Here is a 125065-nt window from a genome sequence, read left to right as displayed (position 1 = left end):
CAACATATCGCATTTAACAACCCCCCCCCTTTTTTCTACAATTTCCCGTTCCGTCGTTTCCATGTTCCGATGTAGGCCTGACTTTGGTCTCAATAAGGAACAGGCATACTCATGATACTGGTTTCACTAAGAAGACACAGAAGTTACAGATATTTTTCAAATTTTACACATTCGTATAAAATGGAAACATTATCATTTGCCTATCTCCTACCAACGTTGCAACATAAAAGATAGTGCACGGGACGGTTGATAAATATAGGGACAACTAAAGAACTTCACCATAAAAAAACAAGGTCTGCTTAATACTCGAAAGTTGTTTTAAATTCCAACATAAGAGATGATTTCAATCAAATGCAGATTTGCAAGTGGCCAAGGGACAATGTTCCCATTAATGAGTTACATGTGTTGTAAATGCTTAGAATTTTAATATGCCCCCCTAATAAAGTTGTTTACACAAAATGTGTTTACACAATATGTCAATTTCTAAATCGTCTCGTATTTATTTAAAAGTTGTGAATAAATTTTATAGAAACAATTAAAGATCAAAATTTAAACGCATTTCTGAAAATTAGCTTATAATTTAAGATAAGCCTGAAATATAAAAAAAAAATGACTAGTAATATTTCAAAAGCTACAAAACATTTATAACGTAAAGGCGTGTTCCCCCTCTCTTTACTGAACAAGAAAATCATTAACTGTGGGTATATCATATAATCTGCATGTAAGGATAGCAAAAAACAAAGAAAAAAAGATCGACAAAAACTGTTTGTAACATGATGACAATGATGTGTCTAAAGTCTTCAAGACTAGAAAAATGTTAAAATGTATATATACATGTGCAAAATAGTCCAATTTTTGGATTTTCAGATGTTGACCTCGTGTCACAAATACAGAGATATTTTTTTTAGTTCTTATGATTGTTGTCTTATTGACGTATAACCGACATCTCTACACTCTTATCGCTGTGCATTTTCATCTTAATTTGTTCATTTAATGAATGGCTATCATTTATTTTGAATTTATTGAACCATAAAACTAATTTTTGACTCTTCACATTGAATAATTCGCGAAGCGGATTATGTAAAATGTGAAGAGTCAAAAATTAGTTTTATGGTTCAATAAAATCAAAATAAATTATTGCCATTCATTATAAATAAATTTCTATAAAAAATACGGCTCAAAGAACTTTTTATATTATTTACCTTGACAATATCAACGTACACACATGTTGGCGTATGAATACACAACGTCAGAGTGGGCGTGTCACCATAAAAATTGACAACATTGAAAATAAAACTAATAATTTTAACCAATCAGAAGACAGTAAATACATAAAATGTATTTATATACCAATGTTTAAATTTGATTATCTGGATCTTACTCAGACACTACTAAACATTCGTTATATATGCAGAACAATGCATGTATTTAAAAAATAAACACTTTCAACAAATATTCAATCATGATTATTAGAGCAGGCTACACATTTCAGCTAGCGAACTCTTTTTTAAAGGTTATGTTGACGAATACGGACCACGTCTATATATATATACATGTTTATAAAAAGTGTATTTTCACCTTTATTCTCCATGTACATACTAACATAAGAGAGTCAACACATGAATTCAGTTAAATTGTAAAGAAAATAAAAGTCTTTCGTAGATGCAGATATGATAGTTCTATCAGGATAGACATTTATCATTTAGTTTCATAGATCAAAAATATGTATTGTAATACATGACTGTAGACTGTTTTGTTTCTTATTTTAAAAGTCTTTCAAGGAAGATAATTGGGCCAGAATGCCAGGAGCTTACATTATTTAAAATTAAAGGATTTAACACCCACGAAGGACTGGAATTGCATGACCTCTTAATGTGAGACTGACAGTTGAACACTTTACGACTTCCATTGTGGCAATCCTCTGTAAGGTAATCAATTTATTCAATTTACTGTAAAATTTTACAGCTCAAAAACCTGTAGTATAATGGTTCCTTTATCTATTGACTTCTTTTAGATGTTCGCATCAAGCTTAACATGCATCCGATGTTATTTGACATGCCACGTATTTCCCCGTTATTGGTAAACTTTCCGATTTACGACTGCAAAGACCCAGCCGGGAATTTGCGACCAATATTTCTTATTTCGTAAATCGTAAATCGTCAATATTTGTGAAACGGTCGCATATCGTAAACATAGTCGGACGACATTTTTCAATATTTACGACCTTTTGTAAAACGGTGGCCTGGACTAGTAAAACACAGCAAGAAAATCGTCATCCTTTTACAGCTGTACCTTTCAAACTGAACTTTAACATTTTAAAGAATAAATACAGAAGTTGCGTTTTATGATTTGTATTATCCGTAAACGACATATCAATAATATGTTAAACATTGAGAAGTTCAAGTGAACAATTCGACACTAGGGAAAAAGACGGTAGGTTGACCTTTACATGCTTTACGAAAGGAATGACCTCTTAGTTTAACCACTATACCCCTTTCTATAACAGACTATACTAAACAACAACTGAAATAGACTCATAAGATAAGATAAGATAAGATAATTTTATTAACCAATTATGGTGACCAAAATTTGAGCTATACAATCAAATGAATTACAAAATAAAACTCGGTAAATGATTAAAATAATTAAAGTACAATTAAACTAAAAAACATGAATACACATATAGACTGATTATAAACCATGTTATTGACAAAACATAAAGCTATTTTGGGTGCCACTGTAAACTGGAGAAATTACATAATTTGTATAGTCCTAGGTCTAAAATTACATAATTTGTATAGTCCTAGGTCTATGGGAAACAACTCCTGATCGTTTTTATTACATATATATATATATATGTTTCTTATATTTTTATATGAAACGTTATCAATGTTGCTATACAAAATGCAAATATAAAAATTCAATCATAATACGAATTTAAGCCGGTTTATATCATTTTTTTTTAAACCAGCATATACAAATATTTTGTAATGTTCCATTAATTTACAAATTGATCAATTAAAATGATTCAAAACTTGACTCATGAATAATCTCTGAATAATACTGTTAACTACTACATGTACGAACTATTTGGAAGTATTTTAGAACCATTGAAATAAATCAATTACATGATAAAATAGCATTCAGTGTAAAAACTCATCAAAATACATAACTTATAAATTAAGTAAAATCAATTGAAGTATTGCAAACCTAATTAAATCAAAATGCTGAGCCATTTCTGGCTAAGGTCACCAATGCACGGGAAAACCAACATCTTCATTTATTTTGAACGAACAACGCATGCAAGTTGGTGATTTTGTTTGTACGGTAGAGAAAGAAAAACTCCACATTTAGCTAAAACTTCATAAATATTTTGCAATGACGATCCACCACTGACATATTCAGGTTAAATATCAATGCAGACACAAGATCCAGCAGCCTCGTTATCATGGTCATTTGAAGCCAGATATCCAGTGTACTCAATGTTCCATCCTGTATAACACCTGTTCTTCCCAGCAATCATTATAACACTAGACGCCTGTTTCACTCTGCATACAGCACATGTAAGATCCTGTCCGTCGCTGTTTGAACCAAATAAATCCGTATTGAATTCCGCCTTATACATACGACCATAGTCACTTCCACTTGTCTTTACAAAATCAGGATCTAAAGTTAGACATACTGGTTCTGCAGCTGATCCCGGCTCGCTGTATCGCCCACAACATTCATACCATAAACATAGATTAAAAAAATCTCAGGTTCATACTTTTGAATAATTATTACATGCATAAGTTGCAGGGATTAACGCGATTAATGAGAATGTTCCAATGTTAAGGTTTATTTAAGTGACTAATTACTCGTGGTAAAGACGTTTTAAGCACTATATGATACCTGATGACTCCTAATACAATGGATACAGGAAGCCCGTGAATAACCCACGTTTCAGTGAAAACGTTCAGGAGACAAATGAGAATCCTAATCATTCGGAGTCGGACGCACTTGAAAAGATATGTTTTATCGAACGAATTTAGTCTCGACAAGCTTTTTATCACTATGAATGAACTACTGAGTTCTTTAAATATAGGAGCACCAGTACAGTACAGTTAATATTACTATATCATACAACAACAACCGACATGTAAAATGATCAAAAATGCATATGATTTTCACGTCAATTTTGCATGAATCCACGTGAGACTCACAAAATTGCTCGTTTAAGGTGAAATTTTCAAATTTGATGCGACTGCGAGTGTGAGGTTTAGCAAGCTATAACACCAGCTTTAACATTTTCTCAGAGTTCAGTATTTTACTTCAAATGAAAGGTTCAAATGAATTGATTGATTAAGAATGGACATTAAGGAGGCACGCGGGTATACAAAATTCTGCAAAAAATTAAACATTTGTTTTTTTATTACAATTTTTGTTATTACACTATTAAATAAATTCTAACTATAACTTTCATTTGACTTTTGGACCAGTTAAAATCTCGGTCTATTTCTGTAATTTATTCTTACATACTTTTGTTTTTTTAACCCTGTATGCTTACATTGCCTATGTAAATTTAAAAATTGTTTGTATGCACATTGAACGACAAATTAATGTGACGTATAAAAAAAAATCTGACGTCAGACACTCAAATCAATCAATGTGTTCGTAAATAGTACATGTTTTTGTGTTCTGTTAAATTGTTTCTTTTAAAATTGTTATACGATGATGGCTGATGTACCCATGTTTTGACTATTTTATTAATTGTGACTGTTTATTTAACGCATCATGTAAATATAATGGAATTTGATGAGACTGTTATTAAAGTGAGAAGGTTAGCGCTATAGAACCAGGTTTAATCCATCATTTTCTACATTTGAAAATGCCTGTACCAAGTCAGGAATATGACAGTCTTTGTCCATTCGTTTTTGATGCGCTTTGATATTTGATTTTGCCATGTGATTATGGACTTTCCAAATTGATTTTCCTCTGAGTTCAGTATTTTTGTGATTTAACTTTTTAGTAATTATTCTATAATATGGTACACAAATACCAAAAAACAAATCAATTTGGTTTGACCACAGATGACTTTGGAAACGTTTATATCGTTGAAAAGGCTTCAAATGATCTCCCTGTGGTGTAAAAATGTAATTTTTTACGTTTAAATTGGAATTTCTTTTTTAACTCATCGGTGACCTATATTTATTATTATTGTTTTCTAAGAAGCTGAACATAAACTAAATAATTGTATAATTAAGCGATTTCTGTAATTAAGTTCTGTTTTTTTGTTTTATTATTTCGACGACAACTAAATACAATAAAACAGCATACAACCCCTTTATTATAATGTAAAATATCTGCCAAGATATAAAAAAAATTTCAATCACTGGTTGATTCGATACATTTATCATGATTACTAAGAAGTGATAACATATTTTTCATTTTATATAATGGTCATTCATCAATAGTTGATGAAATTTAAACTAAATAAAATGCACAACAAAATAACTACCTAAATAGACTAACTCCGTTTGGTTACCCGTACACTGCTTACACGACCATCGTACATATGTGGTACCATGTGCTACAATACACAAATATATCATATACCATGCTCGCCATCACGAGTTATTTGACCGTTATGGAATAACTGTTTCACAGATGATATCGAATATGCTGCCTATTCATGAATGTCTCCTACCGAAGCAGACTTGATTTGTAAAAACATGAGCAACACAATGGGTGCCACATATGGAGGAGGATCTGTTTACCTTTCCGGAGCACCTTGGTCATCCTTAGTGTTTAGCGGGTTCGTGTTGCTCATCAGTCTTTAGTTTACTATGTTGGTTCTTGTGTACATTTAAATGTTTGTTTGTCTCTTTCATTTTCAGCCTTGACGTTGTCAGTTTTTTTTTCAGTTTATGGATTTGACTGATCCTCTGGTATCTGTCGCGACTCTCTCATGGGGAAACGCTATCAGATTAAGACGATGTTATGTGAACATACAACGTATTAAGACGCTGTGTTTATACGTTTACTGATAAAACGTCTTACTCTAAAAACAGATAAAAGACGGACGAAAGAACCCAAAGAGACAGTCAAACACATAAATCGAAAATAAGCTAACAACGCCTGGCTAAAAATAAAAGAAGACAAACAGACAAACAATAGTACACACGACACAATATAGAAAACTAAAGAATAAGCAACACACGAATCCCACCAAAATTAGGGTTAGTCTCAGGTGCTCAGACTCATCAGAGCATTGAGGATCAAAATTCCTAAAAGCTTTGCTAAATACAGCTAAGGTAATCCATTCCTGATGTAGAAAAGCCTTAGTATTTGAAATATTCAAAAGTTTTGTAAACAGTTAATTTATAAATATGACCATAGCAATTAAACTTTTTGTCAGCACGGAAAATTGCTGACTCCTGGGCTGGTGATACATTATGACACATTTGCATATATAACATACACTTTGGATACATTTCAGGCTACAAACTGTAAAGGTTTTTTATCTGATATTTTTTTCTTTTCAACATCTTCTTTGATTGCGCAAAAACTAAACACTCACAACTCATCAAATGTTATAATATGTATATTTTGATAATACGAACCAAGATTTTTTGTTGTAAGCCATTGACCGTGATCATCATATCTTTCTTTACTTGGTATGTAGTATAGTTAACTAAAAGTACACCAAATTGATTTATGTCGTTAAACTGAAACTACAGAGCAGTCGACACTAAACACCTTTGTAAGTAATGAGGTGTCAATTGCGTTAGTAATATACTACAATGATTGGTCGGATTATATCTGCCTTCAGGATATTACCAATCATTAGGCTAATGGGTAACAAATGCACAGGATGCATACACATTTGCTTAGTCTCTTTTGGTGTTACCTATTCTGACATCGAACTCGGACTTTTTAACTGGGGTTTATTGTACATATTGCTATGTGTTATTTTCTACATTAGTTAGAGGTATAGGGGGAGGTTTGAGATCTCACAAAACATGTTTAACCCAGCCGGATGTTTACGCCTGTTCCAAGTCAGGACCATCTAGTAAGTTTTGTATGATGTTTTGGAGTTTAGTGTGGCCTCCATTATCACCAAACTAGTACACATTTTTTGTTTAAGGAACAGCTTAAGCAAGCCTTCAGGTGCGGGATTTTCTCGCTGTCTTGAAGACCCATTTATGACTTTTGCTTGTATTTTCTCTTTGGTCAGACATTCCAGACCAAAGACTTGAAAATAATAAAAACAGTTGAATTTGATAAAAAATACGCAAATCCAAATATTTAAAATATAATTAAGTATAAGTATCTTCACATTTGAAGTGCTGTATTTTAATATTTGAAAAGCTGTATTACACACAGGGACAAAAAAAAAGAATAGAAAAAGCCATATTGTATCAGCTATGTATGAGGGTATTTAAATATAAGTCTCTTGACTATTTCTAAATTCTTCGACGTAGAGTTATTGGTACTATTCAGATTCTAGCTGAAAATACATTGGTTCATTGATTAAGCATCTAATTAATTAAAAAAAATGACGCGGAAGATAGCAAAGACAAATTAATTTTATTGTTAAAGAAAGTCAGAACCATACAAAGTAATGACAACTACGAAAAGACAAATAACATTCGCCAATATACTCTATAATGTAGTACACTGAGCAACACAAAATTGATTGAGGGTTGACATCAGGTTCTCCAGAGAGATAATTAGATAACATTTCACATATGTGTCAACCACCATGTTACTTATTGCTAATTTCTACGTTACTTCTGCAAATTATTTGAAGCTATTTAAGAAAATGTGCGTTTTGAGAACCTTTAAGATGACATATCATATCTCCTAAATTTTATAAAGGCTTCATGTTGCCTTCTATATGTCATTTGTTTATTGTGTTTATTGGGTCGATGTCAAATCGAGGTAGAGCCAATTTATTGTTATGTTTATATCCACATTCAGTCAAGTTATGACTATTGGGAAAAAGGTCTCGAACGGTAAAACAACAGATCACACTACTATACTGATATCTAAAGATACAATCTATAAAATCTAGAATACAGTATCTAGGATGTTTATCGGTCAACCGATCTATGATGGTGATCATAAAACTTATGTATCGTTTATTGCAGTTGTTCATGTTTTATAACAATACAACGACGTCGATGATATTTGAATAATTAACCAAATAATGTATGAGATAAAAAAAGAAAACAGACTAAATAATTCACTTGAGATGATAACAAAATAGGTACATATGAAATATGGTAGAACTCAAAAAACGAAATCAATTAGTTCTGATGCATTTATTTAACTTACTTCTCTGAATCTACCTGTTGTACTTGTTTGGCTTTACAATCCTACATCAACTGAGAATGTTTTCCTAGAAAGATCGAATATTTCTAAGCGAACACAGAGTTTTCAAATTTTAACAGTTGAACGTTTTGTTCTAGCATATTAGTTTTGTTTTAAAATCCTTGCATTTCCTGTTTAATGCCATTATCAGCTTTATTTGATCCTGTTGTTCAGAGTTATTACATGTTTTTGATTAAAGTATTCTGTGCAGCTGCGCAACAACTGTTTCCAATTCATGTCTCGCCTTAGTTTCTTCTGCAACTAATTTTATAACTGATATGTAATGATCGTCGGTTATTTTTGTATTCGGTGTCGGTGTTTTGTAGTCGAGAAGAAATCCGTTGAAAAAAGGAACACAGAAAAAAACAATCCAGTAAAGATTTAAGACAGCCATGATTGCATGCGTATTCACCAAATGGGTTTGACAAAGTATTAAGAGCAATTTCTTTTGTCGTTTAAAATGGGTCTTAAAATTGTCTTATCATCACATTGTTATGTACAGTAACGACCTGATAATTCTAACCAAATCATTACATTATAGGGTTGATAGTATTTAAACAGGAAACCAATTATCTCTTAGACCTTCTTTGTGCAATTTGAGTTGACATGCATTTGGAAATATTGCATTTAACTGACAAGTTTAAATCTGTTAACCTTGCTAGATATTAAATATTTCACCCAAAAGGCTGAAAGGCTAAAAGGTAATAAGTAATGACTGTAACATGTATGCTTCATGCTTTTATTCTCAATTATATCCGTGTAATGCTAACGTACTAGATATCAATGGCATGCACACTTACAAAAATAAAAATGCAATAGAACATAAAGCTATCAAATAATGCTTCGAAAGACGCCATTACCCAGGAATGTAGATCACATATGCAGTGTATAGTAAGTCTACGTTTGCCATCGAGGGACATACACTGAACCGACAGTTGATTCGTACTTTAAGTATGACTTAAACATATCTGTCTTCTTTCAAGCATTCAATTTGTATATAGAGATAATCTCCATATTATACTAAATATATATTGTGAATAATGAATAATGAATCAATTAAAAAGTACAATACAACAATCATTTACTGAACATTTAAAATTATTTTTCTTGGAACTAACATAAAAAGAATCAAATCAATTCACAAAAAAAAAATACTATACAATACAACAGACTTCATCAACCGTTTACATCTATCAATAAATACGAACAACATTTGAGCCGAAATGCTTGATTTAAAACATACACTAAATGTTTTTGAGTTTGAACAAAACTCACTAAAGAAAACATTGTACACATACCTCCTTATTCTAATTGGGACCATATATCGTATAACAGAAACACATAATTCAATATTTCGTTTTATATGCATGGTTTGATTTTATTTGTTTTTATTTGTTTTTTTTTAATAAAAAACATCGCTAGGTATCAGACAATTTGTTTCTCAAAAACTTCAAGATGCTTGATTTCTAGATTTACATCATATTTATTACGTTTTTGAAGACGCGTTTTTCAACAAACATCTGCATATAAATGCGACTTACCGAATTATACTTATTTACTTGGTTTTTACTTAAACGATGGATGCCACAAGATTGAGACCATGCTTAGTTTAAGTGAGATTCGTGTAGGTCAGTCTGTAGTTTCGTGTACTGATGTTTGTGTTTTCGTCGTTTTTTCGTCTTATGTCATGCATGGCATTATCAGGTTGTGTTCGACTTATGAGATGGAGTATCGCTTTGTATCTTTCGCCTTTTTCGAGATAATGGAACGCTTTACAGTAAATCGTAAAGAAACAATTGAAAGATTAAATACATCTTCCCTTTAAATAGCGTATCTTTCTTTTAAATGATATTCCGGTTTTGCTAAAAAAAACTCTGGATCATCGTTTGGCTTGTATATGTTTCACTGAAAATGTTTCACTACGGAATAACCACCCTAGATGTCAAACATTTGAATACATTTTGTCATTTCTATGTTCGTTTTGGTCATAAATCGTTTCAACAGTTCTTACTTTCTTGAATTTCAAATATTTGGCTCTCAGCAGCCCAGATGACACTTAATCAAAAACATTGTTTCGGTCACATGAAATTTGCAACCAGTTGTTTTCATATTAGCAGGATCTATTATTTTACATGAATCGTATGTAAATTATCAGTCTCGGGAAACAACATAAGGATGTGCTTTCCGTTTAAAATAAGTTTTCTACAGGTACAGTCAAATCAAGAAACCAAATATTTGTATCTACTGAAGAATTAAGTAAAGGTTTCCAGTGGTTTGTAGTCTCTGAAATCTCTGACTTAATAATTTACCAATAATAAAAAATTATGATCAATGATACAAAAAAGTCACTACAGACACAGATATATTGAGCGAAAGAGACGGTGTCAAAGTAACATCAATAACTAAAAAAGAAAAATTAACTACAGATATAGGGAAATAAACGTCGACTCTTTTCACGTAATAATTTCTGTAAAGTTTCTCTGGTGAAACTGAAATACCTAAATCCAGGGCTAGACAGTTATTGCTTTTAACATTTGATTTTTTGAAAGAAAGTTAGTTTGGGCATATGTCGGCCGTCTTTTTAGAAAACTCCTGAATATTCAACGAAATAATATCATCAAGATAATGGTAAGTGTTGTTGATTTTATCAAGTAGTTGGCATTTAGAGTGGTCTTAGTAGCTATACATTCTTTGCAATTAACTGTGATTCATTAAAGTTGAGGAAGAAGTTTGCTCTTTAAAGCTCAAAATTATCTCCTTTCCTTATGCAAAAGGACACAACTATTTGACCTCTATTATGTCTATTCTTCCATATGAAATAGTATTCTGCGTTTTAAAGTTAAAGATATCTTGCACATATCTTGTTTAAAGAAAAGACACACAATTTCGTTTGTACAGAAATAAACAATCTGATTCAAACAAAGAGTTTACTGAAACTGATGATCATCATTATGTTAAAGGTATTTGTTTTTTTTTCATCCTGACTGCCGACATTTCTTTTTGGAATCATTTGTGCTTCTTCGTGTTCTAATTCGGTGGAATTAGTACTTGAGCTTCAATAGAAAAATTTCAGATCATAGTGCATTATTCTTTATCTTAACGTTCCGATACACAATTGATGATTTAAAGTATGGGACTAAGTTAACTTAATCTATCCCAAATGAACTTTTGGCGATATCAGTTTAGTACACACATGACACATGGGACTTTATATCAGAAAAAATTATAGCTAAATCTGTCGTTTTAAATTTTAAACCTGGTGCCTTTTGTTAGCTATTATTCGTGTGTTTCTTTGTCAATATGTTCTCCTATTTATTTGTATTGTAGTCCTGTTTTGTTATGTTATATTGTCATCTTAATGTTATATGTAATATTGTCATTAAAGCGGGAGGTTTTGCCAGCCACAAAACCAGGTTCAACCCACCATTTTTGTCCTGTACCAAGTCAGGAATATGACCTTTGTTATATTATAGTTCGTTCTGTGTGTGTTACATGTTAACGTTGTGTTTCTGTTGTGTCGTTTGTTTCCTCTTATATTTGAGTGTGAATTCAAATTACTATAAGACTTGTCTCGGTAATTTTCTATCCCAAACTCATGTATTTAATTTTGAAGTTATATTTGTTATTCTCATCGGATTTTGTCTAACACTTCATTTCTGTGTGTGTTACATTTTAATGTTGTGTCGTTGTTCTCCTCTTGAATTGTTTCCCTTAGGTTTAGTTTGTAACCCGGATTTGTTTTTTTCTATCGATTTATGAGTTTCGAACAGCGGTATACTACTGTTGCCTTTATTTAATTCCGAATTATTAAAAGGAAATCATTCAATTTGTAAAAGATATGTATGCTGCACAAGTAAAGAAACTATTAAAACAAAATAAAGCATGTCTATTAATTCTAATGCACTTTTTATTTCTTAAAAAAGATATTCATAAGATATTCAATAACAGTTATTACAATCAATTATGATATCCAAAAATATTTTTTTCTTGAATTTATAATTCATTTTGAACAAACAACACATGTAAGGGGATGATCCTGTTTGTATGGTGGACATTTAAGTGATCCACATTTAGCTACAACGTCATAAAAAAGTTTACTGTTGCTGTTCCATGATGAACCACCACTGACATATTCGGGTTGTATATCAATACAGACATAGGATCCAGCGGCATCATGATCATATTCATTTGAAGCCAGATATCCATAGTATTCAATGTTCCATCCTGTATAGCACCTGTTCTTCCCTGGTATCATTATAACACTGGAGGCCTGCTTCACTCTACAGACAGCACAGGGTACGTCCTGATATTCACTATTGGCAGCAAAGGTATCACTATTAAATTCTGCTCCATACATATGACCATAGCCACGACCACTAGTTTTGACAAAGTCAGGATCTTTTGGTAGACAGACTGGTTCTGCTGCTGATCCTGACTCCCCCCACTTTCCACCTCCTGCATAACCTAATCAAAAATATACATTTACCTGGTACAATATGTCATTAGTAATGTCTATAATATGTACATTTTCAAACAGATAAATTAATTTCGCACCGATCAATGTAAGATAACTTTATTTAGTTTCAATGTTGACATGGGCTGGCTTAATCATACCAAATTGGGATACTCAATCCTTTTTCACACGAAAAACATATAAAAAAGTAAAATAACAAAACTTGCGAACTTTAAGTAATATTCAAATCGGAAATTTTTATTAGTTAAACTAAATACGGCAATTACGAAGAGGAACAGTTATTACATTGAATAGAACTTCACAATTGTATGAAGTACTTATATGGAAACAACTTGTGTATGTTTGTGCGTGTGTGTTTCTCGGTTTTATTTAAAATATTAATGTATTCTCAAAATTTTAATGAATAGTAAAATAAAACATGTGTCATACGCATGAACATTATTTTGTTACTTTAGTTCAATAGCACCATTAGCGCATTAAAAATCAACTATCAACAAATGCTTTAATCAAACAATTCCGCTTTTTGATATACTAGTACTCAAATTGTTTTTTTTTTTAATTTGATACGCGAAATGACAATGTAAGTGCATATGTAATGCGTGTAACATGAACTACCTGAGTAAACTAGCTCCGTTCTGTTATTAGGACACTGCTTCCTGGACCATCGCACATATGTCCTACCACGGGCTATAATTCATAATATGTTTCTGAATGAGTACGTTAATGATTATAAAACATTTACATTTGAATCTGTTCAACAATAACTGAAATTGAGTAATTATTTCTTTTATTATTTTAACGCCACTTTCAGCCATTTGGCTATATCATAGCGGCCAATATTTACTGCTGGAGAAATCCGATATCTTCCTCTTGTATCCAATACAGGTAAGTAATCCCATCTTGTAGTGATTTTCTGTAATCATGTTTTTGTACTAGCATATATTGCACAAACATGAGTTTTTGATTTGTTAGTTTAGATTAGGCATGCACGTTTGGTGAATTAAGAAAGCAATGGGACAACTGTGATTTTATTATAATTCAGGCATTGTACTTCCGAAATTTACCCAAAAAGAACTTACTTTAACTTAATCTAACATAAACAGCTGCAGCAGTTGTCCTTTTCTAGATTTAGACATTTCAATTTCAAACGATAAACTTCATACTAAAATTTACGACAACAGAGACGATTTTTCATTCCTATTGTTTAATTTGTTTTTTTAGACGGCGATGTACCTTTGGCTCCATCAAACGGTGTTTATATATCCGAACTCGTTCTGTTTTCCCGTGGGTGTTCTGATGGCATAGATATTCACGAGCGTAACCAATGCATCACTGGGAAATTGTTGTGTCAGGGATTTTGATACCATAAATTACTTTAACCTTTACTTAATTCGTTCATAGATACAAAGATTTGATTATTAAATTTGGCTGTACTTGTAGAAAACTTATTAAAATGGTATTTTACATACTTAATGTTATGGTAATACATGTATTGTCTTTAAAGCGATGATCTGTGAAAACTTATCGAACCTTTAAACAAACTTATAAGTAGGAGTTATCGTACCAATATTGTAAATAGATCTCTGAATATAGTTTACATTGACACTAAAATGGATTTTGTCATAAGCAAATTAAAAAATAATTGAATTGTATCTTCTTTTTAGGCGGAATGTATAGAGACTGAGACACGTTAATTTTCATCTCTATAAGAATCGCTCCACACTATCCTACTACCTGTCGATACATTTATTTTTGGCATTGCACAAGTCATGTCTTCTCTGACTTTTCACGACATTAAAATACTAAATCCCTGGGATGTGTTTTAGTTGATTTTAGTCTCCGATGCATGATTTGTTTTATCATTAATTGATTTTGGCTTTTAACTAGCTGTCAGTAACTGCGGTTACTCTCAAATCGTATTTTCTTGTTACTTCGACCTGTTGATACTGTTTATAATGCTTTTTTGTTAGTTTATATTAATATGGATCTTGTCTATATACCAGTTTGGATTATTTGGAATATCTTCTAATTTTCACTTACTACATTTGTATAAACTTCAAGTGATAATTTTCGAAGGGTTAAATATGGCGCAGTGGTGTCTTGCAATGGCTTTGTTATTGGACTTGTTTGTTTGCTCTTTGGGCTTGAATTTTTGTCCCTAATATTTTATTAACTGGGCATTTGCATTCATATATCGCAGATCAAATTTATTCGTTCATAGTGTATTCATTTACGTTTTTTGATTGAGCAAAGCCTGCCAATTGATATTTATCGTGTGTTTTTCTATGTTGTGATGTTATGCTATTGTTTCAGAAAAAGGGAGAATGTTGGTACCATGAAAACGTTTAATCCCGCTGCAAATGTTTGCACCAGTCCTAAGTCAGGAATCTGATGTACAGTAGTTGTCGTTTGATTATGTAATTTATACGTGTTTCTCGTTTTTCGTTTTTTATATATAGATTAGACCGTTTATTTTCCCTTTTGAATGGTTTTACACTAGTAATTTTGAGGCCCTTTATAACTTGTTGTTCTGTGTGAGCCAAGGCACCATGTTGAAGGCCGTACATTGACCTATAATGGGTCACTTTGATACATTGTTATTTGGATGGAGAGTTGTCTCATTAGCACTCACACCACATGCTCCTGTATCTATTGTTCATTGTTTCATTATATCATAAGGATTAATGTATAATAAAAACTAAGGAAAGAAATATACAAAACTAAATTTTCGTCTGCTTTTTTTTTTAAAATATGAATAGAAAACAAAAAGATACAAACCTATATAGTCGTCTGCTATTTTTTGAATATGAACAGAAAACAAAAAGATACAAACCTAAATTGTCGTCTGCCAATTTTTGTTGCAAACGATTTATTTTACTATCCATTTGTTTCTTTACTTGGTTGCTTGTTTGGTTAGCTGAAATGAACAATTGATATTATGTATTCTTTATTTCATTAATAGAACAATTCAAATACAGGCAACCATAGTATACCGGTGTTCAAAAATCATAAATCATATGAGAGAAAACAAATCCGGTAAAAAGTGTCCGTTTTGGAAGTGATATGGTGTTGTTTGGCTATCGCATGATTAAATTCATGCATTTGAAAAAAACGCATAAAGTTACTTATATCAGAAACAACTGAGGAGGATTGCGATAAGTCAGTTGTAAGGAGGTCTCAATTTATTGATCAATCTTATATGGCAGTAGAAGTAAATTCAACGCTTTAACTTTCAAGTCCTCAATCTAAAGATATTAAGCGCAAAAGATAAAATCTGGAAAAAAAAATTGCATCTGTATTTAATCGAACGTACCAGAAGACAACATTACATTATTAGGTTGTAAGAGGACATTCTCGGATATGTTTAACATGCACATCACAGAACAAGGTGTACTTTAACTACTTTATGCCACACATCCACATAGAAGACTAATGCATAAAGTACATTACCATTGAATACTGGGTATTGTTTATAGCTGTAAGTTGAGATTTTCTTAACGAAAGAAAAAAGTGAAATTACAACTCCGAGGAAAATCAAAAAGGAAAGTCCCTAATAAAATGGCATCATCAAAAACTCAAACACATCAAATTTAAACGATAGGATAATAACTGTCATATTCCTGACTTATATTAGTACAGGCATTTTCTTATGAAGAAAACAGTGGATGAAAGCTGGTCCTTAACGCTAGCTTAAACTATTACTTCTGTGACAGTTGCATCAACTTCCATTATATTAACAAAACAAATAGACATGATAGGGAAAACTGTCAAAAGTAGTTGTACAGCAGTTTTCAATGTATGTTATAATCTTAATAGCAATAAAAACAAACAAGTATCTCATATTTTGTTTATAACAATGTAAAACATTTATCTAAACTATCAAAAATGTGACATAAACAGTTTACAGAACAAAGAGTTAATAATGTGTAGATTCGTTTCGTGTGTACTAAAGTCTAGTCTCCAACCTATTAAATATCGAGTTGACCTCATATGGCCATATACATGATATAAGCGATGTAAACATAAATATACTAATTATTATATATAAATAGATTAAACTAACACGTGCAGTTGGATTTTTATCTTAGCTACACATACATTCACTTGTTGATATTAAAAAAAGTTGCTTATAAAAGTTAATACGTCCACCTTATAACTTTTTTTATTTCTTGTGACCTATTTCAATTTAAAAACAATGATGAAGTTTAAATCATCACTTTTTAAATTTTAATACGAAAGCCATCATGAGTTGGTTGACCAACTATTTACGGGCTTTGTAATATAATGAGCAACACGATGGGCGCCACACGTGGAGCAGGATTAAAATTTGCTCAACCTGCCGAATCATCTAAAATCATTTTCAGATTTTAGTGGGTTGGGTGGTTTTTTTTTACATGTTTGCCTATTGTATCTTTTTTGTTCACGTATCGTAATCAATATCATGGAATTTAACAATACTGTCATACAAGTGAGAGGTTCAGCTCTTTAAACCAGGTTCAGTCAATTATTTTTTAACACTTTGAAAATGACTGTAACAAGTCAGGAATATGACAAGTGTCGTCCATTCGTTTGATGTGTTTATTCATTTGATTTTGCCATTTGGTTAAGGAATTAATTCCCGTTTTGAATTTTCCTCAGAGTTTAGTATTTTTGTGATTTAATTTTTTGAAAGAAGGCTTTTAGAATGTGAGAAAAAAATATAAGAAGATGTGGAATGAGTGTCAATGAGACAACTCTCCATTCAAATTACAAATTATAAAAGTAAACCATTCTAGTAGTGATTTAACCGAAATGAACTGTAGGATAGAAAAATAAATCTACGTCATTTGAGACTCGTCATTTTTACTCGATTCAAATCCTACCATTGGCCTTGTGAATAATAGGGCCTTCAAAAGGATTGTCCTGAGACAAGCACATTTTTATTTAAATTATAATGTTCTATAAGCAGTTAAAATAATTTCATGTTTAAAGCGGTGTCAAATTTTTAATTCAATTTTACTTTTATAAAAAAGGGCTAAAAAAACAATGGTGGTCTGTGGCCAAAATTGATTTCCTCAGGTTAAATAAGTAGTTGATTGTTATGCGCATTTAAGGTGGTACCCAACACTTTCACTAAAATTAATTTTGCTCGTTTAAGTTTAATTTTGTCAAAGTATTTACTTTGACCCTTTAACAAAAATATAAAAATTTCAAAAATTTTGAACCAACCGTTTTGTCAGAAAAATTACTCTGGTTATATACATGTAGCAGTTTGACAAACACCAATTTTGATCATTGAGAAGCTTAATATTCCCTTTACAACACAACGTAATTAAAACGTTAAGCTGACTTTACAGAGTTATCTCCCTGTAGTGTTAGGTACCACCTTAATCGTTCATTAAATCGTTTCTATGATTTATTTGAGAAGAACCAAAAACGGAAATACCAGAAAATTATTAAGAACTCGTAACTTGAAAACTATTACGATGCAACTTAACGGAGAAATAAGAGCGATCTACGAACAACCCGAGGGAGCTTTGATTAACACTCTTTGAACGATCTTAGGATTATCTTATCTTCCCCTTTATTAAATACTTACGACCTCTCTTAATACAATTTCTTGTTACCGGCCCCTTAATTTTTATTCGAAATTTGAACTATCCTGTGTTGAAATATTTACAAATTACAGTGAGTGTCATTCGGATACAATTAGTCGTATGAGAAAGAGCATCACTATCTTCGAGTGCTTGAACTACTAATACCTCTTTGGTGTTTGATTACTAAGTATGTTGAAAAACAAGTTTCCGTGCCCACGACAATGGAGTTGACTTACCTATTTTTAGATTTTGTATGACCTCTTTGAACGAGTCATTATTCTGTTTGGACAGTTTTGTAACATCAAGAGTAAGATCCGATCGAAATGCTAAGGTTTGATTGTAGAGAGCTAGAAAGTCCTGTCCTCTTGCAGCTTGATTCGAAGTCAAAGAATGAACTTGTCGCTTCAAAGTTTCTGTATCTGTTTGTAAAGCACGCATATCTTGTAGCTGATCTATAGATTTCAATTGTTTTAAAGCCGATAGTTCATTAAGTATTCCGACGGTTTTGTTTTCATGCACTAATAATTTTTGAAGCAATTGATATTGGTTTGCCTGTATCTCAGAATTATTTCTTTCTAGCAACAAGTATTTCTGACGAATGTCTAAATAACCTTTGCTATTAACAGCGTTTTCAGATTTTACTTGTTGATACTTTTGCTCAAGCAAGTCGGTCTTATTTTCCATATTTTGTAATTTACTTTTTAAATCCTTAATAAGATTGGCTTGATCTTGAAAAGCAGCAATATTAGACGTTTTTGCGACAAGGTCTCTGTGTAACTGTGTCACAGCAACTTCTAGATTTTGCCTGGCTTTTGTTTCCTCACCAAGTAATTCTATGACTGCTAAATAATGTCTATCAGACATTACGGTATTTGGAGATGGTGTTTTGTCATCCAATAGAAAAGCACATAAATATTGAATAGAAAATGTAAAAATTAAAAGACGACATAAGCTCGCCATGACTTTACCTGTATTGTTTCAAATATGAAATGACCTTTTATTTCTTTCTAAATGTTATTTGTGTCACCAATTGATAGTGTTGTGTAGCAACATCACATTTAATTACATTTTAAAATGTAAGTTAAACTTATCTGAATAAATTCATATATAGAAAATTAAGTACTACAGATAACCTCTGTATTATCTATTTTGTACAATTTTGATACAGGAAATTATGTCTCGAAGACGAGTAGTTTAACCTTTCATGAACTATCGATTATTTATATAAGTCGTACAATGTGTGCATAACGATAAAAAACACGTCAAAAGTACAGTGGTCCATATAAGTTGTTCAAGTAGGACCCAACACAAACTTTGTAATTCTTTTTCTCACACGTGTACTTACCTTTGATTAACCAAAGATATAATGAGAAAGGGGAAGTATGAAATGGAAACGCTTGATTAAATTCTTGTATATCAATAACCACAATGATCACGTTGAAATACCATAAATTGCGATATCTCTGCTTATTGCATCATTTTTACAATATATTTAGACATGAATCAATGAAGCCGAAAACTTAAATATTTCGTTAGATAATAACGTTTACATATTTTTGTCTATAGCCTGTGTTCCGTGTGAAGAATGTTTAAAATTTGTCATTCATGCACCTCTTAGAAGCTATTTAACTTATAGTTCTAAAAAGTCTTTATTGAAAGAAAGCGTTTAGAAGGTTTTTAACGACCGGTATGATATGTTGTTGTCTATTGTCATGGTTTTCAATGTAAGTAGTAATATATCTCTATGTAAATTTGTCTGAAATCTATTATTTGGAGTGTATCTAACATCTATCAAAATTTGATTTCTTTTATAACTAAAATGTTCCTGATCCTCAAACTTAAAGTTAACTATCACGATGATTATTTGCACCAGACAATGTTTCACGTATCTGGTTACATAGCTTCGATGATTGCTTCCTTCATACCTCGCATGTTAAACACGGTGTTTATCATATAGCAGAAAAAAACACGTTTAAATATAATGAAAAATGTCAAAATCAATTGCAAACAAAAGTTTAACAATGTGTCGACACAGAAATTAATAACTATAAGCCACCGTACAGCCTTCACAATGAGTAAGAATCATACCGCGTTTTCAACTATAAAAGGCCAAGGAATGACAAATGTTAAACAATTCAAACGTCCTGACTTGTGTACAAAATGATTAACACAAAACATACGATATACAACAACAAACGACAAACACCAATTACAGATTATTGATTTGGAAAAGCACACATAGAATGTTTGAAATTAGCAAATAAGTATATGTTAGTGGTGTAAACATCGATCAGAATTTTTATCTTTTTTAACTTAAGTATTCTTTATCTTAACACCTTAAGAACACGTTTATTTGAACATGTCAATGTAATTTAGTTACATAACTATTTTGTATGACTCCATCATATCAAAATGACCAGTAAGACACGATTTAGAAAGAAATGATTGCACTTCGAGTATATACTTATATTTCTACAATTAAGCATATCTAACTACAAAGAAAGTACGTTGCTATATTACAACCTTATATATTACGGATTACAAATGTGTCGAGGTTTGTGATTGGATAACAACACAGAGATGTCAGTATATATTCAGGAAACTGCCGGGGTATATACGACGTTTTAATCCCCAATTGGAACCTCAAAAACGTCATCACAACACCGGTTACTATGTGACGTAGTCAAAAGCTATCAGACTGTCAGAGGCTCACAGAGGGAAAATAATAACGTGCTTCAGTCAATAATACATTTTTGATACAAAATCACGCAATTAACACTTTTAATACTTAAATTTCATGTTAAAAGTGTTATTATAAATTATTACATACACGATACAATTATGTTCACAGCAAATTAGAAAATCCTACACGTATGCCGAACATATCAGGGTGGGTTTTTCAACTTATATATGTGTTGTCAACAAATACCTGCACTGTAAAATAATATACAGTCAAGGGTAATCCGTAATATATGTGTAATTCAGGTCTCAGAAAGGGTATATACTGTGACATTCCCGGCTTATGGCTTTTATCCACTTCGCCTCCGGCTCAGGGGATATAAACTCTAAGCCGGGAATGTCACAGTATATACCCTGTCTGAGACCTGAATAACATATAATGACATGAATATTCAATGCATTTTAAATGTAAATGTTCATATAAAAATCTAAAACGTCAATTGTAAACATTTGATATAGATATTAAGGAAAGACATTATATTATTTGTTAAATTATTATGCGTGAAGCATGTTAAGCTCAGTGAAATCTTTATCCTTGTAAATGATGTATATCAAGCAAATGGTATCACGACACAGCTATTCATACATTTCATATGTAATTTATAACTTTCACGTAATGTCCACAAGTCATAATTCTGGTTCTTACTATAATATATGTTATACCTTAAGTTTAGAATGTTGACTTGGAATATCTCAAGCAAACACAATATGGAATGGGGGAATGCCCATGCGTCTTCTGTTAATTACCGAAAAAGAGTAATTTTGAAACGTATATTCGAATCTGTATTTAGGCACATTTCACATAATTACATGTATGTGTATCAGACAGTATATTGGAGTCCTGCTACAGGTTTTTTGTTTTATTTTGTTTGTTTTCAAGTCTATTTTCTATTTGGTCTTTCATGATCTTGCCTTGCATTACAGTTATCGTATTCCTATTTTCTATTTGTATGCTTAAGATAAAAAAAATCAGCTACTTTATATATTTATTAAAGCAACTAAATGTACGATATCTTTTTGATTATACACAGTTTTGATTTATAAGAAAAAAATATATGGTCAGACAGAAAATAATAACATTATTTCAAACAAAATTTCATTTTAATTGTCTATTGATGTTATATTTGTTATTCTCGTGGGATTTTGTCTGATGTTTGGTCCGTTTCTGTGTGTGTTACATTTCAGTGTTGTGTTGTTGTTCTCCTCTTATATTTAATATATTTAATGCATTTCCCTCGGTTTTAGTTTGTTACCCCGATTTTGTTTTTTGTCTATGGATTTATGAGTTTTGAACAGCAGTATACTACTGTTGCCTTTATTTTTCTAATCATGGTTAGATAAAAAAATCTATTCTTTGTTTAGAAATTTATCTGTGATAGTATAAACGTCACAATTATACGTTACAGATTGACGTTGATTCATTCATGTAACGAGCAGTAGGTATTTTGTTTGTGATGTTCCGTTGTGCTGTCGTGAATTCATGTCAGGTGTTCATGAACATTATACGGTTTTCATGTTGTTATGTACTTTTATCTCATTTTCTATGCTGAGCGTTCTTTCTTTCTTTCATTTGTTTGTTATGTATCACTGAAACGTAGTGTTGTCAATAAAGCTTTATGTGTCACATTGCTTGTTAGCGAGAGATTAAGTTAGCCATACAACAAGATTCCTTAATTTCAACTTTAATTGTACTTCTCTTCGGGGCGTCTTGATTGACAAATAAAAGTTGTTGTTGTTTAAAATGTATAGACGTCCGGAAGGAATGTGATTATTCTCATTGATGAAGGCAATGCGGCTGCATTGAATTGCTTACACGAAATTCTTTTGAATTTTGGGAAATATTGGTCTCATTGTTTTATCATACCATATACAATATTTTCATTCCGTGACGCATTTCAATTCAAATTAACAAACAAGCCATCGAAAAATTAAGACCTAGATGTGTAAAAATACATCTCAACTGTATGTGAATGATCGTTTATTAGCAAAAATAACTTTTATTTTGAACAAACAACACATGTTAATGGATAGTCCTGTTTGTAGGGTGGACAACGCAGTGATCCACATTTAGCTACAACATCAAAAAACAGTTTACTGTTGCTATTCCACGATGAGCCACCAGTGACGTATTCAGGTTGGATATCAATACAAACATAGGATCCAGCGGCAACAGCATTGTGGTAATTTGAAGCCAGGTATCCATAGTACTCAATGTTCCATCCTGTATAACACCTGTTCTTTCCTGGTATCATTATAACACTGGATGCCTGTTTCACTCTGCATACAGCACATGGTATGTCCTGAAACTGGCTACTTGAAGGAAACACGTTAGTATTACTATAGAATTCTGCTCCACACATATGCCCATGTTGACCACTACTAGTTCTTACAAAGTCAGGATCTGGTGGTAGACAAACTGGTTCTGCCGGTGACCCTCTTTCATCATAATGTCCCCCTCCAGTATAACCTTTACACAAATGTGAAAATATAAGTTTTATTTACCATCGAGAACAGTATATTTGCATATCATCAAAGAGGTGCAATTAACCAAATAAAATTAATGATATATTTTGGTTTACACATCATAAGGTGGATAAAACTAGAGATAATATGCCCTCATTTATTTCAAAACAGTTTTACCTACGTTTTCATGTATTCAATCCCTTTTAAACTGACATTGCACAATAGGCCGAGTGAGGTTTTCTCATCACGACGAACAATAGAATGAATAGAATTTAAAAACAAAAGACATCTATATATTTATAAAATTCCACGGATCACGTGCTTTTTTACAAGTTTTTACTTTCTACACATTATAATACACTAACATTCATGTTTTATTAAACAGAAGCGAATTTAAAAGCTGTAACTCAACACTACTACAAAAGCAAATAGCAACACAAACATACTTACACAAGATAATACAGAACAATTCATCACGTGATCAAGAAGGAATACAATTTGAAAATGTGGTAGTAAAATGTAAATCATACAAAAAATCAAACAGACACATGTACAAATTTTAAGCACACAGTTTGTCCTCATTGAAAATAGGACACAGATTTGAGGCCTTATTTATTTAGCTGACATAGCAATTGACGTCACGATTGGGCACATATATGAGAAACGAGCACAGATTTGATGCCATACACAGATAGAAGGTTTAAATATAGATGTACGATGAATGGTTATTTACTCTAAAAGCGAAAATGGTATATGTTAGTAGTATATTAAATAAAACAGTCACGTGACTTTTCCTACCTGAGTATACCAACTCTGTTTGGTTACCAGGACACTGCCTCCGTGACCATCGTACATATGTTGTACCACGAGCTGTCAAAGTGCATAATAAAAGATACACTATTGTATTTATGTTTACTAATTAAAGGTTGCTTGAGTTATGAATTTCAGTTAACAATGAACCAGCTTTCGGCGAGTTTATAATGACAATCTTAATTAAAGATCATGAGTTGATATCACGCAGTATTCAGTTCTCACGAGTAATTCAACCTTTTTCTATAATGTTAAAGTCTCTCGTTGTGTTAACCCGAAATGATTTAGTCTGTTGGGTCCGGTGCAAAATTTTAGAATAAGACATTTTAAAATGGTTTATAAGCTTCAAAGTGTAATAAATATGACAAAAAGAATATTTTCAGGGGAAAAGTGTGAGTATTTTGTATATTATTGAAGAATTCACATATGTTATTTGCCTTGGACCAAATAAGAAGAACATTTTCTGGCGAACAGTGTGAGTATTTTGTATATTATTGAAGAAATCACATATGTTAGTTGCCTTGGACTGAATGTACCTCGTTTGTTAAACTTTGAAAATCACAAATTTCCAAAATATTGTGTATCTAAATTGTTTAATTTTGTCAATTAAAACATAAAAAAACAAATAAGTTTTCAATTTCAAAATTAATTTATAATCTAAAAACAATTTTTCGTTGAAAACTATAAAGTATTTTTCAAAACAGTAGGAATATTATGTATCTAAATTGTTCAATTTTGGCTATTAAAACATAAAAAAAACAAATAAGTTTTCAATTGCAAAAGTATTTATAATATAAAAAAAAAATCCGTTGAAAACTATAAAGTTTTTTCAAAACAGGATGAAATATTATTTATCTAAATTGTTCATTTTGGCAATTAAAACATAAAAAACAAATACGTTTTCAATTTCAAAATTAATTTATAATATAAAAAACCAATTTTCCGTTGAAAACTATAGAGTATTTTTCAAAACAGGATGAACTATTATGTATCTAAGTTGTTCAATTTTGGCAATTAAAACATAGACAGGCTGTATGTATACATTGCCGGCATTGGAAAAACAAATTTGTTTTTAATCTTTCCGGTCATTGAAGCTTTTTGAAAGTGAAGAATTTTATGTTGGAAGTTGTTTTTGTCATACAAGGTTAGTTTAAACATCGTAAATTTTGATTTTAATTCATATTCACTGAGCATAAATTTCTTATATTTTTTGCCTTAAGCTTCAGTGAGATCAGGCGGAAATTATAGATAGTGTAGTATAGTGTCCACTAGATATCAGCGCGACGCTTAATTCCGCTTTTCTTGGAAGACGTAATTTCAAGTGTACACCATGTTGGAATCCGTGAAAAATGCGAAATAGGACATTAAAATTTTACGTTTTTTCATGGCTACAAACAACGTCAAGGAGCTTTTATGTCACTACAAAGTTGCGTTAGTTGATGCGCATAAATTATTGGCTGTTTTGTCTGTAATTATTTTATGGCTTGGTTGACATCAGTGTGACCTATAAACTGTTCTGACCATTGAAAAAGAAATATCATCATTTATTCGTTACCCATAAAATATTTCTGGTAATCAAAATTTTCGTAAATATTTTTAAAAGTTGTATTCACAGACAAACACACAGGCATACTCTATTGTTTCTTCAGAAAATGACGTAGCAAAACCTTACGCGAAGATGTTATCAGAAAGAAGACAGAACGGACATTACAAAATCCTGGGTAAAAGTGACGGCATTTAAGTTAAATAGTTTCAGATGGTCCCAGCATTGGACATGACTAATATACAGATCTTATGTAGACGTAGAATATGCGCAACTGCACACTGTTGCGAACTACCCAAAATAATTTTTGTTTAACTTTTCAACATATTGAAAAATATTCATGAACAAACACAAACCTCTTGTAAGATCAGTACGAACTTGTATTAACGATTCGCTATGATTGTTTGATAAATCTGTAGTTTGTGTCAACATTGATTTCATTTTCAAACTCTGGTTGTAAAGAGCAAGAAAATCCTCTCCACGAGCTGACTGCACTGATGATAATTGTTGAACCAGACGCTCAATAGTTTTGAATCGGGTCTGCAGCGTGTGTACATCTTGTAGCTGATCGATAGCTTTTAATTGCTTCAAACTGTTAATGTCATTTTGAACTTTCTTTGATTCTTCAATTGATCTGTTTTCTGAAATTTCTATTCTTATTTTTATATCATTGTTTTCTAATTGAAGTTTAGATAAATTCTCTTTTAGTACCTTAATTTCCGCTGTCAACTCTCCCTGAATATTGTCCGTATAATTTTTCATTGCCTGTAGATCTGCCTTGCATTTTTCTGTAACATTATTTGGTGTAGGCAGATGTGATGTTTTGGTTAGAAGTTCCTGATGTAGTTGAGTCACAGCAACCTCAAGGTATTGTCTAGCCTTTTTCTCCTCAAGCAACAAATCAACCACGGCAATGTAATGTTTATCTGTCAAATCAGTATTAGGCATTGGCGTTTTATCTTCCAGTAAGAATGGCATGACTTTTACGACTGAAACAACAATCAGTAAACAAATAAATATTATTTTGAACTTCATATTTTACTTTTTGTGACAATTACAGTTCGTATCATTGCTATCTTTTATCACAAGGTACACATGGTAAACATCACGAGATTTCACACAGAGTGTTATCTTTTTGATAGTAATCCTAAATTTTATTTATGTTTGTAAATAACTTATAATTGAAATACAAACACCATTTGTATTCGTTACAAAATAGTATGAATATGAGATTATGTTACGCCAGCAGCTGCCATATTCTATATTAATGTTTTGGAATCGATTGACATTTAAAAAACCAAGAAAAAGGTATATTTTCAACACATTTCAACTAATAAGCGTGTATTCATTATTTCGGATTTCTGGTCCCTGGTTAATATAATAAACGAGAACCAATAAATGCAATACAAATAAATTTAGGAAATCATAATCGGTTCTGAAATTATGAGTGCGAGATATCATTGTTGCAAACACCAAACCACTGTTAAAAATAATCATTCGTAAAAACTTCTGAACTTACTCTGTTATATTGGATAACTCATTACCATTGCACAGTTCTGTTTATCATTTCACAAAAAGATCGCAAATCTTAGGATTTACGACTGGTCGTAGAATAATTTACCGACCATCTTAACGAGTGTTTCACAAACGTATCGGAATCTATCAGCACCGACGTCCGATTACCAATCTTGGTCCCAAAGCTCTTTTATGTGAACGTCTGAAAATTATCTGGTATTTTCGTAGATTTTAATCAGAGGAAACATTAGACCGTCAGCTGAAAAGGACATTTTCAGTGGGTAATTTATTTCCATTTCCCTCCCCTTACTCCCATTAAAATTCGGTAAAAACAAAAATTCCAGCATACACCATTTAACCCCTTTCCCATTTTCTTTTATCGCTTTCCGTTCCTTCATTATCATGTAACCATGTAGTAAAGGTCTGTCTATGGTCTCGATAAGTAACAGGCATATTTATGTTATGATACTGGTTTTACTAAGAAGACATAGAAGTTACATAACATATTCAAACTTTACAAATGTGATTACATTGAAATCATATCATTCTCTTACTAATATTGACACATAGTTCATGGGTAGGTAAATCAATAGAAGAACAACCAAAGGACCTCGACACAAAAAGCTCAGGTCTGCGTCATACTGGATGACGAAAGTTGATTGAAATACTACAGAAGAGATGTTTCGAAGCAGATGCAGATCTACAAGGGGCAAGTTACCTAGACCCCATTATTGAGCTACATTTGTGGTAAACGCATAGAATATTTACATGACACACTATAACGTTGTCTAGTTTCCAACATTTTGTGAATCGGCTTCAGACCGGCTAATATTGACATAATAATAATACGAACGAACCTAGGGCCTAGGGACAACGTGTTTTGGGAGCGAACAAAGTCTATACCGTTTGGGTTAAACGTCAGTAAGAAAGTAATTAGCTAGACGAAACCACATGAATACACTTAGAGGGCCACATATAGTGTTCAACATTATTACTAGAAATATGTTAGACCAATATTTCTCGTAAAGCGTAAATCGTAAATATTTGTGAAATGGTCGCACATCGTAAACATGGTCGTACAACCTATTTCACGATTTACCACCTTCGGAAAACAGTTGCCTCTGCGACTAATATTAAGCAGGCAAATCATCATCCTTTTATAAACTGAACTTTAAAGAATAAATACAGATCATACGGTTTAATAATTGTGTTGTGTGTAAACGAATACCAATGTTATGATAAACATTGATGAATTAAGGTCAACAAAGGAAAAGGACAGTAGGTATGTCTTTTCATGCTCTTCAACTTCGTACTTTATTTGGCCTTTTTAACTTTTTTGGATTCGAGCGTCACTGATGAGTCTTTTGTAGACGAAACGCGCGTCTGGCGTATATACTAAATTTAGTCCTGGTATCTATGATGAGTTTATTTATAAAGAAATGAACTTTTAGTTTAACCACCACATCACTCTATCTATAACCGAGTATACTAAACAACAACTGAAATAGACTAGCTGATCATCATTTCATAAGATAAGATAAAATAAGATAATTTCATGAAACCAATTATGGTGCCTAAAATTTGCACTATATAATCAAATGAATAATAAAATAAAGCACGGAAAATGATTAGAATAACTAAACTACAATTAAACTAAAAAAACATGAATACACATATAACCTGATTATAAACCATATTATTGACAAAACATAAAGTTATTTTAGGTGCCACTGAGACCTGGAGAAATTACATAATTTTTTTTTGTCCTCAGTTTATGGTAGACAACTTCTGATCAATTTTACTACATATATATATATATTGTTAAAGTTTTATGGTTAAGGGTTAAAGAGCGCAATTATTTGTTTACATTTTACCGGCAAGTTTTTTACCCAAAGATGGTACTCAGAATAGAATCCTATACGGCTTCTGATTGGTTGATACAGGATTGGAATTACATTTAATCGAAAGCTTATCCAATTAGGTTTAAAAATTGCCGAAAATCACATTTTACGAAGTAAAGAAGATATCTTCAATTTCTACACGTCGGAGCCATTAAACATATGCCTTTTTCATTAAGCGAAACAAGAAGACGATCTTTTTCAGCTGCATTTTAAGTCAGTTTTAGCCGCATGACCCTATATTTTTTTGTTGTTTTAATGCAACACTGGCATTTCTAGGTACAGGAACTGCCACCCGTTTTCCCCTAGTTTTTGTAGTTTTCGAGAAAAAAAATACGGAACACTAGTGGTACCCTATGGAAAATGCATTACGAATAATTGCGCTCTTGTAACATTATATGAAACGTTATCAATGTTGCTATACAAAATGCGAAAATAAATTTCAATTGTAATCGCATTTAATCCGGTATATATTATTTGCATAAAACCCTTTCAACATAATGTAAAAAATATCTGCCAAGATATAAACAAATATAGTCCAATCATTGATTGATTCGATACATTTACCATGATTACTAAGAAGTGATAATGTATTTTTCATGAGCTATAATGGTCATTCATTAATAGTTGATGCAATTTGAACTAAAGAAAATGCATAACAAAATATCTACCTGAATAAACTAACTCCGTTTGGTTACCAGGACTCTGCTTACGTGACCATCGTACATATGTGGTACCATGTGCTACAATACAAACTAAAGTTATCATATATCACGGTCGTTATTTAACCATAATTGAATAACCGTTTCACAGATGATATCGGATATGTTTTTCACTTTGTAACTACATTCCCTTCCCTATTCATGAATGTATTCTACCGAATTAGACCGGATTTGTAAAAACATGAGCAACACAACGGGTGCCACATATGGAACAGGATCTGTTTACCTTTCCAGAGCACCTGGATCACCGCAGTGTTTTGCAGGGTTCGTGTTGTTGATCAGTCTTTAGTTTTTCTTGTCAGTTTATTTTCGATTTTTGAGTTTGAATGTTCAGCTGGTATCTTTCGCCCCTCTCTCATGGAGAAACTCTATCAGATTAAGACGCTGTTGATAATAGATGTAATCAGTTTACTAATACTAATAAAACGAATACCAAATAGTATGCATCGGACAAAACGTTTAGACATATGTAATTTACGTGTCACAATACAAACTAAATATCTTACATGTTATATGGACATATAACGTATTGAGACGCTGTTTTATACGTTTACTGATACTAATTAATCGTCTTACTCTAAAATCAGATAAAAGTGGGACGAAAGATCCCAGAGAGACAGTCTAACTCATAAATCGAAAAAAAATGACAACGCCTAGATTATAATTAAAGAAGACAAACAGACAAACAATAGTTAACATGACACAATAGAGAAAATTAAGAATAAGCAACACACGAACCACAGCAAAAACGAGAGGTAATCGCAGGTGCTCAGACTCATCCGAACATTTAGGACCAAATTCACAAAAGCTTTGCCAAATACAGCTATAAGGTTATCTATTCCTAATATTCAAAAGTTTTGTAAACTGGTAATAGATAGATATGACCATATCAATGACAGTTCACTTCCATTCTCAATTTTACATTTAATCCATATTTGAACCGTAACATTGGATATTAATTGATAGTTTCATCAATTACGAGACGTTCCAGACAAAAGACTTGAAAATGATAAAAACAATTGAATTTGATAAAAAATACTCAAGCCAAAATATTTCAAATACAATTAAGTAAAAGTATCTTCACATTTGAAAAGCTGTATCTTAATATTTAAATACCTGTATCACACACAGGGACAAAACAAAAATAGCAAAAGCCATATATATCAGATAGAGGGTCTGAATCTAAGTCTCTTGATTATTTATAAATTCTTCGACGTAGAGCTGATGACACTATTCAGATTCTCGCTAAAAATACATTGGTACATTGATGAAGCATCTAACTAATTAAAAAAATGACGCGGAAGATATCAATGACTATCATGAAAAGAAACGACAACGACGAAAAGACAAATAACCTTCGCCAAAATACTCTATAATGCAGTACACTGAACAACACAAAGGTGATTCAGCGTTGATGTCAGGTTCTCATGAAGGTTAACTATATCACATTTTACATGTGTGTCAACCACCGTCGAACTTATTGCATAGGAGTAGGTTCAGTAAGACCCCTTTTTGGCCCCAAAATATAGCAGTTTTACAAAATTGTTAAAATGTAAACTTTTAGTTATTTATTGGACCGTAGAATGCATTTAACTGACAAGTTTAAATCTGTTAACCTTGTTAGGTATTAAATATTTCATCCAAAAGGCTAAAAGATAATAAGTAAAGATTGTTACATGCAGACTTCATGTTTTTTTCTCTCCATGATATACGTTTAATGCTAACGTACTAGATAAGAATGGCATGCACACTTTCAAAACTACATATGCAATAGAAAATAAAGATATCAAATCATGCTTCGAAACACAACGTTAACCAGGAATGTAAATCACATATGCAGTTCATTTTATTACAGTAATTCTACGTTTGCTATCGAGGTACATACACTGAACCGACAGTTGGTTTGTACTTAAGTATGACGTAAACATATCTGTCTTCTTTCAAGCATTTAATTTGTATATAGAGAGAATCTCCATATTATACTAATATATATTGAGAATAATGAACATGATGAATAATGCCTCATTTAAAAAGTACAATACAACAATCATTTACTGAAAAATTAAAATTACCTTTCTTGGAACTAACATCAAAAGAAACAAATCAATTCACAAAAAATACTACACAGTACCACAGACTACATCTACCGTTTACATCTTTCAACAAATACGAACATCGTTTGAACCTAAAAGCTTGATTTGAAACATGTCTTAAATATTTTTGAGTTTGAACAAATTTCGCTGTCTTAATATTACAGTATTCCTTATTTCAAAAGACTTATAAAAAAGTATTGGTCCTGCTAGTATTGTTTTTAAAAAAGACTATTTTATTGTATAGAGGAATAAATAGTATACCGTTGTTATAAAGTCATAAAACTAAAATTTTACTTTAAAAAAAACGTACTTTAAATCATACTTTAAATACATCGCTAGGACTCAAACAATTTGTTTCTCCAAAACTTAAAGATGCATGATTTCTAGATTTACATCATATTTATTACGTTTTGAAGACGCTTTTGTCAACAAACATCTGCATATAAATGCGACTTACCGAAAAATACTTATTAACTTAGTTTTTACTTAAACGATGGATGCCACAAGATTGAGACTACGCTTAGTTTAAGTGAGATTCGTGTAGGTAAGTCTGTAGTTTCGTGTGCTGATGTTTGTGTTTTCGTCGTTTTTTCGTCTTATGTCATGGCATTATCAGGTTGTGTTCGACTTATGAGATGGGATATCGCTTTGTATCTTTCGCTTTTTTTCGAAATTATTGTACGCTTGACAATAAATCGTAAAGAAACAATTGGAAGATCAAATACATCGTCCCTTGAAATAGCGTATCTTTCTTTTAAATGATTTCACAGTTTTTGCTAAAATAAACACTGGATCATCGTTTGGTTTGTATATGTTTCACTGAAAATGTTTCACTACGGAATAACCACCCTAGATGTCAATCATTTGAATACATTTTGTCATTTCTATGTTTGTTATGGTCATAAATCGTTTCAACAGTTCTTACTTTCTTGAATTTCAAATATTTGACTCTCAGCGGCCCAGATGACACTTAATCAAAAACAGTGTTTCGGTCACATGAAATTCGTAACCAGTTGTTTTCATATTACAAGGATTTATTATTTTACATGAATCGTATGAAAATTATCAGTCTCTGGAAACAACATAAGGGTGTGCTTTCCGTTTAAAATAAGTTTTCTACAGGTACAGTCAATTCTAATACCAAATATTTGTATCTACCGAAGAAGTCATTACAGACACAGATAAAATGAACGAAAGAGAAAATTAACTACAAGTATAGGGAAAGAAACGTCGACTCTTTTCACGTAATAATTTCTATAAAGTTTCTCTGGTGAAACTGAACTATCTAAATCCAGGGCTAGACAGTTATTGCTTTTAACACATTTGATCCATTGAAAGTAAGTTAGTTTGGGCATATGTCGGCAGTCTTTTTAGAAGGCTCCTGATTATTTAACGAAACAATATCATCTTTTTAAATGGTAAGTGTTGTTGATAGTTATTGGCATTTGGAGTGTTCCTAGTAGATTATTTGCAATTAACTGTGATTCATTAAAGTTGAGGAAGAAGTTTGCTCTTTAAAGCTCACAAATAGCTCATTTCCTTATGCAAAAGGACACAACTGTTTGACCTTTATTATGTCTATTCTTCCAAATAAAATAGTATTTTGCGTTTTAAAGTTAAAGACATATTGCACATATCTTGTTTGAAGAAAAGACACAAAATTTCGTTTGTACAGAAATAAACAATCTGATTCAAACAAAACTTCCGATACGCAATTGATGATTCAAAGTATGGGTCTAATTTGACTTAATCTATCCAAAATGAACTCTTACTGATATCAGTTTAGTACACACATGACACATGAGACGTTATATCAGAATAAATTATAGCTAATTAAATCTTAAACCTGGTGCCTTTTGTTAGCTACTATTCGTGTGTTCCTTTGTCCAATATGTTCTATTTGTTTGTATTGTAGTCCTGTTATGTTATGTTGTCATCTTAATGTTATATTTAATATTGTAATTAAAGCGGGATGTTTTGCATGCCACAAAACCAGGTTCAACCCACCATTTTTGTCTTTTAAAAAAGTTCCTGTACCAAGTCAGGAATATGAACTTTGTTATATTATAGTTCGTTTCTGTGTGTGTTACATTTTAAAGTTGTGTTTCTGTTGTGTCGTTTGTTTCCTCTTATATTTGAGTGTGAATTCACATTACTATAAGACTTGTCTCGGTACTTTTCTATCCCAAATTCATGTATTTAGTTTTGAAGTTATATTTGTTATTCTCATTGGATTTTGTCGTACACTTCATTTCTATGTGTGTTACATTTTAATGTTGTGTCGTTGTTATTTGATGCGTTTCCCTTATTTTTAGTTTGTTACCAAGATTTGTTTTTTTCTATCGATTTATGAGTTTCGAACAGCGGTATACTACTGTTGCCTTTATTTAATTCCGAATTCTTAAAAGGAAATCATTCAATTTGTAAAAGATTTGTATGCTGCACAAGTAAAGAAATTATTAAAACAAAATAAAGCATGTCTACTAATTCTAATGCACTTTTTGTTTCTTAAAAAAGATATTCATAAGATATTCAATAACAGTTATTACAATCAATTATGATATCCAAAAATAAATTATTATTGAATTTATAATTCATTTTGAACAAACAACACATGTAAGGGGATGATCCTGTTTGTACGGAGGACATTTAAGTGATCCACATTTAGCCACAACGTCATAAAATAGTTTGCTATTGCTATTCCATGATGAACCACCAGTGACATATTCGGGTTGTATATCAATACAAACATAGGATCCAGCGGCATCTTGGCCATATTGATTTGAAGCCAGATATCCATTGTACTCCATATTCCATCCTGTATAGCACCTGTTCTTCCCTGGTATCATTATAACACTGGATGCCTGCTTCACTCTACAGACAGCACAGGGTACGTCCTGATTTACGCTATTGGCAGCAAAGATATTACTCTGAAATTCTGCTCCATACATATGACCGTAGCCACTACCACTAGTTTTGACAAAGTCCGGATCTTTTGGTAGACATACTGGTTCTGCTGCTGACCCTGATTCACTGTAACGTCATCCGCCTACATATCCTATAAAAATTATAATATCTAAACAAGCTGTTTCATTTGTATTCATTTTTATTGACGAGAATAAACTCGATGAATGATTAAACTGTTTTTGTCTGAATGTAATGTGCAGATAATTTAGCTGTACACCTCCACTTTTTAAATACAAGAAAGAAAAAAAAAGAAATAAGGAAAATAACTATCAACAGTAAATATGACATAAAAACAAATCATTCAACATGTTCAAATTGTTTACCTTTATTATTTTCGTTTTTTAACAGTGGCAATTGATTGATTATAATAAATATATATAAATGATAATGTTAGACAAACCAACTTATTAAACTTTTTATATGTTATTACCACATATCTTACCTCCTATAGATTTATAGAGATATGATTGGTTAAAGGACTACACATGGAGACTATGTTTATTTGATACAGGGTGTCCTAATAAATAAAGGGGTAGTAACCATACATGGTTAGTTACCATATGGGGTTAGTAAGGAGTTAGTTCCCTTTTCGCTATTACCCCATATGGAATTTACTGAACCCGTATATATCATATTAGTTCACTAACTCACCATGTTACTAATAATACATTCTAATAAATTGATATAATGTGTAATGTGAATAGTGTCTGTGATATCAATTACTAATATATAAACGGTAACAAGAGAAATAATGTACTTTTGGTAATCAAGCGTTGCTTTATTAAAGATTGCTCAACATTTCCAATTTTTCCAAGACTTGAAATATATTAAGAATGTCAATATTCAAAACTTGAATTTATCATAGTTTAAACATATTATACATGTTATATGTGTATACACCCCCCCCTGTATTCACAGTGTTAATATGATCTGGTGTATGCAAACCAACAATTAAATTGTTGTTGGGTAAAACGAACGTTGATATCATTTGCAATTTAAAATGTGTCATGTTTCAGCGTAAGGTAATCAGCAGTTACTATTTATCAATCTATTTTGGTTGTGAACGATGTTTTGAAATTTTAGTCTTCATCAGATAATTCGGGATCAAAATTTTGGGATTCGAAAATACACAATTGCATACAAAACAGTCAAAATTATGTAGCGACCTATTTGTTTAGGTTGAAGTAAAAGTTTTTAATCTGTAAACCCTGGCGTTTTGTATCTATCAGGTCTATAGACATATCAAAATAATGTGTATCTGTTATTTTATTTCAATTGGACAAAAACAAATAGGAGTTACAATTAAGTATGATTACAGACCAACTTTATTTAAAATTTGAAAAATATTCTGTTCAAAATTACTTCACCAAAGTGGATCGTATGATAATATCTACGATACTCATTTTAGCACTTTACATTCCTGAATAAGATCAATCCGACTCGCTTGGTCGATTTTCGTCGTTGACATCACCATTAAATTACCAGTACAGACGTCGGTATTTCGGTGTTGACATGAATATCATTTATATGGTCATTTTTATAAATTCACTGTTTGCAAAAAATTTAATTATTCTAATTACTATGATTTTCTTATTCCAGGCGTAGATAACCTAAGTCGTATTTGGCACAACTTTATTTTGAATTTTGGGACAATCATGTTCTTTAACCTTGTACTTGTTTTGGCTTTCTAACTATTTTAATTTGAGCGTTACTGATGAGTCTTATGTAGACTAAACTCGCGTTAGGCGTAGCAAATTATCAGCCTGGTACCTTTGATAACTATTAACTACCTGAGTACACTAACTCTGTTCTGTTATTAGGGCACTGTGTCCGGGACCATCGCACATATGCAGTACCACGAGCTACAATGATAAATAACTCAGTGATTAAGTTAACAAATGTCGAATTTCTACAGTGTAACTTTGATCCACACTACTAGAAAAAATGATCAATATAATGACAAATTTACAACAATTGCTGTGAGCATTTAAAATCAAACTATGATTTGGTTTCTGTAAATCATAATAAATCAAGTTGTTTCATCAGTGAAGACTAACTACGATGCATATACAGCTTGCATAGCTTTCAAAACAAGACAACAACATATGGAACGCCACAGCTGTCTTATGTGGAACTCTGATATTACTTTATGTTGTTTTATTATTACTTAATGATATTTTGTCTTTACTTAATATGGTTTTGACATTACGTGATGATGTTTTAATATAACTCAATATGGAATAGTCATTACTTAATGATATTTCGATATTACACGATATGGTTTCGTTTTGACTTGATATAGTTTTGTCATTACTCAATATGGTTTTGTAATTACTCGATGTAATGTGGTTTCACCATTATTTAATATGGTTGTGTCATTAGTCAATGTGGTTTTAACATTACTTGATGTGTATGTGACTTAACGTAATGTAGTTGTTTCATAACATGATGTGGTTTTGTTATTTCGTAATGACGATTTGTCTATTCTTTATATGGTTTAAACATTTTCCCAATCCACTATATTTAAATATGTTGAAACTAAACTATAAGTAAAAAATAACGGAACAATAGAAACACTGGAAAATGTACAACAAAAGCCAAGGTTTACATATATAGAAAGCGACTGTGAATAACTATTGGCGTAGTGGATTGAAATGGTTTTATTAAACATATGAAAAATCATTTGAACCTTTAGATTGAAATACGTTTTGAAACTAAATGCAGATACCCCCCCCCCCCCCCCCCAAAGAAAACAGAAAAAAAAACCAACAAACAGCTTATAGACTGATAATAGTCATTAATTCATAAATACATGCACAGTACGGGTAGAGACTTATTTTTATGGATGTCTTAATCCGTCTAGATGTCAGACTGGTCGGACAGTTGTCCCAGTGTAACAAACACCTGCTGTGATATTAACCTGTGCAATATCCATGTGGAAGGTCGTAAATCAATCGGTACCAGCTTGATTAGAATTAAATTTTTCCTGAACAGATATATTAGTATTTATGGAGGATAGATAAATGTAAAATGTTGTTTTATATTCAAAGAGAAAGAATTAAAATTTAAATTAAAATTAAATATCATGATCATGAATATGGGATTTTTTTTATAACTTGAAAATGAAATAAAGATGATTTTTAACATTTTTTAATTTTTAATTGTGTTGCCAATTATTGTAATAGTTTTGTGCCAATAAACTATTTTGTATTTGTATTTGTAAACCGTAAATATTTCATCTAATTCAAAATCATAACAACCAGGACTGTTTTTAATCGAAGTTTAAATCAAATTGTAGAGACATCAATCCCGTAAATTATACGAGTTTTCGTTGATGGTTATAGTATTTCCCCCTTTTAACGTCCTGTACCTTATATGTTATTATTAGAAACACAATTTTAAGTATGAGGCCAACATATCGTATTTATAAAATATGTATAGGCATTGTGATTAAACTGTTATTTTCCCTTTGATACAGCTTTCCCCGTCGGAGCCTCTGCGTCTATTCACACCTGTCAATCATTTTTCGCAAGTAAAACATTTTGGTCAGACAGATCACTCGTGCTTTCTATTTTGACATATTTCCCGTTAATCTCTTTGAAACATTTTTTTTAATACAATATTTATAACGCCGTGATCATATTTCGATTCCTATTTTAAATTTTTTTTTTTCAAATTGGTGACACTCGTTGTATAAAATATAACAAATATATTGCCTTTCTATTTTCATGTTTGAAATTTTTATGAAAATCGCTAGAGTTTTTATTATAAATATATTTTACGAATTGTGTCAATCGATACACGAAAATCAAAGTTTTACACTGGTCATGATCAGCTGTCTTTACTTTTTCGTCGTACTTCTAGTCATTCTGAAGCTCTTGCAGAGAGTAAGATTTTTTAAATCGATGTTGTATTATTTCCGAATGAGGAGGTCCCCAAATAAAGTATTTAAATGGGAATCCGGGAAATGACTGATAAATATAATACATAAAATAGTTAAAGAAGACTAAATCTTGTTTTGATTATACATGTATGCATGTAAATCGATTAAATTTCTATTTTGGTAAATCAATTGTAAATGGATCTCGATCAAGAGCCTCAAAACTAAAGCACAATACTGTCAATCATTCCACATCAAATTAAATCATGAATGGATTTTCCCACGGTCGTTCAGTAAGGTCACCTTTGTTTACTGTTACGATATTTCCCGCCATATGAAAATCTCGTGCAGTGGACAAAATCGATCTTTAATATCGTTTATTAGCATTCAATATTGTGAGTGTAGTCAAGTTAAAGTTCAACAACGTGCACACGCTATTGATCACTTATGTGTGTATCATGGAATTATCTTTTCACGGCAAATATTTTTTTAGATTGCTTGCTGTCAAAAATATAACATACAAGTTTTCAAGTTACAGGGATAGTGCGTAAATTAATATTATGCAATTAAGTTCGGGATTTCGGGATTGACCCTTTCGGGATCGGAATTTCGGGATGGCGGGATTTGTATTTATTTAAATTGGGGACCTTGGTACTTCGTGTTTTTAAACCCGGGATTTCGAGATCCGGACCCCTCCTACCCCGCCCCCCCCGGCAGCTCTATTAATTTAGCTTATGACCAAACACGGCAATATTAAAATAAACTTATGCCCGGGAAGAATTAACATCTTCTTCTAGTGTTATTATTTGCGTTCTATTTTAGTTATACATCTCCAACTTTCGGACAATATTTGTTTACAGTAAAAAGTAAATTCAGAACTATAAAGAATCATCAAGCTACTAGTATGCAAGAACTGCTCACTGTAATTATTTTTATCTCGGAACTAACCCAACACAGACTGAATATTAAATACAAATGTAGTGTGATTAATATAGAAATATTTTGCATGTGACCGCGTCAAACTAAAACGTATGCAGCAGCAGTTGAACAGCATTCGACTAATCAATGGATTTACGTGGAAAATAAATCAGTAAAACAAAAATAACTTTCCAGATATAGAATGAAAATATGTTTAAAAATTTTATGCAAACAAATAAGAAAAAGTTACAAAAAAAAACAAACAAGAAACATAAAAATAACATAATTTTGAGGAACAAAGAAAATAAATAGCAGTTGAAATATAAAAACCATAATTAAAAAAAGTAGGCTATTTTTCTTAAAACAAAATATTCTCCAGTACTTCACCTGTAAAAATATTTTATGTCAAATACGGTGTAGAACTAATATAATCAATAAAGTGACTGAGAGGTTAAAACTACAGGTAACCTGCTTCTGAAATCAGTGAACCGTAATTCTAGTAGCACGGATTAAGACGAAAGGACAAATATATTACCATTCACACCTGGATCTAGTGATTAATGACCATACTACCTACCATATAAATGTCAGATTATTCATATCCGACTAGACGGATTAAGACATCCATAAAAATAAGTCTCTACCCGTACTGTATGGTACATACACTAGTTTTTGTAAATGAATGATGAGTTATAATTTTTAATGAAGTTTGATATATGTACCAATATAGTAATGTGTAAAATTATCTTTTTGTAAATGTTTACAATACCTTTGAATTAGTTTCTCTTTATCTTAAGGATTTAGATAACTGGGATACTGAATATATAATAGGTACAGATTATTATGATACAAACCCATATTCTCATCAGACATTTCTTGTTCTAAGCGGCTTATTTCACGATCCATTCGTTTTTTTAATTGATATGTTGTTTGATTTGCTGAAAAAATTACCAACCAAATAATATTATGTATAGTATACTTATAATGTATATAATTCAGTAAATGTTAAAATGGTATAAGAAATAAAATGTACCCAGGTTTTCAGGTTTTTATTATCAACATATTCGATATGAATGGGTTATAAGAAAAAATAAATTAAGGAAATAGTTTTAGCGATGTTTGCAACAGAATATCAGGTTAAATCCACCATTTTCTACAAAAGAAAATGCCTGTACCAAGTCAGGAATATGAGAATTGTTATCCATTAGTTTGATGTGTTTGAACTTTTTATTTTGACATTTGATTGTCTGTTTTTACTGGATTTACCTCGGAGTTCAGTATTCTTTGTAATTTTACTTTCTCTACAAATCATCGGATTAACGTCTTCATTATAAAGGACATGACTGCCATGTGACCATTCCCTCTTATCAATCATCTACCATGCAGTTTCTACAGTTTTCTTTAATTTTGATTAATGACATATCGAACATCGGTATACTAATATTGCTTTTATATACAATATAAATTACGATTTTATATAAACTTAATAATATTTCTAAACATACTCGAAAACATGAATAACATCAAATATATAATAATAATAATAATAATCACAAATAAGTTCCCGATTGAAATTTTGATATGTAAACATAAGAATTTATGAAAACATACACAACAGCTTTGGATATATATCATAGTAGTAAAAAGTTTTGAATCAACTGAAATTACACCAAAGTAGGAAAACATTAATGACCAATAAGTTTTACTGTCGAAGTCTTCTTCCTAAATTTTTGATATATAAATTAATGATTTTACAAAAATTTAAAAAATGCAGGAGAATATCTTTTATAGGGTAAAATGTTATGAAACAGCTGGAATGAAGCCAAAATTAGAAAAAAAATAACCCCAAATGAATTGTCTGTTGGAAGTTTCCTACCTAAAACTTTGATATGCTTCATCAACATTGAGATAATACGAGTAATTTAAAATCTGAATCTATACAAAACTATTTAACTATTAAAAAAATGCACGAGAAGTTAGAACATTTATAATTGGAGTAAACAATTATATAACAGCTGGAATGACATCGAAATTTCTAAGTCATTATTTGTTAAAGTAAACTAGTACGAGTCAAAGTACATGGAGCCTTATATCACACCGAACAGCAAGCTATCGTAACGACCAAAACAACGTTAATGTTCTAATTATATAGAAAAATGAGAAACGGATAACATTTCTAAACCATATAAAAAACGACAACCACTGAACATCGGGTTTCTGACTAAGAACAGGTAAAAACAACTGAAGGGGATTAAAACGTGTTAATAGGTAAAAACCGTCACCCTTACCTGTGAAACAGTGGTGTAACATCACAACAAAGTAAGACCCACTATTAAATATGAATTGAAATGACTTAACATAATTAAAAAAGATATAAAAATAAACAAGTGAATATACACTAAACGAATTCATTTGATCTATGACATAATGTTAATACAAAATCAATAAAATAAGGCATGAGATAATAAACAATTTCAGAACGTAAACCATATCACTGAACAAAATATCGCCGTATACATAATATAATGATGTAAACCCTGAAATTCTATATGTAACAAGGAGTTTATATTAGGAAACAGTGATCATAGAATAAATAATACCAATTACCCACAATTATAAGACTAAAATACAATTTCGAGATTAAGTAGATTTTAAACATTGGGCCTGAGAACACGTCGTCGTGAACTCGATAACAAAGTTTACTTACCTTTTTGGAGATTTCGCATGACATCTATAGACGAATCATTGTTCTGTTTGGACATTCTAACAATATCAAGAGCAAGATCCGACCGAAACGCTAAGGTTTGATTGTAAAGTGCAAGAAAGTCTTGTCCGCGTGCGGCTTGATTTGCAGTCAACGAATGAACCTGACTCTTTAAAGTTTCTGTATCTGATTTTAAAGCATGTATATCTTGAAGGTGACCTATAGCTTTTAATTGTTTTAAAGCATTTAGTTCTTTTACTATTTCGGCAGACTTGTTTTCGCGCACTGATAGTTTTTGGAGCAGTTGAACATGTTGTGACTGTATCGTAGAATAATTCCTTTCTAGTATCAAATATCGCTGTTGTATGGCGGAATAACCTTTGCTAATAGCGACGTTTTCAGATTTCAGATGTTGCTGATTTTGTTCCAGCATGTCAGTTTTATTTTCCATATGTTGCAATTTGCCTCTTAAATCCTTTATTATATTTTCTTGATTCTGGAAAGATGCTATATTAGATGTTTTGGTTACAAGGTCTCTGTTTAACTCTGTCACAGCTACTTCTAGTTGTTGCCTGGCTTTAGTTTCCTCAGCCAGCAGTTCCATAACAGCTATGTAATGTTTGTCTGATAACCCATTATTTGGTGACGGAGTTTTGTCATCCAATAGAAAAGCACTCAAAAATGGAATTAAAAATACATAGAGTAAAAGATGACCAAAGACAGCCATGTCGATGTGCATTCACCTTATATATAATCAAGGTTTTTATCTTTTTATCTTGTTATTTATCTAACAAATGGCAGTGTTGTATAGCGACTACGATATGTAATACTCTTTTACATTTTAATAATATTTATCTTAAATTTTTACAATATGAAGACATTAAACTGCAAATTATTTGTTATCAATTTATCATAATACCTTCTGAAAATATCTTACAAAAATGGCAAATATAAATATTAGAATCGAAAGGAAAATATCAATAACTGTACAAGAAAGTCTACAATGTTTGCATAACAAGAAATGACAGAAATAAATTTAGAAAAGAGGATCAGTAAACTAAGTTTATAAATTCCTTAATTCCTCTAGATATTTCGATCGTACACGTCAATTCACCATTTGTAAACCAATTTTCGAAAAAAAGTATAGATATTCTCCTAAAATAAAAAAAAAATAACTTAGTTTCTTTGTTATCTATAATCCCAAAAAAGGTCTTTCAAAATTACTATAATTGGCATGAACCTGTGTATGTATTGATTTTATGTACGATTAGAATAGATAAACACATGAATTTGAAAGCCTTCGATGTAAAAATAGATATACATTGAGATTTCTTGTGGTCAAGATTTTTATTGCAGTTTGTAAAAAACATGATCATCAATGATGTTTGTCAAATGATATATAAGGAAGACTAGACACAAACGATAAGAAATTATCAAAGAATATAAAACAGGTTATCTGTTGCCTTAATTTATCTGATCGGAATACATCAACATATTTGGCTATATACTAGACCGCTCTACATTGATTATGAAGAAAAAATAAGACATATGGAAGACATATGTATAGTTACAGAAGAAGAATTATTACAAAGTTGTTATGATGTAGTTATTTTTATCTATAAGAATTCAAATATTTAGTCACTTATTTTGCTTATAGTTATTCAAAATTTTGATATAAACTGACCATACATTTTACAAATTTACTGATTTAGAATTTATTACTGGTGCAGATAAAAATACACTCATCATCATGATCTTAAAGTGTTCCTTTTTTCTAATGTCCATTTCCTAAATTCTAAGTATGTGGGTAACGTTCGGAATGAGTTTGCAACCGTGTATGTTATAGACACCAATTGCCAGTAGTTACATTCCCTTTTATTCGCTTGAATATAAAAACAGAAACGTGTATTTCATACTTGTATCATAGTTGTTATTTTGATTTATTATATACTTAGCATTGATATGGTAGCTTTTGCATATGTGTAATGAGCGGAAGTACACAAGCCATAATTTCCCACCCGGTCTGATAACCCATATCAGCCCAGGCTGATAACCCATATCAGGGGCGTCTCGTGCAAAAACCCATAACAGTGCTTTTCGTGCAAGTTACTTCCGGTGTTTCTGGTATCGATTGTTTACTTTTCCATTGTGACGTCAGATATTTTTTATGACGACGTCAAAATTTATGGGAACTTTTGTCCCAAGTTTAGTACTTGCCAACAAATGCCATTGACAATTTTAATTCTCTGTAATAATAGACCAAATATGAAAAATTTGGGCCAGATTATTTTTTTTCGATTACTTCTTTTTAAGTTGAAATGGTCCAAACTAACAGTCAAATTATAAAAAAATCAATATAAAAAATCTTTATAGTCTGGTTGCCATGGAAACAACATGACATCATATGTATATATAAGTATAGCAAGGAGAAATGGCTAACATCGTATTTTATGGTAAAAATGAGATAAAGCATAACATTTTTTGTTATTTTCATGGGTATAAGAGAGGAATTCAATCATTTGAACTGCTGACTGACAAATTTTTCGAATCAAAACAGTTTTTTGGTTCAAAAGGGGGTCCACCTAACACAAAAATCGGCATGATTTTTCCCTATTTTTGTCATTTTTTACATCTGATTTTAGCGAAAACGCAGAAATCCTCACATAAAGGACTCTAAAATATAAAATATGGTTGTTTTGTCAACAAAATGCTGCAAAAAAATTCTTGGGTAAATGTTGAAGAAAGTTGTCAAAAGAGGAATACCAGTCATTGTAATTTACCCTAAAATTCCCCTTTCTTAGGTTCTATTTGTAAATAAATATTTTTCATATGAATATTTTCATTATAAAAAAGTCCTTTCTTATGAATAAAGCTATTTTTAGATGTATTGAGGGTAAATATATCATATAACGTATTCCAGCAATTGAAAATTTCATGCTCAAACTAATATTATTTCGAAAAACGAGTTATTTCCCTTTTTGAAAATCTTTGTCCGTCGTCGTTAACTTTTACAAAAATCTTCTCCTCTAAAACTACTTGTCCAAACTAAACCAAACTTGGCAACAATCATAATTGGGGTATATAGTTTAAAAAATGTGCCCAGTAACCCGGCCAACCAACCAAGATGGCCTCCGTGGCGAAAAATAGAACATAGGCGTAAAATGCAGTTTTTGGCTCATAACACAAAAACCAAATCATTTAGAGCAACTCTGACATGGGGGTAAAATTGTTTATCAGGTCAAGATCTATCTGCCCTGAAATTTTCAGATGAATCGGACAACCCGTTGTTGGGTTGATGCCCCTGAATTGGTAATTTTAAGGAAATTTTGCTGTTTTTGGTTATTATCTTGCATATTATTATACATAGAGATAAATTGTAAACAGCAATAATGTTCAGCAAAGTACGATTTACAAATAAGTCAACATAACCGAAATGGTCAGTTGACCCCTTTAGGAGTTATTGCCTTTAAAGTCAATTTTTAACATATTTTCGTAAATTTTCTCCTCTGAAACTACTAGCCAAAATTAATCTAAACTTGGCCACAATCATCTTTTGGGTATTTAGTGTCCGGTGACACGGCCATCTAACTAAGATGACTGCCACGGATAAAAATTAAACATAAAATGCAGATTTTGGCTTATAACTCAAAAACCAAAGCATTTAGAGCAAATCTGACAGGAATAAAATTGTTTATCAAGTCAAAATCTATCTGCCTTGAAATTTTCAGATGAATCGGACAACCCGTTGTTTGGTTGCTGCCCCTGAATAGGTAATTTTGAGGTAATTTTGCTGTTTTTGGTTATTATCTTGAATATTATTATAGATAGAGATAAACTGTAAACAGCAATAATGTACAGCAAAGTAAGACCTAAAAGAAGTCAAAATGACCAAAATGGTCAATTGACCCCCTAAGGAGTTATTGTCCTTTATAGTCAAATTTGGTCGAATTTGACTCTTTTTACTTAAGATCCACAGTACCTAAAATAGCTATTAGCTCTGCCATTCTATACTGTATTTCACCGTATATGATTTACTTTGATAAATATATCTTTATAAAGCATATTCTGTTGTTCATTTAATGGTAAACTATTAAAAGCTATCTGACATAATAAATGAGCTGTTCATAATTGAAATTTGGTTATTTTGAGGTTAATTTTTCCTTGGTTGCTAAGGAAAATTGTGTTCCTTAGCAACCGACAATAAGGACTGGGATGATTAAGATTTTGATGTGATTTTTATGAATAATGCAACTAACTTTGATGTTAGAGGTAGTTTTTCTATCACATTATTTTTTTTATGTGGCCAGCTGTTGGTTGATGCATACAGAGAATTGATGTTAAGAATCATTTTATAGTACAACAAACATGGAGTAATAATGATCATAAAACTCTTCCAAATTTTCAATGTTTCAAAATGCCTCCATAGGAAATGTTACCATACATATATATGGAGGTAGCGATTCATAATTTTACTTCTTTATAAAGTTTTTGACTGTTTTAGTTATTGCATTTGTTTATTTGCCTGATTTAGTCCTGGTATCTATGATGAGTTTATTTACATAAAACTATTGTCGGAAGTATATGATAAAGCTATTAATACATGGCCTTTTCCATATCAGCCTGGGTCTCCGTCTCGGGCTGATATGGGGGTAGCGGGATGATACCCAGGCTGATATGGAATATATATTTAATCAAATCTTTTGCGTGTCATATTCTAAGTTAAAAAATGTTTTGCGTTTTTCTATGTTTGTCATGTTAACTGATCTTGTTGAACTAAAATTTGAGAAATCATTTTAATACGTTGTCATTGCTATCTACAGTTTTGTATTACAACCGTGTAAGTTCAACGATGTCGGTTCAACTTCTTCATTTGGCTTTTTAAACTTTTTTGGATTCGAGCGTCACTGAAGATTCGTCCCCGAGGGTATCACCAGCCCAGTAGTCAACACTTCGGTGCTGACATGAATATCAATAATGTGGTCTTTTTTATAAATTTCCTGTTGACAAAACTTTGAATTTTGTCGAAAAACTAAGGATTTTCTTATCCCAGGTATAGATTACCTTTGCCGTATTTGGCACAATATTTTGGAATTTTGGATCCTCAATGCTCTTCAACTTTGTACTTGTTTGGCTTTATAAATATTTTGATATGAGCGTCACTGATGAGTCTTATGTAGACGAAACGCTCGGCTGGCGTACTAAATTATAATCCTGGTACCTTTGATAACTATTTACAACACTGGGTCGATGCCACAGCTGGTGGACGTTTCGTCCCTTCCGTATTTGGCACAACATTTTGGAATTTTGGATCCTCAATGCTCTTCAGCTTTGTACTTGTTTGGCTTTATAAATATTTTGATATGAGCGTCACTGATGAGTCTTATGTAGACAAAACGCGCGTCTGGCGTACTAAATTATAATCCTGGTACCTTTGATAACTATTTACACCACTGGGTCGATGCCACTGCTGGTTGACATTTCGTCCTCGAGGGTATTACCAGCCTAGTAGTCAACACTTCGGTGCTGACATAAATATCAATAATGTGGTCATTTTTCTAAATTTCCTGTTTACATAACTTTGAATTTTATAAAAAAAACTAAGGATTTTCTTATCTTAGGCACAGATTACCTTATCCGTATTTGGCACACCTTTTTGGAATTTTGGATCCTTCAACTTTGTACTTGTTTGGCTTTATAAATATTTTGATATGAGCGTCACTGATGAGTCTTATGTAGACGAAACGCTCGGCTGGCGTACTAAATTATAATCCTGGTACCTTAAATAACTATTTACAACACTGGGTCGATGCCACAGCTGGTGGACGTTTCGTCCTTGAGGGTATCACCAGCCCAGTAGAGAACACTTCGGTGCTGACATGAATATCAATAATGTGGTCATTTTCATAAATTTCCTGTTTACAAAACTTTGAATTTTGTCGAAAAACTAAGGATTTTCTTATCCCAGGTATAGATTACCTTTGCCGTATTTGGCACAACATTTTGGAATTTTGGATCCTCAATGCTCTTCAACTTTGTACTTGTTTGGCTTTATAAATATTTTGATATGAGCGTCACTGATGAGTCTTATGTAAACGAAACGCTCGTCTGGCGTACTAAATTATAATCCTGATACCTTTGATAACTATTTACACCACTGGATCGATGCCACTTCTGTTGGACGTTTAGTCCCTGAGGGTAACACTTCGGTGCTGACATGAATATCAATAATGTGGTCATTTTTATAAATTTCCTGTTTACAAAACTTTGAATTTTTTCGAAATACTAAGGATTTTTTTATCCCAGACCTAGATTACCTTAGCCGTATTTGATACAACTTTTTGGAATTTTGGATCCTCAATGCTCTTCAACTTTGTACTTGTTTGGCTTTATAAATATTTTTATATGAGCGTCACTGATGAGTCTTATGTAGACAAAACGCTCGGCTGGCGTAAATCCTTAATATCTTGTAAAGATCATACATGAGAAATATGCAAATAAGTGTAGACGTTTTCAGCTATTTTTATCTATTTATACCATCGCATAGAGAAATTTCATTGTAATTGGCCTTACATCTTAAAAGTGCACTTGTGTATTTCACCATATTTCTACCAAACTAAATTTAGTTGAAACCTATGATATAGTTATCTTTTCATTCATTTGTTGCAGAAAATAAATCATCCAGCGACTTAATCACCAATATAAATAAGACAGTGCATGATTTTAATCAAGACATTACAAACAAAGGTAAGATTCAAAATGGGTTATTTTTGATAGGTAAAAGACAATTCAAATACACTTTATTTTCCTGTATCAATATTTGAGTTATTTAGATTATATTTTTCTTGGTGTCGCAGATTATCTTTTATTACAAAATATTCGCGAATCTTCAAGGCATATGGTGTGCTTATGATTAAAGTTCGAACGTTTGTCTGTGTGTGGTCAATATGATAAGATGAGAAAAAAACAAAGTTATAAAAATCATTTGGCTATTTTCATAGAAAAAGTAGGACACGAATACTTTTTTCTTTTCCCTGTCATTCATATATTACAGAGAAAGAATGTGCAGATTGTCGATACCGGGCTTTCTTAACATTGATTTGTAATCCTACTTGCATATTAATCTTATAGAGCAGAATTTTCCAGCACTTTGACTCAAACATATTTAAAGTATTAGTTTATATATCTGACAGCATCTGATGTCTCCAAATTGATTGTCTCATATATATTTGCCTCGGTTTTTTTCTTCAGTGAATGAAAACAACGGCCAAATACGAAAGACACTCAATGATGAAATATATCTAATTAGATAACAAGTCAAAACTGAGAGTAACGGTTTGTATAATGATATCTCAAATATAAGATAAAAATCACAATAACATCAAAAGAATTCATCTTTCAATTTTTAAATCATTCTATAAATTTGCTTCTGAACCGTGATAGGAAATAGAGACGAAAGATACCAAAGGGAACATTCAAAATCACAAGTCAAAAATAAGCTAACATGCCATGGAAAAAAAATAAATGGTGTGAAGAGAAACTACAAAGAATACTAAAGACACCAATTTAACTGGGGTGATCTAAGGTTCTCTAACAAAAGGTAAGCAGATCATAATCACCAGGTGACGGTCAATCAATTCGTAAATGATATGTTTAGGGATAAATCATATCTGTGGGCGCTTAACCCTCCCTCACAAACCCAGAACAACTAAAAAAAAACAGACTGTAAAATACTTCAAACGAAACACAAATATGTCGAGCAGCAACACACGACAATCACTCAAATACACGCTTTTCTGTGTTTTCAGGCGACAAACGCACTCCCACGGACAATAACGTTACAACACAACAAAAGAACATAAATTGGACAATAAATATCAGTTGAAATAGGCTAGGGTCTTTTAAAAGAGAGACGAAAGATACCAGAGGGAGAGTCAAATTCGTAGATAACTGACAACGCCATGGCTAAAAATAAAAGACAAAACATACAAATAATAGTACAGAAGATACAACATAGATTACTAAAGACTAAGCAACACGAACCTCACTAAGAAACTGGGGTGATATCAGGTGCTCCGGTAGGGTAAGCAGATCCTGCTCCACATGTGGCACCCGTCGTGTTACTTATGTTATTACAAAACCGGTCAATATTTTAATTCGGTCGGTCACATTCGTAATATGTAAGGGTATAGTAGTTACGGCATAAGGAACATATGCGATATCATCTGTGAAACGGTTATTCCATAACGTTCAACCAACTCGTGACGGCGTCCGTAAGATTAAGATATGGAAATGTATAAATGCCGTGCAACGTTGGGACTGTTTTATTGAGATATTTTTTCGATGTGATGAGTCAAATTATGTTTATAGTTTTGTCTTATGTTGTACTGTTACATCCTTGTCCATGTTTAACCCTGCTAAATTCTTTATGAGCATGTTAAAAGTCAGCAGTCGTTAAATCAGTGGTTATCAATTGTTGCTGTATGTCAAATCTGATTTTCGTTCATTGTTTTACACTTTGTTTTACACATTTTTCAGGCAGTTAGTTTAATCTTTTTACATTTTCCATTTCGCTGCCTTTCGACGCTGACGTTTTGCTATGGTTTCGCTAATCTTTGGAGATCTTTATTAGGTGACTTACAGTTGATTATTGTATTGTATTTGTTCTCTGATGGCGAGTTGCCGTTGGCGATCATTGTCGTTTTCTCTTGTCGAAGTTAAGATTTTTAGTTGTTCAGTTGTTTTCTTCTGATAGTTCATGTGTTCCCTACAGTTAAAGCTCGTTTCCCAGTTTGATTTTACTTATTAAGCGAATTATAACCTTTGAACAGTGTATTCTAATGTTGCCTTCATATACCACATCTTCATATTTTTATATAAACTCATATGATCGCTACATCAACACACACTGCAGATCATGGAGTACTTACAATTACTAAAAGCTTGTTTGATCAAAAAATATACGATACATTTATTATAAAGACGTTGTAAACAGACAGAAAGAAAGCATTGTACAATGCCAATTGTCGGTTCATAGCTGATTCGCACTTACAACATCAATATACCGAAAATAAATATTTTGAAATTCAATGAATCTCGCATAATTTGTATATTTGAATTTTGTAAGTGAACCTTTACATATCTAGCATGACTATACCAGCTAGTAAATTGGCATTCAAAAACTTATTGTATATTTAGCAGTCATTATGTATGCTATGAAGTTAAAAGGGATTTTAAACACAAAAACAGAAACAAAGAATCATAAATGAGAAAAAAAAAATTTCAGCGACAGACGAATTTGGGAACGGCTGAGTACAGTTTTCCTTGTGCTCTAAATAAGTTTGGTTAGTGACAAAACATCTATGTATATTTGATTTATAATTGAGTTATAATTCCTGTTTAATTTGTAATTTAACAAGTTACGATATAAAATTATGACCCGTTGAAATCAAAAATTGTCAACACCAGAAGGTTATTTTAATAAGAACGCAGCCCGAAGTTAAACAACTTTTAAGGGTTGACAACTTTGGATACTCGTCGATTCTAAGGGCCCACAATTGTTTGATTATACCGAACTAACAGTTGAAGGCCCTTTTGAACACTTTCTTAATTTTACATATAACAAACAAAAGCTAACGTTTGAAAATATCTCAGGTAAATACATTTGTGTTCTAGAATTTCTCGGATGTACAACAAAGGTAGAATCTATTTGTAAAATATTGATGGCCCTCAAAAGGACCGTTTATACAAGATATCATCGGCAGCTGGCACTCTATTCATTTCCAAAGCCTTATTTTCTCGTCCCTCGATGGGCTGTCGGTGTAACGAGAACTCTACCATTTTGTTTATTTACGTCTATGACGTCATTTTCATGGGAGATAACTCGAGTGCAAATCTAGACACGTGAGAGGTTATTCGCCGTTGAATAATAGCCTAGAGTGATTAACCGCTGGTGTAAATTTTAAGGGTTATTCGTCCTCCCTTGCAATTAAATTGAAAATTAACCGAATAATTCCATATCATGTGATTAGGTGTTATCCAATTGAATTGTCTGTAATATATGTAAGGAATAATAAAATAAGGTATACATGTATTCGTTGAAGAACGGGAGATGTTCAAAATTGCTTAATGTAAAATACATTAAACAAGGGGTTCAACAGATTTCCGTTATTGATGTGAAATAATGAGGAAGAGATGATATACTAACCCCATAGTCAGTACGTTTGTGTTGGCATGATTATGAATTGATAAATGTATTGTTTAAATAATTTCGAATTGTCAGAATACTAAGGATTTACTATCAAAGGAAAAGCCGTTTTTAGTTAAACCTGTCTGCATTTTTTTGTATTTAATGCTTCTCAACTTAAGTTTTTTCCTCTGTTTAAACAATTCTTTATTTGAGCGTCAATAATGGGTTTGTAGTATAAATCTATAAGCTTGGTATCGTTTATGATGGTTTTTATTTTAACTGTTTTATGATAATTAACCTCAAATTATAGCACCCTTTATAACACAAATTATGATTTCTCTTGTTACGTACTATTCCTTTTCGTATTTCTTTTAGCTCGTGGTACAACATACATCCGATGGTCAAGAAAACACTGTCCAAATAGTATTAATACGGATCTTGTATATTCAGGTAGTAAAACGTTTGATATGTAAACCAAATCAGAAAGTTGCATTTGACAAACTGTAGATGGCAAAACTTCGACAATTTTGATTTCCAATGCTCTTTAACCTAATTCGTATTGTATTCTTTTATTTGGGTGATTCGAGGGTCACTAGTCAGTCCTTTGTACGTGAAACGCGCTTCTGACGTATACAATTGTAATCCTAATGTCTATCATGAGTGAAGTTGTAACTTTCCCTTTATTTCTATAAAATGGTACACACTAATTTAGACTTGTCTTTTGAGGTTTAACATAGTCATTATAAACATGACAATTCTGCAAATTTAAGCAGGTTTTCAGAACTGCTGGGTATTGAACAAGGTTTTGTTATAATTTCAGTAGACAAAGAACAAATGCAAATCCTAGTACTTCGTCTAATATGAATACATACAGTCATTACATATTTATATACTTATTCATTGTAATTAAGTATTCCGTTTCATGGGAAATTTGACTTCAATAATGTATCAACATAAATACCATGTATAGCAGAAAATAACATACAGATTTCCGGACATATGTTGTCTTATTAGGGAAAAGTAAACATGGATCGGTTTAAATAGCCATAACACTTTTTTGGCGCATTAATTACCACTTGTTCAAAAATAAAAAAATGAAGTGTGTGTATGTGAGCAGAAAAACTATAACAAGAACAGCTGAGTATGAACTACTTATCAATTATTAATCTTATTTCAGGGTATACAGGTGGTGGATTTGCAGGTGATACTGGGACTGCTCCAGAAGCAGTTTGTCTTCCATTAGATCCTGATTTTAGCAAGACCAGCGGTAATGCTTATGCACTTATACACGGGGCAGAGTTCATGAATAACTTTTTTAATTCAAATAGTGGAGGTCAGAACTTACCATGTGCTGTCTGTAGAGTAAAACAAGCATCCAGTATTATAATGATACCAGGGAAAAACAGATGTTATACCGGATGGAACATGGAGTACCATGGATATCTCTCCTCAGGTCGTTATACTCATTCAGCTGCGAGCTCTTACATATGTGTAGATAATATGGCACTGGAGGATCATCATATAAAAATGACGGTAAATATTTTTACGAAGTATTAGCGCAATGTGGATCACTTCAATGTCCACCCTACTATCATGATTATCCGATGACATGTGTTGTTTGTTCAAAATAAAATAACTGAATATTTGTTTACTATATGTTGGTAATGAACTGTAAAATAATAACTATTAAACTTTAAAATAAATACATATATTTAAAAAAAAGAAAGGATTGTTTATTTATGATTAATACATTATTGCTTAATTTAAACTCATTTGAATTTTAAATTTATGATTAGAAGAAATACAATCTAACTTCAAGATATCAAGGATTTCAACGGTATATAATCTTGCTTGATGCAATTGATTACATTTAGTACGATATCTTATCTTGAATAAAAACCTAGCTTATTCCACAATACGTTGTTGGTTGGGTTTTGAACACAGTTTAAATAAAATGTTATTTTTATATTCGAAAAATGTTGAATAAAATATTAGTAAGACTATCTAATAAATTGTATGTCAAAATATTTTATAGAAAACATTTAGCTGATGTTTTTCAGATTTTAAATGTAAATAGTTATCAAAAGTACCAGGATTATAATTTAGTACGCCAGACGCGCGTTTCGTCTACATAAGACTCATCAGTGACAACATTTTAATTTTATTTTATAAAACATTTTATGCAAATAACCAAACTATATTTTCTGTGAAACGTTGTTTTCAGAATGTTTTTGGGATATTTAGAAAATATAAACTTTGAATGTTGTAACAATATGAAATACCAATTGACGAAAATATTTTTTATTTTATTATAAAACATAAACAAGATATTTTAGAAGATATAAGCAAATAATACTTTTTGAATGGTGTAAAAACATTTTACTTAAGTACAGCTCTTTATAAGAACCAGGCAGAGTGCCATATACATGTGATATATGGGGGTTCTAGATTTTATCTATAATTGGACTAATAGAAGCAATAAATGAATACTGCTAAAAAAATAATTTTGAGTGTGAAAATATGAGTGGTTGCCATGGTAACGGACACACTATTTTTGGGTTGTTAAGCATTGTAAAATCATTCAAAAATCAGCTAAATCACCACATTTAAGAGCCTGATTATGAATAGAATCATGCATTTTTCATTAATGTTCATATGTAACATTTATACAACTTGGTTTAAGCTTCATTTTAGTGAAGATTGCATGTCAACCAAGTTTGTATGTTTTTTGAAAAATTTTGCGAAAAAATGCATATTTTCAACATTTCTGAAATTGGGATTTTTTCGAAATTATCAAATTTTCTCAGGTGTTTTTAAAAAAAGTGCAAATGTGTACAGAATAGTTAGCACTGTAGTAATGAAGTTTGGATACTACTTTACCAAATTAAATAGAAAAATGCGTGGGATTTTTTTTTAGTTTTATCACCATAGCAACCGATTTTTTCCTTGGAAACAGAGTTTTTATTTGCAGAATATTGCAGTTTTAGAGCTTAAATGTCCTGAATTGTTTTATAACCGATAAGAAAATACATAAAAGCCAATCCAAACTTTAAATTACTATCGTCAAGTGTGGTTGGTCTCAATTGTTACCACGGAAACACATATTATCCATAGCAACATCCACTTAAAAACTGCAAAAATAGAAATTTATGTAAAAAAATACATAAATAGAGGGTGTTTATTTTCAAATTGGAATATGGCTTCATTCTTTGCTTCACTCACAGTCTTGTCTGGGTTTTCTTCCTTTAGATTGTTCAATAAATGTAATATACAGTGTATAATGTAACATTGGGGTTGGAGGGTTGGAAGGGGGGGGGGGGTATGTTGATTTTTTTAAATGTTGCATACAAGTAGATACTTAAAAAGATAATTGCATTTGGTCGGACTTTGTTCCGAGTTCATCATCTGATTATCAATTTTTGGAAGTTAGCAGATGATGAACTTCATGGGTTTACAATAACTGGGCCAACCTGGCTTATGGCAAGGCAAGATAGATATAGCCCTAACAATTGTAAGAAAATTCTTAATTTCTTATGGCACATACCCGTCTAAGATGTTATTCCAGCATAAATCACAAAATTGACCTGTAACATAAACCAACCCATTATAGAATCATTTGGTCAAAGCATTTCTAAACTGAAACTTAAGTGTGATGGACGGACTGATAGACGGACAGGCAAATTGAACATATTTTAAGTTGGTGGTGACTCAAAAAAAATAATAATAGTCAATTGTTGATCGCTAATATCAGAAGTCCAGTATAATGGAATCCTCTTTAAATATACATGTAGCTATTAACATATCATTAATAACTCCTTTGTTGTACTACTATCCCGCAATTAAAATTCAGGATCTCCGAGATAGACAAATAGAATACATCTGCTAAGTTGGAATTGTGCTAATCCCGGTAAAATAATTATGCTATTACCATCAAGATTATCAAATCAAAATTATCTAGCAAAATAATTGTATCAATTATTAATTATTCCTTACTATGCGTCGTTCTACATATATCTCATAAGCTCAAGATTCCGATAACATTATATCTTGTTTTGTGTGTGTGTGTGTGTGTGTCAAAAGGAAGGTTGGGATTGATTTTTGGAGTGTTGGTCACAAAAGTTTATTAGGGGCCAAAAAGGGCCCAAATAAGCATTTTTTTGGTTTTCGCACTATAACTTCAGTTTAAGTAAATAGAAATCTTTGAAATTTTTACACAAGGTTTACTTTGTGACCACAAAAGAAAAGTTGGGATTGATTTTGAGAGTTTAGGTCCTAACAGTTCAGGAATTAGGGGCCAAAAAGGGGCCCAAATAAGCATTTTTCTTTGTTTTCGCACCATAACTTCATTTATTTATAAGTAAATAGAAATCTATGAAATTTAAACACAAAGTTTATGACCATAAAAGGAAGGTTGGGATGGATTTTGAGAGTTTTGGTCCCAACAGTTTAGGAATAAGGGGCCCAAAGGGTCCAAAATTAAACTTTGTTTGATTTCATCAAAAATTGAATAATTGGGGTTCTTTGATATGCCGAATCTAACTGTGTATGTAGATTCTCAATTTTTGGTCCCGTTTTCAAATTGATCTACATTAATGTCCAAAGGGTCCAAAATTAAACTAAGTTTGATTTTAACAAAAATTGAATCCTTGGGGTTCTTTGATAATTATGCTGAATCTAAACATGTACTTATATTTTTCATTATGGGCCCAGTTTTCAAGTTTGTCCAAATTGTGGTCCAAAATTTAACTTTGTTTGATATCAACAAAAATTGAATCCTTGTGGTTCTTTGATATGCTGAATCTAAACATGTACTTAGATTTTTTATTATAGGCCCAGTTTTCAAGTTGGTCCAAATTGAGGTTCAAAATTAAACTTTGTTTGATTTCAACAAAATTTGTATATTTGGGGTTCTTTGATATATGCTTAATCTATAAACCATGTATTTAGATTTTTGATGTTTGGGACCGGTCATCAGATTGGTCCACATTGAGGTCTAAAGGGTCCAAAATTGAACTTTATTTGATTTCATAAAAAATTGAATTCTTGGGGTTCTTTGATATGCTGAATCTAACCATGTATTTTGATTTTGGATATCGGACCATAATAGGTAATGTCCAATTTAAAATTTAAAGCTTTTAAGTTTAAGTTCTGAGACCACATTCATTATGTGTCAGAAACCTTTGTTGTGTCAACTATTTAATCACAATTCAAATTCAGAGCTGTATCAAGCTTGAATGGGGCCCTTTATAGCTTGTTGTTCGGTGTGAGCCAAGGCTCCGTGTTGAAGGCCGTACTTTAACCTATAATGGTTTACTTTTTTAAATTGTTATTTGGATGGAGAGTTGTCTCATTGGCACTCACACCACATATGCCTTTATCTATTAAATGTTGTGTCCATACTTGCCCCAATGTTCAGGGTTCGAACTCTGCGGTCATATAAAGCTGCTCCCTGCGGAGCATCTTGTTTTAGGTTCAAATTTCAAAAAAAATGTTTTGCTATTCTCAACGTTGTTTTAACCTTTACATGAATTACGCCCCTTTCTGTATCTGTCTCTGTAACCTTTATAAAAGACTGCATTAATCCCGAGATTTGGAATGAAACCACTAAGCTGAGAATATTTACATAAATACAAGATTAATAACAGTAATAATTTGAAGACAAATTCCACACATGGTCTTATTTAATTAAATGCAACACTAGAAACAGCGCAGTACATACCAATGTTATTTTTCTTTGTAATTATCAATATTTTCTAGTCCCAACAAGTTGTAATCATTCATGAATACAAGACTTTATTGTTCCATCTGTAAACAAGAATGTGTCCAAAGTACACGGATGCCTCACTCGCACTATCATTTTCCATGTTCAATGGACCATGAAATTGGATAAAAAAATATAATTAGGCATTAAAATTAGAAAGATAATATCATAGGGAACATGTGTACTAAGTTTAAAGTTGATTAGACTTCAACTTCATCAAAAACTACCTTGACCAAAAACTTTAACCTGAAACATGCACTTTCATTTTCTATGTTCAGTGGACCGTGAAATTGGGGTCAAAAGTTTAATTTGGCTTTAAAATTAGAAAGATCATATCATAAGGAACATGTGTACTAAGTTTCAAGTTGATTGGACTTCAACTTCATCAAAAACTACCTTGACCAAAAACTTTAACCTGAAACATGCACTTTCATTTTCTATGTTCAGTGGACCGTGAAATTGGGGTCAAAAGTTTAATTTGGCTTTAAAATTAGAAAGATCATATCATAAGGAACATGTGTACTAAGTTTCAAGTTGATTGGACTTCAACTTCATCAAAAACTACCTTGACCAAAAACTTTAACCTGAAACATGCACTTTCATTTTCTATGTTCAGTGGACCGTGAAATTGGGGTCAAAAGTTTAATTTGGCTTTAAAATTAGAAAGATCATATCATAAGGAACATGTGTACTAAGTTTCAAGTTGATTGGACTTCAACTTCATCAAAAACTACCTTGACCAAAAACTTTAACCTGAAACATGCACTTTCATTTTCTATGTTCAGTGGACCGTGAAATTGGGGTCAAAAGTTTAATTTGGCTTTAAAATTAGAAAGATCATATCATAAGGAACATGTGTACTAAGTTTCAAGTTGATTGGACTTCAACTTCATCAAAAACTACCTTGACCAAAAACTTTAACCTGAAACATGCACTTTCATTTTCTATGTTCAGTGGACCGTGAAATTGGGGTCAAAAGTTTTAATTTGGCTTTAAAATTAGAAAGATCATATCATAAGGAACATGTGTACTAAGTTTCAAGTTGATTGGACTTCAACTTCATCAAAAACTACCTTGACCAAAAACTGTAACCTGAAACATGCACTTTCATTTTCTATGTTCAGTGGACCGTAAAATTGGGGTCAAAAGTTTAATTTGGCTTTAAAATTAGAAAGATCATATCATAAGGAACATGTGTACTAAGTTTCAAGTTGATTGGACTTCAACTTCATCAAAAACTACCTTGAACCTGAAGCGGGACAGACGGACGAACGAACGGACGCACAGACCAGAAAACATAATGCCCCTCTACTATCGTAGGTGGGGCATAAAAAAGAATAAATTTCCGATGTCCCACACGTTGTGCACACATTTGATCGATTCAAGGTACAATGGCAAAAACTAAAATAAACACTTTTATGGCCGCGCCGCAATTTGGGAGGGGGGAGTTGGCGTTGTAGTATGTTTAATCCATGTCCGTCAGTACATTAGTCGTCACAAAGTTGGTTTCTATTTTGCAATTATAGTTTGCCTCAATCAAATCTTATGAAACATGTATACACAATGCTTATTACCACAAAACAGAGATCAAGTTTGAATGTTGTTGGTGTCACTGTTAACTGTATATTTTGCCTTAAATGGCCTGGTTAACTATAAAGAAATTTCTAAAAGTGACCATTTGATCTTAAGATGTGGTATAATTGTTAATAAGACAACTCTCTACAAGATACCAATGATCATAAGATAGTATCCAAAAGTAAATTTTGTAAAAAGAAAATTCTTTACTTGTAAATGGACTTATTTTTTTTGCGGGGAAACATTACATTTACTCTGTGGTTAAAGTTTTTAGAATTTTAATAACTTTCTTAAACTATCCTGGGCATGCTGGGTTTGTACCAAACTTGGACAGAAGCTTATTTATGATCATAAGATAGTATCAAGAAGTAAATTTGGTAAAAAGATAAATCCATTTTTTCCGTATTTTACTTTTAAATGGACTTAGGCCGTGTTCACATTGACCTAAATTCGGTGTTGTGTTTGTGTAACTCACACGTAAACTAAACACAATTGCGTTCCCATTGATAAAACTCAATGTTTACATGTAGTTTAAATCATGTTTTACCTACACACAGTCGATAGTCAATGTAGGCCATGTGTAGGTAAAGTGTACACAAAACTGCATTTAGGACATTAGTTTTATCGTGTAAATATTTAAGGAGGAAACTATTTTTGAGTAAAATTGATATTTTTGATAATTATTAGTTGTCTAAATTTTACAGATTTTTTTTTGGTTAAAAAAAATTAACGTACTTTATTAACCCCTAATCAAGACTAAAAGCAGCATCATTGCCGAACCCATAAGGCAGCAACCAATTGATTTTCGGGGGGGGGGAGGGGGGAGCTATTATAGTCGAGTATAAAACATAAAGACAAGGGGGAGGGGGTGGTGAGCTATGGATTTTGTTTTGGAAACAAAAAATGTTTCCAGTTTTTTGCTAAATTTGGTTGACATGCAATCTTCACTAAAATGAAGCTTAAACCAAGTTCTATCAATGTTAGATTTGAACATTAATGAAAAATGCATGATTCTATTCATAAGCAGGCTCTGAATTGTGGTGATTTAGCTGTTTTTTGAAAGATTTTGCCAAGCTTAACAACCAAAAAATAGAGTGTCCGTTACCATGGCAACCACTCATATTTTCCCACTTAAATTTTTTTTTTGAGCAATATTCATTTACTGCTTCTACTAGGCCAATTATAGATAAAATCTGAAACCATCATGTATCGCACTCTGCCTGGTTCTTACAAAGAGCTGTACTTAAATGTCAAAAATAAAACCTTTCGAAAACACTAAAATAAAAAAAAATAAATGATGTTCAAATGATATCTTAATGAAACGTTTTGTGAGAGACATCCATATGACGTTTAAAAAATGTTTGTAAAATGTTGTGTGTTTGCTGATAATAACGTTAACAGGACACAATTAACTTATTACATGTAACCGATGTCGAAAGACATGAATTGTTTTATGTAAACATCATATTATTCACAACACAAATCTAAAATAATGATCATCAAACATATAAACTTAGATTTAGTCCATATTTAATTTTTATTATGCTAAAATTTGGAGTATATGGACTACCGTACTAGCTATTGTTGTTGCTTAATATTTTACTCATTTCAAAAGTACGTCGTCTCTGACCATAAAGGTGAAAGATACAAAATATAAATTGGTGTGTGCACTCTTAGTTTCAGGATGTACCGTGTTGTTATCAATCCAAGGCTCGTTTTGTTAATTTTTTCACTTCCTTGCCTATATTTATCAAATTAATCGAAACTTGTTATCTATATATCCAATAAGCTGTTAACCAATATTTCTTAATGGAATGTCCTTTGTACAGTGATGTGAGTTGTTTCACTCATTCTCTCAAAACACATAGCGCATTTTGACAAGACTTGTTTCATAAATGTTCTTAATTCATTGAAAATGTTGACTATCTAAATATAAGTTGTGATTTTTGTTTTTAATTATTAATTTTTCTTTTGCTTTAAACTAGCTTTCAGTGACTGCAAGTACTCTCAAATCATACCTTCGTGTTAATTTGACCTGTTGATGCAATTTGTGATGCTTTATTTTCATTAATTAATAAAAAAAGAAAAACTTAAAATTATATCTCGTTTCTTTATTTGTAATTTAATTATATCAGCTTTGATAACTGTTTGGTATTACGATAAGTTTTCATTCTTCACTCGCATTATAAACAACAAACTTATTTATTTTGTAAAAATATTTCCGTTCTCCATTGCTCTACAAAATTATTTTTTGTATTTTTGAAAATGTTTTATCTGATGGTATTTTGTTCAAGGTTTACATCGTTATACTATGTTCATTTAGAGTTATTCTACGTGAGATTTATCACTTGGATATTCACTGACCCAAATGAGCCAATAGACTTACAGACAAATCAGCACCTAGACAAATCGGCACCTAACATAGACAAATCGGCACCTTAATTTTTTGTATCTTTGATCCAAATATAGTGAACCAAAAATATTAAAATTTCCTGGCACTGTTTATGTATGAGGGCATGAAATCAATTTGCATGTTTAGCATTTTAGTGTGAATATATAGCAATTATGTTTGAGTGTTATTTATTTGTCTCCTTCCCGTCTAGTTATAACATTCTTGTCAATATTATACATTGTATCTTCGACAGTCCAGGCGATTATTGTAAAGAGTAACATTTCTTAAACATATAATATAACATAATAAAGTAATATTACAGCTTTATGTAATATAAAGTCTGTATTACAAAAAGACGTAATAATCAATATTACGAAAAGATGTAATATAGTTTTGCTAAATTACGAATGTAAGTAATATAAGTTATGACGACCATTTTAGTAAAATTCGACATCATTATTACTGACCTCAAGTAGCTTTTTTGAAAGAGAAATGATCAACATTCAGTTTAGCATTTGCCAAAAAATATTCATTTTACCGCATAAAAGGTTTAAATACAAAATAAACGCTTTTCCGACATGTCATTCACTTAGAGTCGTAGTTTTTGACACAATGCGTATCAATACAGTCTTCAAAGTAATTTCCGTTTGGAGAAACATATTTTAGCTTTTCAGAAAGGTATCACGTGCAAGGATTTTAATAATAATATAGCGTCGAAAAATGTTTAAACAAACCCATGTATCAAAATAAAACAATATTTCAGCGGAGACAACTCTTGGTTGCTTAGAATGTGGTATAAGATGGATTTTGGTTGTTTCCCTTAAAATCATTAAACTGCAACAATTTTAATGAAATATACTATGTCGTGGCAGGAATCTTTTTATTTTACGATAACTTTTGGATGAATTCATGTAGTTTTATATATATATTTATATATTTATGATATTTGAAAATTTTCAAACATCAATAAATCGAATTTGATTTTCATGTAAATGAAGTAAACTCCGCTCATAGAGGCAGGTGGGTACGTTATTTGAATCGTCTGTGAGTTCGTCCGTCCGTCTGTCCGTCGTAACTGGTATGGTGTCTTCATTTTTACTTAGGATTACTTCCAATTATTTGATAAGGTACATCTTAGTTGGTATGATTTCAGTACTTTGTTATAAAAAACGACGATGACAGAATGTAGGATCGCTATATGTCTCGCTTTTTCGACAAAATGAAAGGCTGGACAATAACTCTGATATATCACATTTTTGAGTGTAGGTCACAATGTAAAAACTAATAACAACAGAACAATGCTTTAAGGGATATTTATAAGAAACTCGAAATTAAAAGCTTTTCATTTCTGTAGCAACTCTTTCTATAAAACGTTGTCACTTGTTGCAGGCCTCGGTGACTGCAAAATAGACAATTGGTCGTTGGACTTTTATTTTGGGAGCGAGATTTTTTTTTTTTTTATCTTTTGTTGAAGTGAATACTGAAGCCATTGATTTATATAAATAGGCAGGAATATATGTGTTTTGTTATTCTTTAAATTTAATGCCAGGCGAGCCGCAGCCATTTTGAAAATTTTAAAGTCAAAGATCACATTTACACATGTTACTTATCATTTTTGATAAGTTTCATAAAGTTTGGAGTATTTTGAAATTTTGGACATTCTGAAGTGATAAATACATGTGTTTGACTCCAGACAAGTTTATATTACTGTGAATAGTGCACGGCGAGCGATGCATGATATATATACTTTAATCATGACATTGTTCATTTTAGTTAAATGGGACGGAGTGTCTATTCGTCAGATCTTTATTGAGGAATTATTAGATTTAAACATAAAATACTGATTAATGCATAACTACAATTTACTTATGATTTAATTATGATTCAATTAAATAATGTTTATTCAAACAACAACGATCAACAACATATCTAACAATCAATTACGATTTAATTAAAACGTTTATTCATACAAACATAATCATAAAGAGTTTAATTAAATGATGATTATTCTTTTTGTAATGCATATTTTATATACAAATTATAATATCTATGCAACAATTCTTTATTTTTTGATAAAGAATTTATTTTTAAAAACGAGGTGCCGGATTGTCTTGGTGCCGTTTATAAACATTTAAAAAATTTATGAGTAAAACTGTACAAGCAGGCAAAGAAACACTTTTCTCAATGCATGTTTAACGGGTTCATGAATAAACTAAATCAACTCCGAGACTTTTAAAAAATTTTGAAACCTATTCTGTAATAAATGGCTCATATAGTTTATGTTTACGCTTACTGCAAACTACTAGTAATTGCATTTATCTTAATAGTCTTTAATTCTGTGTTTTTGATTTTGTTTTGTTTTGGTTATTTTTTTGTAGGGGGTCTTGTAGTTCAATATTTATAAGAACGTCATAAATAGTATATGCAGTTCTCTCTATAGCATTATCTGTGGCAGATTTTTTCGCTCTGGCATCTCTTGCACTTCTGTGTCCCTTATCAGGACCATTATCCATGTTATGAAGTTCTTGTTCCTGTACTACTCATACAGGAGTGGGTGGTTCCTGATCCTCTTCAAGATAAAGATGTCAAATGTTTTCATCAACCATAAACGACACAACTAGACAGCAGATAACTAGGAAGCTGGTGCACAATACAGAGAAAAAAATGAGTCAACAGACTCATAGCAGAATACCAAGATTATGTTGAACATGTTATTGGCGAATTAAAATCATATACAGTCGTTGGAACTCTAAAGAGCTTTACTCGTCGAACACTTACAGCCATTGTTAAAGTTTGTGGTAGCCATTGTTTTGTTAATCGCCAGAAACAACTTTTCAATTAATTCTACTAGTATAATAAAGTATATGTACAATGTTTACGATAAATTTATTATTTTGAGATCACCAACATCATTTAAAATGTCTGACTCTGTCTCGTATTAGGACTCGGATCGGAGTTATACACATTTTGTAAATCTCTATTAGCCAATCCAATAATAAGATTATAGTACAAGGTATTATTACATATTTGTTACGAAAGCATTGGGTTTTGCATATGTTGTAACTGCAAAATTGTCCTACTTGTATTGCTGCCCGTGGCAAAAAAGGTTATTGGTTATTTTGCCCCGATTCAAAATGACATTAAGAAATTAACTTGATTAACGACAATGACGGTGTTTGTATTGAAAATTATGAGAGTTCTGCTACAATGGCCACTGTATATAGTAAAATTGTTCAACCAACTATTGTCGATTTAGCCTTAGTAATGGAAAATACTCGCTTTTGTGTAATACATAAAATAATGAGACATGTTGTTATAAATTTGTACACAGCAAATGAGTGAAAAAGGATGGAAAATGTGATAATTTTGTTAGATTTTTTCCTGTTAATTAAATGCCCTCGGGCAGATATGGGAGTAGCGGGATGATACCACGACCTATATGGAAAAGAGCATGTTATAATCTATAATTATAACATAATTTGTGAACAGAACACAATGTATAAAACAATTATCAAGAACATTAGAACGTTTTATGCATTCGAAAGAATGATATGATACATAAATACTTAGTAATATAGCATGGCAATAGTTCATGATGTTATAACTGTTCTATGAAATACGTGATGCAATGTAAAAGCATGTCACTTTTAAATGATTGTAGTTTACGTCTTACATTTTATATGGAATAATGTCGAAAACAATGTCTAAAACAAAGTAATTTCAGGGCAAAGTACTGAAGACATTTTCTTTATTTCACATTGCCAAATTGAGTAGATATTGAACTCCACCTCCATTCACGCGTTGAAGTGCCATCATCAAACTATGGATGGTCTTCATTTTTGAGTTTGCCTTCCATTTCAACAATATATCCTCTATCAATCCAGATAAATCTTTTGGGAACTTGACAAAGCTTTCCTCAACTGCACAATAACTCAATCCGAGCTCTATTCCCAACTGTAGTGCACAATTTCCTATCTGATGGGATAACTCTTCCAACACTTTGTTGCTAGGAGTTTCTTGGAGTTTGAAATTCGCGATGTCTGACATAAAATGAAAATGATTAAATGAAACTTATAATATTTTGTTGTGAAATGTTTAAATACGATCACCATAAATTGTAAAAATATTGATAAAAATGGGAGTAATCGGCGTTGAATAAGATTTCAGCAACTGTGATTACTCTAAGATCTGTAATTTGTGTAGTTTTTATTTTGTTTTTGTTGTGTGCTTTGTGATGATTGGAGTAAATATCATTTGACTGGTTTAATAACATATTGTTTTGTTACATAACTGACCTAAGTTAGGGGAAGTTTTCAGCGCCTGCAAGTTAATGGGATAAAAATAGTTTAATCCAGTGGTCGTTCTATTTTGTTCATCAAATCTGTTTTTCTTTCATTGTGTTTCACATTGTGGTCATGTGTTTTTGCTATTGCATTTCATTCCGGCAAAGTTGGTAGCAGTAGTGCATGCTTACAAGATTAACCACGCATCATTCTGTGTATGCCTGTCTATTTGTGGCTGTATGCCATTTTCATCTTTTCTTTCTTTTGGTCCCAGCAATCAAGGCACAAGATTTCTCTTTTTAATTATCATACATTTATCATTTTCTAGGCTGCCTTTTACATAACCAACTAACGTGACGGATCGTCAAGGTTTTTCGGATGAATTTCGTTAAATAAATAACTATTACGTCGCTTGATCTCTGGTGGAGAGGTTTTGATTGACAATTATATTCTTTTTCTGTATCATTTCAAACTGAATATCACATTAAACTGTTGATATTGTTTTAAAAGACAGTAAATTAAAATTAAGCCTTTTTATGATTATTGTTTTCTTAGACAAACTTATTTTAATAGATTATCCGTTTAACACTGTAATAAGATTCTAGAATAATGTTTGCATTGAAGAAAACATTGATTTTATTTTCAAATAAAATAGAAATATAACTAAATGTTATAGTCGTACTAATACATGTGATATGCACAATGCCGAACTTTTGACTTTTATGTTTAATATAGATAAAAGAGGGACGACAGATACCAGAGGGACAGTCAAACTCATAAATCGAAAATAAACTGACAACGCCATGGCTAGTAATGAAAACGACAAACCGACAAAGAAAAAGAACAATAGTAAACATGACACAACATAGAAAACTAAACAATAAGCAACATGAACCAAACAAAAAAAACAAGGGGTGATCGCAGGTGCTCCGGAAGAGTAAGCAGGTCCTGCTCCACATGTGTCGTGTTGCTCATGTTATAAAACATCCAGTAAATAGTCTAATTCGGTAGGTCAAATTCATGAAAGGATAGGGATTGTAGTTACGACGTAAGGAACATATCCGATATCATATGTTAAAAGGTTATTACATAACGGTCAACCAACTCGTGATGGCGTCCGTAAAATGTACAAAGGGATGATTTCAACTTCACCATTTGCAACTCTTGGTTTAATAGCTTCCTTGTGAGCAGCAACCCTCTATAGAAAATCGCTATAGGAAATACAAGTACGGGAATATCGTATCAATTGGGAGATTTATACCCCGTATATATGCAGGTGATGCTGGAATGCTGGACAGCTTAAATCATCTCTTTTGTCGTAAAGGTTTTTTTTTCAACCGACCCTTTCATGCACTAAATCCATTGGATGTGGACTGATTCACATTTTAGTTGTTGAAACACGATTTGTATACGATGCTATAAACTTTGAACTGTCTTATAATAACTTTGAGTACAAACATCAGTACTACGCCTCTGAAGTATTTTTTTGCCGCTTTATATGTGTCTATGATATAAGATTTTTCAACTGTTTTTTTTTTTTTTATATATATATATATATAGATATTTTCACAACACTGCCATGACTGTTTCAGGTTGCTGTATCGCACACTTGTTTCTGCTTATTGTTTTGTATTTAAATTCTGCCGTTAGAATTGTATCGTGTTAATTAATTTAGATTCTTACAAATTATGGTTTGCTATGCAGTATTGATTTTGCACATTGTTATGATTGAATCTCTTCTTTCCAATTTCGACGGCAGTTGGTCTATCACGGAAAGCTTTTATGAAAATTATCCACTATTTCCTGTTATAGGTATAGTCACTTGTAATGGGAAAATAGCTTTTCAAATATGCAACATTCACTGAGCTGAATGCGTTGCTTGTCGTAACAATCGGTATCATAAATGCAGTAAATTGCAAATTTAAAGAGAAAATATTACGTTGTTGTATTGTTTTAGATGATAAGAATTTACTTAAACTTGTTGAAGTATCTTTTTTTCTTTATATTATCACACAAAAAAATATACAATGACGATTTCTAAAAAATAATTTCTTACCTAGTAAATTCGTTTCTTCCCTGAAAACCTAACAAAATATAAATACCTGACAAGATCAACGATTTAGAGACTTATTATTATACTATAAGGTGTCATTTATTTTGTAAATAAAAACAATACTCATTGAATACGCGTTGAAAAAAATGTTCAAATGATATTGTTTAATTATCACATCTGTTAACAACATGTTTAGTTAATATATCTACTATCAATGGTTGGAAATTTCTTCTCGTTTTTGAAGACAAAACATAATAATTAAATAATCTATAATATCTGTAGAAACAGAAGGAAATATATTATATGATCGAAGACCCTTGGTACACATACGCTTATGCTCATTATCAGACTGGTCTTGTTCTGTTTTCCGGTTTGCTTGTGTAGCAGCCGTTCCAACAATTAAAACTGTTTATTAATGTTAGTCTGGACTGGCTAACAACAATGCTACGTGTCAACATTACTAGAGTTGTCATATAAATATGTGATAAGTTGTCATCACTATAAAGTTGATACAAGTTAATAAGGTGAAAAGAATCAAAATGTTTAGACCCGCGAGCCCCCTTAAACATATACATTAGTATAATGCAAGGAATCTGTGAATCGCCGAACCATAGTATATTAATACAGCCACTTGTACATTTTCTATTGAAAATTCAAATTTGAAATTATTTTTAAGGATCTGGTTTCGCAGTGTATACTATATATAAGTTGTGAACTACTTGATAATCTGGTAAATCACAACATATTGTAATACATTTAAATTGACAATATGTACACAGAAAGTTGAATGGCTACTACACTCAGAGTAAAGCATCTTGAAAAGAACTAGGATTACCCATGGGGAAAATGAAAGTAATGGAACTTTAAATATTTATATATTGATAAGTTTAATTGAGTCATATAAATCTACCTGGCAAATCACATGTCCGTCCAAATTTATTGCTGCCAAGGCGTCAGAAAGATTTTGCAATGTAGGATTCTCTAGTTTTGATATCTTTAACTTTTTCCATTGCTTGAGCGCCATCGACATGATGCCCTCTGGACTATGTCCCGCATACGTATATTCAGTGCTCTCCCAGTCCTTTCTTTTCATTCCCAAGTTAATGAAAAATTCTTCGAATGACTTAATTCCAATCTGACTACCCAATCTAACAAGATGCTTATCAGCCGGTTCTGTTTTTAATTCATTGTCGGTGAGACCTGATAAATGGATTACATATGCATCTAATTTGCGAAAACAGATGAATTATCTTATATATAAATGGTATAATGTGGAGAAGATGCAGAATTTATAGAAGGGATATTCCAACTCATCAGTCGAACACAACTGTCAAAGAGTTAACAAGGTTAATGTTATTAAAAACATAAAAAATAAAAAATACATGAACAATAATTGTTTTTATCATGCAAGCAGCCAACTCTTGTACTAATAAAGGATACACGCGCATATTCTGGCTTTATTTGTACATTTAATGTCTCTTGTTATCCATGTTTTCATGTTGAGGAACCAGTTATATGTATTTTTATTTTTCCGTACATGTTCATGTTTGAATCCTCTGCGCAGTCCACGTTTTAACCACGTTGATTACGATGAAAGATTAGAGTCAATAATTTATATTTTGATTATTAAAGGTTCAAATGTTTGGAGTAAATTTGGAGATATAACAATATATTTACATTGTCGGAAAATATAAAAAGTATTAAAAATCGCTCCGAAACAGGATAAAAGCTCGCCGAGCCTCGCTCTTTGTCTCTTTCAAATTGCATGTATATATTGGTGTAGTCAAAGCAAAATTGCACTGATGCTTAAGATTGGATCGAAAAGTTGAACAGACAATTTTTTTCATTTAATTATATATGTGCGATTGTCTTTATGACGCGTGTAGCTAAAAAAATTCTACTGATGTCCAATTGCGTATTGTTAAAACTATTGACATTGACGAAGAATATTTGTTCAGCTGAAATAAATCTTACTCGTATATTATCTTTTTATAATAGTCTCGTTACTCAAATCTTTATTTCATTATACTTTAATGTAGATAGCAGGGTGATTATAAAAAAACAAAGAAAATGTGGTATGATTGTCAATGAGACAATTCTCAACAAGAGACCAAAATGACACAGAAATTAACAACCATATGTCCGTACGGCCTTCTACAATGAACAAAGCCCATACAGCATTGATCTTTATCAGCTATAATTAGAGGCAGGGAGAGGGCGTTTGCAAAATGCTAGACAGTGTCTCCGTAAATGTGAAAAGGGAAGAGTACAGGTTCAAATACCTATCAGTGAGGTGGTAAATTAACAAATATATTCGATTATTTATTGTAAGGTTTTTTTAGGCACCTTATAAATATTCTAACGCCTGCATGGTATTTATTAATCATAATAAATGCGATGCGCAAGGTGTAATTCACGGTTGTAACTACGCAGACCAACATATATTATTATAAATTTATAGTTTTCTTGGTTGTTTAAAATGTATTGACTCGATACATTTCATACAATATGTGAGTATTGAAAAATCATCCCTCTTCAAATTGGAAATCAAAAGTTCCGAGTTTACCAGTAAATTATATTTGTTTTGTATATCATTTTCATGAGAAAAAAAATATGTTTACCTGTTTACCTTAATTTTACATTCGGAAAACTATGTTAAACAGTTTACCTTTACATTCGGAAAAAAATATATTTAACTGTTTACCTTTACATTCGGAAAAAATATGTTTAACTGTTTACCTTTACATTCGGGTCCACAAGTCTCCTGGTCCTGTAATATTAAAACATTTACTATTGATATCGATTTTGGTACTATTGTATTCATTAAAGCACGGTAAAATATATGATTAAACGGAATTAGATTCATAACTTCAAGACAAAAGTTAAGATTATATAGATTTAAAAAATAATGTACATTAACAAAAAAAAAAACACTTTGTTGATTTCATTTATTAACACCTTATGTTTATTGTTGTTTCTACTGTTTCATACATTGTTTATATATTTATGTAATTAATTCCAAAATGAATGTGTAAGAAAAGATATTGCAAATTCGGTAATATATAAATCTATTAATTTTGGCTGACGATATCCTTAATGCTCGTCATTGATATGCATGAGATGTTTGTAAATCGTCCAATCATCATTAAATGGAACACATACAATGTCGATAGAAACGTTACGAAATCATTGGGGTTTATGTCATTTTTAATTATTTTTTGGTAGTTCAATGGAATGATATAAATGACAAAACTGGAACTTAGTTCAATAATGACAATCAATTCAGATCAATTGCTAAGTATCGCAATGCTGATGAGTTATAATGATGTCTTATTTGTGTAAGTATTATAAGGATATTAAAAATGTTTCAATATCATGCATATGTTTAATCATTTTTATATTAAGAATGTCCCGTATTGTTATTTGCGTTAAATGAAAGACTTCATAATCATGCATTGGATCAAATAGAAAATTTATGGGGAAATATCAAGAGTGTCTATTTGCACAAATATCTTTAGTTTCCCATTAGCTGTTCACCTCAATACTACCTCATTACCAACTTCAATATTTGTTTTATGCCGCCGCCGCCATATTGACGAAATGTACGTGTCACTTTTTGACTTTCGTATTAAAAATTTGAATAACGATAACAGGCATCCATTGAGAAAAATAATTTCTATAGGAGTTGACTGACCATTTGTGACATGCTGATAAATTTGTAAATATTTATGATGTAATCATTTAACTTTTTTAATTTTTGTCTATATAAACTTCTAGGAAACACGCTAAAACATATAAATTGAAACTCTTCATGATTAGGTAATAGCTCCATTTAGAGTCCATCCCAATAGTTACTGTGGAATAGAAACATGGTCACATTTGGTCTTCTTTCGATCTACAGTACAATCCTGGTTAAAGTTTGGTTTCCGTTAGGCTGTACGGAATTTATGCAGCCATGTCAGGTCAAAATGCAGACGTCATATTCGATGCCATGAGTAACGTATTAGTTTAGATATATTTTATTGTTCAACAAAGAAAAAAGGGATTAGGCACAAGTTTGAAAACTTAGTAACGTCTTCTCTCATAAATATATATAAAACATTAGTAAAAATAACTCTTCGACTGTCCAACATTAAATTTCTATCCTTATTCAATTTTACAGTCAAAATATAAGCGACCTTTATCCCGAACGACCAATATTATTTGATTTACCTGTGCCTTATATTATTAATTTATTTTCATTATCAACATTCTCGATACAATTGCCACATGACTAACAATCAATCAAATATAAAGCAGTTTCCAAGAAAATTGTGAATTTGAAACTGATGAGTTTGATGCAGTCTAGTGCACTTTATTGTAAGTTAAGGTAGTACCTAACACTACAGGGAGATAACTCTGTAAAATCAGCTAAACGTTTTAATTACGTTGTGTTTTGAGGGAATAGTAAACGTCTCACTGATCAAAATAAGTGTTTGTCAAACTGTTATATAACCAGTGTAATTTTTCTGATAAAACGGTTGGTTCAAAATTTTTGAATTTTTTATATTTTTGTCAAAGGGTCAAAGTAAATACTTTGTCAAAATTTTATGAAAATTAAACGAGCCAGTGAAGGTGTTGGTACCACCTTAAGTATCTTTGATTGTTTTTTTTATCTACAAAATTAACTATTGCTCACCTTGTTAAAGACCCAGTTACGTAAATATCTTGTGTCATGTGCCTTTTTATTTTTACATTCCCATTTTTCAATCTTTAAGACTTCTTGTGAAGGTACATAGCAAACACCGCTTCCACATGGAATGCCAAATTCCATTTCGTATAGTTCTGATACTTTTGATGGTTTCATTTTCCTGCCGAAACTGTTATAATGGAACAGAAGCGACGAATCTAGATTCTTTGTCAGACATTCTTGAACGCTTGCTGCAACATCTGGTGATATGGAAAGTAATGATTTTTCATGTGTCATGTATACTATAATTCGATTGTTTTCTATCCATATTCGAAGTTCAATATCCTCGTTCACGTTCAGTAGTGCAGCTTTATGATAAAGACACGAGTGTTTCCTTTCATCTTTTAATGGCCATGCATTGAGCGTTGCTCCGATAACTTTGAAAGCCAGTGCAGTAGGAATATAATTACGGTCTATGTATTTGTACCTCATACAGATTGTGTTTTTTTTCTTGCTGCCGTCAAACGAAACGAAATCTTTGGGTTTTATATCTTTGATCATACAGGGCACAAGGTAAGCATGATTTACAATGCTCTTCTGCTTAGTCTTTGGAATTATTAGTATGTCCAAATGTATGAGAAGCTGTACAACAAATTCTTTGATGTTGTCATTTGGCATATATTGATGCAAATTATCTTGCTGCCAAAGCTTTAGAAGGTCTGCTTTGTAAATTTTACCTGTCTTTGTCAAGTTTTTCAGAATGGATTTCAGGTTTTTTTCAGCTGGAAAAAATATCTTATCTGTCACAAACGATCTCAATATATTAACCAATGCTGGAGGGTGAATGATGACGAAGTTGTCCAACCCCGGAAGGCTGTAATACATCAACTTTCCTAGAGAATGTTGGACTATAAGAAAATCCTCTAACTGCCGTTCATTTAAAGCAAGGTCGTCATTCAGCTTGTTTACATTTCGTATGTCTTCCTTTGTTATGATGTTTATATTTTTCATTCTCATGTTTGAGATTTGAAGTTCTAAAGGAACCCACTGCATAGGTCGCCGCTGACCCCATGATGACTGCTGCATTGCAAAGACTACGACTTGATCAGTCATTCGTTGTATTTCGGTGTCGTTTTTATCTATCCCGTTTACGAAGTATACCGTATCCAGATGTATGTGGTTTTTTTTCTCGTGTTCGGAGAACATCTGGTTTATATCCTTGATAAACTGTTCCTTCATTTTTGCAGTATTGTCCTTAAAGAGAGAACATAATCCCTAATTTATATAAATTATGGAGTACTGCTTTACCAACGATATATTAATTCCTTAGACTAGTCCTTTTGTCATGACATGAAATATTACTAGAGTTATTGTTTTAATACACTGCTTATCAAATATTTAACAATTTCAGGTGTTTGTATCCTTAGTCATATATTCTTGGAGCCTGATATACATTTTTGTTTTTCAATGTCACCATCGTTATTTACTACCACTTTGCTCAAGATTAGTTTACTGTAGGCGACACGCTTTCTAGTCTAAAATTAGAGTTTTTTGTGAGGTTTAATTTTGGTTGACCTTGTTTTCGTTTAATGTAATGCATCTTGTCAATCTAAATCTATAACTTTTTCTTTTTGCAAAATTACAAACAATGGAATTTATTTCAATGATGGTGGGCTTTCTTCAAAAATGCAAACCTAAATGACCATAAACACAAATGATGGTGACAGGAGTTGTAACAAAACAGTTCGTGCAAGACAAGAAGCACTGCAAAGAAATAGTTGTTTGTTATAGCGAGTAAGCAATTTTTGGCAACCATACGGCCAACAAACAATAAACCAATACCATAAAGTCGACTATCAAAGGTCCCAACGCGAAAACTATAAAATATGTCACCTAAAACAAAAACTATAGGATATCGTGTATACTTACGCCATATGTTGTTATGGTCATCGATATAGATTTTCTCAGTTATTTAATGATTACCTAACTCTAGATATAAAATACTTAAATTTTCTACTGTCAATATTGACTAGAAAAAAATCCAATTTTCATTAGCAATGTGCACTGCTAAAGTTAAATGTTGACAAGTCGAAAGAAGCAAAATTATTCTTTCTGTAGATCAATTTCGTTTCCTGAAACTAGTAAACATTTCAAGAACGTACATTTTGTCTCTGGACAATAGAAAATAAAACAATGCTTTTTTTATTCTTCTTCATTGTAAATAGAAAATTAGGATTCCATGCAATCATCATGATCATAGAATTTCTATTTGATATAAATGATTTCAAACTTGAAATAATGTTATCAACCTCATTTTACATGTTTCAAATTTCGTCCAAAAAATAAAAAATAAAAAATAAATACACTACTCGGTAAAGAAGGAAAACTTAAAATTATAACAATACCTAACTCCGTGTAAATTAAAACAGAAAAATTCTAATTAAATTTCAAAATCATTCTGAACACTTTAAATGAAAGAATTACAACTGCGTGTCATATTCCTGACTCGCGATCGATACTGGTATTTTCTTATGTAGAAAATGGTGGTTCACACCTGGGTTTAAAGCTTGCTAAACATCTCAATGTTTACTGTCGCATACAATTCCGTTATATTGACAACAATGAGTTAACAAAACAAATAGACATGTTAGGTATAAATGTCAAAAATATGGGTACAGCAGTCAACCATGTATTTCAATCTTAATCACAATAAAATATGTTTATTGACAAACACAAATGGTGTGGTTGAATTTGTTGAAATGCACAAATCATGCAGTAGACTTGCCAGTAGTGTAACAGAAAAACTTGTGAAAAGACTATAAAAAGGACTTGAAAAGGAATATATACATCAGTTCGGTACCAACCAGAAACCATGTAAAGAAATGAGAGTACTCACATAACTGACAGAACTAACAGCAAAATCAAGGCCAATAACATCGAATATAAAACATCTAACACTAAAAACATCCAATGGATTTTGTACAAATTAAAGACGCCATGAACAGTAAAAGATGAATGTCAAAATAGAGGTAATGACATATTGTAGTAACCTGTATATTTATAGGTAATAGGTAAGATATGCATATTGGAACACCAACAGGGATCAAGGATTGAATCATGAACTGTTACTAGAGAAATTAAATGGTAGCTAAGATAAGAAATTAGGCATTGCAATAAGCATACTACCGACCCTCACAAAGTTCTTGAGTGAAAATTTCTCTCATGTGACACACAATTGCAGGTACTCATTTTAACCATCACAAATACACTCAAATACAATCATTAACACATATTCATTCACAATTATATTGTGATTATTTTGGTTTCTTAGCTCTTCAACTTTAGTTTTGGTGAATTAATAATGACTAATGTGTTCTTATTGTAATATCTCAGTATGCACTCGTTACCAAATATACAAAGTACAGCTAAATAACAGTTTACCAATAAAAAACAAAGGTCTTTTTTAACCGTAAAACTATGTTGGGCCGATTTGTTTTTATTTTTTCCCCGTCACATGCAATATGTGTTTGCGCTGAGTCAGACGCCTTTAATACAGTGATTGTCGTTGGTTGCTGTTCGTACTATTTGTTTTTATGTTATCATTATAAGGCCATCAGTTTTTTATTTGAATCGTTCCACATTTTTTTTAGTGCGGCGCATTCTATATCAGAGTATACGGTATAAGACTTGTTCTTTGTTGAAGGTCTAAACATTATCTACATTGATTCTCATCTTAGTTAGAACCGTACTACATCTCCATTTTAAGTATTGATCTTATATACGCCAAGTGTTTTTTATTCTTCCTTTAACAAAATATATATTGAAGAGATCGTGTAATGCATATTTCTTTCATGTAACGTGTTGTACATTACTGTGGATTCAATTTTGTCGTGGGTACCAATTTTCGTGGATAGCGGAAATCTTGCATATTCGTGGATAATCAAATTTGTGGTTTTGATAAAGTTCATATGCATTACTTTGGAAAATCTGTCTTTCGTTGAACATTTAAATTCGTTATTTCTCTGTACCCACGAAATCTACGAAAGTTGGTATCCGAAGAATATTAATGAAACCACAGTATGCGTGACAATAAAGTGGCATTACTTTGCACTTATCTCTGTGTGTTGCAGCAAACATTATCATTGGCATAATATCCTCAGTATCTTCAGTATAACTCAACACTGAGTCTACCCAGTGTATCATTATGGCTAGAAAAAAAAACAAGATAATAGTTGACACAATGTTTGTCTGACACTCTCAACTTCTAGGACACTACAACGCCATTATGATATTGTATAATGAGTAGGTTAATCCAATTGTATAACACAATCAATTTCATAAATGAATGAATGTTTAATAAATGTTAATGGAATAAGATGCACAACAAAATTAATATGAACAATTGATTGATTGAATATATAGATGAATAAAAGAGAAGCAAACGATACCTACTGACACGTCTAACATACAACATAGAAAACTAAGTATTGAGCCACACGAACCCTACCATAAAAACTATGTGAGTTCAGGTACGTCTGAAAGGGGACAAATCCTGATCTACATATAGCACACATCGTGTTAATCATGTAAGTTCAAACCATTTATATGTCTTATCGGTAGGTTACATCTGTGGAAAAGTGAATGGGATTAATGTTACGACAATTTAAATACATCAGTCGTCATATGTGAAGCATATATTCCATACATGGTCAACCAAATCGTGATGGCGTCTGAAAAAAAGAACGAATGAGATCAACTTCAACACTTGGAACTCTTGGTTTAATGGAGCTCTTCCTTGTAATCAAAAACCCTCTATCAAGGAAATCAAGATATAGCTGATTATGCAGTATAGGCTATGCTCGTTGTTGAAGGTCGTAAAGAGATCCATATTTGTCAATTTCTTTATAATTGGTCTCTTTTGAAAACATACGACATCTTCTTTTTAAATAAACATGATTGATCTCGAATTACTTGTAAAACAAACTTTTCTTGCAGTTTTATTTTACTAAGAATGTTTGAATTTTTCGGGTGCACTTTCTACAGATATTCAATAATACTAAATTTAAAAATTTAGATAAAATATATTTAGTAGTATTGTCAATATTTGTACTCACATGCAGCAGTTACTCCTTTTGGATATTTGTCCAGTTGTTTATGTAAACCGTCTCTACCATCAAACATCAATAAAAATGACCCACGCTGTTGTATAAAAAGTTGATGAGTCATATCATATGATTTCTGCCCACCAAAATCGACCAGATCAGAAGGTGCTATTGCAATTTTGTATTGACCATTCCTGACTTCCTGTAAAATATCTGATTGAATTTGCAGCTTTTGACATTCTAATGTCGCTATCTCAGTAGCAGTAACTTGGACAGCTTCGTTTGAGTTATTTGTACGTATTTTTTCCGGGACAGACTCAGTCATGGAGACAGAAGGCGTAGTATCCAACTGGTTTTCTGGTTCAATTTCAGTTTCTTTCTTACTTTCTGGTGTAGTTTTAATTGACGAACTTGATTTTAATTCCTTTTTTGGAAGTGCATGCTGAGTCTCCTTTACAACCGTTGTTGTTTTCGGTCTGGTAACCTGTTCAGACTTCATGCTTACACCAGGTCGCCCCCGAATAATTTTTGCCAAAACCTCATGACCACGTTCTCCTATATTAGGTATAGTTAAATGTATCATTAGACCATGGAAGTAATATTTAAAAGGAATAACAACGACTATGTAGCATGTATAAACGGCCTGCAGAGCTCTGTACTTAAGTCATTTGATTTTATCCAATTATAGTCTCAGCGGCAAGACCCCTGTGATTACTATCTGTGATACCGCGGTTGTAAAATGGCATTTGGAATTTGATTACATTATTGAAACTGGACAACTAAAATGGGGATAATATATTCGTAAACATATATTTTCTCTTAAAAAGATTTTATTGTGGAATACTTGTATTACCATAACAAGTTACAGCAAAAATTAAAACAAAACGACACAATGGGCTTGACGCTATCTGACTGCATGTCTTATGGTAAATTCATTTTTACACGAATTAGTTTATTTATCAAGAACTATAAACTAAAGGATAGAACCGTTTAGAATTGTGAATATTTTAATTGACTTATACACGAAAGACTAAGATTATTCGTATTTAATAAAAGGGGGTCCAAACGTATTTTTTTGTACAATCCTCTTCTTAACATACGGAAATGGCCTCTTAACTGTCTGCAAATATTTAAATTGATAATGACCTAGCCTTGTTCTCCAATTTCATATGTTATAACTGTCGGTTTAAACGATTAAGATCGAGCTAACCAGAAAAAGGAAAATTCAACTAAAATAAATATTGAACGAATGACTTTATTCAACAGCGTACATCGACGGAATGTAACGAATGGACTATTCTGGTTACTTCGCACGTATATACGACAAGAACTTGTACGAAAATGACCGTAAAGTGTCAGTGATTTGATCGCTCACATGCGGAGAATCAACTTCCATTACAGATATTAAATCAATTAACGAGTTATCGAAAAATGGGCGGTAAAGCAGATAAAACCTTTGAAATGACGACGTGGTTATTCCTTTCAATATTACTTCCATGATTAGACCAACAAACACATATCATTTTGTTAAAATTTAAATGTTGTTATTAAGCAGGAACTCTTAAGACACTTTAGAAATATATGGTCCCAAAGGCTGATCATGACTGAGGAATAGGAAAATGGTCTGTACAGGATCAATCGATCAATCAATCAAAAGATATGAAGAGGCAAAATTGTTTTAATTGTTCATAACTCAATCAGGTTACAGTGGAAAAAAACTTAGAGGTTATTTCGTTATAAGTTCCTAGTTAAAATGTCAGTTTTGTATCCTTTCTCATCAAAAATGAATTTATATCCCTCTTTCAATAAAAAATAATTAATATGTAGATAACCTTATTTCAACAATTCAAAAGAGAACAATGATTTTGTAAGGTATGTAATCAAAGCAAAATGGAACGGATTTACTTTACTTTAATTCACACATACCCTCCTTGAGTGGAACCATTTTCCTACTTTCAATATCAATACCATTCCTGCCAAAAAATATAACTAGTCCATCTGTAGAATTCCACTTTAGGGGAATATCTTCGTCAATGAGAACGCTTGCTAGAGTACTTTTTCCTGCCTTACAGGGACCACCTAAAAGTAAACTAAATCGTGATGATAGTAACACCTACAGCGCTATTGAGAACAATATCTTTTATTGTGATATTTATATATATATATATTTCGATCCCTAACATCACTGAAGAGACATTTATTGTCGAAATCCTCCGGATCTGGTGTACTAAAAAAATATTGACACCTTATGTTTGTGGCATAACATCGTGGCCACAAGTAATTTTTTTTTCTGTTTAGTATTAAATTTAAATTAAGATCCATTGTGTTACATCTTGTGATCAATTTTATTTGGCAATCGCCAATGGCAGTCAGCAGGGTTAAAGAACATCAGTTATCGACCTGTTAGTCAAATGCGTTTTGTTTAAATATACTTTTTCATTTTTTTTGATTTTTTGGAAAATGTTGTTTGTGCTGTTTTTAGACCCTTCTACAACGAAATTGGTTTTACAAGCACACGTTTAAAAATTGTTACAGATCTAACATTGTTGGGTTGATGTTTAGACGAGTTGTATATATATATATATATATATATATATACGTCTCCTCAAATGAAAGCTGTTCAATTGCGGGATGGTGCAAGTCATGTGGTAGCAGACGTTGTCTGACTTGTCAACAAATACTAAATACTCAAACATTTACTTGCCACTCGACTGGGTCTGTGTACACTATATTTTGCAATGTAACTTGCAAAACCCAGAATGTTGTATACCTCCTTCAGTGTCGATGTGGCATGCAGTATGTTGGCGAGACAGAGCAGCCATTCAACAAACGCATGAATGGTCATCGAAGTGACTACACTTGCAAGCCCGACCTACCCGTAAGTCGTCATTTGAGATCACCTGGGCACACACAAGCTGATCTCAAAAACCTTACCATCACAATCATAGACCACAACGAGGGTTGGTCGAAGTTTGACAGAGTCGCTCAGGAAAGATTTTGGATAAGAAAGTTACGGACAGTTTCCCCAGAGGGCACAAATGAAAAAACATAGAATGAGTCCCTCATTTTCCTGTCATCACTTGTTTCCAGTCACTCTGGCTTTAGTACTGGCTTTACCATGTTTACAGTTCGAAATTATTTTTTTTTAAATACCAGTTTAAATTACAGGGCTCCATTCATTCGGGATTGATGTATAAGTACGTAGCCACGTTCAATTATTTTACCTCGTTAGATAAAACTTATTTTCCTAATCATTATTAGACTGCTATTCGTTAGGGAGGCTAAAATTTGTAGTTTCTGTTGCAATTACCCTACCGTTGTCAATTTGAAATATTATACCAACTTGGATCGGTTAGGACATTTTTGATTTTTTTGTTTTTAAGGACTGCCCTCAATGCAGTTATAATATCTAAACTGCTGTGCCATTACACATCGAAAATAACTATTACACATCGAAAATAACTATTTTCATTTGGCATATCTTTGAAATCTTTGCGCCGTGTTTTGAAATTTTAAAATTGTATCAGCGTCTGTGGTATTCGCTTAAATTAAATAAATTCAAGATTTAGAAAAAGTTTCTCAGTTTGAATATATTGACATGATTCATTTGACATCGTGCTATTATTGAAGAAGTATATCTGTTTTCCGAAATATCTAATATTTGTTCATTTTATAGTTATTTAATGGTGATGTTGTACCCTTTTTGACTTATTATATATTATATTTTGTAGTGTACAGAATCATATTACATGATCCATCGCCCTGTAAGATTGATCGTTGACTATTTATTCAGTCATTTTATATATATATATATATATATATATAATTTAGACATGTTTAACAAGTAAAGATGTTTAAAATCGGAACAATTTAATTGAATTTCATCAATGTCGCGTAAAACATACAAAGTTGCTGTTAGGCATTGAAACAATTAATTGCATAATATACAACAACCAGTGAATATCCAATTTAGCTTATATAGCGACAGGTTTAGCATGCCACGAAACCAGGTTCAACCCAACATTTTTTTTTCTTTAAATGTCCTGTACCAAGTCAAGAAAATGGCCATTGCTATATTTTAGTTCGTTTCTGTGTGTGTTACATTATAATGTCGTGTTTTTGTTGTGTCTTTGTTCTCCCTCAGTTTCAGTTTGTAACTCGGATTTGTTTTTTTTCTCAATCGATTTATGATTTTTGAAAAGTGGTATACTACTGTTGCCTAGTGTCTATTGTTTTTTTTTTACTTACTACGTGGTTCAAATGTGTTTGTAAAAAGAAGCGTATCTCAGTGACTCTTGACTTTGACTTCAGTATAGCAAAAACGATATTTTCTACGTTACATGTTTAATTCAAACTAAATTGACAAAAGACAGTTATAGACAATTTAGTGGTTATTGGTGTTCTATACTTTTTGAAAACTCTTTTTTAATTCGTAGTCAAATCAAAGATGTTTTAATTCAACCGATATGATTGCTATGCTTTTTAGTTGCTAGTTTAGGATTGTTGTTATTTGTTAGATTGTTTGTTGTACTGGTTGCATTTTTGTTTTGTAGTGTGAACAGAGTAGTAGGTTTAAGTTCCGAATTTCTGGAATTAGTTCACAGTATTTTTGGTTTATTCAACTTTGACTTTCAATTATTGACATGCAGTGTTGTTTATACATATATAAATATTATACACTGATTTGAATGACATTTCATTTTTCCTTGATTGTGATAAATTTACTACCTAGACTCAAACGATTCTCGTAGGACAGAAATTCGCCATGTGATAGCATACGTTGGAATTCGTCATCATCAACCAACCAGGGAAGTTGTATATCTTTTTCTTAATAAAAAAGTAAGGTACGAAATATAATATTGCAATTGTATAAAACGAACTCGACTGTGAAAAAGCCTGCGTATTCTTTGCTTCTTCCTGAGGTAACAAGTGTTAAATAATAAATGCAAACATGCTATTAAATGAGTTGCTGTGTTTGCACATAGTAGTTCTGTGTATACTACGTATTTCTGTCAAACTTAAAATTCCGTTATGGAATCCCCTATTAGAGGTTTCTCAACATCTTACGAACGGACTAAACTCTACGAACGTATCGTTATGGAGCAGTAATTTTGTTATAATAAAATCCATAATAAATGTCTTCCGATACTGCAGTGTGTGAAAAGACAACAGTAAACAACTCAATATCCTTTTTTGCAACCTTGCATTTTATTGTTATCATTAAACATCCGTGTTCCAATTTATTTTCTGTTGTTGACTGATTCGTTTTCTTACGTCGAGTTCCGTTTGTTGACATGTCGTATATATGCGTTCGATTTATCTCCCTTATTTATTCAAAAAGAACATTTTTTTATAATGTCCTTGATTAAAAAAATCAAAACATCTAGTTTGCAATTGGTTGGTTGATTGTTTGGTGTTTAACGTTCATTGGCAAATATTCCATTCACTTCATTGCGAATTTAGCGTTTGATAAAGGATTGATAAGTGATTGAGTAACACAACTTTAATATATTTCATATATCCACACGTCCCTGCTATGGGTCCAATTGGTTTGAGATACTATGAGTTTCATTTTTTTCGTGTCAGAGAGTATCTTGGATATATACGTCGTAACATAGTTTTTTTTATTTCTGATATTTATTGGGAATCAGTTTGAGAAATTTCAAGGTGCACTCTATCTATCGTTAGAAATAGAGTTTTGTGTGTTTTTGTTGAAATTATGAGTGCTACAGACCTAACAAAACTGGTAGTCACATAGTTATCAAAATATATATATTTATATATTACACCCCTAACTAAAACGAAAAATGAGAAATATGAAAAACAGAGGAAATATGCACAGTATACCATAGAAGCTTAACGGAAACAATAAACAAGAAAAAAAATATGTATATACTTATAATTATACTTTAAAGGAAACTTACACACATATAATAAGAAAGGCCATGATAACAAAAAAAAAAAGACACAATATATAAGTTTAAATATGTATTTCAATATTTTCCTTTATTTTTCTTGTTAAGTCTACAAATTTATAAAAATATATCGATAAGAAGAGATCATTTGGATTTTAGTGGTTGGGCCAAAGAAGTTGTCTCGGAACTTATTGGGATGTTTTCTTTTCAAATTTAAATCGGAAAGCGTTCACTTCTAGATTTATTTTACCTCATGTCCACGAAAGAAATTTTACCGTTAATCAACTTCTATCTAAGATTCAAAAAGATTCTTATCCCTTTCCATCCATAGATCTATATTTACCTTTTTCACATATACTAAATAGTGATGTTGTCATCATGTTTATTAAAATTTCTTGTACGATAACTGTCCTTTGATTATATATTATATGTTCTTCGTTTAAATTTATAGATCAGTAAGACTTTCAACTGTGTTGATTGAACAGTAACTTGTATATTATATATTATATAATATCAAATAAAGATAATATGTATTTGATTCAAAATGTTTTTAAAAAATCAGGCATGCATATTTTACATATAAAAGACATTTCAAAGGGAAGAAGAGCACAGCCGATAATCCAATATTTTAAGATAAATTACTGCTCCCTCTTTTCTCGTTACGGCAAGTTACGTCAAGTTAGGGCGATTTTCGTTCGTTCGTAAGATGTTGAGAAAATTCTATTGGGAAGAAGAAACTATGTGTCATCAAAATAACGTCAGTTTACAACATATTCAGATAAACTATTGAAGTCTGAAATACAGTCAATTTCCAACGGGATTTTGCAGTTCTGAATAGGATCAGACAAATTTATGAGGTAAAAGTAAGTAGGGGGTGTTAGGGGTTTGTTCAAACAAGATTGAAAAGTGTATTTCTAGAAGAAAAAAATTAAATGTTTATATTGATTTATGCGGCTAAAAACAGTATCATATGTAGCATCTTTATATACTCAATTAAATGATCAGGTGAGTTTTTTTTATGTTATGCCACAGCTACATATGGTTAAAAAGATGTCTAGCAAAAACCACACAAGTCATGTCACAGAAGATGTAAATAACACTGTGTTAACTGTCGAACCAATCAAATACATAGTTTGATAGTGCCATTTGTTTTTAAATATAATCCTACCATTAATGTATGCATTGAAGATTTATTATTCATTAGTATGTAGTCTATATAATGTTGCTACAAAAAAAGAGAAAATTTTCAACAATACAATATTACCGACTGTAACCCTCTTGCTGCCGGAGGGACACATATGTCCATGGTTAAATTTATGCTAGCTTCTCATCATTGCTGTATCTCTTTCAATTAATTAAAAGACCGAAGATTAAACAGTGTTATGAATTCTCCAATGGATCCCAAATGTAACGGCCATTATTCCGTGACATCATATATAGAATGACGTCATTGTTTGTAATTTTACGGCACAGACGTCGAGCTGTCGTTTTTTCTGGCACATGAAATCAGTTGGAAAGCAAGTCCTTCGATACGGCCGTTGTCGTCAAGCTCTATCAGCAACAATAGCAGGGGGAATTAATTAGGTGGCGCTACAGTCGTCCGTAACGTCAAAAAGTCCGCCAAATCAATCGGCTAAAAGATTGACGTTTAAAGTATTTTTTGCAACTTGTCATGCTTTTATTACAATTAAAGTTTAAAATTTGTAGGTTTTGTGACCAATATAATTTCTTTACGAAATACAAACATTACAAAAAATAGCTTGTTATTGCTATTCCTTTATCCTGTCCGTTCTAAAAAAAATAGCCATCTTTTTTGTTCGCCAAAAAAAATCGATTTTTCCTAATTTGACGTTTGCGTATCCAAATACAAAAAAGAACGGTTATAATCTTAAATGAAACCGGGAAACCTATTTTAAATTTATACACTGTTTTGAAGCCATCATTTTTTACTTTTATACATCAATTTTAGTGACCACCAGCCATGTCAATTTTTATCTGGTTTTAGCTACGTTTCTACTTCAAAACAGTAAAAATTAGCTTTTTTTCATTGTACCTGTTTCAAAGTGCTCTAAAATACTGATTTTTATTAAAGACATGAATGAAATTTTGATTAAAAGTTGTGGATTTTCACAATTCCATACGATACTTGTATTTTAAAGTAACTAAAACCCCTTTTGATCCCCTACACAAATTGACGGTGACATTGTTTTCTTTTTTCAACATACGTCATGTAACGTTTATAACAAAATATGTGTCAGGGTCATGTGCATAGTAAAAATTTACACATTGGAAAAGTGAAACAACAAACAAAGATCTTCTTTATTGCGTTTAAAGTTATTTAAACGTCTTGGAAAATTCTGACAGATCTGACAAATTATTGATAGCCTACTGTATGGATGGACAAAAGCACAAAAATAGCAATAGAAAATGCATTGCAAAGAAAATCCTGTAGGAAAAAAACATATGAAAAATGAAAATGAAGGTCAGTTAATAAAATCTTGCTTATATTATCATCTCTTTACTTAGTAAGCTATATTTCCATTCTCAATTTTATAGTAATAAGAGCAAAAACTAGCTTATCAAGCCAAGTCAGCCAAACAAGAAGTTTATTCATAGAGATGTGTTCTTACAAAATTGAATTTATTCAAATGGCAAATTCTTGTCAAATTTAAGCATCTTTGATCATTATTGAAGTAAAATGCACAAAATTTGTCCCACCAGTTTCATTTCATTTCCCATTACTAGTATTCAGATAAAGTATATATACAATACTTTGTTTATAAATATGTAATTATTTAAAGAAGCTGATACAGCAACCTGTTCAAGAGAAGAAGCCCCATTTTTTTCAAAAAGTTTACTTTCATAATCTATAAAATATCCTGAGAAATAAGACAAAAGGCTACTGTGCAAGCTAATCTAATAGTTTAATTTTACAATAATAATGATTCTGAAATTCAAAATTGTGTCACTTTCACTTATAATTTAAAGCATATTTTTTTACAGAATTTCTGTCAATATTTTTGGTATTAAACTTATAAATCCCTTTTTTTGTATTTTACTGTTCAACTAAGAAACATAGGCTTGAGTTAAAAGGCTCTCTTAATTTGAAGAAATTTGTTGTGACTCTTGGTCACACTTTATAGAATATAAAATATATATATATGATCAGTACTATTTATTTAATAATTATATCAATTTTCAGAAAGATTATTGAAATTGTATAAACTATGTTTTATTGCATTAAATATAATCAGAAGTGTTTAAAAAAATTCTGCTAGGAATGATCCCACATATAAAAATTACATGTAGTATATTTCATCCACCAGATCTAATTTCTTTCAATATAGCTAGGTTTTTAATTTTACATGTAGGTAGGTGTCATTATCCACATTACTGCAGTAATATTTTGTCTTTTAATATTTACATTTAGTCCTTCTCTGAAAAAAAGGGGGAAGTATCTCTTCTTTATATTATAATAACATAGTTATAAATCGAGTTTCGTTTATTTTCTTTCTATTTTTTGTAAAGTAAACTCCTTTTTTATTTTTTTTGCATTTTGCTGGGTTTTTACTTTTGACTGGTGATATTAAGGGGAGATAACCACTTGCACAAATCGGCATAAAAACCACCGCTTCGGTTTAAAATCAATTTGACGTTTGCGTATCCAACATTATTTTGCCGAGATATTCATATCGAGTGTTTGTCTTAATGAGATGATTTATTAAATTTAAATTCAGCCCATCATTTTTAGTTTCCTCGTAAATATTTAGATTTTTCGTTCAGGAGACTTGACAATTTTCACCCAAACTCCAAGTTTGCAGATAAAATAAAGAATAAAGGACTTTGATTTGATGTGTGAGCTTTGACGAGAATAAACTATGGATACTCAAGATTAGTTAGGTCAATCAGTTTTTATTACGACAATAGTATTTAGTGAGTAAAAATGAGGTTTGTCTCATTCGTTTTTTTACTGAATTTTCACGGTCACGTGACTCTATTGTTGCTGATAAACTTGGGGTCAAATCGTGACCTGCTTTCCAACTGAAATGCAACCTTGAAAACCGGTCGGCAGCTAGAGAGTTAATGACATCGAGCGTTTTAAGCATTTTCTGATGAACAATTTAAATTTATAATTTCATCCTAGTAGTTTTATACACAAGGCCAATAAATTTCAAAAGTAATGCATTTTTCTATACCCCTGATGCGTTTTCTATATTCATTTGCTTTTAATGTTAACACAATGTAGTCAGAATTACGTGATGCAGGAATTTATTGGACTACAATAAACTTATCAAAGGTAAATATTTCAAATAAAACAGGTTCAGTTATTTTGTAGAACACATATTTCGGTTAAGAAATGTTAATCAATGACTTTTTATGTCAGTGAGTTTTAACCAGTTAAGGAAATTATTCCCCGTTTAATGGAGTATGTAGTTTTTTTGTTATATCTATGATCCAAGTCAACTTATTAATCCTTAGATAAACATGTTTTCAATTTACCAATGTGATACGATCTCTGAATATGTTTTTGTATCGGTACTTTCGTTGAGTTTTGCTATTGATCAATTTAAGACATAATTCATAAAAGCCATGGATTTGTTGGAAATTTACACATGGCCAGGGCCATGATACTCGAATCTTTTATAAGATGGGTTAAGACTTTATATAGCAATATTCAAACATGCAGTTAATAATGGTTGGATATCTGAGGTCTTTAAAAGCACAAGGGGTATACGTCTTGGATGACATTTTTCTGCGTTATTAATTGTTTTATCTGTGGAAATTATGGCTTCAAGATTAAGAAACAATACTGATTTTAAAGGTATATTTAAAAGAAAATAAACTTAGAATTTTTAGATGGAAATTACTACAAGATATTCTACCTACAAAGAAACTTTTATGCAGGTGGAAAATTGTAAACAATAGTTCTTGAAATTTTCGTACACAAGAAGAAGATTATGATCATTTCTTTATATTGTGTCCGTATTTTTAACTTTTTGGGAATAAAATAAAGGAAGTTTGGATATAAAACTTCTGAAAAAGATCATTTTGACCTTAACTATTTTTTAACATTTGTGGGTTTTTCAATTTACAAAGCCTTTTACATATCTGATCAAAACATAAAAAATGTCAATGTTTTCTCAAGGTTTCTTAATGAGTTCAACAGAAGAGTATGTTTGAAAGTTAAAAGTAATGTTTTAGCAACTATTAGAAAACATGAATAGTCATATTAAGTGATTAAGTGGTATTATTTGATATATATATGATGTAAAAAATGTAATATGTGTTTTACAACTAATCACTACCTTGAGTGATTAGTGGATTGTAACAGGGAACATCAGGAGGAGCTTGGACTCCTGAAGGATTTTGTAACAAGCCAATATTTTAAATAGATATCTATTGATGTTGTTAAAAAAAATAAAAATATACGAATTTTATCCTGAGCAGTAGCGAGATATAAAATTAACGAATCTATGTCTTCTATGGATAAAATTAACAAATCTATGGCTTCCATGGATCAAATTAACGAATCTATGGCTTCCATGAATTATTTCGATTCTAGTTGAACAATTATGGTCAATCATAACCTAAAACGAGGATGGGCAAAGAGTAGTAAATATGTAGCTTGCATGGATTATTTCACAAAAAAAAAACGTTAGAAAAAAAAGGAACTTTATTCCATTTATTCTCCAACCGACCATTTGCCATTTGAATTTTCATGTTTTTCACGTAAGCTACGGCCAAATACAAAGATGATATTTTGTAAATAAGGAGTCGCCATGCTGACTTGCTGAAATCAGTAAATATGCGAATAATGCATTAGAATAGAAAATAAAACAACAACTACCTCAAAGATTCTTTTTAATGTAATTGTATAAGAGTTTCAAGGTTTACGTAACAGAAAAACTTTCAGTTTTAGTGTTTCTTTTGTATGACGTCATGTTTTGAAATGGCTTAGATGCGCCGAAAGCATTCATGAACTTTGGCGGAATTTTATTTTATTTTGAATTGTTGATTTCTCCGATCTGTTGTGCATTCATTTTTCTTGTCATACGTTCGAATATCTGTAGTCTTATTTAGATTTTCGTTTAAAAAAAAAATGGCATAGCGTTTGTAAATCGGTTCTGATACATATGGATTTACGTGGAAGGTATATTGTAACATCCATTAGTATGCATTTTTCTGAGTCTGTGCTTAGTATAGATATATCGAGAATTTTATCACCGTGTTGTTAACATAACTAAAGAAGCACGTCATATTAGAAGTACACACAACTATAGAGTTATGCCTAAAGGTCCTACATTTCCAAATCATATCCATACTTCTAGTTTGGCACGACACACATTCATATATTCGTCATTATGTCTTTAAATATTATACATTTAATACAATGACTGTGTACTGGTAGATATTTTCGAACAGGAACAATGATAAGCTTATTTGTTGTAACTGACATAGAACTTTCTTTTTACTAAATGGACACTCAAATACGTCTTTTGGCTCTGTGTTTGTTGTCTATTGTGCTATTTGTAGATCATCAGATGAGCCAAACGTTTTAAACCGAGTTTCTCTATTCGATATGTGCGACTTAATGTGTTCGTTGTTAAAGGCAGTACGGTGATCTATAATTGATTATTCTTCTTTATTCGGCCTGTCGTGATTTTTTTCTCATTGGCAATCATTACACTCCTAACGATTTTGTTTTAAAAAATATTTCAAGATACCTACCGTTTGCTCGTGCAGTTTTTTCTCTATTTTTATCATCAATTGGTTGTTTTTTGATACTGGTACGACTTGGTTGCCCTTTGGAGCTACCTTGTGTGTAATTCTTAACATATCAAACGAAATTAATTTGGTTTAATAAATTCACTATTCATGCTATGTTCTACTGAAGTTGTATTGACAAAAATAATAGAATACAAAATGGTTATTATTTATAAACAGAATCGAATGTAGCAACTCCAAACAAATGCTTTTTGAAAGATTAATGGTCATACATCATATTGATACACATACCATTTTTCTCCAGGTGAATGAAGTTTAATGTCTTATTGATATTAAATATAAATGTATATACTTCAATCGAACATTAAATGGAACACATGAATGGTTTAAATTCTATTTTCATTTTCATTATTATAACAAAAGCATATCCATTAAAAGCCATTATATGTTCTTAAAATGTTTCTTTTGCAACGATGATCAGTATTTGACTACCATGTAGTCATGGAAATATGACTACATGGTAGTCAAATATCCGAAACAAAAGAATGTGTGCTTGTAAGATACATTTGTGTGAAGCGGCTTATAAAACATTGATAACGTATACAACAATTCTGTACAAGTTATATTTTGAACACCATAACAATTTGTACAAAACATATAAATTGATACTGACTATTAAAATTTGTAAGCCTTAACATGGTATAGGCATTTTTAATAACGAAATTTGGTTTTAGAACGTGGGAAAAAAAAATGTTTATGATATTCTTGATTGGAATACGCATGGTCTTTTTCAAACTTAATGTATGTGTTTGCAAAAAACTAAATATGTCTTTCCCTAAAACAAATGGCTTCTGCTTTTATTTATACAATTCCTCCGTATTTACTTATATTTAGGAATAAAACGTCAAGTGGGCAAGTACCAGTAAAGATTACATCACTAGCAGCCGAATTTTTAATCCGGAACTGTCATATTGACATGATAAAATCGATTGAGTTTTTTTAAGAGATAAAGGTTTCGATATTTTCAGATTTTCATTTGCTGTTCTGAAGAAGATTGACATCAGACCTATTTTAACATGTCAAGATGATCGGAATAGTATGAACGATATGTTAGTTATATGTCCTTGTGAATAGTAAGTAAAGCTACCAATAATTCTGCAGATAACGCAATTTTATCAGGTTTTAGTACAATGTCTGTTCAAATTTTTACACAATAAGTAAATCATTCAAAATAATTAAACTATTTAACTTTCAATTACTGAAAGTTTCAAATGTTATGACAAGTGTTTCATTCACAAAATAAAACATTTGCAATTTTGTGAATTAAGGAGCACTCATGCATGTCAATTGCGAACTGACCAAATGTATTTGTTTTTATTATGACCAGTCCTCTGGTAGTGTCATTATCTAGGAGTACATATCCGAGGGAGGAAAAATGCTTAAATTACAGATTATATAATATACACTCCCTCTTTCGTGTGCATCTCCTGCCATATCTGTATTTAAAAATTTGACAACTCTTTTGAAGAAACACAGAATGACCCCCTACAAAAAATTATTTCACCCCCCCCCCCCTTAATACACCTACCACTACACACAATTTTTTGTCTAGAAACTACACAAAATGTTTGTTTTTGGCCCCTGACTCCTAAACTAACCCCAAAAATTCAATTTTAACCATTCACTTAATATAAAGTTATTGTCAGGAAACCAATGTGTTTCAGAAAACAACAACGACGATGAAAATTAGATAGCATTTTACGTAAGCAAATTTTTTACATATTCCCTTTCTTTTTTTCATCTCTTCATTTAATTTTGCCGTCATATAAAAACTTCAAAAGTAATGTTAAAAAAAAATGCAAGAAATGACATAAAACGGACTTTGAATTAGAATATGAAATTGATGTAGAAACCCACAAACAGAAGATGATAAGGAATGCGATAATAAAAGATAGTGTTCTCCCCTCAAATTTTAAATATAATCCTAGACATGCTAGAGAAAATGCAAAATTATCAACTTTACAAACCTTTTAGGCTTAGATGAAAATAAAAATCATGTTTAGAACAATATTCTACACAGGATCTTTGTAAATTCAAACTCCTTTTTTTAAATAATCAGAATTATCCTCTGGCTGATCAAATATACATATATACTACTATAGATAATTGAGCAGATCTGTAACAATAACATCTCCATGCCTTATATATCATGTACTGTAGTACGACGCCAGATTAAAACTGACGAGGAAAGGTAACACATGGCCACCGAAAGCTTTATTTTTTGTGAAGCCAAGGTGGTCGTGTGGTCTAGCGGGACGGCTGCAGTGCAGGCGATTTGGTGTCACGATATCTCAGCAGTATGGGTTCGAATCCCGGCTAGGGAAGAACAAAAAAATTGCGAAAGAAAATTTACATATGTAACATTGTAGGGGTGATGTTTAGACGAGATGTATATATATATATATATATATATATATATATACATATATAATAAAATTTTTAAATTTGCAAAATACATCAAATAATAACAGTTCGTTAAAATATTGTCACTAGCGCTTTTATGCCTGCTGGCAATCTTCAGGCGACTATTTAACAATGGCCTTGACGACTCTGCCGTTGGTAACGTTTATTACGTTACAATAACGGTAAGGGATGATAAATCAAACGTGTTTACGTAGATCCGTTCAATTTTGGCTGAAAGTCCTTTTTAAAGTTTGCTTCCTTTGCCAGTCTTTTATATTTGTTCGATTCGTTCATTAAATTGAACGGATATACGGTAAATTTTCCACTACTGCACGTTTCGAAATGTTCGCTCACATCTTGCATTCGTATGGATGGATCTCGTATCTGTTGTCTGTGAACACGAACTCTTTGACAAATTGAAATTACCAGTCTGTCCGATGTACCATTCCTTGCAAGTGCTGCATACAATACAGTAAATTAGGTTTATCGTTTTGCAATTCATGTCTGCATTTGGAACAATGGTTTGGTCGTTTTTCAATATTATTTGCGGGCCGGTTGCCATATATTCACAAAGACCATTGACATCTAGGGTCATTACATTTTGAAACGTTGTATTGTATTCCATTTGGGTCATAAAACTTAGCCCTTGTTAAAAAAAATTAAGATTTAAAGGCTGTCTTTTACTTTTCAGGAATTTTTCTGTAGGGAAAAGCTTTTTTAATTTTTTCGTTTTTTGTAAAACCGGCAAATTTGCTTTTATGACGTTGAATATGTTAGGATTGTACGGGTTATGAGTGGTAACAAACGGGATAAGTTCTGTATTACTCTCTTTACGTGCTGTGGACCTGACTTCCGTCATTGGTATTGCTTTTGCCTTTTCTATTCCCTTTTCTATTAGTGGGTTTGGATAGTTTTTTTTTCTCAAAAACACCTTTAACTCATCACTTACAATTGTACATACACGTCGTGAAAGACAAAACGGGATGTTTCTTTTCGTATGTGAAGGATGACATGAATGAAAATCCAGGTATTGGTGGGTGTTTGTCGTCTTATAATATATATCTGTGGTTAAGGTTGTTCCATTCTTTAATATTAAAATATCCAGAAATGGCATTCTATGTTCGCTAGATTCGGTGGTAAATTTAATCGAAGGATGTAATGTGTTTATCAGACTATGAAACTTCTCTAAATTGTGACTTTTGTTTAAAATGATAAAACAGTATATATATATTCATTTAATAAAATAGTAAAATAAGTTAAAAAGTTAACAGTTCCATTCAATCGATTTCATCCTTCCATTGGGACTCTTCGGGATAACTGATATGGCGTCGTTATGGGCGACGTCGTTAAGGAGATAGAACGTTATTTCATACCAACGTTCCGATCAAAATTAAATCCCGAAAACTTTTAATAACGAACAATAACGTAACGTCACAAACCTTTTCAACGACGTCACCCATAACGACGCCATATCAGTTATCCTGAAGAGTCCCAATGGAAGGATGAAATCGATTGAATGGAACTTTTTAACTTATTTTACTATTTTATTTAATGAATATATACATCTGCACATGTGAAAATTATTTTTTGCGTCTATATATATATATAAATATATATACAACTCGTCTAAACATCAACCCAACAATGTTAGATCTGTAAATTTGCTTTCGCAAATTTTTGGTTCTTCCCTCACCGGGATTCGAACCCATGCCACTGTGATATCGTGACACAAAATCGCCTGCACTGCAGCCGTCCCGCTAGACCACACGACCACCTGGGCTCTACAATAATAGAGCTTTCGCTGGCCGTGTGTTACCTTTCCTCGTCAGTTTTTAATCTAGCGGTGTACTAAAGTACATGATATATAAGGCATGAAGATGTTATTGTTACAGATCAGCTAAATTATCTATAGTAAAGGATCCTACAAATTAATGTAAGATACAGTCACAGAAAAAAATTATATTCATAAGTGCGTGTGAGTCAGTGACAACTCTACAACAGATGTATTCATCGGATCGCCATCAATGATGGTGACACATGGCTGTGTACATAATGTATATACAACTCGTCTAAACATCAACCCAACAATGTTAGATCTGTAAATTTGCTTTCGCAAATTTTTGGTTCTTCCCTCATCGGCTCTACAATAATAGAGCTTTCGCTGGCCGTGTGTTACCTTTCCTCGTCAGTTTTTAATCTAGCGGCGTACTACATTACATGATATATAAGGCATGCAGATGTTATTATTACAGATCAGCTAAATTATTTATAGTAAAGGATCCTACAAATTGATGTAAGATACAGTCACAGAAAATAATTATATTCATAAGTACGTCTGAGTCAGTGACAACTCTACAACAGATGTATCCATCGGATCGCCATCAATGATGGTGATACATGGCTGTGTACATAATGTATATACAACTCGTCTAAACATCAACCCAACAATGTAAGATCTGTAAATTTGCTTTCGCAAATTTTTGGTTCTTCCCTCACCGGGATTCGAACCCAATCTACTGTGATATCGTGACACCAAATCGCCTGCACTGCAGCCGTCCCGCTAGACCACACGACCACCTGGGCTCTACAATAATAGAGCTTTTGCTGGCCATGTGTTACCTTTCCTCGTCAGTTTATAATCTAGCGGCGTACTACAGTACATGATATATAAGGCATGAAGATGTTATTGTTACAGATCAGCTAAATTATCTATAGTAAAGGATCCTACAAATTAATGTAAGATACAGTCACAGAAAATAATTATATTCATAAGTACGTCTGAGTCAGTGACAACTCTACAACAGATGTATCCATCGGATCGCCATCAATGATGGTGATACATGGCTGTGTACATAATGTATATACAACTCGTCTAAACATCAACCCAACAATGTTAGATCTGTAAATTTGCTTTCGCAAATTTTTGGTTCTTCCCTCACCGGGATTCGAACCCATGCTACTGTGATATCGTATCACCAAATCGCCTGCACTGCAGCCGTCCCGCTAGACCACACGACCACCTGGGGTCTACAATAATAGAGCTTTCACTGGCCGTGTGTTACCTTTCCTCGTCAGTTTTTAATCTAGCGGTGTACTACAGTACATGATATATAAGGCATGAAGATGTTATTGTTACAGATCAGCTAAATTATCTATAGTAAAGGATCCTACAAATTAATGTAAGATACAGTCACAGAAAATAATTATATTCATACATAAGTACGTGTGAGTCAGTGACAACTCTACAACAGATGTATCCATCGGATCGCCATCAATGATGGTGACACATGGCTGTGTACATAATGTATATACAACTCGTATAAACATCAAACCAACAATGCTAGGTCTGTAAATTTGCTTTCGCAAATTTTTGGTTCTTCCCTCACCGGGATTCGAACCCATGCTACTGTGATATCGTGACACCAAATCGCCTGCACTGCAGCCGTCCCGCTAGACCACACGACCACCTGGGCTCTACAATAATAGAGCTTTCGCTGGCCGTGTGTTACCTTTCCTCGTCAGTTTTCAATCTAGCGGCGTACTACAGTACATGATATATAAGGCATGAATATGTTATTGTTACAGATCAGCTAAATTATCTATAGTAAAGGATCCTACAAATTGATGTAAGATACAGTCACAGAAAATAATTATATTCATAAGAACGTCTGAGTCAGTGACAACTCTACAACAGATGTATCCATCGGATCGCCATCAATGATGATATATATTAGTGTTGTCAAATCGTACAGTTTTTCTTAACCGGTTACTCAGATAATCGTTCGACCGATTAACCGGTTAACCGGTATAGTTTAAATTTGGGTTTGAAAGCCTTATCAATAGTACCCTATACATTGATATTAGATGTGGTATAAGTGTCAATTTGACAACCTTTAGTCATAAATTTACTCTTTAAGAATTGAATATTGTCCTTTGGCATTATAAGGCTTGTCGTTGAGGATTCCTGACGAGGTTTGACTTTTAATAATCAAATACATCGTACCAACTAAAGCGGCTATACCAACTTCAGATTGAAAAAATAAAAAAAAACTTCTTGATCTCGTAGAACTTAATGTGTCTAAAATCGATTATTCTTTCCCTTTTCTCTTGTAGTCTCCAAAAATGATGTGGAGAATTTGAATTTGAAATGATTTATTATCATGATTATAAAAAAGAAGATGTGGTATTATTACCAATGAGACAATTCTCACTTGACATCAAAATGACTCAGGAATTAACAACTATAAGTCACCGTACGACCGGATTCTTGCTTTGTTTGCTTGTTTCTTTACGTTAGGGGTCCCAATCCATACAGAGCTACACTCCACTTTCCCTAACCCCAAACCCAACCCTAACCCATACCTAAATCTTATTTAAGATGTTCGTCCTGAGCATGCATGAAATATTTGCCACTGGACGTTAAAGCAACCCAAAATCAATCAATGTATAGGACATATAGTCTTGGTAAAGCCTTCCTCATATTACAATTCGCGTTTAAGGTGGCTCGTGGGTACAAAAATTTCAGCAAAAAATTAAACCTTTATTTTTTATTACAAATTTTATTTATTACACTACTACACAAATGTAGTTATTACTTTATGATATGGTACAATAATCAACCCAAAATATTGATTCAGTTTGGCCCCAGATGACTTTTAAAATGTTTAAATCTTTGAAAAAGCTCCAAATTATCTGCCTTTGGTTCCAAAATGCCATTTTTTGGTATTAAATTTGAAATATCTTTTTTTAACTCATCGGTGGCCTATATTTTTTATTAATGTTTTCAAATAAACTGTACATAAACTAAATAATTGTAAAATTTAAGCGCTTTCTGTAATTAGGCTATTTTTTTTATTTCGATATATAGATATAGGAAAATGTGGTGTGAGTGCCAATGAGACAACTCTCCATCCAAATAACAATTTCAAAAGTAAACCATTATAGGTTAAAGTACAGCCTTCAACACGGAGCCTTGGCTCACACCGAACAACAAGCTATAAAGGGCCCCAAAATTACTAGTGTAAAACCATTCAAACGGGAAAACCAACGGTCTAATCTATATAAAAACCTTTATTTCTCCTATTAGTTCTAAAGAAAAAAAGGATATTAACAAAAATGTATGCTTCTTCCGGAGGAAGATTGTGCGCTTAAACGGACAGTGACCCCATTTTTTTTATTTCATTTTTCTTTTAAGTATATAATAGAGTTGATTTATGAAAAAATATAGCGAAATCCTATATTAGTAAAAAATAATTTATACCCAGGAGCCCCCTTTAATATATTATTTGTTTTTAAAGCCAGTCAATAAGGTTAAAAAAAAACATAAGTAAGCACAACAAATTTTAACAGACAAAGACATAATGGTGAAGCAAAAATAACTTAATCCAACAGTCCATTGCAAAAAAATCAACAGTCCATATCACAGTTAATGCTTGGTTTTGTTTGTTTTGTTTGTTTTTATTTTTTTTTCATGTTTGTTTGTAAATAATAAAGCGTAATCTTTATACCTTCAGATATTCACATATCTCCCTGAAATTATGCATATAATAAAACTTGTCACCGTGATTTCTATCTGCATCTTCGGCCACGTCATAAGGTGTCTTGCCCTGTAATTTCAAAGACACAAAATACAAATTAAACAAAAACAATATAAGATACAAAGCTTATAAATGTGTACGCCAGACGTAAGCTTGTGTACAAACAATAGTTCGTGCGTTGTATCTTGCATATAACCTATAAAAGGCGGCCAATACCTTTCAGCATTATTAAATAAGCTATTTATAGTATCATCCTCTAAACGCATGCATGCCTTTCAAAGCATTCCATCGACACAATTGTGAGAAGAAAAATTGAACAGATCAACAATCACATGCATAATAGTATTGGCCATTACTCTTATAATAATCTATTTTTATTATTAGTTTAATAATCATACGTAACTGAATTTGAGCTGATCTGAGCGTCACTGATGAGTCTTATGTAGATGAAACGCGCGTCTGGTGTATCAAAATATAAGCCTGATACCTTTAATAACTATTTGAATAAATCCAATTTCAAAATCATTTATTATCTTATAACAGATTTTGATATTTTAACAGTTTTGAAATTTACAAAAGACAAAATTCTTCGTAATCTATTTATGAAGAACAACACTTATTTCAACAGACAGCAATACAGATGATTATGGCATCATATTTAGCGTAGTGAATTTTGTTTCAATAATCAGAAGTTATTCCAATTGAAATGTATGGTGCATTTCTCTTGACTATCTAGTTACTATTTCATATTTAAAACTTACAAAACCATAAAACATCGCACCATTTTTTTTAGTTAGAGTTTTATATGTAATTTCGATGTCCTGTCAGTTAATAACCATATATTCAAAGAGTGTTAGAAAATCACCAGTTTCTATTAAATCAACCTTTGAAGCAAAAACATTGGTTACAACTGGCAAACTGTAGTGTTTGCGTGTATGTGTAACCCTTCTCTGCGCAAATCCAAGTAGGAGACGATTATTGGGTTGATACACCAGATATCGTTTTTGAGTTTGAGCATTAAACTCTAAAGAGAAAAATACCAAAATAACAAAATCAAAGACAACAAAATAGTAAACGCAATCGTCGAATATCGTATTAATCGAATGATCTATAATCCTTGCAACACAGAAATGGAAAGTTCACGACTGGAAACTTGAAGTCTTATCTTTTTCGTTAAGTTTATTTCTTTGACATTTCTTTAACGTTCATGGTCAGTTTTTTTCCTATAACTTTAGTTATAACATGTATAGGCAAAACGTTATAAGATGAAATTGAGAATGGAAATGGGGAATGTGTCAAAGAGACAACAACCCGACCAAATAAAAAAACAACAGCAGAAGGTCACCAACAGGTCTTCAATGTAGCGAGAAATTCCCGCACTCGGAGGCGTCCTTCAGCTGGCCCCTAAAAAAATATATACTAGTACAGTGATAACGAACGCCATACTAATTTCCAAATTGTACACAAGAAACAAAAATTAAAATAATACAAGACTAACAAAGGCCAGAGGCTCCTGACTTGAGACAGGCGCAAAAATGCGGCGGGGTTAAACATGTTTGTGAGATCTCAACCCTCCCCCTATACCTCTAACCAATGTAGAAAAGTAAACGCATAACAATACGCACATTAAAATTCAGTTCAAGAAAAGCCCGAGTCTGATGTCAGAAGATGTAACCAAAGAAAATAAACAAATGACAATAATACATAAATAACAACAGACTACTAGCAGTTAACTGACATGCCAGCTCCAGACTTCAATTAAACTGACTGAAAGATTATGATTTCATCATATGAACATCAGGCACAATCCTCCCCGTTAGGGCTTTAGTATCATACCATCATAACATATATGAGAAGAACATAACCCGTGTCATGCCAACAACTGTTTTTAGAATAAATGTGTTTAGTTCCGACGCAAAGACCTTATCAGTGACTCAATATTAACGCCAAAATATGCAATCTTTAATGACTTGACAACAGTATCGTAATTATATCCCTTCTTAATAAGTCTATTCAAAGGTTTTGTAAGTTTCTGAGGTGAATATTGACACCTTTGTGCTTTATAAAGAATATTTCCACAAACAATTGGATGTGAAATACCTGAACGTATAAGAAGTCTGCATGTTGAGCTATATTTACGAATGATGTCTTTATACCGATGATAAAATTTAGTAAATTTAGTATAACTTTAGTTATAACATGTATATAGGCAAAACGTTATAAGACGTTAGAACACCTTTCTATCGGAAATTTTTTTAAACAATTAAATCCTATAATTATGCAATGTTTCTACCTCGACAGATATTTTGTACTGCACATATCAGTGAAAACTAAAATACCTCTCTACTCGAAAAATAAACATGTTCCAATCACCAATTATATCTATGTCACTCTTCTATTAAAATAAATCTTAATTTGAATATCCCCATCTGGTATCTTTTACCAATGTTTTGAATATGTACGCACTTATTACATATATATCTTAAAAAACACAATTGTTGCTAGTCTTAACTCCTTTACAAATTTTATTTTGTCTCAGCAGAGGATTCCCGAACAGTAGTATTTAATTTATGAAGGCATTGAGTGCTCAATATCGATGCTAGCGGCGACACTAATTTGGTCCTTAAATTACAAGCAACTATGTCATGGTTGGTTCAACGCATTTCCAAAAATATGTTATAATAATTACAACCAAAATCTTCTCGTGCTTTAAACATACCTAGCAAGTCTGAACCTCAGATGTTCAAAATTTCATTTTTGATCATAAGAAATTTGCAAACAAAGGATGTCAGATAAACCATTACAATTCTACATGACTAGCGTTTTCCATCAACCCTTTAGACACACTTGTAATGGCCACACTCCCATCTACTTCCATCGATATGGAAACATTGTGCAACATATCATAGAATGTATATTCGTTGAAGTAGCACAATACATTACACAAAAGTAGCAGAAAGTTCAACTGTATCCCCCGTTTCTTTGTTTCTTTTTTTGTGGTAATATTATTATGTGTAGTATTTTCTAAACTTTTATTTGCCTTTTAGCCGTTTAATCTATATTGATGTGTTTATTTGACATCGTGTTATTTAAAGCCAGTTTTGTAACTCGCACTGTTATAGCATTCATTGTTTACAGAACACGCATATATAAAACAACACAAAATATAATATATGCATCAATTAATAAATAAAATGTAATCTAACCTCGTTATTTGTTGCTGAAATACTGGCTCCTAGCCTAATTAAACATTTCACAGAAGCCAATTCACCATATAGTGCTGCCTGATGTAGGGGTGTATCACCCTAAACAAATACAATAGTGACCTTAACATTGCATATGTGCAACTCGACTCTCGAAACTAATAAAAAACATTGATATTTAATAAAAATAAAAGTACAAATATATCAAGTACAAGAGAAATGGAATGATGATCGTATAACATAGCAATCGAAAAATCAATCAAACAAATGTTGTATTCGCCAACCACAACGCTTAAAATGAGAGGAATAATAAAAAAAAATGAGTTACAATCATAAACAAGTTTCAAAAACATGACGTGTATTTAACCTTACGGTTAAATTATTTAAAAGTTACCTTGAAAATAGAAGGCAATGTATAAAGATTTGCAATACGTACAGTGACTGGGAAATACTAATAAGGATCGATTCTTGGTCCAGTGTTGTTTAATGTCTTTATATACTATGATATTTTCTTCTGTGTTCAAGACATTTCAATTTTTAATTATGCAGATGATAATACCCTGTCTTACTGTGACAATAATGTAGATAATTTAGTAAAAACACTTGAAAATGACGGTGAAAAAATTATAAAATGGTTTTCCCAAAATTTGATGAAAGCAAATCCGGATAAGTTCCAAGCCATTGCTATTTGGAAAAAGACCAAAAAATATAATTTAACTTTTAATTTAGAAGGCAATTAAATTTCATGTGATGAAGATGTTAAACTCCTTTGAGTAAAGATAGATTTTGAAATAAATTTTGATAAACACATCTTACAAATTTGTAAAAAAGCTTCTAAACAACTAAACATTCTTAAAAGTTTGGCAAATATCTAAACAGGATGGCACATCTAACAACTTACTACTTTTTCATTCTTTCAAATTTTATTATTGTCCGGTAATTTAGCATTTCTGTATTAAAATAAAATAGACAACAAATTGAAAAAATACAGGAAAGAGCTCTCCGCTTTATATATGAAGACTATATAAGCAGCTCTGAAAATTTACTTTTAACTTCTAAACTTCGTTGACTTGAACATTTAAAATTGTACACAAGAAAAGTCCCAGTTATCTTCATGACCTAATAAATATCAAAACTCCATGTTAAAAATTTAGATCTAAGGATACAGCTGACATACCCAGAGTTAAAACTACAAAATATGGGTTAAAATCGTTAAGATTAGTGCTGCACAGTTATGGAATGAGCTACCAAACCACATAAGACAGGTAAATTCTCTGACTCAATTTTCCAATCTAATACAGACCTGGAATGGCATCTCATGGCAATGTAATGCATGCCATTAGTGTTATGGGATTTGAGCTTAGCTTTGCTTTTTCCCTTTTGTCATAAATACTGAAATTAGCTAGCTATGATTTTATATTGTATCTGCATGAACAATATTATTTTATTTCCTTATGTCATGTATGTGCTTTTAATAGCATGCTGTAATGTATTTATTGTTGTCTTAATATGTGTTTTGTTTGCATGTTACTTGCTTGTGTGTAATTTATTATAATGTCGATTTCAAAAGCTAGTGTTACTTTATTTACTATGTATCGACCATTCATTTTCGAAGATACACACGATATAGTTGAAATTAAACAAAATAAGCAATACAGAAAGGGAAAAAATATACAAAGAGAAGGTATGCCAATGGGTTAAAATTCTTAATTGGTAAACTGTCAATTTGCAACTTGTTTCTTTGTTATTTCGAAACTATATCAAAATACATCCAAATAAGTCAGTGCCTCTGCGTAATCGATCCCTCCTAATTGCGAGGTTAACGAAATAGTCATTGATCAGCGGAATATAACGGCTGAATAATTCAGGTTTTTTGTTAAACGAAATTATTCATTTAGATTCGAAGTAAAACATAATTTGTCGAATTGCAATTGTTCATCAATTTCATTTCACAGTGGTGGTTGTGAAACATTCGTAATACTGATTAAAATTAATTCGTTGGTTTATAAAGAACAATTGATAAGGTAAGAGACAAGTTGGCACACATTGAATATTTGAATATTTGTATGGCAAACTTACGACAGAAGGACGGAATTACGTTTTCTGATCTGTGGGTCCGTTCGTCCGTTCGTCTGTCCGTTCGTTCCTTGTCTGTTCGTTTGATCGTCCATTTGTTCGTCTGTTCGTTAATTTTTTAGTCCGCCCGTCCGTCTATCCCGCTTCACGTTAAAATTTTTGGTCCAGGGAATTTTTCATGAATTTGAAGTCCAATCAACAATAAACTTCGTACACATGTTCTCTTTGATATGATCTTTCTAATTTTATTCCCAAAATATATTTTTAACCCAATTTTACGGTCAACTGTTCTTAGAAAATGAAAATGCGAGTTTCTGGTTAAAGTTCTTGCTTATGGTCAAGTTAGTTTTTGTTGAAGTTGAAATCCAATCAACTTAAGCTTAGTAATCATTTTTCCTATGATAATATCTTTTTAATTTAAAGGCCTAATTAGATTTTTGACCCCACATTTCACTGTCCACTGAACATAGAAAATGATAGTGCGAGTGGGGCATCCGTGTACTATAGACACATTCTTGTTTCTTCTTCTTGTTTATTCTAAAAATGCATTTATGAATTTTTCGAACTTGACAGTTGCAACATGTGGAGTAAAAAGAGTTCACCCTATAGTGGCCAACAACTCTTCACTATGTTGATGATTGGTTTTATTTGAAGTACTTAATTCAATGGTAAATTTTCTGGTTTTCATGTTAAAATGTACTATTATATTATTAATTTATGTATTTCTGTCCTGAGTGTTTTGCATTTATTTGTACTGTGTGTAGCAGTTTAGTTTCGCTGTTGTTTGTTTTTTTCATCTCCTTTTAGTCGATATGTTTTGTACAGTGTTGGTTTGTGACCCATATTTGTTTAATTAAAATAAATGTATGACTAATTTGAACTGCAGTAGACTACACTTGCCGTTATTGTATTCCTTTTTTGTTTTGTTCAATATACAAAGATCTTTGTTTTCTTTCTTGTTACTGTTTCTGTCTTTGAAAATATATAATTTATAATAATGACCATGAATAACATTCTGTTATACCATATACTTTTTAATCATAGATAGATACAGGATTTAAATGTTGTTCGCCAGACACGCGTCCTGAATGACTCATCAACGACGCTGCAAGAAAATTAAAACTAATCTAACCTCTTTATTTCTTGGAGATATATTGGCGCCAAGATCAACTAAAGCTTTCACAATCGCTATATTACTCTCTTGAGCTGCTTGATGTAGAGGTGTATCACCCTATTGAAAAAGTAACGACAATCATATGTAATATATATAAACATATATGAATATATTCGTGTATTATCATCTTAGATTAGTACCGTTATTAAAATCTGTCGACTTTATATATGTTTCTTTGTCTGCACTGTATTGCCAATTTTATACCATACTGTACAAATCAAATTTGCTGGTTGGTCCTATGTTTAGACTTATGGTAGATGGGGTGTCTAAATTATCATCCATAGAAATGTTTGATAATTGCCAAAATGTACTTTTTATCCTGCTTGTTTTGAAACATTTATAAAAGAATGGGTCACCGGACTCATTTTTATATATGTTATGTATTATCATTAGAAAACAACGAAATAGTACAAGGGAGTGCTATAAATGAAGACAATTACAGAATGTAATTAGAAATGTTCTAATAGATTTTGACATATTGATAAATATACCAACCAGGCATACATAAAATAATCATCAGTTTACAAAACAGTTACAGTATGAAAAAAAAAACAGTAAACAAAAATATCATGAACATATTTCAGACATCATATATAATTTATCAGGATAATGTGAAATCCATCTATTCTGATTAAAATACAATGATCTTCACAGTTATGTAATTAAAAACCGAACAACGCTGGTATAATTCTAAAATTTTAAATCTGACGTATAATTTACATCATCAGAATCATATTAATGAACGATATCTGTTATCTGAGTTATTTATAGATCTCATATCAAATGATTCCTATTAAGATGTTGGTGTTGTTGTGTACCCTTTTAAACGTATGTTTATTTGTGATCTTTGATAGTTTTGAAGTTCTTTTGACCTATTTCTAATGTTAATTATAAAAATGAAGATGTGGTATGATTGCCAATGAGACAACTATCCACAAAAGACCAAAATGACACAGACATTGACAACTATAGGTCACCGTACGGCCTTCAACAATGAGCAAAGCCCATACCGCATAGTCAGCTATAAAAGGCCCCGATAAGACAAGGTAAATCAATTCAAATGAGAAAACTAACGGCCTTATTTATGTAAAAAAAATGAACGAAAAATAAATATGTAACACATAAACAAACGACAACCACTGAATATACAGGCTTCTGACTTGGGATAGGCACATACATAAATAATGTGACGGTGTTAAACGCGTTAGCGGGATCCCAACCCGTCTTCTAACCTGGGACAGTGGTATAACAGTACAACATAAGAACGAACTATACAAATCAGTTGAAAAGGGCTAAAGTCATCAGATGGACAAAAATATGATAAAGCATGATACTCAAACTGTTTGGGTTTTTTTTATCGATGGAAATTTGGAATCTAGTCTATACTTCAATAATCTTGTGATTATCACCCTGTGTCTTCCAGCCGACTCCGTGGTAATTAACCCCTGGTAATTAAATTGTTTAGATTACCTTAGCCGTATTTGGCACAACTTTTTGGAATTTTGGATCCTCAATGCTCTTCAACTTTGTATTTATTTGGCTTTTTAACTATTTCGATCTGAGCGTCACTGATGAGTCTTATGTAGACGAAACGCGCGTCTGGCGTATAAAATTATAATCCTGGTACTTTTGATAACTAATTATATACGTCTTAGGACATATCCGGTTGAGAGTCTGATTGTACGTAATGTAAGTCATTGATGAGTACCGTAAAACTTAGATAAAGGCAACAGTAGTATACCGCTGTTCAAAACTCGTAAATCCATAGACACAAAAAAAAAATCTGGGTCACAAACTAAAACTGAGGGAAACGCATTAAATATAAGAGCGGAACAACGACACAACATTAAAATATAACACACACAGAAACGGACTAAGCATTAGACAAAATGTTATGAGAATAACAAATATAACATCAAAACCATTAGAATATAGGTGTTTTCATATCTTGTTAGAGAATTTAAAGTATCGAGAAAGATTATTTTGGATTTGGATGTTTGAAATGTTGTACACTTATTTTTTACAAGGCTCACACCACACAGCTGATACATGTATGCAATATGTTCCATCCTACTTGCAATTATTAATCATATACTATCTTACATCCTTGAATAAAGCTGACGAGGAAAGGCATTACCCAACTAACAAAAGCTATCTTTCATACAGCCTAGTTAGTCGGGTGGTCTTAGAGCTGGACGCACAATAGACACAATGCCACTTAACAGAAAAGTAATAGTATGAATTCCGATGAGGGAAGAACGAATATTAGCGGACGATGATTTACAGATTGGCTAATTTGAGACGAATTATATGATTTTTGTGCGATGAATGGAAATCATTATATTTTTTTCATTAATATTCATATATAGGTAAATATAATTATAAACCAAACCATGACTTGTACTAAGCGAGTGTGAATATCATTGACGACGTCGTAATAATCGCACATACATAGTTTAATTACGGTCAGAGTTGAGTGAACAAGTCTAGATATTCAAGTTATGTATTCATCATAGATAACACTTTTACTGTGTAATATGTACATGATGTACTATGAGTGAATTTTTTTTTATATATATATCAATCCTCTATATGGTTCAAATATTGCAAACCTTGTCATTTATAGCTGACAAACTTATACCAGACAAAACCAGAGATTCTACTTCGTTCAATCGACCTAGCCTGGCTGCTTGATGTAAATTCGTATCCCCCTGAAAATAGATATCAACTGCAATAATATAAAACAATGAATTGTTCCTCATCAATTTCATTGTCATCAAAGGATTATTATAGTGAAAATAATCACAAGCAGTGTTGCCGCTGCAACCAATGCCGTCGCCGTCCGAAACAGAATAAACGCGTCATGATTGTTGACTCCGTTGATACGATACACTAATCAGGTTTACTGTTAAAAATTGATCAGTTTATTTATACAGCAAACAAATATATAAAATGGAAAATGGAAATGGGGAATATGTCAAAGAGACAACAACCCGACCACAGAACAGACATCAATATATATAAGAAGACGTGGTATGAGTGCCATATATATGCATTGAGACAACTCGCCACCAAGTCAAAATTGGTAAAAGTAAACCATTATAGTTTAAAGTACATTACGCAATATGTTTTTGTAAAGGATATTTTTTTATTCACTTCTCAACAAATATTGTAAAGGCGGTTGATATAGTATGTATAAAATAGATTAGGAAGAGACAAAAAAAAAAAGATAACATGCAAGTTTTGGAAAATTACATCATGAAATGGTGACTTAGCTATATTTGTCAAAACTGTTCGGAATGTAGAGTTCTGAATCCTCTTCAACTTTTATTATGTTATTTGATCGTGTTTGGTTATATTTAAGAAACAAGTGTCAGGCTTTCACATCTTTAAACCAGGTATCGATTATGAGTTTATTAGTAAAAAAGACTTTATATCATGTTGCTGTACAATCTACTTAAGACGCATATAAATGACATAACAGCATGACACTGTATCGACTCAAAACAAAAACAAAATTTCACTAATTTAAATATTACCCTGCTTTGTCTGCTCATAATTATCAAGCATTAGTTTCTGAACAGGAAAACATTTCATCTGAAATATCAATTTTAAAATAAAGTTAATTTTGATTGTTTATCAATATATTAAGGATACAAAACTTTACACCTCAAAGTATGCGTGAATGTAATACGATCATATTGATAACATTACAACGTACCTGCTTTATATAATTTAATGTTTTATTTCTTCATTGAATAGATTGAAATGATAATAATTTTGCTATACACATATTGTTTTCCCTCAGAAATCAATGATTGTAATAACGAGATATGCGAAAAATAGTTATGAAAACTAAACACATACATTTCTTCCAGGAATCATGTACAGTTTGAACTTTCCACAACTGCTCGTGTCTTGTTTTTGATTAACGAAAGTAGATATTTATATTGGGAATACACTTGTCAATTTTGTACCATTGTCCTTCCACATTAGAGTTAAATCGATTCCATTAATTACTGATTGTAATTTCTTAATTTATAAATAAGAAATAACAATTGGTCAACTTCTGTTGTACATTTATTAAGCCCATTATTTAGATATATATTAGTCTTTTAGCATGTTTTGTTCGATTTTTTTTTTGGCGTCTGTGTGTTTCTGTCCATCAATGCATACATAAATACTTTTGAGCCAGTCAATAGAAAACTCTGACATTTTAACATAATTGTTCGTACACGCTCTTTGCTCGCATCTCCGGTTTCATTTATTTATCCAACTGATCTATTCGGAGATAAGATTGAGAATGGAAATGGGGAATGTGTCAAAGCGACAACAACCCGACAACAGAGTAGACAACAGCCGAAGGCCACCAATGGGTCTTCAATGTAGCGAAAAACTCCCGCACCAGGAGGCGTCTTTTAGCTTGTCCCTTAACAAATACATGTATGTATACTAGTTCAGCAATATTGGACGTCATACTTTAATCCGAATTATACAAAAGAAACTAAAATCAAAAATCACACAAAACTAACAAAGATCAGTGGTTCCTGACTTGGACAGGCGCAAAATTGTTTGTCATTACTAAAAGTATTGGAATTTTAACTAAGTATCCACCCTATTACATTTCGTATAATTTTTTTCAAAATAATAACCTAAATTTTTATCGTATTTGAAAAAGCTATTCATGTTCTTAGACTTGTCATCATATAAGGCAATTGCAAATACAATGAAATATAAAACAATAAATCTCAGTTATAGTATTGGTTTCTTTCATTAAATTTGAAACTAGAGGAGAAGTTTATTATTCTGATGAATTTGCAAGCAGTACCCGTTATTGATTGACTTTTGATGATTAACAAAAAACTATATATCTACTGAAAATAGCCTTGTTGTATAAATGTTGGTCACTACATGATATTCAACTACTTGAAAGACGACTTGATAAATGTTCCTTTATATTTCGAAATAAAAATTGAAGTTACAGTATCAATTTTTCTAGTTAAAATACATAGAAATTAAAGAGAACTTTCTGTTATTTTTTGTCGAATGTATAAGTGAAACTATTTTATTTCTTATTGAATTAACTTTCAAATTTGTATCAATTCAATGAGATAATTTGTATTTTAATACTACTGAAGTAATATTAAATAAAAAAAAGGGTTAAAGGATCCTATTTTCTTCCAAACAAGTCACAAAAAGAAAACATTGCCCTATCAAACTTGTTTTAATCAAATGCCCTATTTTTTTAATTTGATTTTGTCTAGAAATTCTAAATGCCATACTAAGTCTTTTGATGCTTTTATCTTTAAATTTCACGTTTTCGATATGTTTTGTTGTAAATTGAATGATACTTAAAGTAAAAGTATTTTAGTACACATTTGAATTTAAGGGCTAGTTGAAGTCCACCTCCGAGTGCGGTATTGTGTACTGCATTGCATAATAAACGAAAAACGCAGAAATGAATACAGCAACATATGAAAATTATTGAAATTACAGGCACATACAGAATGCAGTATAATATATAAAATCTACCCCTTAATTTGACTTTGTATGTGTTTCATAGAATTTTAAAAACATATGATGTCATGATTACCGCTCATGATATTATGGTTTCCTTAAATTTTCATTAACATTTCCTTCAGTTTTGTCCCTTGCGAGGGGCAGCTACATGCATCTATTTAATATTGTGTTTGAAATTGTCTATCCTTGATTCTTATCAAACACATCAGGATTTGCCGTGCGACCTCTCAACTTTTAGACAAAAAACAACATAAAAAATATTGGCCTTTTATTATTTTTCCATTATTTCAAATACACGTTTATTCATACGAATCATGAACACAGTCAATATGAAAGCGATTGCAGACTGTTTGCTGATAACAACGTCCTTATACGCAATATGTTTATAGTCGTTACTTTCTAAAACTGGTACAACTGACTTAATGTATATATACTTGAAGACATTTCGGAGTTTATCTCTCATGTTAGATTTAAATAAAACAAAATTATATATTCAGTAAATCTAATATTTCACTTCAGATAAACCTCTCCTAATTCATCTGAAAAAGATTTAAAACCCACACTGTTACCTATAATTTTATTTTTCGACATTAATTACTGCACCAATCGTGTAAATAAATAAAACAATCTTACAATAAACAGCTGATAAACTGACCAATACAGATTTATATTAAGCTGATGTTTTACTTTTATTCTCATATGACGACCTATATTCGTCAACCAGTATAGTCACTATGTATCTACTTTTAGCGCGAAATACTCAAAAACGACCATTTTTGTATACTGACAGATATTCTGATATACATCATTGTGTTAATTGAACTACATAGTGTAATTGGTAGAGAAAAGAATATAAATTACTTAAATGCTGTGTCAATATCTACGAAGTTGCAACAGGCAAAGTACAATGAGATTCTGAAAATGTTATAAATGTATATCCGTTAGACCGTTTGTTTTCCCGTTTAAATGGTTTTACACTAGTAATTGTGGTGCCCTTTATAGCTTTTGTTCGGTGTGAGCCAAGGCTCCGTGTTGAAGGACGTACATTTACATATAAAGATTTACTTTTATAAATTGTTATCTGGATGGAAAGTTGTTTTATTGGCACTCATACCACATCTTCCTATATCTATATATGTCTTACCTGTAACTGTATTTCCGCTTTTAATACCTTTTACATAATGATATGCTATTTACGTTTTCCGTGTATTATATATGTTGAGCTTGCATACATTAATTTTTCCTCAGTATTGGTGAAATTATTAAGCTACTGTTTTATGCATTGACTTTTGTTTACATTGAAGACCGATCGACCAATCAGACGTATTGTATTGGACAACCCCTCAATTATAAAGGCAAAGGAAGAGAAACATTTATTCTACGAAAAACGTAATCATTAATCCAATCTTCCGTTTGGGAATGATATATAAAACTTTCAAGTATTGTTTTAATTTACTTGATTAAAGATAATGTTATTTATAGATATACAACTTCCTTTGCAATTTACAAATCATAAATACTTCCCTTTGATTCACCTAGATTTGGCGAAACATTTATCATTTTTTTTATTGATGGAAGGATAATAGTCAAATGTTAATTTAATGTCATGTATTAAAAATCTCATCATAGATACCAGATTAAATTGTGTATTTACACCAGACGCGCGTTTCGTGTACAAAAGACTTATCAGTGACGCTCGAATCCAAAAAAGTTTTAAAAAAAAACCAAATAAAATACGAAGTTTTTAGACTTGAATTTTTTAATAAGTAAGAAATCATCGTTTGATAGGGGATAAAGAGATAGCAGGAGGATTAATCCTGATTACATGTACATAAAAGCTAAAATGTGTCGTCTGGACTTTATAGAGCATTTATTGTCTGAAATAATGAAAGTGTGAGTTACAACTCAATGATGATATGTCCGCTTAAATATTTCGGTAAAAAGGAAGTTTTTGAGTGTTCAATCTGAAAACGCATCACACGATATAGCTGACTTATATAAACTCTGAAACCAAAGGAAAAGGTATGATAAGTGGCATTTTTGGCTCCCTTTTCAAATGACTTCATATTAGATTCATCATAAGTCTATGCATAGCAACTTAAAAATATGTTGAGCATTGTGTGTTTATGAATTTAGAATCAAATTCTAAGAAATAACTGTAATATTTGTTTTGTCCATTCTATTGCAAGACCATGCTAACTATTACGAAGTTTAGTAAATATATTCTTGATAGAAAAATCATTACACAATAAATAAAAATTGTTTCAAGTGGAGGTTTTAATTTTGTATACAGAAAAAGTTAGCTACCTCCCTCAAATTGATTTTTATATATAAATCTTTATAATTCATCTGTAATCATTTATTTCATTTCTAATTTCTGATCTCAAAGTCAAACTTCAAGGTGACCTTATTTTGGGAAATCCTTTAGAAACCATTTGTATATGTTAGCGGCAATAAGTGAAATTAGGCATTAAGCTTAAATCCTAGGTAATAAGCTAACGCCTAGGCATTAAGTTATTGCCTGAAATTTTCAGGCATTAAGCTTATTTCCTGAAATATGATGATGATTATTCAACCTATTGCCGAACATAGTTTTAGGCAATAAGGGAACTCTGGAATTTATGTATATGCTGTGATTTATTCTTTATATAAAATAGTTTCTTCATTATACTCGTAATATTACATGTATTACTGTACATTCATTAAACAGATCTTCAAATTTTATTTAGTAATTTTAATAGTTTAGAAAAAAAACAGAATTAAGATTGTATTCTTCTGACGTTTCAGTCTCGTTGAAACCTCGTAAAGGAATTATTTCCAAAACATGTGATACTATTGGAAAATATCAATTATTTTTAAAAAATGTAGTAATCAAACTTAATTCTGTAAAAAATTGTGTATTTATAATAAGAAATTTTTGAGTAATACATTTTCAAATTTCATTATCAATCAAGTCAGTATGTTTAGCCAAAATTTTGAGAAAACGGGTAAGGGGTACAAACAATGATTTTACCAGAAACATGAACAAAAGTACATTCCATATCACTTTTTTTCTTTTCAAAATTCTTAGATATGTTATTTTTTAATCATTTATAACAAAGAAGCTGAAACTATATGCATTTAGTACTAAAAAATCTAAAAATTTACAAAATTTATTGACAGCATGGGAAATTTGACACGAAAAGCCTCAAAATATGATAAAACTTTTCTTATATCAACACCTATAGTTTTCTTAAATGTATTCAGATTGGTCTACTTCATCTTCATTGAAAAAATGAAGAAAAATGTTGGACTGTGAATATTTCACGATATAAGACCAAAAATAGGTACCCAACTTGATGCAAAATGGGAAAATCATCAAAATTGGGTACTTTCAAAGGGCCGTAGCAAAAAAAGGAGTGCACCACCATAAGATTTTTTCTTCACCAATTATTGTTTACGGTCATATAAATCCAAAAATCAGGTTAAGAAAAAAGTTTAATTCTAGAAGTGTTTGGCTAAAATAAAGAAGTTTTTAAAAAAGTGATTGTATCAAAAAAAGGGGTTGGGTGGGGGGATTCTGTGAAAGAGCTAATTTATTTTTTTGAAATTTTCTACCCTTCACTTGTCGAGCTGCTTTGAACTGATAAAAACTAAACATTACTAAGATATGATATTTTGCTCACACCATTTTCCAATTTTTTTAATTGGATACGTAAATTTTGTTTGTTAACAGTTCCACAAATAGTGATAACAAATGATTTTAACACAAATTTGTATCTAGTTTTCATTTCTTCTATTATCAGTATTATTTGACGAGTTTTGACATAAATAACATATTTTAAAAGTGATTTTAATCCAGTAGATTCATACTTCAGTTCTTATAATGTTATTTAAATGAATAAATTTCTTTTATTTTCTCACATTTATATTTTAGGCATTAAGCTTAATGCCTGCACACAATTTTCAGGATTTAAGCTTAAATCCTAGGATTTAAGACTAATGCCCAACATTATTTAGGCAACAGAGTTACTGCCTAGGCATTAGCTTATTGCCTAGGATTTAAACTTAATGCATAATTTCACTTATTGCCGCTAACATATATATACATTGTTAAAAAGTTCATTGAATTGTATGAATATTGAATGACCAAGTGGGTATCAACGTCATTTAAGCGCACGCACGGTCTCTAGTAGGTTTTCACGATATATGTATGTTTCTCTTTATTTTCTATTTCAATAGTCATTTATATTTATATTTTTTATATTGTATGAGTAATCATTTTTTTATGTCTCTAGAAATGTCATATATTAAATTACATATTTGATCAGGATTTATTGATAAACAATATTTCGTAAGAAAAATGTGAGATATACATAAGGATATCTATCTAAACTTACGATAGTTTGAATGTTAAAAAAGGTCCTGCATATCTCTTCATTCCTTTTAATTCTGAGTATAAAGTAAAATGTCACAAAAGAACTGAACTCTGAGGAAATTTCAAAACGGAAAGCCCCTAATCAAATTTCAAAACCAAAAGCTCAAACACACCAACTGACTTGGTACAGGCATTTTTTATATAGAAAATGGTGGAGTGATAAGCAGTCGGTAGGGATTTGAATATCAAATAAATTCCCATACATTACTTTGTGTTTGTATATGTAACATATGTAACGTTATACTTTTTAAAGACCAAACACCAAAATTTAAAAGTGATGTGTTGAAGTCATGACAAAAAAAAACCAAATTAAACATGCTATATACACTCAAGTCAAAATCTATGTACAGTATTTTCTACAATACTCTTTGAATTCAGTGTAAATAGCAACACTTACCTCTAATGCATCTTAATTATGCTACATGTGTAGGTCCCATTGAAAATATTGTATGCATTGTCAATAAGATAATCATGAATATATTAAACTAATTTTGAAGGAAACCCCTTCATATGATTACTTTTAAAGGACGAGCATTACTCTTTTAAATGTGTGAAAAGTTATTAATGGCAAACGCATTCTGTCTCTTCCTGTGCATCTTCGATTTATTCCTGTTTTGTGTTTGATACTCAAAATAACTTAATGTTTACTGTTATGTTTTCTGTTGTTCACCTTCGTCTGTTTCTTTGTAAATGTTGGTATTAATATATCAAAATGTGCAGACCCCACAGGACCAGACAGATCTCAAGAATTACGGTTATTTAATCAGGTCTCCTGTTGTATTTGTATATTCCAATACCGAATTATGTAAAGAACGTTCTTTATGGCGTTCCATATGATAGATAATTTGTGCACTTGCATTTATATATTTCGAAAGAGGTCATCTCTCAAAGATAGTTTATCAAATATGTTTAGGGACAAATGAACTGTAAAAAAAAATCGTAATATTGTTTGACTATAAGATGGCGGCAGGGTTGGATCAAATATTTAGAGTAGCGCTTCGTACCAAAAATGTGCTAAAATGACTTTGGCACCACTGCTGAATTTAACGTGTTTTTCATCTTTACCATTTTCAGTAATTGTTCATTATATAAACCTATTTGGGCTGTGAGGATACTTTGTTTTCGACATTGAATATATCTAACTATTATTTTACAGTCTGATACGTTCTGAATAATATGCAGAACCTAATACTCAATATTTAGCAATTACGCATTTCACAGTACAGTCAGGGCTCACTTTCATGTCCATCCGTGTCAATGTATCAAACTTAGTTTTACTTACGATTCATTGTATTACATTGTGTTACATATTATCAAACAAAAACTTGTCAAAATAAACATCTTGAAAAATAACAATTCCACCTATTCAATAACAAGAACACAGATGAAATTAAAAGACATAAGTGAAGAAGCATCGTAAGGTCATAAAAAATATGGTATATCTTTCTACATGCGAAGCATCAAATCGTCAATTTTGAGAAAAGTGGTAAAATATATTTAGTATTTATTAACAAATTTGTTTTCATATAAAATGAAAAAAAAATAAGGACAAAATCATAACAAGCTATGATCAAGGTTCATAATATGCATATTTATATATTTTCTAAACACATGAATTGTTGGTGCTGAACCATACATTTCAAATCGTGAAGATCAACTGCTTATTGATATAATATTTCCTGCATCACCCAAAATAATTATTTTGGATTTCTACTACAATTCGGTTTGAATTTGTTTAAACATTCTCTGTTTGCATTCGACTCACTAATTGCAGTTTAAGGTAGCACAATACAAAGATTTTTCATCCCCAATCAGACATCTTTAAACTGATTTTATTCCACTCATCTTTCTTTAAATTTTATAAATGAGGTACCAAAAGAAAGAAGAAGGATCAATCTTTCAAATTGTGATAATTTCATTATGACATAATTATTACATAATTAATTGTTATGTAATTAGTTGCCATATTGTGATGTCCATACTTGATTGAATTTAGCTTCTTTGTTCTTCATAGCATCCCAAAATATTGTATAGATTCTTAAACAACACAGTTTGACCTTCAAAACTGTGTCTCAGATTTTTCCTATTGTATTTCATTCTCTCATAAATCTTCAATGAAGTTTGCAACATCAATTCATAAGAGACCACTTAATTCAATTGGGTATAAAATTTGTTCTATTGATGTTTTTGGAAATCTGAGACACAGTTTTAGAGGTCAAGCTGTGTTGTACAAGAATCTATACAATATTTTGGGATGCTATGAAAAACAAAGACGCTAAATTCATTCAAGTGTGAACATCACAATATAGCAACTAATTACATAATAATTAATTATGTAATAATTATGTCATAATGAAATTATCACAATTTGAAAGATTAATCTTTCTTCTTTCTTTTGGTACCTCATTTATAAAATATAAAGAAGGATGAAATGAATTACATCAGTTTAAAGTTGTCTGATTGGGAGTGAACAAATCTTTGTATTGTGCTACCTTAATGAATACAGTATTCAGCACTTGCTTCTATAAAAATTGAACCTTGTGTTAGTTCAAATATGTCCAAAAACCACATCAACAAACACCTTTTACTTTTATCAAAATGTATTTAGTTTAAGTATACAAAATGTGATTAGATATCAACCTGATTAGGAAATGTATGTGTTAATTAATAACGCCCCTTCAACATAATGGCGACTTTTATATTTCTATTTTGTTTTTTATTGTTTACTCAAAATATGAACGCATTTCTACTCGACGATAAGACTACTCCATCACAGAATGTGGTAGCAGCCCAACAATACAGTACACTAATGGGATTACTAACAGACGAAATGAAAGCTCGAAAACATCTAGAAGAGGTGGTGACGCAATTAAACACAGAAGTCATTTCGAAGACTTTAAACATAACCAACAACTTAGGTCAAGCCAACTTGGTAATAGCTGATTTACAAACTAAGCTACAAAACATGGAAATCAAGCTAGAACAGAGTGCTCAACAACAAAAAATGGAAAATGCTGCTCTTCTTCAAAGTGTTTCAAGCCTTCAGAAGGTCAACTCGATCATTCAGCAAAATTATTCATTCATTCAGCAGAACTATACTATGCTTTTACAAAATTATTCTACGTTAAAAGTAGAGCATGATAATTTCAAAAATAAACTTGTAACACATGAGAACAAGTCAGCAGAAATGGCAACGGAAATTACGGCATTTAAAACGGACATTCAAACGTTAAAACATCAGGTTCTTACACTAACTACAAACCAATCTACACGAGGACAAGACTTTCTCGCGCTTTACAACCAGACTCTAGAATTTAGGTCAGACATTGCAAGTGATATTTTAAATCTGTCCAGCCAGTATAATGATTCAGTTGATGAGCTTTTTAATCACCTTCAAAACGGTAAGTAAATAAATAAAGACATTGGTAGTATACCGCTGTTCTAAAGTCATAGATAGATTTAGAAAAACAAATCCGGATAACAAACAAACACAGAGGGAAACACAACAATAATAAGAAGAAAACAACAAAACAACAAAACACAGAAGTGCAACAAAAAAAATACGAACGACAATGCAACATACATACAAACGAACAATCAAAACATCAGCCATATTTCCGACATGTAAGAACGTTTTAAGACAAAATGGAAGGTTGAACGTTGTTTTGTGGCTTGTCAAGACTTGCGCTGCATGAAAATGTTAAATATACCGCTAAAACATTACATAAAAGGAATGCACTACAAAAAATCAATGCCAGAACACCAAGAGAAATACATAAATAAATATGATTAAAGTATATTTCGACATGTTTATCACATATAACTATAAAACTAATGTTAGACAGTACACAAAACAGCTAAATAAAATGGCGAACTCTGTGTCTATCACATTTTATAACCATTACAAACATATCAGATTAAAATTGGGTAGGTAATTGTGCAATTAACTATATCAGACTCTCTTCCGAATCAACCTGTGTAAACAAATAAATCTGGTGTAAAACAAGTAAATTCTGATATATAGATGATGTTTTCACCCTCAATTTTATGAACACTTAAGAAATGTATTCGTCTGAACTGACTTGAAATCAAGCTAATACTAACAATGAACATTATTCTTTCCTAGATCTTGATATCCATATCCTTAATGGGAAAATTAATACCCAAGTTTATGACAAAAGAGAAAGATTAATATTCATTTCTATATTGGAATTATATAGTAACAATACTAATGTCAGGTCATTAAATATGACAGATTGTGGTCACCGTACAACAATTAAAAAATTATATACGTAAAACATGTCAAATTTGCAAAGATCTGTTAACCAAAAAAGAGCAATATAAAGAAAGTGGATCTTATAACCATATATTGAGAATTTGTTCAAGTAACAAAAAGGAAGCCTTACTAATTTGTAGTTCAACAAACTTCCGATTTCGATCAGTGGATTGAGTGGTGCTTGCTATATGCTCAATAGTTCATGCATATTCAGGCCATGAACGCATTTTGATACGTTTAATGCAATTGATAGTTTCTGAAAGATAGGTTACTCGGGATGCTGTACAGGGGACTCCAACTGCAAAATACGAATATGTTAGATATGAAGATCAATATTTCATGGACCAACCACATACGGGCCTCTTAGAGGGTTGTTGGTATGCTTTCTAATGTGCAGCGAGCCCCTGCATCGGATTTAATGTTCAAGTATCAGGACCGCTTATAGCCGAAATGACAATCCTCTAAAGCAAGGTCTTTACTGCCGGACGGGAGAAGTCTGGTGGTTCTATATTCACATATCTTCCTGATCACGGATAGTTTCCGATGTAGACCGTATGAGTTAAACAAAAACAGTATCGTGTTTTCATTGTTTCTAGCAAGATATTTTTCCAGAAGCCTATTGTAAATATTTCTTATTCATTCAGTAATTTGCTTTGTTTCTTATAGCACATGGTACTACATATGTAAGATGGTCAAGAAAGCAGTGTCCAGATGAAAATAATACGGAACTTGTATATTCAGGTAACATGTTTAGGTATATAAGTAAAGTAATTTCGACCAAATTAGTAAGTCTTTGTAGTCTATCATGAGAACAATTTCTTTTAACGAAACGAATTAATTGTAATTTTAAATGTCATACGACCAACAATAAATATCTGTTCAACATTTTTCATGTGAATGCCTTTTGTATCCGACTAAACGCAGTATATTTTCATATTGTTGAAGGTCGTTATGTGGCCTACAATTACGTCAATGAACAAATGATGAACTTAATTGTAAATCTAGTTATCTCATTTATAGTTAATACCTGATCTTTTTAATTGTAAATATAATATTTATTATATCTATAATACTAGTAGTACATGCAATGTGTTGTCATTCATAACATGTACGACAACAATAATATTAAATGCAATATGTGGGAAAACAATAATAATAGTATAATAATAATAATAATAATAATGATTATGAATATAACAAAACATGACTTACTGTACTTTAAAATGCAATATAAAAAATCATTATTATTTAACTAAGTTAATTTTTATCTTTATTCAGGGTATACAGGAGGGGGATCTTATAATGATTACGGGGCTGCTCCAGAACCAGTATGTCTTCCATTACATCCTGACTTTAACAAAACCAGTGGTGGTGGTGGTGACTACGCCATAATACATGGTGCAGAATTTGACAGCAACTTCTTTGCATCGAATAGTGCTCATCAGGACATACCATGTGCTGTATGTAGAGTGAAGCAAGCATCCAGTGTTATAATGATACCAGGGAAGAACATGTGCTATACAGGGTGGAACCTGGAATACAATGGATATCTGGCAACAAATGCTTATAATGAGCACGGTGCCAGCTCATATATATGTATAGATATACAACCTGAATATGTTACTGGAGGATCCTCATGGAAACACGATGGCAAACTGTTTTACGAAGTGGTAGCTAAATGTGGATCACTACAGTGTCCCCCATACCATAATGACTATCCAATGACATGTGTCGTTTGTTCAAAATGATTGAACAGAGTGTTTATCAAAAATTATTTGTAGTGTCAGTTATTTTGATTTTTCCGCTTTTGAATATAACTTGCATCTACAAACTTAAGCAATAAACAAGAAAATAATCATTGAAAATAAAATATTGTATTTATAGGACTACACTAAGCATATTTATACGAAACACTTAAACGTTTCAATTTTAATAGATATACAATCCAATAAATGTGATTTACTTGTTTTAACATAAATAAGGCCGGTAGTTTTTCATTTCCCATTTCGAGTCCTTTTATAGCTGACTATGGATTTTGTTCATTGTTGAAAGTCGTACTGTTTTCCATAAATATTAAAATCTATATCATGTTTAACTGATAAACATTCAGACCACACCCTCTAATTTGTATATGATAAAACCCAAAAAAATGAATAATTAAAATTATGTTCTTTACCGTTAAAAGATCAATAAAAAACTGGGAAAATATGGATGTCTTGTTTTATACGAATATAAAAAGAGGATGCGGTATGTTTGCAAATGGGACAACTCTCCACAAGAGACCAATGGACACAAAAATTAACAACTATAGGTCACAGCACGGCCTTCAACAGGGAGCAAAACCCATACCGCAAAGTCAACTATAAAAGGCCCCGAAATGACAAACGTTAAACAATTCAAACAAAAAACTAACGGCCTTATTTATGTACAAAAAATGAACGAAAAAAATATGAATCACATAAACAGACAACAACCACTGAATTACAGGCTGCTGACTTTGGACAGGCACATACATACATACATAATTTAGTGGGGTTAAATATGTAAGCGGGACCCAAACCCTCCCCCTAACCCGGAAAAGTGGTATAACAGTACAACATAAGAACAAACTATAAAAATCAGTTGAAAAGGCTAACCTCATCAGATGGACAAAAATACAACATCAAAAAGACACTAGGTACATATCTGAGAGAATTTGTAATTAACTGACTTCTAGTTCAAAGCCACTAAAAACTACGAAAAATTATCAATCCGTATACATCCAGCATCCAATGAATTGTTTGTAATAATCAGCCAGAGAAAAATATGACCTTGTGGAATGCCAAGATACAGGTATCGACAGATTGTAGATCCATGAATGTGTATAATGTATATAACTCACTACATAATCCACTATGCTCATATATTTTATTACAATAGTTTATGATAAGCTCGATAATAGAAGTTAAAGGACTTGTCAAAATCACTGAAAGATTAGTTGTAAAACCCTTACCAGAGGCCGAGATGAAACGATTTTTAAATGATTATTTTGTGTAGTTTAAGTAACCAGTACATAGTAGGGACATTCCAAAGTTCTGAAGAAGCCTTAATCTTTGATGTGGTTATGTGTGTTCATTATATGACTCTCTGTGAAGCGCATGGATTTGAATGTAGATGAATTTAAAATTTTATTTTTAAGAACGTCCGTGTAGTATTTACGGCATACCACCACCACATTGTTGGCTGCTTTTCGTCCGGTACAAACAAAAACCGCTTTGAAAATTCTTGAATTTTATTTCTTATTCTGAAAATAGGCGTATTATGTACTTTATTGTTTACTTCTCAATTATTTTCTAAATGTGACATTCTATTATCTACCCTATTCATTCATTCAAAATCAAGAAAGAATCAAGAGATTATATTTCAGATTTTTCCCGTTTACACCACTTTTTACAAAACGAGAAAGAGCATCTCTGGTGACTTGACGCAATCTTTCCAATCTATTCAGGTCGATATTCTGGTGCTTTTTTCTAGAAGATTTAAACCTCTCTATCCTGGACGATACTGAGGTCCCCTGTAATAACATGGCCATAGGGAACATATCAAAACTTCGACGACTCACAGTTTCAAGTGAAGGGAGTATAATTACCTATGTTAACGTCTAATGTGATCGACGTATCATTAAAAATTAAATTTCTGCTGAAATTTTTTGTATGTGTATGAAATTAAAAGTGGTTCTATGTTATCAACAAAGGGATGGTATACAAATGTTAACGGTAGAGTCATTGAAATTGGTTTATAATGTATGAGACTTTAGATATCAAGATCCTTTAAAAAGAGAGAAAAAAACATGCATCAAACTTTAAGGGTAAATACAAATCGTCCAAATACCATATCATAATGGTTATAATTATTTACAGTAACAGTAAATACTTGCAATTATTGATATTGTAGTATTCGTAGGGTTAGTTTTAGGTCATCAGACAGACCATCAAGAGATGTCCGAAGAACTACCCAGAAAGCATCCTCTTCCGGTTGAAACTATTAATGGCTATACAGCAGACGAATTCACCAGAAGAGCAATCGGCCGTTCCTGACTGCAGGAACGACCATCTAAGGTATATATCGGTTTTTAGTTATACTCGGGATCACAACATTGGCGCTGCGAGCACTTATTTGCGTGGTGCATTGCAATAAAGAGCTCATTTTGTGATTTGAGGCGACGTTCGCTTCGACAGTGTTTCCCGCGGAAAAGGATTCGGGGGATACATTTGCCGATCGTTTTTTGTTGTGTAATACTCTGGTAGAGAATATTACATAACATTTCAGGGGTTTTGCAGCGCGGTAGAACCCCTGATTTTTGCGTATTATTGAGTATTTTTTATATTTTTGCCGTGCCGGTAGTGTACGCCAAAAAATAGTAAGGCAGGAGGGGAAAGGTGATTTGGTTTATTCCAGCGCGGGAATAAGTCATTTCAGGCACTCGTGGAGTATTTTGGAGGAATACTTCACGGTTGTTTAGGAGAATGAATTGTTCAAGTAGACGTCAGGCTACCTTGCTGACCCTGAACTGCTGAAGGGACAGCTGGGTACCAGTCACCGGTAACTGCAGACCAGAAGGACGGGTTACCAGTCGTATTGTTATTGTTATTGTTTTGTTTACTTTTGTTAACCGCAGACCAGAAGGACGGGTTACCCAAAGCAGTAGTATTTCTGTTATTAAATAAATAACTTGTGGTATTCAATGTGTGTTGTTTGTTGTTTTTTATTCTTCAAATAAATAAACTTTGTTATAAATTGTTGTTCATTGATTTACAGGTACAAATGTCTGTAAACCTAAACACTGGTAGCTTTCAAGAGTTACTCCAGCTCCCAGGTATAGGCATAAAAACTGGGGAGCAATTAATGGACATTAGGGAGAGCAAGGGCTCTGTGTTTGAGTCAGACTTGGCCACAATCTCCCACCTACGAGTAACAAGGGGCCTCTTATCCAGGCTGGACTTCAGCCCAAGTGGAGGTGGCCAAAATATTGGGCCACCACCTCAGGCCCAAGGCAGGCATGGAATGATGTACAACAGGGAACACATTGCCCCACAGGGCA

The 125065-nt window shown here is 31.7% G+C and overlaps 5 protein-coding genes across 5 annotated transcripts; 2 read left to right on the top strand and 3 right to left on the bottom strand.

Moving 5' to 3' along the window:
* Positions 1-23107: 23107 nt before the first annotated feature.
* On the bottom strand, positions 23108-27054 carry LOC139495992 (uncharacterized). The gene is made up of 3 exons (XM_071284423.1): positions 26317-27054; positions 24406-24477; positions 23108-23611 (listed from the first exon to the last, which is right to left on the bottom strand). Exons 1-3 carry the CDS (start codon positions 26993-26995, stop codon positions 23142-23144), a joined length of 1221 nt encoding a protein of 406 aa, XP_071140524.1. The 5' UTR covers positions 26996-27054; the 3' UTR covers positions 23108-23141.
* Positions 27055-34782: 7728 nt separating this feature from the next.
* On the bottom strand, positions 34783-43387 carry LOC139494477 (uncharacterized). The gene is made up of 4 exons (XM_071282637.1): positions 42661-43387; positions 40808-40891; positions 36946-37017; positions 34783-35228 (listed from the first exon to the last, which is right to left on the bottom strand). The coding sequence occupies exons 1-4, from the start codon at positions 43382-43384 to the stop codon at positions 34783-34785; spliced, it is 1326 nt and encodes a 441-aa protein (XP_071138738.1). The 5' UTR covers positions 43385-43387.
* Positions 43388-53064: 9677 nt separating this feature from the next.
* Positions 53065-54400, top strand: LOC139494476 (uncharacterized). The gene is made up of 2 exons (XM_071282636.1): positions 53065-53068; positions 54021-54400. The coding sequence occupies exons 1-2, from the start codon at positions 53065-53067 to the stop codon at positions 54398-54400; spliced, it is 384 nt and encodes a 127-aa protein (XP_071138737.1).
* Positions 54401-69778: 15378 nt separating this feature from the next.
* On the bottom strand, positions 69779-109329 carry LOC139494475 (uncharacterized). The gene is made up of 10 exons (XM_071282635.1): positions 109312-109329; positions 108385-108483; positions 105731-105829; positions 103569-103641; positions 80605-80757; positions 78691-79233; positions 77681-77784; positions 73586-74830; positions 71647-71677; positions 69779-70107 (listed from the first exon to the last, which is right to left on the bottom strand). Exons 1-10 carry the CDS (start codon positions 109327-109329, stop codon positions 69779-69781), a joined length of 2694 nt encoding a protein of 897 aa, XP_071138736.1.
* Positions 109330-118380: 9051 nt separating this feature from the next.
* Positions 118381-122089, top strand: LOC139494936 (uncharacterized). Its single transcript, XM_071283065.1, has 3 exons — positions 118381-119110; positions 120652-120726; positions 121264-122089. Exons 1-3 carry the CDS (start codon positions 118396-118398, stop codon positions 121731-121733), a joined length of 1260 nt encoding a protein of 419 aa, XP_071139166.1. The 5' UTR covers positions 118381-118395; the 3' UTR covers positions 121734-122089.
* Positions 122090-125065: the final 2976 nt, after the last annotated feature.

Source organism: Mytilus edulis, chromosome 11 (genome assembly GCF_963676685.1).
Source record: "Mytilus edulis chromosome 11, xbMytEdul2.2, whole genome shotgun sequence".
Lineage (NCBI taxonomy): Eukaryota > Metazoa > Mollusca > Bivalvia > Mytilida > Mytilidae > Mytilus > Mytilus edulis.
This window is presented reverse-complemented; position numbering and strand designations above follow the sequence as displayed.

Excerpts from the sequence above, each read along its gene's own strand:
- LOC139495992 (XM_071284423.1), bottom strand. The coding sequence starts at position 26,995 with ATGAAGTTCAAAATAATATTTATTTGTTTACTGATTGTTGTTTCAGTC. Across the intron at positions 24,478-26,316 it reads TCGTACTGATCTTACAAGAG|CTCGTGGTACAACATATGTA; the intron begins GTTTGTGTTTGT and ends GCACTTTGACAG. Across the intron at positions 23,612-24,405 it reads AACAGAGTTGGTATACTCAG|GTTATACTGGAGGGGGACAT; the intron begins GTAGGAAAAGTC and ends ATTTGTGTAAAG.
- LOC139494477 (XM_071282637.1), bottom strand. The coding sequence starts at position 43,384 with ATGGCTGTCTTTGGTCATCTTTTACTCTATGTATTTTTAATTCCATTT. Across the intron at positions 37,018-40,807 it reads AATGTCTGATGAGAATATGG|CTCGTGGTACTGCATATGTG; the intron begins GTTTGTATCATA and ends TTATCATTGTAG. Across the intron at positions 35,229-36,945 it reads AACAGAGTTAGTGTACTCAG|GTTACAGTGAATCAGGGTCA; the intron begins GTAGTTAATAGT and ends TAGGCGGATGAC.
- LOC139494475 (XM_071282635.1), bottom strand. Across the intron at positions 80,758-103,568 it reads ACGAAGTTTAGAAGTTAAAA|GTGGTCCCTGTAAGGCAGGA; the intron begins GTAAATTTTCAG and ends GTTTACTTTTAG. Across the intron at positions 79,234-80,604 it reads AATGGTTCCACTCAAGGAGG|GAGAACGTGGTCATGAGGTT; the intron begins GTATGTGTGAAT and ends TACCTAATATAG.
- LOC139494936 (XM_071283065.1), top strand. The coding sequence starts at position 118,396 with ATGGCGACTTTTATATTTCTATTTTGTTTTTTATTGTTTACTCAAAAT. Across the intron at positions 119,111-120,651 it reads TTTTAATCACCTTCAAAACG|CACATGGTACTACATATGTA; the intron begins GTAAGTAAATAA and ends TGTTTCTTATAG. Across the intron at positions 120,727-121,263 it reads TACGGAACTTGTATATTCAG|GGTATACAGGAGGGGGATCT; the intron begins GTAACATGTTTA and ends ATCTTTATTCAG.